General features: G+C 43.1%; 2 protein-coding genes, 1 long non-coding RNA gene and 1 other non-coding gene across 5 annotated transcripts; 1 reads left to right on the forward strand and 3 right to left on the reverse strand.

Moving 5' to 3' along the window:
- Positions 1-1,918: 1,918 nt before the first annotated feature.
- ARHGAP25 (Rho GTPase activating protein 25) lies at positions 1,919-83,326 on the forward strand. 2 transcript variants are annotated; one of them, XM_037130923.2, is made up of 11 exons: positions 1,919-2,004; positions 42,429-42,628; positions 50,370-50,457; positions 55,635-55,751; positions 66,379-66,586; positions 71,344-71,476; positions 72,523-72,596; positions 74,179-74,300; positions 75,104-75,300; positions 78,189-78,721; positions 81,278-83,326. In XM_037130923.2, exons 1-11 carry the CDS (start codon positions 1,944-1,946, stop codon positions 81,483-81,485), a joined length of 1,941 nt encoding a protein of 646 aa, XP_036986818.2. In that variant the 5' UTR covers positions 1,919-1,943; the 3' UTR covers positions 81,486-83,326. The 2 variants fall into 2 exon arrangements, with proteins under 2 accessions (XP_036986818.2, XP_036986819.2); XM_037130924.2 differs by lacking the exon at positions 55,635-55,751.
- Positions 83,327-93,260: 9,934 nt separating this feature from the next.
- LOC128627094 (uncharacterized) lies at positions 93,261-105,440 on the reverse strand. Its single transcript, XR_008391192.1, has 3 exons — positions 105,130-105,440; positions 98,308-98,413; positions 93,261-93,335 (listed from the first exon to the last, which is right to left on the reverse strand). It is a non-coding gene; the product is annotated as an uncharacterized LOC128627094 (long non-coding RNA).
- Positions 102,740-102,841, reverse strand: LOC119038432 (U6 spliceosomal RNA). Its single transcript, XR_005080424.1, has one exon. It is a non-coding gene; the product is annotated as a U6 spliceosomal RNA (small nuclear RNA).
- Positions 105,441-112,109: 6,669 nt separating the features above from the next.
- On the reverse strand, positions 112,110-120,682 carry BMP10 (bone morphogenetic protein 10). The gene is made up of 2 exons (XM_037130921.2): positions 120,214-120,682; positions 112,110-115,104 (listed from the first exon to the last, which is right to left on the reverse strand). Exons 1-2 carry the CDS (start codon positions 120,545-120,547, stop codon positions 114,164-114,166), a joined length of 1,275 nt encoding a protein of 424 aa, XP_036986816.1. The 5' UTR covers positions 120,548-120,682; the 3' UTR covers positions 112,110-114,163.
- Between the last annotated feature and the right edge of the window lie 23,497 nt (positions 120,683-144,179).

Consider the following 144,179-nt stretch of genomic DNA (forward strand, 5'->3'; position numbering starts at 1 on the left):
GGGAGCCAAGAGGAGGGAGGGCTGGAGAATTGACCAATGAGGCTTAGCGACAGGGATATCATCGATGTCCTTGATAAAAACATATTCTGTGCAGTCATGGGGGCAAAAGCCTCAACAGAGGGGATTCAGGAGAAAATAATAGCAGAGACATTTGCAAGTGTAGACAATTCTTACCAAAGCTTTGCTCAAAAATGAAGGCGAGATATGGTGCTGTCACCCCAGATGGAAGTGGCATCAAGAGAGGTTTTTTGTTTATTTGCTTGTTTGCTCTTAAATAATGGGGGGAAAATAATAAGTCTGAGTGCTGACTGGAATGACCCAGGACAGAGAAGACATTGACGACATGGGGGTGATGGCAGCTGGTGCACCCACTGTCATGAGGAGCAAGGCGAGTGTGCAGGCCGACACTCGAGGAGGCACAAGGGGCAAGCCTGCGGACGTTCTCTTCCAGTTGCCACAACTTTCTCAATAAAACCTGAAGCCAGGTCATCAACAAAGGGTGAGCACTTGGGAAGTGAAGAAGGTGTGATAGAGTTGTCCAGGAGGCTCCAAGAATGAAAGGACTAAGGATGTGTAGCTTACGTGCTGGCCAGCAGTGACTCTTTCACCTACTGTCTAATAAAGCTTCAGGCCCACCCTATGAAGTAAGCCCTATTATTTGCCTCATTTGCAGGTCAGGAAATTGAAGCACACAGTGGTGAAGAAATTTGTCCAAAAGCACACAGTAAGAAAGTGGGATAGTCAAGTTTTGAACACAGGCCGTCTGGCTCTGGGACCAAATACTTAATCACTAGCTTAGGAAGACTCAGTTAAACATGTGAAAGCCTGTCATGGAACTGAACTAGGTAGAATACGGGCTGACTTAACCTTTGTGGTGCAACCACTGTCTGTTGAGCTCTGTACCAGATGCCTGCACAGCTCCGCGCAGTCCTGGTTCTCGTCGACCCCATTTTAATGCTGAAGACAGTGAAGCCCAGAGAGATCCAGTTGCTGATTAAAAGCCGCAGAGCTAGGAAGTGGAAGAACTGAGTTTTGATCCCATGTGGTCTGATTCTCAAACCCACACCTTGTACCCAATGCCAAAGAACCATTATAACATGTGAGAGGGGCTCCCCACATAAAGCTAACTTATTAGCTAAATTTGTCAGAACCCTCCCTGCATCAGGCTGAGGTCGCATGGAACCTTCATCCCGAACAGGTGGAGAACTTACCATGTGATCCTTAGAGCAGGAAACATTTGAAGAAAGGTAACTTTGGGAGAAAGCTGATTGTTTGACCCTTTTTGGAGGCTTGATCCATTCGGTGTGGAACAGGGCTTACAGGTACATGGAAAGTGTCTCGGAATTTTCTTTTTCTGTTAATCAAAGCTATATAGCCTTATATTATAAGAGCACTTGTTGTACTTATGCAAGCATTTCCGAAAAACATTTTCTTAACAAAGAGTGCTCATAATGTATCATCTACCCTGAACAGCCACCACTTCCTCAAATGCAAGGAAGCAGACAGTTAAAAAAAAAAAAAAAAAAGCCGAGAGGCAGCCGTTGTTTATCACGACCTCTCTTCAGTGAGGCCTGAGATTCTTTCAAACGGGAGCTTTGCTTCCCATGACGCAGAGCGAAGTGTCAACTGGGATATTTCTGGTAAAACTGAAAGCAAGAGGAGCAGGGTGCATACTTCAGGAGGGACCAGCCCCTAGGGACTGTGGGTGGGGTTTGGTGGGGGTTTGGGTGCAATCCCCAAGTCACAGATGATTGGGGCTTTCATATGAGAAAAAGGAGGACACACACTGGCGAATCAGCCTCAAAGCCAAGATTGCCTGTGAAGCCATCACACACGGAAACCCCCCCCCACACAAGCCAGAGGGAAAGCTCAGAAAGGCAAGAAGGGCGCGAACTGAGGCAGACTCGTCACTTCAGCAGCTACTCACCAGAACCAGAAGCAAAATGTCCCTGAAGTTGCCAAGAAACTGGGACTTCAACCTGAAAGGAGAGGCTGGGAAAATAGGTATGGTCGACGTCTCTTTGTTGCCTTTGTGGTTCTTCTACTTGAGCACCCTCCATTTGCATGCTGGTCTGAAGGGCACATAGTTTACCTAAAAACGGATCTCGGCAAACCTGGGTTTGAGGGAAAATTTGCATTCAAGTTGATAGGTAGGCTCAAAGTTCCCAGATGCTGGGAGGGGCTTCTGTTTTGTTTGGAGGTGGTGATGGAGTGGTTCTCCCTGGAGTGTGGGATCTGAGTTACTGTGGATGGGTTAATGCTACGGTTATTACACACGAAACCGTGAGTTTTTCTCTATCATGGAAGGATCGTTTCCCTCCTGTTTGGATGCTCATTTATATTGTGAGTGGGTTTTGATAGGAGCAAAGAGAGTAGTCCTTTGCAGTGCTTGATCTGGGATTATACTCAACGTAGCCTGTTTTGTGAGCCCCTTGGGTCTCCAGGCCCTGTCTACCAACTTGGGGCTGAAGTGGGGTTGGTATTTGCAGCAAAAGTAGGCAGTGCAGACAAGACATGGATATGGAGACATTTGAAGGCACAATAAAGACAATTTTAGTTAGAGAGACAGGATGGAAGGGAATTCTTAGAGGACTGGAGAAAAAGCAATGCATTTTAGATAATTATCTTAAGGGATGCTGGCCTGTTTTCTGAATTCTCTGGCCTTTAATCCATACCTCTTCTCATTAATGATATTAGTGACACATTGAATTTAATCTCTTTTATAACTGTTATGAGTTTCTTTATATAGGTTTCTTGTACTATTAAACTGTTCACAGCAATTTAGGGTAGAGCAATGGGGCCAAAAGTGATTCCCCGTGTTTTATACTTCTGCCCATATGGTGAGGTAACTTCCTTGATATTAGACAAGGGTTAGGTGTTTCTAATGGCTTGGAAAAGGTTTGCTTAGAGCAAGGTTTAGACTTGGGCTTCTAATGGTGCTTATTGTGCTGCTAGAATAAATGATCCATTGTAAAGTCACATAATGGAATATCAGTATGTAGGTGTGAGGAAGGATTTGAAAGAAGATTGAGGGTAGTCAGAGAAACCGTTTATCTCAGTAACCAGAAAGGATTAGCAGTCCTATTGAAGCTAAAATCATGGCATGCTGAGGTTGCTTTAGAGAGCAGATAGTATGCATTTCTTTCACATAAGCAAGAGATTCTTCTTCTAGTTACTGTTGACACCAATGTATTCGGCTAATTTACATTCTATTATAGGTCATAAACATTTGTTTTCAGAAGTAAAACTTCTATTGTTCTGTTCCTTTGAAAGTGTCCTGCTTCTGTTTACACTGGGTCATTTACCTTCTCTCCATCTGTATCGGACAGGTCTTACTTGCCTGCTGTTTCAACGTAGGAAATGTAAGAACATTAATGATTACATGATTAATTGATGAAAGGATTAAAGGGTTAAAAGATTTTTTTCAGGGATATAGGAAATTACCACATTAGTGCTCAAGTCTGCAAATTCTCAGATCGGAGATTAGGTTGGGCAGATGTGATGCTTTCTACCAAGGATCCTTAAGTCCTGGTCCCACCGACAGTCTGTATCACAGTCACCTAAAACACTGGCTCAAAAGGCAGGCTCCTGGGCACAATTCCGACTTGTGAAACTGGAATCTCCGGAGGGAGTCCCAGGCCTCCGAGTTGTAAGGAGCTCTTGCCCCTCCATCCCACGGGGCGAAGATGTCTCGCTGCGGGGTCTGTGGTCCACGTTGGTGGACTTGGAGTGACCACTCATCTAGAACAGAGCACGGTGCCTGGTGTTCGTGGACCCACAATATGTATTTGGTGACTAATTACCAGTAGATGATATTATTTAACACTATTTAGTAAAAAATAATTACAGCCCTGACCTGTGTGGCTCAGTTGGTTGGATACAAGCGAAAGATCTCAGTTTGATTCCTGGTCAGGGCACGGGTTTGGGTTGTGAGTTCGGTTCTTGTTGGGGTGTTTCGGATCAATGTTTCTCTCTCACATCCATGTTCCTCTCCCTCTCTTTCCCCCTCCCTTCCCCTCTTTTAAAAAATAAATATAATCTTTAAAAATAATTACACCGTGAAATACAGAGGAGGCCTTGTCATTGTCCTTGCCATTTATAAATTTGTCATCCAGAGAGATTGGACGGTAGCCAGAATACCTTTCGTGAGCATCACATTGATGAGAATTCAGATTATAGACTGAATCCTCCAAGGCAAGAGTGTCCCCGACTCAGCCATAGGACATCCAGTCCCCTCTCCAGACCCCTGTGTCTAGATGTGAACTGGCTTCTTATGTCAAAGAAGCTCACCTCTATTAAGATGACGTGTGGAACTGGGAGTCATGTCGGGGAAGCCAATGACCTTTGGTTTTTCCGGCCTGGGCTAGTGAGGAGAAGATAAGGGTTTCTCAATCTGGGTGCTATGGATGTCTTAAGCTGTATGGTTCTTAGTGATGGGGGCTGACCTGTGCATCATAGTGTGTTAGCAGCAGCATCTGCCTTTATGCACCAGATAATACTACCCCCCTACTGCCACCAGTTGTGACAACCAAAAATGTCTCCAGACATTACCAGTCATCTGGGGAGAGACATTTTCCCTAGATGAAAACCACTGGAGCAGATGATCATGAAAAAGTTGTGGCTTTAAGGTCACTTGAGACTGGAACCCAAATATTACTTCGTGATTCACTGTCCAGGTTAATTTTCAAGAGGCTCTTAGTAAGTTAGAACTTCAGGGAGATGGGTAGTAGCGTACAGAATAAGCAGGTTCAGCACTTACTTAGGAAAATAGCAAGAAACTGACCCATTATGTGGCCCAGAAGGGGCCCCAGAAGTTTTTTTTGTGGTGGTCTGAGCTTCCAGTTTCCCCTAAATCTTGTGAGTGCCGAACCAGGACTGACGTGAAAGTGAAAGTTTCTGAGAATAGTGGAGGGACTCTCCACTGGACTTCCAACTCCGAGAGCTGGAGAGGGCCCTGTGGAATGGCCCGGCTCCTGGGAGACCACCACCATGGGGCTGGGGGCGGGGTTGGGAGGGGGAGAAACTGACCCTGGCCACTCTGCATGTGGCCTACTGATGCTGGTGAGGTTGGAAGAAAGGGAAAAGCAGAGCCAACAGACTTGACTTGAGGCGTCACCAAGTACACAGTCTTCTTCCTCTGAGCCTTTATCATCCATTTTAATCCAACAATTAAAATCGTGACAGCCTTCCACTGCTTTCCCACGTCGTTGCTCAAATCTTTGATGCTTTCACATATTTGTCTTCCCAACTCCATTGTAAGGCCCGGAGGGCAGGTTGCAGGACACAGTAATCTTTCTCATACTGTCCAGAGGTCTGACACCCAGTGCTTTGCATGTAGGCGCTCTGTTGAAAGGATATTGACCACGCAGGGAAAGCCCCCTTCTGCCCTGCGGTTTGGGAGCGTTTAGTTGGAAGATTGCTGGGTGAATTTCAGGACCACCCACACTGTATCTAGTCACAGGCATATCTTTATTTTTCTCAGTTCCCCCAGGCCAAAGTAGGGGAGAACAGGCCCTGGAGAGAATGTGACTCTGAGAAACACAATGAAAGTGATTACGGAGGGGTGGTTGTTTCAACTTTTTCTCTCTGAAGTTTCATGTTGAAAAAATTATTTAGAAACAAAAAATCATTATTCTAGTCTCTCAAATAGTAAAGTGAGTAATAACAATAGTGGAGGGTTTTTTTCCACTACTTTTTTCCATCTGATAAATCATGATTTGTCTAATACGGGGTCTAGTTCTGTCTCTTAGCATATCAGAGTAAAAGGAATGAAGACATTTGTACCTTTGTAAGAGCTTTATAACTAGACCAGTTCATACAACCATAAAGCTTTATGCAGTGTAGTTTATTATTCTTGTTTAAAAAGTCATATTTGAAAGTGTGATTTTAGGTAGATAGATGTATCGTTAGATACTCATAGAAATAGAATATATAAAGAAATTCCATAAGTCAATAAAAATAATAAAAAAACTAGCAGACAACATGAATGGACATTTTGCAGCATAGGAATAATATGGCCAGTAAACATGGAAATTTTTAAATCACAATAGTCAGGAAATGTAAATTAAAAATGCAATATACTGTTTTTTTTGCCCACAAATTGGATAAAATGAGAAAGTCTGACAATACTGGTGTTCAGAATGTGGAGAAAAAGGAACTCTCCTACAGCTGAGGATACGACCATTTTGGAAACAGTTTGGCGTTGCTTAGTGATACCAATGCACAAACCCTCTGAAGTCAGCATCTCGCTCCAGAACCCGTCCCCTGGAGAAGCTGCTGTGCGCGCAAAACAGAGCAGATGGGTGACGTTCCACAGTAGTGTTGCAGTAATAACAGAGAAGAGAAAGCTACCTACATGCCCATCAGTAATAAAATGGGAACATAAGTTCCAGTATTTTTATAACATGAAATGCTACATGAGAGCATAAGTAAGTAAAAATTAATTACTTACACATTTGAGTGAGATTGAATTGCACAAACAACATTGGAGAGAAAAGGGAAGTCACAAAAGAGCAGAACAAGATTCAGTTATATTTAGGTTGAAAGTTACATATGTGTATGGGCAAACTGCAAAGAAAAATGAGCTGACTAATGTAAAATTTCCTTTTGGAGCGGAAAGGAAAAGAAATGCACTTGGGAAGCTTCAAGGGTACCTAATCTCAGTAACAGGTACATGAGAGTTTATTTCATTATTGCATGTGAAATGAAGCAAGACCTAAACATGTAAAGAAACCCTAAAAAATCTGGAGGGATGTACACAGTGTTATCAGTACTTAACTGTGGGTGAAGGATTTATGGGCGAGATATACCTACACACATGCTTATTATAATTCTATAAGTATTTTGCAGGTTTTTTATAATGAACATGTATTAACTGTGTTTTTAAAAACACTCAAAGCTAAAACAAATTCCAAAGTGCGTGGCCAGGCATGTTGGGACAGGTCTTAGAGGCAACAGGTGCTCTCAACACGCAGCTGCAAAGCCCTTGTCTGCCTGCAGAGGCTGGAATAAGCCAGGACCCACACCTGGTCATCTGGAGACTTTCTGGGCTGCTAGACCCCAGATACTGTGTTTTATTTTGTTTTAAAGAGTGACATAGTCCCCCAGTGACCAGGCCAGCCTACTTGAGCATACTTCTTGCTTTATCTGAATACCAAAAGACTGGTTCCCCAGCTTGGCAATCCCAAGACCACACGGGCCCTGCTGAGCATGTCTGCATTTTGTGTTCAGCTTCGTGAAACTTAGAATGAGCTAATCTGGACTGGCCTGGATTCTGGACCAAATGCAGTCTATTTTTTTGTGGCTCAAGCCTTTGCACTCAGTGAGCAGCTCCTGGTCCCTGATGGCTAAAGGTCCCCAAATGTGTAAGCAAGAGTCAGGGACAAGAACATGCCTTCCTCAGACAGTGAACATGGACACAAAGGGTTCTCCTCTCAAGGTCCCTTCCTGTCTTTATTCCTTGTTCAACTAAAAATGTCTGTCACTGACTTACCTTTAGTCAAAAATTAAATTCTTTCCAAAAGGCATATGCCTCTTACTGCCTAGGCTGAAGACCTCCTGGCCACTTGAGAAATGGACTGATGTTATCCTAAACATCAGGAGAGCAAGGGCCAACTTGAGTAATGACAGGAAGTAAAAATCCTGGGTTTTGGTCCCTTACAAATACTTTGTGTTAGGTTGGGAGTTAATCTGCACTTGGATGGACAGCGGTGAGCTGAGTGGCTCTTGGTGCGTGTGTCTCTGATAATGTGTCTGCAGTGAGATGATGCATGATACTGGCCTGGTGTACGTAGTCACAAGTACCTTCCAGACATCTAGTCTCCTGTCTCTTGTTTACAGTTTATAAAGTATGAGCACAGAGTGTCCAATGGGAGAACTAGGGAGACACCACTTATCCCCTTCAGAACTAGGTCATGGACCTTTGAATAACGAATGCCCGCTGTGGGGGTGTGAGATCCTAGGACTAACTGAGAAGAGTAAGTTGGTGATGATGGTTCCTTCACACACAAGACTACTTGAAAGAAAAGAAGTGTAACTCTCATGGAGCAGCACTGTGGTTGGCTAATTGGAGACAAGAAAAGGGAGTGTGTGAAGAGCTGAAGTGAAGCCCCAGCTGTGGCTACAGCAACTAAGACAGAAGGGCACCATGAGGAGCCAGGAAAATACCCTGGGAGATCCATGGGGAGCCCAGGCCACCTGGAGTGATTCCGTGCAGGGGATGGTGCATAAATTTTGTAGACTCCCCAGATGGGAACTGACATATAGAAGTTACAAAGAGAGGAAATAATTTACATTTTTTGTCTTATGCTTTACTGACCATCATTTTTCTCTTTGTGTAAGCTTCTTCATTCCCAACACTTTGAATACTTTTTTGAAAAACAAAATCACCTTACAAAAAAAAGAGCTATACCCATAGGTCTGGGAGCTAAATGCAAAGGCATTCCTGCTCTCTGTTTCCGCAGAGCTTATGAGCTAGTAGGGGCACAGGCAAGGAAAACGCTTCCATGGCACCTAGACAAGCACTGGGCTGAGCACCGCCGTGGGAGCCACCACGGGGGGCCTTTGCGTGGGAGCTGGTCCTGCCACCGTTCTCCCATCGCTGCCACAAAGTTTTCTTTAAGACGTAGACGTGTGTTCTTCAGTGAGTCTGGGACTTGCCATTTTTCTCACACTGCTTTTCCTGTATACGGTGTCTGTTCTCTGGAGAAGAAAAAACTTTCTAATTGTGTATAGCTCCTCCTCGTGAAGGTGTTAACACTGAAAGTCCCTATGACCTGGCCCGATCCCCTGCCCACTTGTCTCTTCCCACAGCTGCTTCCCCAGGTACACCCACACTCACACGCCAGGCCTCAGTCACCTCTTATCTTTTTCAGTTCCCTCTTCTTTCTCATCAGCCTGGAGCCCTCTCTACTCAGGGCTACCATACAACCACTTAATTCTGATCCATGCTTTAGTCACAAGTATAGACATCTTGTCCTCTGGGAGTCCCTAAGTCTACAAATCACTGGAAGGAGAGTATAATAATCCTTCTTTAGGCCACTTAAATAGAGGCTCATAGCTCTAGAGACTGTGGGCTTCCTTTGAGATGAGCTTGGTGAATGCTCCTGAACTTTCATGATACCAATCAGTCAACCCTACCAACAGGTGGCTTGGTTTTGAACAAAGAAATTTGTCCTTAATCAGTAATACCCAGCACCAGTGCTCTGGGGCCTCCCTGGAGAGAATAAATTCAAATGCCTGTAAAGAGCAGCATTGACAAAAGACTGTCTGAGGGACAAGTTGCCCATTGACTTTTCTTGATAGGAGTGTGGGTGCAGGGGAGAGGGTGTGCGGCACAGAAAAGAGTGCATGGGGGTGGCATCCTTCTGCTAATTTGCAGTGAATCCCCCCGGACAAGTTGCTTAACTTAATTATTAAATAGGATTAATAATACATATGTTGAAAAGAAGAAAATATTTTATGCCCCTAACATATGTTAGGTGTTCAGCACATGAGTTTCTTTGCTTATAGATAATCTCATTTGCAACCTCAGATCAAACTACATTAGCTCAATAGCTTCACACTATGGGTTCATTGAGTTATGCTTTAATGTTATACCTTCATTGTTTATCCTTACTTCACGTAATGTTTTCACGACACTTGTTCCTGAGTGTGTTGTAAAAATGAGAACAGGGAGTAGACAATGCTGGCGACTCTCCCATGTGTGGCTCTATGTGAGAAATTTGTTAAGAATTCAGAGCTCAGAACTGCTGTCTCCTTTGAGGGGCACCCTGCTTCCTCTTTTCTGGTAAGACAGTTGTGCAACTTGCTGTGTTTCTCAGCTTGTCTTGGCTGTCAGGAAGCTCGGAGTTGAAGCGATGCTCAATCACAACATTATTTTCCTTTGTCTTCGATACAAATTTATGTCTTGATTGCAAATATGTTTTCTATTTAAATAAGAAAACCCCATTAAATCTTTTCTTTTAAAAAGATGGTGTAAGTACATGCATGACATCAGTACACACAGGTACCCTGTGAGTAGATTTCATACTTATTAGTAGCTACTGGACATTATAATTTTTAGTTCCTAAATGAAAACACAGTTCCACGAGCACACATGTTCTTTCTCTGGAGTTACATAAGATGATGGTATCTGTAGTACACTGATGCTGATCATTTCATCCCATTTATTTCATACATTCATTGATAAAACATCTACTTACTCATCTCTATATAGTAGGTCCATTCAAGGAGCATTCTCGATATCATACATATCATACTTCTCATACTGAGAGCACTCCCTCACCCACACCTCCATCTTTAAAAACAAAGTGTTTTTCAACTTCGGTAACGCCACGTATTCTCCATAAGCTGTGAGGTGCCTGTCGCCGGGACCGCTAACTGACTCACGTGACAGCTGCTTCGCTTCCTTGCTTCCTCCTTGTGCTACCTACACGGATGTGCACACACCAGATCTTCATTCCAGATGGGGCAGGCGATCCTCTGCTGCTGGGCCTCCGGCCTGTGGCTTCTAAACCACCTGTATGCCTCTTCGTTGGTTTGGGAGTTTCAAAGTGGAAGAAGTGTTAACAGTATAAACATTTTGAGACTAATGTAGAATATTTTTAAAGTATTTTAAAAGACTTTCAAACTTAACAAAAAGAAGTTTCAGATAAAGTCTGAACTAGCTACAGTAAAATAAGACAGCTATATATGGTAAGGTAGTTGGAAAGCTAGCTTTGGAGTCAGAATCCCTAAATTTGAATTCTACCATCACTAATTACTGGCTATGTGACCTTCACCTTCAGTTTCTTCGTCTGTAAAATGGGCACATAGGCTGACCCATGTGGTTATTGTGAGAATTAAAGGTGATGGTTTTTATCAAAGCCTTCACATAATACCACCTCGGTATGTGCTTCATAAATACTGGTTGCCACCTTGTCACCACTAGGGGCCTTGCGACCACGTAGATATGATACCAACTCCTATTAACCAAGTTATTGCTAAAAGCCACAGCCACAGTGCTAGGGTTTGGCTTGTCTTAGTCCCGTTCAGTTCTTTCTTTTCTTTAGAGAAACAGTCTTTACTACATCTGTGGATCCACTCTCCTGGCCCACAACCACCTGCTGGTCTGCAGTGGGCTGGCCATGTCTTCTTCCTACTGCTCTTGCCTGCAGTTTTCGAATGTGCTGTCCTTAATGCATATGAATTTTATCAACCATGTTTATGTAGTTATATCAGCTTTCTTTTTCTTTCTTATTGCTTTTCTTTCTTCCCTCCCTCCTTTTTTTTTTGATTTTTAAAAAGAACAAACTTTAATTTAAAGTTTTAGTTTGGTTAAAAATGTACTCTAGCTTTTGAGATTCAAGTTAGGCAAATATGCCATTTTCCTAAAATTCATTTCCAGCCCAAAATATAGAAGTTGTCATCTTTTTTTTTAATGTCATAGGTTTAATGACATAGGATTTCATTTTTTCTTTTTCTCTTTTTTTAATTTTATTTAGTTATTTTTCAAGTACAGTTTTTTTGTCTATTTCTCCCATCCCAGCCTCCCCCGCCCCTTGCTCCCCACCTCCCTCCCATTTCCACCCCCCTTAGTTCTCGTCCCTGTGTCCTTCCTATTTGTTCCTCCCCTCCCTCCTTCTTTCCCTCTTTTCTTTCCTCCTTCCTTCCTTTCTTCCTTGAGTTGTGACTCCCCAGTAAAAGTAAGGAGGAGCTGTGGTAAGTTTCTTGCAGAAAGCTGCTGTAGCGATGTCGCGGTCTCTGTGCTATTGTGGTGAGAACAGTTCCTCAAACTTCCCTTACTCTGGGTGGGAAAACAGTGACTCTGGGTTGTGCCCTGCCCGGAAGACCCTCCCTTCTTACCGAGTAGCTACTTCCTCCAGAGCTGCTAATGTCTCCCAATGTCACAGGTACCTCTGGCCTCTGGAGTGAAGTTGAATATTGTTTGTTTGGGCCTCACTGGGGCCAATGCTTAATGTCTGTGATTGCTTACATGTGGGTTAGAGCAGCAGCCAACTAGCATTTCTTATTTACTGTCCGAATTCTGCACGTGACCTACTGTTCATTTTCAGATCCTTATTTTTAGGTATAACTGAGAAAACAGCAGGACCTTCAAAACGGGACTCCCATCTTCCCAGGCCTCAGTTTCTATGGTTGCTACAGAGGGATTTGTGTGAGTGTGTACGCTCCCTCTCATTATCCTCCTGCGGTTTATTCTGTGCACCTCTTCATTTAGAGCCCAGACAGCCATAGCTGGTGGGAGAGAATTCTTACCATGCACACAACCCAAGTTACAATAATAACAGGTACAGGGGACAGTTGTCACCCCAGTCCATCCTCAGTTTTTGTGCTGTGTTCTGAGACCATCCTGCCTTCTCTTCGTTGGGCACCAATCACTTTCTGAGCCTTTCCAGTTCTTCGGCTCAGCTGGGGTCACGCACCAACCCAACTGGTCTCAGATTCAGGGGTTGCCGAGGTATGAGACAGTCAGTATGAAAACCAGGAAAGTCCCTGTTCCCTGTGCTTTATATCTGAAAACAAAAAGAAACACAGATATTTTGAGAAAATAATGCCATCATTGTGATAGGTGCTCTGTACATCTACTGAGTTGAATTTCTGGTGAGGCCATACAGTTTGATGTATATAAAAAATGCAGTTATGAGAAAACTTTTTAAAACCTTAATTTTTTGTTTTTTCAATATTCAAGTCAGAATTCCTTTCAACTTCTTTCTTTAGCCTACCTGAATCTGCCATGTCATTTTCCTCCATCTGTGCTTATGACATTTCTTATTCTTGCTCATACTCCCTTTGGAAGCAATGGGAGCCACACCTGTCAGTCACAGGGCAGGGTACTTGCTAGAATCACACAGAAGGCCCTGCCCTGTGGAATCTGTATCCAGCCCCTAGTTTGATATTCTACTTTGTGGACTTTTTTCAACTCTACTGTTCCTTCCTCATCACCATGGCCACCACCACCTGTCTCCTCCTGGAAGGCTTTCTGATTGGCCCAAGTAGAAGGAATCCCTCCTTCATCTGTAGGATTATACCAGTTTGCTTATTTTCCTCTTTTCCGGTTGACATATATTTATCAAACACCTACTATGTATACACTGGGCAGTGTACTAGGCTCAGGATATATGAAGATAAAAAAGAGTAAGTTCTGGACCTCAAGTAGTTCACAGTCTCATTGGAGAGACACTGAGAGGGGAGCAAAGCTCTCCCACTAAAGAGAATCAGTTCATAAATGACATCATTGCAATTGTGACATTTAAAAAGCTGGCCCAGGGTTTGTTCTATAGCTAAAGTTTCCTTGCCTGACATGAGCCACATATAGCCCCTAAATTTCTACAAAGGGCACGTCACGTTTTAACTTGTTAATTCAAGTCTGTGCTTTCCAAAACAACCGCGTTTCCCGCCCCAGATTGCTATTCTGATTAACAGCCAATAGAGGGCGCCCGCAGACAATGTACAGTAGTTACCATTACTGATCAACTTGGTCTGATTCTATTGTTTCTCTCTAGAAAACCCTGGGTTTAACCAGTTTGGAGCCAAAACAAAGTTATCCTCATAGCCCGTCCTTTTGTAGCTTGAAACCCGCAGTATTATAATAAAAGTGAGTGATGATTTAGTCATCTTTGTGTGTTTACATATAAAAAGTGAGATTACAGATAAAAAGTGTTCCATGAATGAAGCCATTCCCCCTCAGCCCCTCAACTCAACTAAGAAGCCAGACCTGAGTGTGTGTGTGTGTGTGTGTGTGTGTGTGTGTGTGGTAAAGAACACCACCCTAGAAGTCAATTAAGCCTGAATTTGATTTCTAGCTCAGACTTTAATCATCTCTTTGAATTTGGGCAAGGAGCTTTAATTCCTCCGTGCCTCAGTTTTCCCATCTGAAAAATGGGGGCAGTAGTTCTGCCCACTTTATAGCATTGTTGTAAGAAAAAAATGTGTGTACAAGTCATGTAGCATAGTGCCTGGTCACAAATTGTTGTTTTACTATTGGTCGTATTTCTCCTTTGTTGGTGTCATCTCCAATAATACTTCCTCCAACCAGCCCTGCCACTCATACGCATAAGTAAATCATGTCATCTCTATAATTGTACCATCACTGAAATCTTGTTTTCTTCCCACACTGTGACCACCACACCCTATGTGCCCAGCTCACCAGCTCCAGCAATTCTTTGATCTCACTGGTTCTGAGTTTTTCACTATTAATCATCCATTATGTATTCTTTAGCATAGATTCCTACCTCTCTCATTGTAGAACTGCAAAACAAACACCCTTAAGTCCCTGCGTTTCTCTGCCACCGTCATAACCAAATGGAAGAACCCCTCACCATTTAAACCGTTGGTGCCTGTACCTGGGCAGTTGAGCATGGCTGGGAAAATCAGATCACTGAGCTGCCTGCACTTACTTAAAATTTGTGACCAATCATATTAGACAGACATTCAACAGAGCCAGACAAGCCTACTATGCCTACCTAGTAAATTTACTTTGCTGTCCCCTCAAACTTATTGTTTTTGGCTCTCTAGGCCTTACCACCTACCCCCACCATCACTCAGTTTATACGTCATACAGAAAAATATGTTCAGCTGAACGAGAACTACCTCATTTTTCTGCCTCCAAATAATTTCGTTAACTCACATCTTCACCTCCAGTACTACCCTCAGCCCTGGGCAATGAGGGCTGCCACCCAGAGACCTGGATCTTAGAGGGTCCAGTCGTATTCCTCCTCACAGGACGAGGCATGTGGCCAGGGGAAAGCACCCATCTGGAGCCTGTGCCCGGCTTGCCTTCTGGACCACTCGGACTGTGAAATTCTGTACAGGCCAGACCTGTTTCCAGGGCCCACATGCATGTGTTCCTGGGCCCCTCCAATGATTTTTTTTTGCAGATGGTTGATTACAGGGAGACCCAGAACAGAGCTTGGCTGTCTGGGCTGATGTGTCCACGGACGTGAGTGTGAGGTCCCTCACTATGAGACATGGAGCTGGAGGTGGGGAGAGAAAGGGGTACAGGCTGCAGGATGGGGCCTCCATTTCTATTCTTGCCACAGGGTCTCCAGTGTCAGTGGTGGACCTAGTTTGGTCCACCTAAGTAAGTCAACCCAACTAAGCATTGGTGCGCACCACCCCACCAAGAAGGTTCTCACCACAGTCACTAATAATCTGTACCTTGGCGAGCCCAGGGCGGATCCTCTGTCTTCTCCTCACTCTTCTGCTCTGCAGCATTTGACACACTCAGCCATTTCTTCCCTGAAACAATTTCTAGGCTTCCCCTGGCCTTACGGGCCACTCTTTCTGAGTCCTCTTTGCAGGAGTCCTCCTCCACCAGACCTCTTAACTCTGAAGTGTCCTGGGCAGAACTGGCTACATCATTTGTGGGGCCTGGTGCAACACAAAAATATGGAGCTCCTTGTTCCAGATCACTAAGCACTTCGAGACGGGGACGGCAGAGCACTAAGCCCAGCACAGAGATCCTCTGAGTGTGGGGCCCGGGATGTCTGCACAGGCTGTGTGTCTGCGAAGGCAGCTCTAGTCCAGGGCTCGGGTCCTTTGTTCTCTTCTCTTTAACCGCCCTTGCTCACTGGGTGATCTTTTCCCTTTGCATGGTCTTAAATTTCATGTGCGCTTTTATACATTAACCTCCCTGTGGAGTGGCTGCTCTTCTAGACTGCTTAACATCTCTACGAGGATGTCTCATGGGTTTCTCTCATCCAGCATGTCCAACATAAAATTGGGAGTGATCTTTCTTCCCAGCCTCCCCCACACAGTTTACTTGACCTTAGTAAAAGGCACTAACATTTGGCAAGTTGCTCAAGCTAAAAGCCTACAGTCATCTTTCATTCCTTTTTTCTCTCCCACCCTGCATTGAATCCACCAGAAAAGAACTTATATCCATTGCTGATTAATGTGTTCAATATGATGATTTCTGTTATCTCTGATACTGTAAATGCCATTACTTCTTGCCTAGTCTACTGCAGTTATTTGCCAACTAGTCTTCCTGCCTCGACTCTTGTTCTGTACTATATATTCTCTCTACCATGGCTGGACTCGATGTTTTCTAAAAATAGAAATTAAGTTATGTCGTATCTTCTTTAAAACCTTTGTAATACACGGAATGAAATGTAAACCAGTGGCCTCTGCCTGTCTGACCCCTGCCCCTCTCTTCCAACCCATCTGCCACTCTTTGGTTCTTCTCGCTCTGCCCTTCAGCTTTGCTCACCTCTAGTTCCTTAACCACTTGGTGCTCAAGGCTACCTCAAGACCTGTCTGCTGCTCATTCTGAAATGCCCTCTCACAGTTCCTACCGTGGCCTTTCCTCCACTCCATTCAGTTTCAGTTCACATATTATCTCTTCAAAGAGGTCTTTCCTGACCATGGTATCCAACATAGCCTCCATTACTTCAATCCCTTTGTCCCATTATTTTATTTTATTTAAATTAATTTTATTTAACACTTTTGTACCTGAATTAATATTTATTTGTTCGCATGTCTATGGTTTCCAGCCCCCACTAGTCTTGAAGGCAGAGTTTTGTCTGTTTCCTTCACAGTTGTCATCATACCAAGAACAGTGTCTGGCATATGGTAGGTGATCAGAAAGGTCTGCTCACTTTCCTCCACCCCAGAGACTCGAAATAAGTTACAATAAGACAAATGCATGTTTTTTTTTTACTGCCTTTATTAGTGTTGAGCAATGGTTTGATCCAGAGAGTCAATTCTGACTTTCCTGTGGGGAAGGAAGTAGGGCTTTTGATTTCTGAAACTAATTTGGAACAGAATGTGGGTGACTGAGCATTCTGCTGTTCTGGAGAGAGGTCAGGGACTCAGTTTCAGGGCTTAGATTTCTGAATAAAGTCACAAGGAATACTTCTCATTCCTATAATCAAAGTCTGCTTGATGACAGAGACTCAGGTGTGGCCAAAGAAGTTCCACCCTCAGACTGAGGGACTTGTGGGAGCCATGCTCACTAGCCCTGTTCCCCCTGCAAATTCTTCTTCTTAACATCTTTAGCATCCAGAGAGCTCCTAACTCAGGCACAAGGCAGTGTTACTCGGGAAATACAAACACTGAAGTCCTGTATCAGTGCTGTCATGTGGTCATTTAGTATAAATGGGTAGCTGAGATAAGGTTTGAAGAGCAGCAAAAGAGAGGAGAAAAGGAAAAAAAGACAAAGGGAGTAAGACAGGCACCCAGATGGAGGGCTCTGGGAAAAGGAGGAGGGAAAAGTGGAGAATGTGAGGTGAGTGGAAAAGAGAAGCCTCCATATGGTGTGCAGTTTGGGAGGACACTATTTAAAGCCCCACAAGTTGACTCACCAGCCACCCACCAGCAGCCAAACTGAGCTTATCAACCACATGTTCAGAAAGTAATTACACTCTTAGGCAATTACTGATGACAAAATAGGCTGATTGTTACTCTGGACTATGTAACACAAATGTTATTCTTTTTTTTTCCTCTTTGGAGAGATTAAAAAGCTAAAACCAAGATTCTTCAGACTCCCTTGCAGCTAGGATTCTAGAAATAGATTACATGCTGCCAATTAAATTCACTCATATGAGATGTGGAAGGTGGAAGAAAGTGCAGGCATCTTCTTGTCACTCTTTCCTGGGTTTTGCTGCTGGCATACAAGATCAGGACATGCGAGGCTTCCAGGAAGCAGAGCTCCAGTGTCCATACTCCATCATTTTGGCCACAAGGGACAGTGGCAGCAGCCACTGTACTGAGGCCTTACCTGTCAAATTTCTCCAGTGGCAGCCTCCAAAGTGGTGACTCCTTGAGGATGTCAGGCCTGTATTTCCCTGGGAGGTGTTTCAGGCACCTAGTGCCTACTCTTTCAGCTTCTCCAAATATTTCATAAACTTATCATATAGTAAAAATAATCCTTGTAATAATAATTCTCATAAGATCATGTCTTTCTAAAGTATGTCTGACTTCCTATACTAAACTCCAATTGATATATTGGCTTATGTCACCACTGCAAAGTTTGCACATGACTCTATCATCTTCTCCACTTGGAATTGCCCATTCCATAAACTCCTTCACCAAACACATCTCCAGAGTCTGTGGTGCCATGGACTGGACACCCCAGCAGCCAGTTAGAGCCTGGGGTTGGTGCCTCAGGGACACTTCTGTAGTTCAAATATTCTACAAGAAATTCACCCACCAGGAGGAAAATCTCTACAATAATTCTAGTGAGCATTTTTGTGTTTTCTTCAAATAGACAGAGCCATCAGTCCAGTGGCCTTCCACTTCTAGCTGTTTCTCTCCGTGCAACCCCCCTATTGTCCACTCCTCTCAGCTCTATCAAGTGGCCAAGGTCCCCTTCTCAGAACTGGCTGCATGGATGTGCTGCATGTATAGCCAGTCACACAGGGCCCCAAGCTCAAAAGAGGCTAAGTTTGGTTTAATGTTTTGCTGTCATCTTCTTGAAAGTCAGTAATTTTTGAACTCACACTACCATTTTGCAGTGGGCCCTACAACTCATGTAGCTGAACTTGACATTCTTCTACCTTCTATCCCAAGGAACTGGGTCATTGTTGAGCCAGTCTCCGATCTCAGGACCTCTTCCTACCCCAAGTGGTGCACACCAGTCTATGAATCCTATCTCCTACCTGTATCTCAAATCCGCCCACTTGTTTATCTCCATTTCAGGACCAGATTACACTGCAAGCCTCCTAAACGTGGTCCAGACTTCAGTTTTCGCAGTCTTTAACTTATTCTCTGTAAGCTCCCCACTGCCTCCATGTGTAGATAGTTTCACTGATTGGAACAATCTTTCCAGGACTCAAGGGAATCCTGGGAAGGTGGCATCAGACTTTTGGGCTGAATCTTCCCCACCCTTCCTCTAAATCACTGGTTCTCCAAGTTGACAGCCTATAGGAATTGCCTAGGGAGGTTTTAAAAAGTTGCTCTGCCTCAGCTCCACTGCAGGGGTACTGATTTTAGTGGCAAGGGGTGTAGTCTAGGTATCGGATTTTGTTAAGATTCCAAGTGGAATGCAGCAGCATCGGAGACCTGCTTCTCTGAGTGCTGCCACCGCACACCTGGGCCACGCCCTGTCAAGCTGGAGAGGGACCAGGGAGGTGATTCCTGAAATGTTTGGTGTTGTGTAACTTTATTTTTATGGTTTCAGTTTTGAATTTTTTCTTCTCTAGTAATGAACTTAAAACATTATATTCCAGAGTATAGCTTTTAGTAAGGTACAATAGCGCATGAGGTAAAAATGGTGTTTTAGGATGTTACTGAAACCAAAGGTGAAAGTATTTTGCTTAGGATGTGTGCGCGCGCTGGGGGAGGGGAGGCTAATAATATTGTTGATGCTGTTTGTCAACAGACCCATGGAAAAAAATAAGTTACATTCTTTCTGAGCCAGAAAGTCCAGTTGATGCTCATTTTACCTGTTCTGAGCATGAATTATCTGTGGAGTGTTATTCAAGGCCTTGTTTTGGGAATCATATTGCAGACTCCAAAAATTGTGGACCACTTCTTTTTTCAAAAAATATTTTTCTATTGTATTTCTACCGTTACCATTTAGTTCCCTTATAGCCCATCCCCCATCGCACCGATTACCACATGGCAGGCCACTTCTGACTCTCGCCGATTTTCGTCCCTGCACAGTGTCTCATTCCATCCCCAAAGGGCCTGGGATGCTCATCTTCATTCAGAGCCCAGAGAAGGTGCAGGACTTGCTCATGCTCACTCAGTGAGTCAGGGGCACTGGTCTAATCCTCACTGGAGTCTGCCAGGGATTCTGGAAGGGAACAGGAGGGGAGTGGGAATGGGAAGGTGCAGGAGAAACCCAGGCATGGAAAACAGGGACCTGACATTTAAGGGTAAGAGAGAAGGTGGGGGATGCATGGCATGAGTAAATATGGCATTTGGAACATTCTACAGGCCAGTAAGGGCCTTACTATTCTCCAATGGGCACAGTTTTCCTCTTTCTTTTATGTCTACTCATGCTGCTTTTCCTTTCTGTTCCAAGTAACTTCAGAGTGGCTTACAATTATACCTATTATACCCAACTACCACCTCCGTGAGGCCTATATTCAATGTCCTTCTCTATGTGTCCTGGATCGGCTTCAGTAAGCCCATAATCCATTTTGAAATTGTATGAAAAATTTTATGTATTCAGAGGGGTCTGTAATCTTACAGAGGTGAAAATCACTGCTGCATGTGTGCAAGCAGAGAAAACCCCTCAGTAAAGAGTCCGGTAATAATTAACCCAGATATAAGGGCTCCCATTCTCTGTCCTGTCCCGGCTTCCAGAGGATTTTTCTGGGTCTTGTGTGTAGAGAGATGTGGAGGAAAAGATAAGGCTGAGTGCAAAAACATCACATGAATTCCCTAGCCCATAGTCTTTTTCTGGCCCAGTCTTCCTGACTGGGGCCAAAGCAATGTTGACAACTTACTGGGAAATTCCTAGAATTGCTTCTTGTTGCTGAACTGCAGGTCCTAACTAGTCACAGGAACACGTCCTGTTCCTCAGTGTGGAACCTGAAGCTGACCATGGCCACTAGGTGGCAGCACCTCCGCCAGGGCTGGGGTGGTCTGGCTGGTGCAGCCACACCACTTGGAGCTGACGCTGGCGAGCTGAGTAGGTTCAAGGCTGCCATTTCATTAGCTTCAAAATAACATGAACGCGTGTGTATAGATGATTGAGTTTTGGACTCTGCTTATTGTGTTGGTGCAGGCTTATACTGCGGTTTGTATGATCTCACTTGGTCCTCGTATCATAATGAGCAAGCAGAAAAATTATCTTCCACGTCCCGACAGCTCTAAGCGGGTAAAATTTGGGACTGCCAGAAAGAAGCAAAACTCATTAATGTTCATGAGATCAGCCATGCAAATTGTGGAACATAAGTTATGGTTTCATTTGTTCTGTAGCAGTGCAAAAAATGCAAACTGTTCTTCAAGACAGAAAGGAGAAAAAGACAGATTAAGAACTCCATGTCAAGGAGAGGCCTGAGAGACCCGAGGCTCACAGCCATTTGCCTAATGATAGATAGGCTTCTAGAAAATAGGTGGCCGTGGGACCACTTTAGAGATGGATGTAATAGGCCTCTTTGGGGCTGTTGCACCGGCTCTTGCTCTCGGAGGGTTCCCTGTCTCCATGGGTGGCCGCAGGCCTGGGCTTTGTAACTTTGCCACTTTGGACAGTGTTGACTGGAGCAGGGTGGACAGCTGGCTCAAGCTGCATCTGTCTTATTTTCTCTCCGACTGAGGTTCATAGAAAATGGGCATTTGGAATTAAGTCCTGCAAATCCTAGAGCCCTTGGACTCTGTTAAGAGTGCAACACTGGTGAAATTGGCCTTGACTTTTATTCATCTGAAGCCATGATATTTTTTCCAACTTATTTTAGATTTCTTTGAAATAATGTTATCCTTAAAATTTATACACACACGTATACACATGATTTACATATGTATGTGTATGTCTATATTTATTTCAAGGTTTATCCACCTCAGCACTATTGCCATTTAGGGCCAGAGAATGCTTTGCTGTCGGGGTCTTCCCTGTGCATTGTGGGGTGTTCAGCAGCATCCCTGACTCCACCTGGCAGATGTCAGCAGCAGGCCTCCCACTTGTGACAACCCCAAATACCTCCAGACATTGCCAGCTGTCCCTGGTGGGTAGAACCATTCCCAGTTGAGAACCACTTCTCTCTCTCTCTATGTACCTAAAACCAACTCAATTCAGAATCTGTTTCTTGTAGCCAAAATATTGTTGAGTAAGGCACTGAGAAAGTATGGAGAAATGATTTGACCTGCCCAAATATGAACATAGCAAGTTGGCAGCAGAACCAAGACTGGATACTAGGTCTCCTGAACACTAGCCTGTTGTTGACCGCTCTGCCTGGTTCTAGGAATTGTATCTCGAGCTCTTGTGGCTAAGGGTGAGGAATGACCTTTGGAATGTGAGCTGCAGGAGACAAAGCTTGTCTCTGGTAGCAAATGCTACTTCAGTTTCCTCTCCCTGCCCCCAAAGCTTGGTCGGAAGTCAGTGATGGGTGAGACTCCTCACAGTGGGGGGCAACCTAAGCCAGACTTGATCACTTGGGAGGCCTTCATGGAAGGACTCGGGGGACTGCAAAAAAGAGGGAGCAATGGACTCTTACACCCCCCCCTTTGACATAGCCCCACTCCCCATGTTCTTTGGGAGAAGTGCTTCCTGGCTCTAATCCCCTTAAGCCTGAAAACCTGATGGAGAGAGGTGCAGCTCCTTGCCTTGCTAGATCGTGTCCTGGGGAAAAATCTGCATCACAAAGACTTCCTGATAAACCTGTGAAATCTGCTCTGCTAAGAGTGTTTTCATTCATATGTTAAGGGTTCGAGCAGGAAACCCTAAAACTATGTTCCTGATAGACTCCGACTCATACTAAGCCCTCAGATTTCTTTGAAATGTTATCTACTGTTTGATCCTTGCCGCCCTGTATTCCTGTGTATTACAACCCAAGAAAAGGCCCTGGAGGAGGGGGATTGGGCCTTTTTCTCCTTGGAGAAACTGACCCCTGCTGGCCTTTTTCCCCTGAGAAACCGGCCACTGCCCACGGCCTTTTTCCTCTGGGAAAATGGCCACTTCTCCCCAAGCAGATCACATCATGTCTCAGTCATATTTACTCTCATCCATGACACACGGGGGGACTTGCGAGGAAAGTCACCCCCACACTAACCAGTGGGTTTTCTTCTACTTTTCACAAGAGAGTTCCTTTGCAGGGTTTTTAATCCCACTAACTTGGCAACGCTGTGCTATCCTTTGTGCTAAAACCTAGTGCACTGGAATTAAGAGATTGTATTTATAGAATGGAACACTCCTGCCTATATTCTCCTATTTGTTTGGGCCATCAAAATGAACAGTCTGGGCGAGGAGCATGGCTGGACTTTTCTTGCAAGAGTGTGGGCTTGTTGCTGGGGTGGCCTTGGCCTCATTTAATATCCATGAGAGGGAAAACTAAATAAGGGGGCACCAGCCATCAACTCTGGGGTCCTGCTGTCTTACCATCTGGGGAGATTTAGCTTGATGTGTTAATCTTCTCCACATTCCCATGTTTTTTTTGAGGCCACACACCTTACCCAAGTTACATTTAGAAATGTAGATGGCACTTTTTTTTTCCATTTAGAACTTTTTTTCCATTTAGAACTTTTGAAGGTCAGAACAAAGTGAGAATGTCAGATGATACTGTGTAAGAAATGTGAGCAAATGAAAATATATTTTGAAATTGACATCTAAGAAAATGTATTCATTTTTATCTGTAGTTATGGGAGTTTGGCAAATGCGTCGAGTCATGTGATCACTACCACAATCAAGGTACAGAGCGGTTTCACCACTGTAAGGAATTTCCTCCTACTGTCTCTTTTTGTCAGCCTCTCTTCACCAACCGTAACCCTGGGTAACAATTGACCTGCTCTCCATCTCCCTGGTTTTGCCTTTTCCAAAATGTCGCATAAATGGGATCATACAGTATGTAGCTTTTGGAGTCTGATTTCTTTTACTCAGCAGAAAGCATTTGGGATTCATTCATGTTACTGCTTTTACACATACTTCTGTTCTTTTTATTGCTAAGTAGTGTTCCATTGCATGGACGTAGCCACTCATCAGTTGAAAGATATTGGAGTGATTCTAGTTTTTGGAGATTATGAATAAAGTTCTATAAACAAGTGCCTACAGGTGTGAACATAATGTTTCATTTCTCATGGGTAGTGGGCCTGCTAGATCTTATGTTTCACTTTGTAAGAAACTTCTAAATTGTTTCCCAAAGCAGCTGTACTATTTTGTGTTCCCGTCCACCACGGGCGAAAGTTCCGGCAGTTCCTCATCCTCACCAGTCCTCCATGTTGTTTGTTTTTAAATTTTATTTTAGTTGTTCTAAAATGTTCGCAGCGATATCTCATTGTGGTTTTACTTATTGTTTTCCTGATGACTGATGATCTTTAGCATCTTTTCATTTGTTGAAGTATCTGTTTAAACATTTTGCCTGTCTTTACAATTAGTCTATTTTCTTCTTGTTGAGTTTTGAGAACGTTTATATATTCTGGGTACAATTCTCTTGTCACATATGTGGTTCAAAAATATTTTCTCCCAATCTGTGGCTTGGTTTTCATTCTCTTAGCACCTTTTATAGAGCAAACCCTTTTTATTTAGATGAAGTCCAATATTAGATTTTTTTTTATAGATTGCACTTTTGATGTCCAGAGTTGTTTTCCATCATCCCAACTCAGGATAGTCTGTAGATATCAAATTCATTTCATAAATGTTATAGGCTCTTTGATGCTGTCATTTGGCTTCTGCCTGCAATGGTTTGCAAGCATTTTCGTTCATTTCCCCTGCACACTGCCCATGTGAACACACCCACACACTTCAGCATCACAAACACAGATTTCCTGTGTCACTGTGAACCCTCGGCCCTCCCCTTCCAGGCCTCCTCCCAAAGGTCACAAAAGTCACATTTTCCAAAGTGTTTTTCATTATTCGGGGGAAAGTGCTGGAAGACTGGAATAGTCACTGCTGCTTTTGTAGCTGAACACTCTAGAATGTCATTCTGAATCCTCTTTTGCAAAGTTATGCAGGCAGAAAAGGCATTCTGGATGCTCATCTCCTAAAAATGCGATCATATAGCAAAAGCCATGCTACATATCAATGGAACATAATGTTCAAGTGATTAATTAGTTGTGTTTTTCTGCTTGTATTTTGAAATGCCTTCCTATATATTCACAGAAACAAGATTCCAGGGGCTGCTTTTTTAAAAGAAAGAGATGATTTCAGGGCCTCCTCCAACTTTTCTTAGGTCTGATTTGAAGTCAGCCACACCATAGTTGGCACAGTAAAAAATGCTGGGAAAGAGGAGAGAGGGAGAGGGTGGAGTTGAAGGAGGAAAAACGCGATTCATTCTGAGCACATGAAGTTAATCCTTTTTCCCATTTAAAAAAATTTCACATTGAAATACAGGGTTGGGCACATATAATGCCTCCTTTTTTACAACATCTTTTCTTACAAAACTGTAAACATGTAATTCTGTAACATAACAGTATCACACTCAAGCACACCATAGGACATTTTAGGTGAAATGTTCAAATTAAAATGATAAATTATTACACCCATATTATTCCCCTGCCAACCACACTCAAGCAGGTGTTACATCTGCTGGACCCTGTTATTACTATTCTTTTCTGCGCCCCATCACAGTTTCTTTTAATGCATATCAGTTATTTATTTGGTGAATCTCTGTATAGTGCATCTCTGAGGTTGGTGAAATTATTCCCTTAAAACAAAATCCAACCCAGACATTGCAATTACTTTTCACCCTGAAAAGGTCTGTCATGCTATAGGATGTGTCAGGTCAGAGATACTTGAAAAAAGGAGTGAATCCTGTGTGTTACGATGTCAGTCACAAAGTTACTCATTTGTGGTTCCCCTTCTTCCATTTCCTGTTTGACCATCTAGCTTCCTGCTTCTTCAGCCTCTGCACTCGAGAGTTCCATGTTAAGTTTGTCCTCAGTGACCAGTGGCTGAAAGCAAACACATGGAGACAGAAGAATGATGCTCTTCTAGTTCTTCCTTGGGCAACAAGAAGTCGGTGTGGAGGCTGTGAGAACTGTTAGGGAGTGGTCAACCACAAAGAGGCATGTGAGGGCCAGGTTTGTGTCTGATCACCAAGAAACCCAGGTCAGACCTAGACACTCGGGCTGCTCACAGATGCATGCAAACTCAATCCCAACATTTTTGTGAGAATTGTGGGTGATAAAAGGGAAACCCCCCAAACCATTTTTTCAGACAGCTGATAAAGTTTGACAGTTCAGAAGAGGTTTCAGGATGTCAGTGGCGATGTCACGGGAGAAGTTCTGCGTTCTGCAAAGCCTCTCTGAAGCGCTGTGAGATACAGCCTGACATGAACAGCAACGCTGGCAAACAACAGGATTTGGAGACAAAGTATATTCTCGATAATTTCCCACAAGTCACTAGTTCTAAGCAAGATGCTGACATCAATTTTTTCAATTTAATTTTCATAAATTTTAGAATGATTTGTTTTGTCAAACCATAGATTTTTAACAGCATTGCCAAATGTCACAGTGATGGAAATTTTTACGCATTGCACAACCCTTAATTATGAGACGAGGTAGAGATGTCAGAATTTTTTTTGCTTCGTCGCCTTTTTTCTTTGTAGTGTTTTACCTTTACATAATTTTTCTTGCACTATTAAAATACCAAACATTTGGCCTGATTCCTAAAAACTTATGATCCTTCTAATTTTTAGTAGTTGAATCTTCAGAAACATAGAGTATTCTCTTAATTCCTCCCAACTGGTTAGGGATAGATATACTTTACCACCTAAGAAAGTATTCTTCTGTTCTTGGCAATTAACTTTCTAGTAGAAATCAATATTGAACTTTATCAAATGTAAGTTCACAATCTTTTGAACACATATACCTGTAGCTTTTTAGTTCTTTCAACTATTGATAAACTAAATCACATAGTAGTTTTCTTAATATTAAAGCATCCTTGCATCCCTGGAGTGTTTTGGACACCTGGGGCACATGAGTGGCAAAATGGGGTTAAGTCCCAGATTTTGTGTAGTGTGTGGCCTGTTTACAGTGGTCTTTATAAAGTGACTAAAGAATTATTTTTTATTTTTCTCTGCCCACTCTTCAGCTCCTCACTGCTTTCATGTGGGTTTCTTTTGTGTGTGTGGCAACTATATATATATAGTTCTTGATCTTATTATTGCTTTAGTGAAGTACAATTTATATGCCACAAATTATTCTACTGTATGTGTACAATTCAATGATTTTTAGTAAATTCATAACATTAAGTAGCAACGAGTACGATGCAGTTTTAAAACACTGTTATCATCCCAGAAAGTCCCCTCCTGCTGGTTTCCAGCCGACCCCTGCTCTCGCCCTCAGACCCAGACAACCGCTGCTCTGCTTTCTGTCTCCAGAGGGCTGCGTTTCTGGGCACTTTTTACATATGGACTCCTAACATGCTGTCTTTGGCCTTCAGCTTTCACTGGGCATACTGCTCTCGAGGTTCATCGTGTTGCAGCCTGTGTCAGTGCTTTAGCCCTTTTCATTTCTGCTGGTGCCGCATGGCATGGAGATCCAGTGTCACACTCACCCGTCACTGGTTGGTGGAGTCTGGATTGTTTCTGGTCTGACCATTAGGAGTAACACTGCTGGGAACATTTGCAAAGGAGTTTTGTGGACGTGCATTTCACTTCTCATGAATAGATTCCTAGAAGAGGAATTGCTGGGGGGAATGGTAAGCTTACCTGTAACATTTTAAGAAGCATTCAGTTTAGGGAGAGTAGATTTTGCTCTGTTCAGGGAGCTTCTTCGTTTCTTTTTCTTCTTGGGGTAGCCCCAGGTTAATTGAAAAAGTACCCCCTAACCTCACTGTATAGCTACTTGACTAGGATCCAGCAAGACGGGACCACCATTCATTTTTCTGGCCAGACGCTCTGTACCTGGGCTAAGCTGACAGTTACGTGCCCCAGCCAGGCCTCTGTCCTGTGAGCACTTCCAGAAGTGGCTCTGGGGCTCTCCATCTGTCTCCCAGCTCCAGCATTGCTGCTCCTTTGTAGGAGCTGGTGCAGATTCTTTCTGGAACACCCGCCCCCTTTCTAGGGCAGCTGTTGCCTATATAGACTGAACATGGGTAGATCAGCTCTTCTCTTGGGCCAGCCCCACCATCTGACATCGGACAGAAGTCCTCCTAACAAACAGCATATAGATAGCATTTCTCATTGTATTTCATTATCACTGAAGCAATTCTTTGGTCATTTCCATGGAAACTTGGAAATGGAATTGTTACATCGTGAGGTCGAACCGCATGGACTTCCAGGTGGCTCTTCCCTCCCGTGCGCCCTCGGACCAACCCCCTCACGTTCCCGAGGGCGGTCCCACTGTCCTTTCGCTCTCCCCAAAGTACGGGGTCGGGTTCTTCGGCTTCTGTGGTGTCTTGCCTGACAGCCCCGAGCTGTGCTGGTCCTTTCCTTCCCTGAGTAAGTGCTTTCTCTTTGATTATCTTTCCCAAATGATGAAACTCTCGTTTATGCTGTCTTTCTCTGCTTGTGTACTTTGCATACATTACGGGAGCAGTAGAAACTGTTAGCAGGCAGAAAATAGAAGGAATTGGTTGGGGCTGGGAAGGACCTGAGCAAGCATCTTTTTTAAAAACCTCATTTTTAAAAAATATTTTATTTATTTATCTTTAGAGGGGAAGAGAAGGAGAGAAACATCAATGTATGGTTGCCTCTCGTGCGTCCCCTGCTGAGAACTGGCCTGCAACCCAGGCATGTGCCTTGACTGGGAATTGAACCGCAATCCTTTGGTTTGCAGAGCCCACGCTCAATCCTCTGAGCTACACCAGCCAGGGCCAAAAACCTCATTTTCTATACGTGGAAACTAAGCTCTGCCCACTCATTCTTAGTAATGACAATGATAATAATGAGCAAATCTATACCTATTTTATATTTCATAAAGGACCCCTGTATATCGTATCCTGCTTGTGCAATATCCCACCAGACACGGAAGGATGATTTGTGCAAGATGACAGACGTAGCTCTTGAAATGCAGTATTTCGAAACTTTGGGAATTCACTTTGTTATGAATTATATCAATTCTTCCTAACATTGGGACAAATCTCCCTCAGTGTTTTCTTCGTTCTTGACTCACTTTAAGTCTTAAAATGTTTAGATTGGGAGACTCAGCCTTCAGGTCACTGAAGAGAAAACTGGCATAGAGCTTTCACAAATAACTTATCTTTTTATTTTTTAAAAGATCTTGTTTATTTATTTTAGACAGAGAAATGGGTACAAACATCAATGTGTGGTTGCCTCTCATATGCCCCCCACTAGGGACCTGACCTGGCCTGCAACCCTGGCATGTGCCTTGACTGGGAATCGAACTGGCAACCCTTTGGTTCACAGGCTAGCACCCAATCCATTGAGCCACACCAGCCAGGGCTATAAATAACTTATTTTTAAAAATAAAAAAATTACAGCAAAAAAAGTCATAAAAATTAGCCATAATCCCACATCTCTGGAAAATAGCTGACTTGGTATGAATCTTGCCATTACGTTTTTCTGTGCTACACTGTGTATTTGTTTTTCTTATGCTACTATATGTGCATATAGGTATGTTTTTTAAAGCGGAATGTAGTCACCTGTATATACTATTTTGGAAGAAGCCGTTTTTAACCTTACTACATGAATTCAGTGTATTCCCATGCCATTGTAAGCCAATAAAGCATCATCTTTAAGGCTATAAAGTATTTCACTTTTTGGCCATTGCACTTAATTCAACCGATTCCATGTCATTGGACATTTAGTTTTTCACATTTGTTACCCAATAGTACTGAAGTGAATACCCTTGTAAATAAACTTAATATACATATATTATTGCCTTAACTAAATGACTAGAAGACTTTCTTCATTAAAAGGCCATGGATGTGCTTGCAGTTTTGATATATAAAGTCTGGTTTAGAGTTGGAGAGACACATTCAGAAAACGGAGGGTCTGTAATATTTGGGAGCTAAGGTATTACCTCAGAAAAAAATTAGCCACACACCTGTTGAACTTTTGATCCCTGAGTAATGGTTACGGCAGTTGTTGCCTTCTGCCTTTCACCCCGTGTTATTACTGGGACTGCTCAGGGGATCTTCTTTAACCTAACATTAAAATTCACACTCTAACCAGGAGTTTAGGAGATTACTTGATTAAAATCACCCAGTGTACGTCTTTTGCCAAATCCACTTTTCTTAATTAAATGAATGTGTCTCTAGAGGAGTATGTTCTGGGTACAGAACTGGAGCCCTGTGTGAGTTGGCAAATTTAGTTCGACACGATACACCTAAAATAGGATTATGGTTACCAAACAGAAGTGGGGTTTGGCTGCCCACGGCCGAACACAGGCATAAAACAAAGGTCTGTAGAGAAGGAAAAGTTGCACAATTTAAAAAATGTTATTAAAATGTTGCACAATTTGGGGGAGTTGGTGACTTCCTGGCTCCAGGCCAATCTCACACAGATCAAACCCAGCTCTCAGGAACCTGAAACAGTGTCCAGAAATCCTGCTCCATCCTTATCTGTAGCCTGAAGCTGCTAAGCAGACAGCTCTCTGGCTTCACTCTCCCTTCCTGGAGTCCGTGTGTGGGGGCCAGTGCTGCCTTTGCTACACCACAGCTTTCCACTCCAGGCTTGGGGATGCTGTCAGACCAAGTGGTGTCTAAGGTCCACTGGTCCATGCATCCTCTGGCACCAGATAGGGTGGGCAAGGGGAAGGAGAGGGGCTGAGTCTCTGTCCTCCTTCTGTTTAAACCTCTGGGCCCCAAATTCTGTGTGCTCAAAAAGGGTCCAGCTTCCCTGGCCAATCCGGACTTTTTTCCAGGCTACAATGGCAGGCCTGCACCTCGTTCTGCTGCCATATTAACCTTTAGGTACATGCGCGTTTTTGACCTCTGGTTTCTCCTTCAATCATGAACTGGAAGGGGCTAGGAGGGTTTTCCCTTTGTCCATCACGCTCTAGCCTTGCGCAAACTCTGTGCAAGGCTTCCTCCTCCTGCGTCTCCACCCCAGTCGGGAATCTGTCCTTAGGCACCTTACTAGCTCAGTTGAGGGGGGCACGGGCAATGCCATGTGCTTGGAGCATTTTCTGCAACCCCTCTCTCATGTCTAGGAATGCAGCCTCTCCTGAGCTGCCTCAGGGCCTCTCTCTCACTTGGACATTCCTCTGCCCAGCCATCTGGCCAAGCCTCCCTGTACCAGTACTACACAAAGTGATTGGCTGAAAGATGTTTTATAGGTCAATCAAAAAATTTAGAGTTGAAAGTTCATTTAAGATGTTTTATTTCCATTCTTTTATTTTATACATGAGGAAATGAAGGCTCACAAAGGCCAAGAGAATTCCACAGCTGACTTGTGTCTGAGGCAGAACTTGAACGTGGGTCTTTTGGTGCCTGATCAGATCCACCTTTCACTGAACCATACTGCCTGCCTCTCTACCACTGGGCTACCATTAAGTGTCGACAATCGATCCTGTTGCAGTGGTAGACTATGGACTATCGCTTCCTCTAACATTTGCCACTGCAAATATCGGTAGTTCACCCCTCCATTCTCTCCAGTGAACCTGTGGTAGGCCTCAGATGACACAGACTGCTCTCCCAGTCACAAGGAATTGTTTTTGCAAGACAAAGCTCTTTGCCTTCCTGCAGCTGCTGTTTTCAAGGTGGGACCGTCCACTCCTCCTTTTCCTACCCTGAGAAATTACACACACACACACACACACACACGCACACGCACACACACAATAAACATTACTGACTGAATAAAAGTTGACTTTACAGGAAATACTATCCATAACTGGAAACATCAGGAGTCCCTCGGTTCTTCCCCCTTCATTAACTGATAAAATGACAGTGCAGGGGCAATGGAGGGGCAGCATCTGTCCCGGGGGGAATGTGTACGTGTGTGGTATAGCATCTGCAGAGTGTCACTGCTGTGCTCGGAGGAATAGCTAACAGGTCTGGAAATGCAGGCCTGGGAAAATAAGCAAGTTGAAAGTCAGGGTGACAGCTGATGTGTGAAAAAAAGGCCTAATAGAATCTGTTTTATAAAGCCTAACAGAATCTTGAAAAAGAGCATTTTTATTCTGCACATGTTTCAAACCTCAATATGGAGAATAAATATAATGGACCCCCATATAAAGCTATAAATGAAATTCAACAGTTTTCAAGCTTTTGTCACATTTGCTTTATCCATTTATTTTCCCTTCTTTCTTTTTTTTTGCCAGGACATTTTAAAGCAAATCTCAGATACTATGTAATGTTATTCCTGATGATTAAGTATATACCTTTAAAGATATGAACATTTTATTTTTTAACCACCTTGCCTGATCACACTTAACAAAACTAATTAACAATTTAGTGGTTCATCTGTCCTCTATCCATAATCTAACTGCCTTGATATTTAATAGAATCTTTTTATCAGGTCGTAGAATAAGAGAAACTTATGACTTGCATGCCAAGCCCATCCCACTGCAAGAATTGTTCACAGTTCACACTCTTCGTAAAATTTCAAGGTTAAGGATTACTATTTCTGAAGACCAGTGAAGGCCCTAGGAGTGGCCTCTACAAGGTGGGTGATGGCTAGTAGCCTTGTCAAGGCCTAGAACTTGATCATCAGTGCCAGTCCTTGAGCATTGCCCTGGCTGGATTGCTGCTGAGAAATACTGGGGACGCAGAATTCATTTGGGCTTATAAAATACAAAATACTTTAAGTCTTCTAAAGTGCTATTTATTTATGAATGTTAATGACAAAGCAAACCCTTTGACCTAGAACAAATGACTAGCTTTGACAATGGAAAGGTCAATACTTGTAATGACCTCTTTATCCAATACATCACATCACTGTGGAGCATGTCCCACAGTCTTGCATGATGCCAAGTCCTTCCTTACATGGTTGTCTGGGAGGGCACTTAGCTTGATATACAGTTAAACAGCCACAGTGTCTACCCCAGTTGCCAAATCTCCACTTCACCTTGTGCTGAGGAATAGGCAGCCCTGGGCAATGTTGAGGAGGAAGCATTCACAATTCTGTATGCTTCTTGTTATTATGCTTGGCTTCCTGTTATGCAAAGATAGGCAGAGGGGGCCCAGTGAAGTGTTGCAACACAGAGAGATACACACCCACAAGAAGCAACTGTGCTGAAAATTCAAACACACAAGCTCCAAACCAACTGTGAACCCAGAGGGGTGGCCCTGGAAGTCAGGCTAGGTGGAGGGAATTTGCCATAGTGCAGAAGATCTTGCAAGTCTTAGAAGAAAGAGAAAGCAATTTCTCTTGCTCCCTTTCTTCTTGCCTCCACCCCCACCTCCTCTCTCTCTTCTCCCTTTCATATCACTACCAAGACCACATTTTTACCTCTTCCTGCAAAAGACTTAGCTATGTGTGCCAAGTCCCTTTCCAAAGCAGAATTTGCTCTTTTAGGCAGAAATGCTCACTTGTCAAACAATGAAGGCCATTTCCATAAGCTATAGAACATGGGGAAATTAAACCTGCTCAATTCCTGCGAATGGAAGCAAGCAGCCAGGGAACAACATTTAGATATTTCTTTACTGAGGTTATGTAAATTTTTTTCACCCATGAGAGCCTGTGTGGTTGAATTTCAGGTGCACAGAAGAAGCCCCTTTGCCGTCTTCAGTCATAGCTTGTTGCCTTTGGCAGAGGGAAAAGTTTTTCATACCCGAGTTGAAAATGAAACTTAGAATTTAAAAAAAATCCAGGAGAGTAATCACAGGATAAATTTTCTAAAGTCTCAATGCCAGGTTTTGAAAGTGGAAAGACGTTAAAAGTTCCCCATCCTCCTGATTGGTGGGTGATTTTACATGAAGGGCAGTTTGCCTTGGAGAGGGGAAAAAGGAATAAGGAAAGCAAAGCTGGAGGTTCTGAACTTAAAAACCCAATCTTCTCCTTTGTGGGCCATCTTCCCACAGTATGATAACTGGACAGACTGAGCATCTGCCTGTGTGTGGCGTGTGGAGGACGATGCATACAGGGGCTGTGTGTGTGTGCGCAGAGTGTGGGCAAGGGCGTTTGAATCCCTGTTTATAAGGTAGGCAGCGATGACCGGCCTGCTGTTTCACACGTTCCCCAGCAGCTACCTTCACGGCTGGGGTGGGGTGCAGACTGGGCCCACTTCGGGTTAGTTCTGTGTTCCTCCCTCCCACGCCTCAGCCACACTCGGCTTTGGTCAGAATCCTTAGGTCTCTTCAAATGAGCTTTGGCAGAGAGCTAGTAAGACATAGCAGGATCACCTAATATGTCCATTTTCCTGTTGGGGTATCAGCACAGCCTTTGCGATGTTGGGCTTGAAGTTCAGGGCCATTGTGTTGTCACTGCTTTTTTAAGGTCTGCTGAGCCTTGCTGAGCATATGTTAGATGGAAAAAAATAACACAAAGTTGTTTACACATAACATTAAGGCAAAATGGGTGGAAGCTCAGGCAAGTGTCTCACAGGATGGGTTAGGAGTAATGGCTTTGTTCCTTTCCCAGAGGAAGAGAGGTGCCGTCTCTCCTTTACTTGACTCTTACTGTCTATCCCTGTGAATTACTACACATTGATTCTCAATTTAGGTGCTTCTTTTGTCAGCAGAATACATGCTTTTCTGGGGACTGCATGGCCTGGGTATGGATATTGGGCTTTGAAATCAGATTTCTAGCTGTGTAACTGGGGCTGACCAACTCACTTCTTTGAACTTGTCTGTAACACGAGGATGACAATATCGTTCTTTCCATACAGCGTTAGTGTGAGCACTGAATGGAACTGGACATATAAAGTGTTAGCACTGTGGCTAACACATAGTAAATGCTCAAAAACTATGTCATTTTTGATGTGGATTATTATTAGTAATGTCATCAGTAATGACATCTGTTGGCCACTCTGCTCAAGTGGGCAGTAGGGAACATATCTAGAGACCCCACTTGTAGGTAAATTGACCAATGTTTGTTGCAAATGTAAAGTGCCTGATAGTGGTTCACATTTCATTCTAAAATGTTTATTTTATTCACTCAGCAAATATTTATTGGTGAATTTAATTGGCCAGGTATTCTCCTAGGAGGTGTGGTTAGATCGATGAAGAAAATCTATTAAAACCCCTGCCCTTGAGAACCTACTTTCTGATGGTTGAGCCTCCATTCTAAATTCTTTTCCCCCACAGTTTATTGATTTGAGAGAGAGAGAGAGAGAGGGAGACATTGATCAGTTGCCTCCCGTATGTGCCCTGTACTTGACCAGGCATTAAACCTACAACCATGATATATACCATGATAGGGAATCAAATCCCCGACCTTTGGGTGTTTGGAGATGACACTCCAACCAGCTGAGTCTTCCTGTCAGGGCCCATTGTATATTCTTCATCACTGGTACTCTTCCCCTTCTGATTTTATCAGAGATAAAGGTCTCAACAAGATGCTCATTTCTCCTTAACACTTTGTGACTCCTGACTGATTGCTAATTCCCCCTTTTTGATGCAAGGAGAATATGTCATGAGATAGGCTGCAAATGAGGCAACCATTGGACACATTTTTGTTTGTTAGGGTGTACAGTAAATATTCAAAACCCCACAAGTCTTAAGTTTACTAATTTATAGGGTTTCCTCTATTTTTTAATGCACATGGTTTAGCTATTTTTTAAGCTCTGTGCATAAGAAATGTCTAATAAAAATTTTGATTGATTAATTAAAGGAATAAGAAAGACAAGTTTCTTTGTTAAAGAGAACCCATTCTCTGAATCTTTTATTTGAGTATTATTTTCTCTCCATACAACTTGCACACGCGTGCGCACACACACATGGACAATTCACTTCCTTTCTTCATTCCTCCCAACGAACTTTCTGAGACAGACATTGGAGGGTCCTCAGGATATTAAAGTGACCATTACATTGTCATTGTCCTCAAAAACCTCTTTATAACTCCAGCACCTTATAACCTGCAGACATGCAGTAAAAGCACAATGATGTTTATTCCTGAGGCCATGGAGTGAGCCTTCAGTTTACCTTTGTAGTCAAATATGCCTTTCTGAGAGAGAAAGCAAAGATCAGAAACTCAAATACTTCTTTAAAAAGAACCTCTTGCTTTTGAATGATGCTTTATATCCTTAAATAGCATCTTGCAGAACAGGTAAGGTTGTGTAAGTGTGCACCGTCCAAGGGTCTCGGCAGAAAGTCTGAGTAGGGGTGAACCGCAGCTGGTGCCCCTCTCATCAAGCTGTCACCCTAGTGTGTGGCTGCATCCACCCACTCAAAGACAAAAGAAGCTCTTTCTCCAGCCAAAAGCGTCATCTGTTCCCCAAGAGTGTGAAATGGGGAGATCTGGCCCTAGATCTCTTCTTGGCACAGGATGATAGCCTCTCTCCTTTCATTTCCCTCCCAGGTAACAGAACCCTGTTCCATCACCAAACTCTTGAGAATAATGGATTTTCTTGATGCATTTTCTTTCTTCCATACTTAGACTTCGTGCAAGCGCTCTTTAAAGTCTTGAGGGAAATAGTAACCTTTTTTTGTCTTGTATCTAAGTTCATCTCTATAGCTTCAAGTTAAACATGCTTCCCTCAATGCCAGTGTCCTCTGTGCTCATCCTTTTCTTTGGCTTCTGTGTTCCTTTAAGATTTGAGATTTTCATGTCACTCAAAGCCCCTGGCTTTCCCTTGCACTTCTTTTTTTCTCCTTATTTCTTAATTCACGGGCTTTACCTGTTAAAACCAGAACTCTAAGGAATCTGAATCTCTCAGTCCATCTTCATATTTTATCAAGCCCAGAGCTGGTTGCCCTATCCATTCACACCCACCTTATTCTCTAACTTCTTTTCCTGCTTCCATGAACAGGTCTCCCAGATCTATGAGCTAGTTGGGGCCAGAGTTGTGTCTGGTTGATCTTATATCCCAGAACTCAACAGGGTTCCTGGTCCAGTCCAAGTGCTTAGCCATTGTGTGTCAAATGAGTGGGCAGAGAAGGCTGCTTTACCTGAGCCACTCAAACCCAAAATCTCCCAAAAGTCTTCGCCCCCCAGTTCTCCCAGTTCAGCCAGTTGCTGAGGTCTCGTGGTTTGCTTCACAGTTGTGTCTCTTATTCTTTCCTTTTCCACTGCCACAATCCTAATTCATGCTCTGGATTTGCACCTGGAATATTATACAATGTCCAGCTAGCCTTCCCCTTTTCCTTTTCTCCCTCTCTCTCCCTTTTCTCTCCTTTAATATATAATTGAGTACATACTAATACTAATAGTGCTAATAATAATAGTCTCCATTTATAATGGCTCTGTTTTAAGAAGCAGATATTGGCTGGAGCCTGTCTACTTATCATTATTGATTCTTGCCGATTAGACACCCCACAAGGCACATGTTATTATCACAATTTCACAGAGGAGGAAATAAACCCTCAGAGATAGAACATGACTCACCCAAGGCTGCGTATGTAAAAGCCTGTGCCCTATTTCACTTTGCCTGCTGGGGATACAAGAATGAGCAAGTCCAAAGCATTAAAGCAGAGCCCCTGTCTTTTCAGAGGGTAGTGGGGAGGGAAGACAGTAAGAAAAAGGACAAGGCAGGAAGATAACTGCTTTGATGGACATATGAACCCAGTTAAGAAGGAATAGATCCCAGGGAGTCATTGAGTCTGGCTGGACTGAGAAAGCTTCTCATGGCAGGTGGAGCCTGAAGTAAGTCTTGAAGGATAAACAAGAGCTTTCCAAGAGGTCAAATTAGGGGCAGATAGGCATGAATGGGAGAATATTCCAGCAAAGAAAATAGCTTATTGTAATGGATGATGTGCATGATGGGTATGGAGGAAGTATAGTGAATGCAGTAGGAAACACAAAGGACTTTGAATCCCATGGTAGGGAGGAGGTAAGCCTTCATATTTTAGGACAAATGTGTTGGAGGGTCAGCAGAGGCTTTTTGTGATTTAGAAGGACCATGTCACAAACAATGTCATCAATGGATCAGAGGTGGGTCTGTTAGGAAGGATACAGGTCAGAGAACTATTGTAGAAATCCAGGAAAAGGGTAGAAGGACCCCCAAAAAGCCAGGCCAGGGTAGTGAGAAGGCTGAATCAGAAAAAAAAAGTTTTTGATTGTGATGACTCTAGGAATGGGGAAACTTTCTGGTTTGGTTGGTTGGCTGGAAGAGGTCACTCACAGCACATCACAGAGACTGGTGCAGGTCAAGCAGGTTTGGGTGTACTGGTTGGTGCAACACATGGGAATGGAGGGGGTGTGTGGAGGGGAAGATGGTAAGTTCAAGTAGCATCATGATGACCCTGAGATTCCCATGGAGGCTACTGCAGACGATTGGATAGATGGGTCTGCAGCTCAGGACAGGGTTGCCAGGGTGACAGTATATAAATTCTACTCTCTTTTCAAACATGGTTCCTAGGCTAATGTACTTCTCATGTCGTCATATTGAGAAAATACCTTCCAGTAGTTCCTTCAGCTTTCGATGAACTATTTCCATCTCACCCACAAATTTGGAGCCATCGTTAAAATAGAATCTAAACTGAGGCACACTTGAGAACAGAAAGAAGAACTATCTCCAAAGTAGACCCTAGAAGCTTTTGTGATTGATTATTTTGAGGGGCGGTGGTATTTGAAGTCAGAGGATGGGGAGATAGGAAAAGGAAATGATAACACTTTCCAAAGCTGACCTTTCTGTCTATACTTCCTTATTTATTTTTTTTTTGTTCCAACTTGAGGCAAAAAAACAGCTAGTTTTTGCAGAAACAGCATTTCTGGGAATGTGTACTTCTTCCATTTCTCTTTCTTCCTTTCTGGTCCCTTACTCACCTGCACACTAAAATTCAGTATATGCAGTACAATTATAGAACTTGTCTGTATGTTATCACGGGCCTCCCTGTTATCTCTTAGATCAAGGTGGGACTTCTCACTCTGCCACCTGAAGCCACTTTTTTCTCGGGCCCTCCAGCTTGATTTCTCTATTTGATGAAATGCTGTCCAACGTTTATGGCCTATTTTGTCCCATGTTTAGTAATGATAACACTCAGATTCTGGCCCATAGAACTTTCTGAGATGATGAGCAATAGAGCTTTCTGAGATGATGGCTATGTTCTTTATCCGTGTTGTTCACCACTCTAGCCACAAACCACATGGGGCTACGGAGCACTTGAAATGTGGCTGCTGTGACTGATCAACTGAATTTAATTCATTTTCCTGTAGATAATCACTCATGGCAAGTGTCTGCTGTACTGGGCAGCACAATGCGAGGGGATGTTCTTTCTCTTTCTACTAGAGTAAGGGTGGGTTTCTGACTTAACGGGCCAGAGTGTTCTGTATCTGTCTTCCCACTTTGCCTCCTTGGTCTGCCTGCAGCACCCTCTTCAGCCCACAACCTGGTTCAGAAACCCTTCCTGCAGGGCTGGGAGCGTGCACTCAGTGTGCAACCTCTGGATCACAAGTGAAGCTTATCATAGTTATTATTTTCATTATGAGAAACAGTTCCATTAATAGTAACAGATTTCTTTGTTTACTTTATCCGGGAACAAGTCACACCCACAAAGAGAGACTGTTCCAAGGAGCTAATAAGGAAAGTTAGTCGAAACCAAGCCAAACTTAAGCCCCAGCAGGCTTTCTTCCTTGATCTTTCAGTCATCTCATGGTATGCCTGGCTGATGAGCAACACGGAGGACTGGGATGAAAGATGGACCTGAATAGGACAAAAAGCTCCCCTGCTTAGTCACTGCTCATTGGAACCCCAGATGTCATCTCCCCCATGTTTGGGCCTAATTTCAGCAGTGTGGAGCGTTTTGCACTGAGCCATCCACACTCTAAATCTTAACACATGACCCAGTGACCACAATCATACCACCTACACTGGGCATGGTGACAGGCACTCAAGAAATGCTGGGTAGATGTATGGTGAGCAGCACCACGTCTGGAATTTAAGAGATGGTTAGTCAAGGCCTGGACAATATGCAGGCAGACAAGGTGGCAACTAAACTCCTCTTGCCCAGATCTAACAACATGAGATCCTCATACCTACCTTTGCTAGGATATTCTGCAATGCACAGATGCTTCTAGAGGAAGGTTTTGTTCTTATGTGTGTTTGTTTTTGTCAGTGTTGTTTTTGCCACAACAAAGCATAAAAAATCTCCCAAAGCTAATGATAGAAGAATATCTCAGCAAATATTCTGTGGTGTTAGTTCTCTTCAATCTACAGTGTCTTTTTTGCTCCTGCTCCCCACAACCCACTTCTTCAATGCCATTTGAGACCTTTAGCTTCTCCTATCTTCTATAGAGATTCTAATGATTTTCTTGGGTTTCTGGGTGTAGCCCATGAAGCTCAAGTCCTTGTAATCACCAGGTGGCATCTGTCTGTTTTCCTCCTCTCCTGTGCTGGCTCCATAGGTGATGTGATCACCCAGAAGCCAAATGAGGACTTTGCATTATGCCCCTGCTACAAGGGGTCCCTCCCTCCTGAGTCTAATGTTGCTTCAGCTTCATGGTTACAGAAGTCACACTGGGCTGGGCCACACAGAGGCTATACCTAGGTGGGAAGAATCCCCCAGCATTTGCCACAACGCCTCACTCTTCCACCTCTTTTTTGTGTGTGTGAATCATTCTTTTCATCTCTCCCTACTATTGGCTCTCTCTCTAGGGCAGATATGAGTCTTTGCAAGTTGTAGTCTCAGATCTAGGGAGACATAGAGCTGTACACAATTCTTTGGATTCCCTTCTCTCCATTGTATTCCTGCCAAAACCCTCCTGTGGTTCCTTCAGATCATTTGCACAGCCTTAGAGTAAGCGATTAGCCCATTTCTGTTCTACAGATGGTTACAGATGGAAGATCTGGGAGATAGCAGTTGACTAAGGAGCAAGATTTGAGAAAAAATTTAACTGGAATTCTAGGACACACAGATGTAAAGCAAACCCTTCATAATTGTGCTGACAAATTGTCATAAAAATGTCGGATTACTTTTTACTAGCGTTGAGTATATGCACTCTTATGATGACGCCTGTCCAACAGGCGTCGGATCAAGCGTATCTTTTCCCTTGTGTACAACATAGTATGACCTCTGCAGTCCCTGGTGGGAGGTAAGGGGTGACTGCAAGCTAGCCCCTGAGAATTAAGATGTGTGACGAGAACACAAACTCCTTGTGAGGGTCAAGGGAGCCCAGGTAGGGTAAAGTCCCCATCAGATGGCAGTACAGGATTGAAAGGTAAATGTAAATAGGGTGGTAACTCTGTATATGACCAGAGCCGATGGAAGAACGATTCTATAATGCCATATAAAATTTTGGTATTTGAAAGTATGTCACGAACATAAATAAAGCTTGAGAACCACAGGCCTGAAATGAAATAAAAGAAGAGAATCCAAAGCAACGGGGAAAGTTGACAATTCAATGTATTAGGGATAGGGATGTAGGAGGAGAGGAAGCTTGATGATGGAATGGCATTTTGAAATGGAGAGAGAAGTTTAAGGAGCCCCCAAAGCTGACCTCCATCCTGGCAGTAGGAAGTAAAGTCAGCTGTTGATAAAAGCAACATTTGCTACCTTGGCCTAGCGGTTGTACTAAGTGGTTTATATATGTAAGCTTCTTTAATCTTCACAATAATTTCCTAGAGTAGGGACTATTACTGTCCTAGTTTAACCAGTAAGGAAACTGAGACACAGAGAAGTTGCACAATGGACTCGGGGTGAAAGTGCCAGGGAGGGAAAAACTGGTCTCTAACCAGGCGAGATACGCTGTGGGGAGAGTGGAGCTGGCTTAGTTCAGTTGTGAATGTTCTGGGAACTGGCAAAAGCTGAATAAAGGCATTGGAAGATGGAGACTTCCTCCAGCAGAGAAGAATGTAGACACTGGGGACTGGCAAGTGTGGAGCACCATGCAAGGTCAAGGAGACAAGGAGCTCCAGCGTGGTTTCGAGGGCACTGTTGAATGTCTGGGAAAGAAGGACGGTGAGGCTTAGAGGACGTGTTGAAATGGGAACACAGGCAGGGTGATCCATCACTGTGGAGGAAGGAAAAGGAGAGAGTTGTACTGGATGGGAAGGACCGTGGAGACAAACTGTGGACATTGGCCCTGATCCAATGACAGGCAGAGTTCTCGTGTAAAAACAAAAGCCAACGACACAATGCAGTGGATTGAGGGGTCTGGATTCAAATTCTGCATCTGTATGCTGCTGGCTGATTCATTTTCCTTTCGGACGCTTATGTGCTACAGCCACACGGGAGGGACAACCTGACTGAAAAGGGAGCAGGAGAGCAGCTACAGGGAGGTCCTTGGTCTAGCAGGAGGGGCTATAAACACTCTCAGTGGTCAGGGCACAGAATGGCCCTCAGTGACGCTGGTCAGAAAAACTCAGGAGGTGCCATCTGCCTGCATGCTGACTGTGTGGATGGCCGGTGCTTTGCGGGTCAGTCAGGGAAGGACTCTGTTTGACAGTGAGGCCCGAGCAACGCACACCAGCTCCTCCTTGATAAAAAATGCCCAGCGGCTTCCGGTGCCTGTGCAGCTGCGTGGGACTCACCCTGAACCCTCAGAGCGAGGCATTATTTTCTCCTCTCTCTTGTCAGATACTGACTCCCACGCAGGAAAAAGGAAGCACCTTTTGTCAAATGCTGCGGCCACTTCCTCTTCAGAAGTCTCCAGCCAATGTTTCGTTTTGCAGAATGAGGGGGCCAACCCCAGCTGCCGGACTGCGTACGCACTGGGCTGCTGGCTCTCACCTCCTTCTAGGTCTCAGTTCGGCTTCATCTGGACCTGTCGGCTGTGGGTCACCGGGGATTTTTTCTGATACAGATCTGGACTCTTGAGGTGGACCTGGCTGGGGCTCCACCCACCTCTCGGCCCCCTCGGGGGTTCCTCTCTCACCTCTCGACCCGCTCTTTGCACACTGCTTCACGTCCCTCAGTCAGACTGCCTGTCTATCCCTCTCCGCAGCTCGGTCAAGGAGTGTGATGACCGGTGAGCCGATGGCTGCCTTCCACCTGTCCTCCACCCCCAACCCGCTGGAAAGGCCTATCAAGATGGGCTGGCTGAAGAAGCAGAGGTCCATTGTGAAAAACTGGCAGCAGAGGTACTTCGTGCTGAAGGCACAGCAGCTCTACTACTACAAGGACGAAGAGGATACGAAGTCACAGGTACCAGCCAGGCTGTCTGTCCCCTTTCCCAGAGCTCCCGGGAAGCTCCCCAGAGCTTCCAGGCATGCGGGAGTGGGGTGTGGAGCCCAGCTAAATCACTGTAGACTCACTGGGCCCTTCTTACTAGGACTAGACACACACTTATCTGAGAGGAGGTTACTCTTTCCTTTTCAGCATTTTCTAGATACATACCCTGAGTTGCAAAGATGGCAGGGTGATGCTCCTCCAGGAAGCCCTGAGAACTTCCTAAACGCAGCTCTAAGTCAGGGCTGGCAACATGGTCTTGATGGTAATGCTGAGTACAAGGGCTCAGAGAGAGTAGATTTGGGTTTAGGAAAATTGATTTGGGGGCTTTCATTTATTTGTTTGTTCAATCAGTATTTATTGAGCATCTATTATGTGCCAAACCCTGTTCTGGGTGCTTGAAATAAACCAGTGAGTAACATAGATAAAAATCTGCCATGTCAAACTTAGAAGATGAGGGGGAAAGGCAGAGAATAAACATAATAAATAACAAAATTTATGTAGTTTGTTAGAAAATCACTAGTTCTGTGAGGAAAATCTAGAAGGGGTTAACAGTGGGTCAAGCATTTGGGAGAGGTGTTATAATTTTTAAAAGGGTGGACAAAATGATCTTATAAGGGGGTGACATTTGAGGAGGGAGACTTCTAGGGAGGAGAGACAAGTAGTAGGGCAGGTCTTGGGGAAAGAGCACTTTAGGCAGAGGGAATAGCCAGTGCAAAGGCCCTGAGTTGGAGCATGTCTGACCTGTATAGGGAAGAGCAAGGAGGTCAGGGTGTGGTCAGCACAGCTAAGGACCGAGAATCAGAAGTGCCGAGGTCAGAGAGGTGGGGGCGGTGTGGGAGGTGAAGGACTGGGACACAGACTGCAAAGGACATTGTATGTCATGGTAAGGACTGGAGTGTTTACACTGAGGGTGATGGGCAGAAAGGGGGAATTCTTTGATTTATGTTGCAAAAAAGATGGCTCTAGATACAGTGTTCAAAAATAGATTCATGGCCAGAGGGAGGAGTCACAAGGTGAGAGGTTATAATGTTTAGAATCTAAGCGGGAGTTGTGGGTTGGAGGAAAATGATCAGATTCCTGAATTACTTTGAAAGTATAGCTAACAGGATTTCCTGATATACTAAATGGGGCTAGAGCTGGCTTTGATTCTAAACTTTGGGCCTAGATCTTTTATTTTTTAATCCTCACCGAGGATGTATTTATTGACTTTAGAGAGAGAGAGAGAGAAAAACAGAGATCAGTTGTCTCTTATATACTCCCCAACCTGGGATTGAACCCATGACCTTGATATGTGCCCTGACCAGGAATTCAACCTACAGTGTTTTGGTGTAGGGGATGATGTGCCAATCAACTGAGCCACCTGGCCAGGGCTTGGGCTTAGATCTTTTGTCACAGCATCACTGGTTCTTTGTGGCCGTCATGGTACATGGGAATGAAAGGGGGTGCTATTAATAATTACCCTGAGACCCTGGGTATAAACTTTATGTCTTTGTGAAATCAGGATAACTGGTCACCCCATCTAGAGCACATGTCTCTGGAGGTAGAAGAGTGGGCATGACCAGAAAGAGCTTATTAGGGAAGACAGACTCTGCAACCTGCTGGACCCGTCCCCCCACTCAAAGCCTCAAGAAGGGTGAAGATATTGGGGGTACCTGGCAACGTATGTAAAGAAAGGAGACTGATTTTGGTAGATGACAGTTTTAAGGAGAGACTTAAGGATCCCTGAGGCATCAGCAGCAGCTGGTTAACAAGGTGCTCCACTGACGGCTGTGAGTGCCGGTCACTGCAGAGGCTGCAGAAGGGCCAGAGACCCCATCGCAGACTGGGTTCTTGCTCAGTGTCCTGTGCATTGTGACCAGACTTCCTTCCCTTTATGAACAACCCAGTTCTATTGGAGCTGGGTAATTACGGGCTCAGATGGTGGTGACTGGTACATTGATAGCTGATGCGGGAAGCCTTCCATCAGCAGAGAGTGAGGGAGATGAGGACAATGTGTGGGCCTTCCAGAATCAGAGGAAAGGACAGCTCAGTGGGATTTACTTCCATGGAATATAGAAGGTGAAATGAATGTTCTTTACAAGTTTGTGTTGTTTTTCTGGCTTGACTATCATCTGGTAATTACATTATCATCTGATAATGTAAATATTTAATTTTTTTGGATCCCTCTTTTTTTTTTTTTTGTAAAGTGAAGCAATCAATCTGGCCTGCATTTGTCACAGTATCAAATGATATAAAGCATGTGTAAAAAAATGCAGTTTTATAAAAGCATAAATTGATGTCAAAGGGTAAAATAATTTATTGAAGGTCCCAGCTTCTCTCCCTTACTTCTGGAGAAGGAAACCCAAAGTCCTCTCAGGATGACATTATCTTGAGATCATTAGATAAAGCTGCTTCTAGAATGGCAAGTGTGGTTTATTTTGTAGGAAATCTCTTAATATAAGGCATTGGGCCAAGAGATCAAGATGAATAAATCATATAAGTACAACTGCACAACCCCTAAATCGATGGGTATAAAAAGCTTTGGGTAAAATCAAGTACTCATTTAAGATAGAAACAGTTTTTTGAAAAAGTTTTTAGAAATAAAATGAATTTCTTAGAAAGAATATTTTACCTTAGGTAGATTTTTATTACAAAAGCTATATGTGTGCCTGGCAAGAAATTTGTAAGATGTGGAAAAACACAAGGTAAGAAATAAAAATTATCCCATCAGCAAAAATAATCACCCAAATTCTTACCTCTTTCACTTTCTTCTATATATACATACATTTAGACACTTGTTTATTTTTTTAAAATTTTATTTATTTATCTTTAGAGGGGAAGGGAAGGAGAGAGAGAAGGGAGAGAAATATCATGCATCCTGTGCTGGGACCTGGCCTGCAACCCAGGCATGTGCCCTGACTGGGAATCAAACCAAGATCTTGTGGTTCACAGGCCCGTGCTCAATCCACTGAGCTACACCAGCCAGGGTGAAACTTGTTTATTCTGAATGCAAAATTATAATAATGTTTTTAAATAAAAAATTAATATTCTAAATACAAAAGTATAATAATATTCTTTAATTAAAAATTAATAATATATCATGAATATTGTTCATTCTAATTAAATATTCTACAATGTAATTCTTAATGGTAGTAAAATAATCTATTGTATGGACATTTTATAATTCATTTTCTAATTCATGATAATATAGGAACATTGTTGGGCTGATGTTCCTATGTCGTCCTTACAAACAAGAATTATAAGGATATCCTTGTGGACTTTTAATATATCCATAATTATTTCATTAAGCTAAAGAAAAATCTATTCAAAATATTGTGCTTTTATTGTGTTATCATTTAATATTATTTTGGGATCCATAGACACTGCCAATATCTAAAATGAAATGAAAGTAACAGACATGAGCTAAATTCTTAAGAAAAAGTAAAGGCATAATTGTACACTATTTTTCACACCATTCATGATTCTGGATGAATTAAAGACCTAAATGTAAAAAAAGCATTAATAAAGACCCTGAAAGAAAATGTACTTATTCACATAATCTTTGGGAGGCAGGAGTATTTTAAGCATAGCAACAAAAACAGCACAAAGGAAAGCAAATTTAAATGAAAATATCTGTACCTTAAAAGCCAACATAATAACATGGAAAAGCAAATAACAAATAGGAAAATTATTTGTATAGCTATAGTAAATAAATATTATTAATATTTAAAGTATTCTTTCAAGTCTCTAAGAAACAGCTCAATAGAAAAATGAGCGAATGACACAAATGGTCAGTTTCCCCAAAACTGCAATGCCCAAAAAGCAAACAAAAAATTTCAATCTCAGTAATAATTGAAAACATGCAGGGTAAGCCAATGAGATACCTCTGTCCCTTTATCAAACTGGCAAAGATTTTAAAATCAAATTGGCAAAGATTTTCTAAACATTTCAGTGCGGTAGGAAACAGGACTTTTCATGCACCGCTGGTGGAAATGGAAATTCATACAACCTTCTTGGAGGGCAGTATTTCTTTTAAAAATGCAAACCCTTTGACCCTGCATTTCTAGTTTCAGGGATTTAAGCTAAGTTGGTGACTGACACTGATGTAGATAATTAAATTTAGCTGTATAGCTTTTCACCACTGTGTTGTTTATGTTGTTTACAGTAGTGATATGAAAACAATGCCCAGTGGAAGAGGCTAAATTATGTAATTATATCAGGAGACCTTCTCTCTCTCTCTCTCTCTCTCTCTCTCTCTCTATATATATATATATATATATATATATATACATCTATCTATCTATCTATCTATCTATCTATATGTATGTATATACACACACATACATACACACACACAGGTGCACGCACAATAAAATACAATTCAGCCATTGATACCCTAAATTAATACTTATTGAAATTGGAAGATATCCATAATATTACTGTTTTGGAAAAAAAGTAGTTTACAACAAAGGATGAAGTATATACTAATCCCATTCTTGAGAAAAAAATCATGAATCTTTATTTATCGAAAAAGGCTTGGAAAGAAATCCACAGAAGTGTTAACTGTGGTTATCTGTAGCTGCTAGAGTTACACATAATTTAAAATTTTTTGTTTAGTTTCTAATTTTTCTATGACAAAAATACAAACTCACTGTAAATTTAAAAACAGCACACACACTGATCCCAGAAAATCTCAAAAAAGAAGACACCCTAAAAGTCTCAGAGCAGTCAGATGGATGGGAAGGCCCTAAATGTACGGATGGTGTATGGGTAAGTTGGTGCAACCTTTCTAGAAAGCAATTTGACCACATTTCCAAGAGCCAAAAAAAAAAAAACCATACCCAATCATTCTGGTTTTAAGAACCTATCCAAAAGTAAAGATATATGGAGTGCTACTTATAATGAGAAATAGTGAACCTAATTTCCACAAAGGAGAATGATTATATAATGATTCCATAAGCTATGGGACATTAATGATGGACTCCTGTGTATACGCTTTTGAGAACCTCTAGGCTTGAAGGAAGACAGTCTGTGCATTTTTTTTTCTTTGAGTTCTCAGAAAGGTCTGTCTAGCTCTCACAGCTTAATGCTCTGTAACTCTATGACCTAGCTTTATATAACTCATCCCAAAAGTTTCCTTGTCAGGGAAGTTGTTTAAAACAGAACCTCAGCAATTTGCCCTCAAGTCTCTGCTACAATTGTGGTTTACATAAGCCTGGCCGAGTTATCCCATGGTCTCGTCTCCTGCTTTCTGTGAAATTACCCAGGTGGTTGTGTACAGTGGTGTGCTGGGGAATACTGTGGTAGGGGAGCTGATCTGGATGCAGCATTTGCCAATTTCTGTGGTGTAAGTATTCCCGCCATGGTGGACTCAAGCTACTAACAAGACATCACTGAACACAGAGTTGAGAAGAAATGTGCAGTAGTGGCACAGTGTTATATAGAATTTCCACCACACAGATCAGATGTGAATAAACACTGGAACAAAAATCACGGTTAAAATTAGTAAATGATTAGGAAGTGATGAATTTTTAGTATTATTGCCTTTATTTTTAATATAAAATATTTCATTGTAAGTTTATGTAATTTAACTTCCAGTAATGGCTGTGTTTAACATTTGGTTCACAGAGTTCCTGAAAATGTAACAGTTCTAAGCCAACGTAAGTGAGTTCTGGCATTACCACCAACACACCTCTTGCCCCAGCACCATTGCTGTGGGATTCGTGGCCTCCAGTGAAAACCTCTCCCTCCTTCCGTCTTTGTACAGAGTCCACCCCCATCAACTTGCTAAGTAGGCAAAAGTGGCCAAGGGCAACTTAGGTCCTTCCTTTTCTCACACAGTACTTCTTCCCTATCACTGTTCCCGCCCCACCCCCACCCTCACTAATGCTTTTTACTATTTCCTGCTCTTCCTTTCTCCTGTTCCAGGTCATGGTGCTCAGTCTGGGGAAAATGTCTTACAGTTTGTCATGTCTTGGTGTGATTTAGTTTAACTCTGATCATTACTTTTTTCAGCAAGAAAGTGGAACCTGTAAATAAAGCCTTGTAATTCTGGAATCCCACTGACCAATGTTTAAATTATAGCTTTCCTTTTAACTAGCTTTGTGATGTTGGACTGGTTAACTAACCTCTCAGAGCCTTACTTTTTCATCTCTCCAATGAGGAAAGTATCACTCGTCCCTCCCAGAGTTCTTCTGGAGATTAGATGTGATTGTGTATTCAAAGCATTTAACACAGAGCCTGTCATCTCGTAATCACTCAATACGTAGTATTTATATATTTGATATTTTATTTTTACTATTTTTGGGTGAAATGATTTGGGGTATCAAATAGTAATTTAGTGAGGCAGTTGAGAGAGGCAGGTACCTCTTTTTTCCCCCTCCCTATCAGGTGGCGCTCCCTTCTATCTAAAAATAACAGGGCTTTTTATTTCAGTGCCATAACTCATGCAAAGTAGCCCAGCAGCACAACCTCAGGGTAATTTTTTTCTGAGGTCATTGATATTTAAAGATGGTGAGGACCATGGAAGTGGAGGTTATTTTTAAGTAATAAAATTAGAAAAGTGTGAAAAACATGGAGAATTCCCCTTTACAGACTATTTTTTCTTTTTCTTCTCCTTCCCCCTTCCTCTCCTCTGCCTTTATAGCCTTCTTCACTTTTCTTCTCCTTTTCCCTTTTCTCCTTCTCCATTTCTTTTTTCTTCCACTTTCTCACTCAGTCTTAGACACTTTTATTTCTAGACACTCAAGAAACATTTAGTCTTTTTAGCTCCTGAGCTGATCTGAGAGCCCCTTAAGACTCTCACCTTCATGGCTTCTTTGTTGCCAGTCCTCTTCACCCGCACTTTGTTCTGGAATAGAGACGTGCATGTTTATTAGCTCAGAATCAGAAATGCTACCTCCAACAGCCAGTGAGACATAAATTATGAGTCACTAACTCTAGAACATGTGAACTATGTCTGTTCGTGCAGTCACTTAAGACTTTCAAAGTGTTGGCTTCTTCATGTGCAAAGTGGAAGTGGCCGGTCTTGCGGATCTGAGCTGCTGTGGGGACCTGATGAGACGGGCATGTGACAGTGCACTCACTGTAAAGGGTGAGGCGCTGAACACACACACGGTGGAAGTGACTTGTTTTTCTAATAACACATTCACGCGTAAGAGGCTTCAAACACACTTCTGAGATGATTTCCTATTCTGCCACTTACTGGTTCTATGGCATTGGGCAAATTACAGAATCTTTCTGATCCTTAGTTTTCTGACTTGTCAGTGGGCATAATGATAGCTCGCTTAGAGGATTGCTAGAAGGCTGAATAAATAGCATATTCAAGGTGCTTAGGAAGGGGGAAGACTCCATGCCTTTGAATGGCTAACTGTGGTTCAGTTCTGCAGGGGATATGAATGGTAAGCATTACCTTCTCACAGATCTGGTGTCTGGTTTAGCCAGACACAGGAAGTCGGGTCTGAGGAAAAGTGGGAAGAGACAGTTGTGGGTAATTGTGCCCCTTCAGCTCATCTCCTGTCAGCACTTTGTTCTTTTCTCTCTAGACACCCAGCTTGCTCTCAGATAGCGACCACTTAATTAGACCAAGGCCTGAACAGCAGAAGGGCCCCATTCAAAGCTAGTTTGCCATATTCTTCTCTATCCCTTCCCCATCCTATCTGTCTTTCAACTTAATGTTAGCTAATAGGTGATAAAATTGCTGCTCATCTTAAAGCCCTGATTTTTTATCTTTCAGGGTTGTATGTATTTACCAGGAAGTACGATCAAGGAGATTGCCACAAACCCAGAAGAAGCAGGGAAGTTTGTCTTTGAGATCATTCCAGGTAAGCAAGGAAAGGTGGAACAGAGCTATATTACATTCCCATCTTCTTTTGGATCCTGGAAGTCAGATATATTCAGTGAGTCTGTCAACAACTGGCCCACCAACATAATAAGGATTCACCGTGGTTCTGTATATAGTCAATGAACCTATACTAGTTCATTAACCAGCAAGTAGAATAAGTGGGTGTGCATTCGGTTCAACTCTGGATGCATTTCATGAGTGTGGACTTGGAACCAGGTGTTCCACTGGGCAGTGAGACACTGATCAGAAAAGTACATCCTCCCTGCTTACTAAAACAAGTGAAGTCTAGAAGGTGAGTGGGACATTAAAATTAATAGTTAAACTATAAATTGGACCATGTGAAATTGCCAATTTGGTAGGTAGAAAGTGGTCCACAGTCAACAGTTTCCTATGGTTCAGTGTGACCTAATAAGAAATGACAGCTCCAACTTACGGGGCACTTAGCATGTGTCAGGTGCTGTAATTCACGTGTTATCAGCACAGTGGAGGGTGCTTTTCCTGATCAAGAGTTACTTTACCTTCCTGGAATGCATAGGGGGCAAGGGAAATTTGTCTCAACTTGTCTCAAGGGGAGTTTGTTTATATTTGTGTGACTGTCACACTGAGGCTGCTTGTCCCTGTCTCTCACTCAGTTGACAGCACCAGCTCCGGCAGGAGCCCCCAAACTGCTGTTATGGCTGTGCAGCCAGGCTGCTGCTGCCCTGCTGACATGACAGGGGAAGCCACAGGGCCCCTGACACCCCTTCCCTTAACTCTTTCCTACCACTCACACAAGGCAACTGGGTGCACGTGAAACTTGATGGAGAAGGCCGCATAGTGCGGAGGTGAGACATGCCTGGTCTGGAGCCATCCTGCCCAGGTCCTGGCCCTGTCACTTACTGGCCCTGTCACTTACTGTTTGTGTAACTCTGATCGAGTTACCTAGTTTCTCCCTGCCTCTGTTTCTTAATCTGTAAAACGGAGACAATGGTGATAATAGTGAGGATTAAATAAAGAAATCTATGTGAAACACTTGGCAGAGTACCCAGTGTACCGTTAGTGCCATGAAAGTGCTTGTTATTTTGGGAAGAACTAGAGGAAATTATAATGTAGAAGCAGATCCTAAAACTGGCTATGACTATTTAATTTATTGAAATAAATTTATTTATTGAAAACAGAGAAAAATATGTGGGTTTTTTTTAAGTGCAGCTCTCCCCAGGTAGCCCTTCACAGGCACACTCTTGTTTTCTTATCTAAAGGTCTATCCATCTCTCTTCCTCCTCAGAGGAGGCACTTACTTTTTAGTCTTTCCTCTCCAGGAAAACCCACCCTTTTCCCAAGGGTGTCTTCCATTCCTAGCATCACTTCCCCAGAAAAATTCATGAGATGCAGCCATCCATGGTAACACATGTCCCAAAGCCTGGATTTTCAGTGTATGATAGCCCTACTGAAAGCTGCAGCTGCAAATTTACCATGGTCTTTGAACCGAAGTCCAGTAACCTCACAGACTGCTGTGCTAGGATAAAATGAAGATTTGTTCTGTCATTATCACTCATACTTGCGGCTGTCTCCTGGGCTACTGTGGAAATTTTAGACAAATCACATGTGCATACACACACACATAGAGTCTCATAAGGACAAACAACAATTCTAAAGCAATAATAAGGTGGGGAACAATTTGCCTAAAGGTGCCATCATTTCCAAGGCTCCTCCCAACCTAAAGTGAGACAACCCTTTAGGTTATGATGCAGGGAATTTCCAGTTCCTCTTTTTGTCATCCTCTTGTGCAAGATGATTCTCAGGGGCCATTGCTGGCATAAGAAATGACCTTCCTAATCGGGGCCCTCTGTCTGTGGTCATCAGTGTTAGTTCCATAAAGGTCACAGAGAAGACTTTTGTAGTTATGTTTTTCTTTATTTGGGACAGGCAAAAATTCAGGGCAGGATTCCCTCTTTCTATTACCTCTAGCAGAAAAATGATCTGTTCTCCTGCCCAAAGGGAGTCACCAGGGATAAGGGGGTTTATTTCTTCTGCTATGTTGCTTTTAATTCTTGTGCTGTCTTATTAGATGTCATTCATTTATTCAACAAATTTATTGAGCACCTGCTATAAGTCAGGCACTATTGTAGGAACTGGGAATCCAGCAAAGAGTAAAATAGCCTGCATGGGAGGAGACTGACAAAAAACCCAAATGATTGAGTAAATTCTATAGTTTTTATGATGGAATAGCACTATAGAAAACATTTAAGCAAAGAAAGAGAAGTACTGGTCAAGGTGGGATGGCAGTGATTGATTTGCCATTTTAAATAGAGCAGGCAGAGTAGGCATCATTGAGAAGGTGACCTTTGAGGAGAGATGGGAAGTAGCTGAAGGAGTAAGCCAAGTGCACATCTGGAGGAAGAGCACTCCAGGAAGGGGAACGGTCCATGCAAAGTCTCTGAGCCTATTTCACATGTTCAGGAAACATCATAGAGACCAGTGTGGTTACTGTGGAATAATGACGGGAAAGAAGAGTGGGAGATTGTCAGGGGTGAGCACAGAGTTTAAGGCACTTGCAGGCGATTGTAAAATGTTTAGTTTTTATTCTATAAGGATGGAAAGCCATTGGAAAGTTTTGAGCAAAGAGGTGACATGACCTGACTTATGTTTAAAAATTTTTTGAGCTGAGAATAAAAAGAGACAAGGATGGATCAGAGAGACCAGTGAAGAGGCTATTGCAATTATCCAAGTCAGAGATAGGAACAGTGAAGGAGTGAGAAATAATCATTTTAAGGATACAGTTTTAAGGTAGTGGGGACCATTTGCTGATGGATTGGATGTCGAGAAGACAAGTCAAGGCTGACTGCAAGGTTTTTACCTAAGCAATGGGAAGGATGCATTTGCTGAGATTTGTGCCCGTATCAAGTTTTTTTGGGGAAGATCAGGGTTTTATTTTGGGACATATTAAGTAATTACCTTGATATTAATGATAAGAATACTAATGTTCAGGATAATGTAGCTATCACTGTTAGAGAAGTAAGGGTAAAATGTTAAGGAATTTATAGAATAGGGCGTCCCCACTTAATTTGGAGTGAGAAGAGAAGATACTAATAAAGGGTCTCTAGAAAAGACAACATTTGAGCGAGGTTTCAAAAGTGAATGAGTTCCTTAGGCAGAGGCAGAAAATAAGGGAGGCTCCTTTCCGACAAGGAAAACAGCCCAATATGTGACATAGGTTGAACAAAATAAGTCAGAGAAAGTATGTCCCTGAGGGAAGATTTGCTATTCATGGGCTTTGTATTAATGTTAGGCAATTTCCCTAAAAGAGAACCCATCCTACCACCTCAATGTGCCCAAATATTTTTTATAGGGCAACAAAAGATTTTCAAATTCCTTTTGGTTCTGGTTTCTTGAACCCGTATTAATATCACTGTGCATCACCTTCTTTACTCTTTAGGATGACCCAGTTTTGGATTAATCTTGTCATTGGGTTATCAGATTTTCTAACCAGAAGGGTAAGTACATGGAAGCCCTGGCTACTCCAAGACATTTTGAGAGCTGGATGTTTCTCAATGGGGTTGCCATGATCTCTTAGGAAACGGGGTAAACAAAAAAGGCATGTTCTTAATAACACAGTAGATTAGAGTGTAGGCATTGAGGGGAAGGATGCCATATGAATTTTGGCCAAGGTAAAATTTGAAGCAATGTGGGCTAGTGGAAACTCTTGGTAAAAGGGAGACCAAGAGCCTTGCCCTGAGTTTGGCAGTACTTAACTGGGTACAAATGAGCAGGTGCCTTGGCATTTCTGGGCCTCATTTACATTATCCGTAGAGTGGAAATGATACTAGAGCAAAGGGCTGTTGTGATTTCTATGGAAAATTTTAGTTTTGACCTGAGAATGTTTTGCTTCCCATTCTACTTTTGGAAACACCCAGGTCTCAGGATGTTCCTGAAGAGCCAAGACTTCCATGGACTGACACTTCTGCTCAGAGGGGCTGATGACCCCATGATAAGGTCAATTCAAAATTAGGTCATCACAAAGGGTAAAAGAAGGCAAGGCTTGGTGACATTAAGATAAGTTCAAGAGACCAGAACCAATGGGAAGTTAAAAGTCTTTTTGTTTTCCTGCAAGAAAATATAGGTTTGACCACAAAGGTAGTGCTAAAACAGGCTCCCTTTGAGGGAAGTGCCTGACATTGAGAGAAGAATGGGTTGATGTCTATGAAGGTGCTTTGAAATGATAATAGTATCTTGTAATTGAAAGGGATCGCTATTATTTTTTTGTCTTTCCTAAGACCCACGTATGATGCTGTCCTTCTTCCTCTCTTCTCCTTCTCTGTCCCTATTTTTCTCTTTTGTCGCTTTTTCTCATTTTCTTGGTCTTCTCCCCTGCCACATCCACCCCCCTGTCATTTTCTCTACCCCTTCGTCAGTGTGAGAACACCAATTCAGGAAACACTACACATATCTGTTTATAATCTTGTGTTTAGAGTAAACACAAGATTTAATGGTAAAGAAAGTCCTAACAAACTTCATTTGTCCTTTAGATATGTATTGAGAATTTACCATCTGCCATGTCTTGTGCAGGCAGGAGAGCAGTAAGTAATCCTGAACAGGAAGCACTGATTTTGTGAGAAAGGCACACATATGTTTATTGTCACTCCCCCGCTGAGCTGCTGTTCTCTTCCCCACCCTCACAACTGAGTTTAAGGCTAGCTTATGAAGTACCCGTGATTGGCACAAGGAACTGAAGTCTTCAAATCTGGATGGGCCAATCTCTTCTCCTCTAATACTGAAACTGCCTCATGCATTTCCTCTTCCTTTTTCATAGCAAATGCTCCTGCCTCATAGCTGGCCCTGAGCATTCCTTTTACCTTATTTGATTCAGGAACCAATTCCAATGTGGTTGTGTAGATGATTCCTACACGTCTTCCATGGGAGCAGCACTCAGCCCAAGTCATCCTGATTGCAAACTATTATGGTCAATGGTTTGTCTATAGAATTAGAGCTTCAGCAAAAAACAATCAAGAGTACACAGATATTCAGTGCCACTGAGGATAAGTAGATAATGCTTTGGTGTTGTCTGACTGGTTTTTTTGTTGAACCAAGGAAGCGATTCAGATGCAGCTTCTTTTTGCTTTGCCCTGCACTAGCTCCTTACCACTCTGAGACCTTCATTATTGTTACTTCTTCCTCCAGCTTCATGGGACCAGAGTCGCACGGGACAGGACTCCTATGTCCTCATGGCCAATTCCCAGGCGGAGATGGAGGAGTGGGTTAAATTCCTTAGGAGAGTTGCTGGCACACCCTCTGGAGGTAAGGACTCCGGCAGGCTTTTCTGGTCAGGTGTCTGTAACATCTCAGGGATGGGGAGGAAGTAGCTCCAGACATGATCTTTCCTTGAACAATGTTCAAAGAAGACCAGAGGACAACTCTGAGGCCATACTTATTGTCGAACCTCTAGCTTTCCTCCCCAGGTGATCTCAGCTGTTGTCTGAAGGCCACCTGTGATCCCAGGATCTGGGGCAGGGAGGCAATTCTGTGCCCTGTAACCTCTCCACTGGGGGCTATAAGAAAAGTGACTTGGATGAGACAGCCAAACTCAAGAGTGTCTGCCTTAGTCTACCTGAACAGTGGCAATCTATTACAAAATAGTTTCCATTTACTATTTCCCACTTTCTAAACACAACATTTTTATGGTGTTAATCAGGCTGAGATGAATCTTTTATTTACTAAAGCTCTATTATATGCTATCCAGCCTTCATAAGCTTAGCTTCTGCCTTCCTTATTGCTCTGTATTGTGAAATTGTTGACATTGTCCATTTTCCCCAGCCCAGTGCTTCAGGCTGTCTGTATTGACAAGGGTAGTAGATATTGTCTAATTATTCACCTGCTCTGAGTCAAAGTACTGTCTGCGTGCGTAATCAGCATCTGTGTTCGTGTGGTGCTCGGCTCAGTCTTGCTGCCACAGTGAACTGCAGCACTCTGTCATAATCTACATGGGGTTTCTACCTCCTCTCACCCCAAGGCCACCACCCTGAGAAGCAAGTCAAGCATAAGTCCTGTGGGCAGGGGAAAGTCCAAGGGAGGGGAAAGAAGGGTACAGCACTATTTATTTATTCAAGGAGCAGGGTTTGGCTCTTATGTGGCATTTCAGATGTTCTTTAAGCCTCTCATTGAACCCAAAATGGTAGACCTCAGGAAGAGAAGACATTTGAAGGCAGCAGAGTTCAGTTTGAGGTTCCAGAGCAAGTCAGACATATGGTCTTCCTGTTTGTAAGTCAGGAAACTTCAGTCCTTCAGAAGTAAATGATTTGTCCAAGGGGCTCAGCTAGGGAGGAGCAGGGCCAGGGCTCCTGCCTGTGTGGTTGGCTCTCTTCTCCACATCAGGATGGCACTTGTAAAATGCCCCATGGTGTCTGCTAGGTGGGCAGGGCATGCACCCTCCACCACTGGGAAGGCTCTGAGAATATTGCTGCTGCCTTATTGCAATGCTTTGTGAAACTTTCTATGGCTTTTCACACTCAGAACCTCCCCACTACTCACAACCTTCACTCCTACCATCCTGGCTGAGGTGCCACACTGTCTTGTCTGAATTACAGTCTGTTTTCAACAGAGCAGTCAGAGTGAACCTGTTAAACCTGTCTGTCATACCAAGGTCCTTCTCCACTCAGCACTGTCCAATAACTTCTTTTCTATCTTGAGGAAAAGTCAAAACCCTTATAATGACTCATAGTGTACAATCTGCCCCCTCCATTATCTTTGACCTTGTTTTCCAGAATCTTCTTCCATGCTCATTCCTCTCCAAATTCACCAGCTTCCTTGCTTTTCTCCAAAGAAGAAAAAATGTTTCTGATTTGGGGTCCTTGTACTTGCTGTTTCCTCTGTCTAAAATTCTCTTTCCCCAGGAAGCTGCATGGTTTGGTCTCTTGCTTTCTTCAGGTCTTTGTTCAGACATCACCTCAATGATCCTGCCCTCGATCATCTCATTTAACATTGGACCCTTCCCCACGCTACTCCCAGCCTTCCCTGTCCCCTTTTCCCACTTCACTTTACTCCTTGGCATTGACCTTCTAACATTTTTACCCATTTGTTTTGTTCACAGTTGGCCTCCCCTCACTAGAATGAAAACTTCAACTTATTTTGCAGGACCTTCCCCCTCTGTTTTGGGCAGTGCTGGATCTCAGAATGTAAACAGAGAGGGTGCTCAGTAAATATTTACGAAATGAATGGGCAAAGGAATGGTCCCTCTTCCCATAGCAGCACTGTGTTCTTCTCCCCCGGGCTCTCCAATTTCTTAAGTGACGACCAGCTTATCTGCATTATTCAGTAAATGAACAGACCCCTTAAACAATTCAATAAAAGCTTTAGATACTCTCCCCAGAAAAATGTTCAGACAAAACCATTTTGAGTTCAACTGCAGGATAATTTCAGATCCCTGTTGCTCATCTATACACCTTAGGTAACGAATCTCAACTTTGAGTTTTGGAAGTCATTCTGGTGATAGTTGCGCAATGCTTCCTGTCCCAGCCTCCTTTCTGGCTCCTTTTTTCCCTTTATGGGAGAAATGGCCTACACGGTTTCCAAAACATACCCAACTTCTTCCCTAAGGCTCCTCCTGCCTCATAGCTGGCCCTGAGCATTCCTCTCACCTTATTTGATTCAGAAACCAATTCCAATGTGGTTGTGTAGATGATTCCTGCACGTCTCAGACACCAGCTCTGTGTTCTACAGTTTAACTCAGTTCTGACAGTGTACTCAGAGATAGCATCAGGCCCACAGGTTAAGGGCTCAGTCCGACGGGACTGACCTTAATCACATACATGCTTTAGATGCAAGCCCAGATTATCACCTGTGCTTCTGAACAACTGGCTATAGACTGGAGGTTTCAATGACCCCTTTCTTGGATTTGATTAATTTGTTAAAGTGGCTCACAGAATTGAGTAAACCAGTTTACTGGCTGGATGAGAGTTATTATGAAAGGATGTAACTTGGAAATAGCCAGATGAAGGAGGGGTGTAGGGCAACGTGTGGAGAAAGGGACATGGAGCCTTTATGCTCTCTCCGGGAGCTTTGCTCTGCTCTGCTTACATCTCCATGTGTTTACTGCCACAGAAGCTCTCTGAACCCTGTCCTTTGGGGTCCTTATGGAGGTCTCATAACACAGGTATAATTGGTTAAATTATTGGCCATTGGCAATTGATTCAACCTCCAGGCCCTCTCTCCTCTCCCAAGTTCTGAGTTCGGACGGTGGGACTGAAAGTTCCAAACCTCTAATCACATGGTTGGTTCTGCTGGCAACAAGCCCCTCGCCCCATCCTTAGGTACTTTCCAAAAGATAAAAGACACCTTTAGAACTCGTGTACAGGAAATTCTGAGTTTTAGGAACCCTGTGCCAGGAAAGGAGTCAAAGACCAAATACATATTTCTTACTATCGATCACACCTAAGAGAGCAGCACCTTACTCGGAAGTACTGGGTGCAGTTCCAGGGTTTCCCGATTTAAGTGGGAGAAAAGGAGAGGAGATCACATCTCCGTTTCTGTTCCCAGGCTCACAGCTGGCCATTTTCTCCAAAACGTCCCCTTCTTTTAGCAAGAAGGCTCTGCCTTCCCTGGATTCCCACATTGAAACCTGGTCTCTGTCACATCCCCAGGGAGCAGGCAGTTCATGTTGCAAACTGTTACTCAGTCGGGACCTGCTTTGCCCTCTTCCTCTGCAGCCTGGCCATCTGAAATTTGTTCCCAGGCCATTGTCGGGTGCATAAGCACTGCACTAAGTTGCGCACAGCTCTGCTCGGGCCAACTAGATTATAAGACCCCGGGGTAGGTCCCATGTGTTAAGTGTCTTTGTGTGTTTGCCAACACCAGGCATAGAATATATGAATATTGAATTGTTAAATGTCTAGGTTCCTTTACTTCCTCCCAATTTTAAGTTCTGTGGCCTTCAGTACATGATTTCACAATCTGTAGCAGAGTTTAGCTTGTGAGAGTATGCTGGTGCTGTGATTCACTGTTATTCCATGTGTCTGGTTCTTTCTCTTTAGCTAAACTGGACATTACGAGGGATGATTTTTACTTATTTTTGTTAATTCCTTCATCCCTCTTCCCTCAGGTCCGAACACCAGACAGATACAAGTGTATTCATTTGCTTAATAAATGTTTCCTGATCATGTGTCATATGCCAAGCACTGTACTAGCACCAGGGGTGCGACAGTGAGAGAGATGGGGATAAAGACAGAGGGCAGAGAGAGCAAAAGGAAAGAGGAAGTCTGTTCTCTCGAGGAGCTCACAGTATAGCAGAAGACAGAGAAGTTAACTTTTAAACATCTGAAGAAAACCATAAAATTACAACTCTAAAGAGTACCACAAAGGAAAAATACATAACAGGTGGGAGGGGATTGTGTTTATCAAGAAACTCAGGGAAGCCCTGAAGTAGTGAACAGCTTAAATCTGAAGGACCAATAGAGGCTAAGTAGGCAGAGAAATGGGAAGAGGAAGTGGCTCAGTCAGAGAAATAGCATGGGCAAAGGTCCTGTGACGGGAATAATAGGCTCTGGATTGAGAGGAAGGTGATAATAGTGGAAATAGCCTTGTTAAAGATGTTAGTCTTCGTTCTAAGGTGGCTTGGAAGAGGGGGGAGTGGTGGGGATAGAGAGAAGTAAATAGGTTTGTGAAATATTTCAGAGGTTACATTGTCAGGACATGGGAATGAATACACCATGAACGAGAATGTGGTATCCAAGACGAGTCCTCTATTCCTGGCCTGTGAGTGAATGGAGGGATGAACACTGGGTTGGCAACATCACACTGCCCAGGGCCCTTCCTGGCAATCCTCCCTGCTCCTGTCAATCTGTGCCCCCACCCCCATCTCCCACCCTAGTGATGCCAAGAGTCCATTTCAAGTCTCCTGGGTCTGTCTGGTAGGGTTGCTGCTCTATTTGCTAAACCATCTCAACGGGAGGAGGAAAATCATCTCAGTTTATCCAACAACCCACATCCAAGACCTCTCTCTGAAGGCTTGACTGAACCACCTGCAGCGTTGAAAGCATTTCCAGGGAAGGGTGGGCTGGCTTCATCAATGCTAAGTGAAATTCTGTGTTCCTGCCAGATGCTTTGATATATGGGGCAATGCTGGTAAGGGCTTGTGGGAGGGATTTTTTTAACCCACCTCCATGGTATCCCTTGAATGGCAGTTGGCAATTAGCTGCTAAGTAAAAGGAGGCACTTATTTTTATTGTGGGCCCTGACAGCTTTATGTTCACTCTTTAAAAGCCAAGAGTCATGTGTGTAAAGGTGAGTGGGGAGGGGAAGTGGTGTGGGAAGGAGGAAGGGAGGGCCCAGGGCAGGTGCCTGCAGATCCCAGAGTTTCCGTGCTGGAGTCAGAACCGGAGCAGTATTTACAAGCATGTGCTGGTCTGAAAGCGAGAGAGGGTGGTTCTTCCAGCCTGGGGAGGAAGGGCTTGAGGCTGGCCCAGCAGAGGCTGCGATTCCTCGCCCTTGCCAGGCTCATATTCCCAGGATGCCGCAGTGGGAAATGGGCTGTGGTTTTCCCTCTCTGGTACTGCTCTTCCGCTGGAATTTCAGGAGGAAAATCCGCAAGCTTCGAAAGCAAGGTATTTCTTACCTATTTTGTGATTCAATTCTTCCACTAAAAGACATTTTGCCCAGGCTCTCCTTCTTCCCTTTCCTGTCAGGGACAGGAAGGTTCCTGGAACTGAGCCCACGGGAAGCAGGTACTAGCTCTTGGTCCACGGGGCCGGCGGGATGTGGAGGAAGCACAGAGCAGGATGGAGTGGGGCAGGCTCTCCCGGTGACCTGGGATGGGAAGGGACTCTTGTCCTGGACCCAGGACTGTTTGAGTGATGATGAAGGAAGGACCAGTTTAGAAAGGAGGTGACAGCGAATCCTTCCATTTTAACTTCCCCAAACCAACCCAGTGTCCTGGGGCTTTTTATAAAAATTGCAGAGGAGTCTTGAGAAATACGGGCTGGGGGATGGCCTGTGAGCAGAGACTGGGCAGCTCTCCACCTCCCCTTGAGACTTGACTGATGTCTCAAATTTTTCCTAGATAAATTTATTACGTGTACTTTAAACAGAAGGGATTAAATCACTGAATATAGAACCATGGGGCAAAATGTGGCCTTGAGCAAATTCCTAATCTGGGTCTCAGTTTTCTCATCTGCAAAATGGAACAGTAATCCACATGTTAGGGTTCTTATGAGGAATAAATAAGAGCACATATGACAGCTTCTAGAGCAGTTTGTCATAGAAGTAGTATAACTAAATTTATTAAGAATTATTATATGACATTATAATTAGCTGATCAATTACAATTTGTATCTGTTAAGACAGCAATGCCTCTCTCAGTGTTGACTGGTCTGACATGATGAGCAGTCCTGAGTGAATGAGTGGCTGGCAGAGGGTAGAAAGAGCTGTGAGCAGTAGTTCAGTAAAAGGGTAGGTGCAACCTAGGAGGGCATGGCCCAGAACAGGGGGCCTGGGTTGGTCCCTTGGTGACCTTGGAGAGTGAGTGGTCTTTGAGTATCTCCCACCCCCATCTTCTGTCTCCCTCCTTCCCTGGAACCCTCCTAGTCCACTGGGATGTCTCAGTTCATCTGTGTCCCCTTATCTAGGCTATTTCTTATGTACCCTGCATCAGAGGGTGGCAATCAGGACCCAGAAGTCAGAGGGAGGGAGAACTGAAGATTGGGTCTCTGGAGTTCCAGGGATGTTTCATACTCCGAACTCCTCACTTATGATCTGAGATGAAGAATGGCAGAGCCTGACCTAGACAAACAAAGAAGCAAACAAACAAACAAACAAACAAACAAGGATATTCTTTTTCTCACGCGAGAAGGGACCCTGTTGGTCCCGATGTCTGTAGAGCTTGCAGCAGTTACCTCTTGCTGGAGAGAATAGCTTTGGCTGATTTGCAGTCTGGAGACATAAAGTTTGAAGTCTTTATCATATGGCTGTTATTTAATAAAGCATTGAGGTTACAAAGTATGTGCAGATGAGGAAAGGAAAGCCTGGGACACTCTGACATTCAGAGGACAGGGAGAAAAGGAGCAATCATCAGCAAAGGCTGAGAAGGAGCAGCTAATGAGATAAATGGAGAACCGAGAGAGTGGCAGACCAGAAGCCATGGGAAAATGTGTCTCGGGAAGAAGGGATGATTTGCTGTGTCACATGTTGCTGATAGAGAAATTAATATGAAGGCAGGGAATGTGACCCCAGGATTAAAAAATGTGAAGTAAGCCATTGATCTTGACAAGTGCAAGTATGAAGAAATGCTGATCAGAGTTCATTCAGGAGAGACAAGGCTGAGAACAGGAGGGATGGGAGACAGCAGGTAATAACAGCTCATTGAGGACCGGTCCATCATGTGCCAGGCTCTGTGCCAGGAGATAAAAATAGATGGTGAGCCAGACAGGCTGTCGGCCTTTGAGGAGCCCACAGTCCAGTGGAAGAGAGAGATGTTTGAATAAATCATTGTAAAACTCCATGATAGGTGATCGAATAGAGGTATATACAGGGAGCTCTGTGAGCACAGAGGAGAGTGAGTGAGTCCCTCTGAGGTGAAGACCTTTGAACTCAGCCTGCAGTAAGATCAGGTTTCTAGGTGGGGAAAAGAAGGAAGGGCATTTGTTCCAGAGTTCATAAGAGCAAAGATCACTTTTTTTCTTAAAAAAAAAAAGATTTTATTTATTTGTTTTTAGAGAGGGAGAAAGAGAGGAGAGGAACATCCATGTGTGGTGGCCTCTTACACACCCCCTACTATGGACCTGGCCTGCAATCCAGACATGTGCCCTGACTGGGAATCAAACCTGTGACCCTTTGGTTCACAGGCTGGCAATCAATCCACTGAGCCACACCACCCAGGGCAAGACCATTTTTCATTCTTTCTATCATAATCTCCAGCTACCAAAGAGGCTTGCCCACAGCAGATGCTCAGACTATATTTGCTGAATGATTTGTGAATTCCAATGAGAGGAATATGCAAAAAACAGAGTTTGCAAAAGAAACTAGTACAGTAATTTTGAAAGTAGCATCAGGGGTAGAGAAAAGAGACAGTTGAAAGTGCATTTTAGGTTGTACTAATCTATCTGGAGGGAAAAAGGGGTGTTACAGATAATTTGAACACTCATACATTAGCTACTTCGGTTAGTTGAGTGCAAGTACCTTGTGTTAATGGCTTCGTATCTTCAGGAAATGGCTTTGTATGCCTAGGAAAGTGCCTGGTGCTTGATTGCTGGATTGACTGAATACTGTTGCCTGCAAGGAAGGCTACAGGAGAAGGGGTGATTTGTGAGTGTTGGGGGCAGATGAGAGTGAGATTGAAGAGGACACTGGGGGAACTGTCATTATATATTGGACTAATAGAATAGAGGAGAGAGACGTGAGGGGAAGAGAAAGAAATCATAGAGAAAGAGATAATGGACATAGAGAGATCTCGACCAGATATGTGGACTTTAAGTTACCAGTCTGTAGGTGATATTCAGATGTATGGAATTATATGATCTTTCCCAAGAATGTCTAGAGTAGGAGGACAACTGAGCTGGAGTGCTAGGAACTGACTCAGAAGGTAGAGGAAGGAGCACATAAAGGGGACAGCAAGGAGCCCACAGGGATGTGGGAATAAAATGAGAGTGGATGGTTTTGTAGTCATGTGGGGAGAAAGTCTTGAGGAAGAAAAATCAATACCATCAGAGTCTTCAGTGAAGACCAATAGAGTGTGGAATAAAAACAGGTCAGATTTGCCCTGTGTTTTTATTGACCAGATTACCTGGAAAGATGCAGGTCGATTTAACCAGATGGGGATGTGTCAAGGGGTTGAAAAGTGAATGCTAAGGGAAGGAGACTGTGAGGATGGATGACTCTTTTGAGAAGTAGACACATTTTTTGATGAGTATACTGGTGAAGAGAAGCAAGGTGAGTATTGGTTGTTTGAGATGTGGGGTAGGAGATTAGTTTTTAATAAATTGACAAAGACTTAAACTCATGTGGGCTCTTTTAATTGAAAGAGGAAATATTTAAAATACAAAAAAAGTGAAATCCTAGAAGAGATGAAAATGGATGGAACATACAGTTCAAGGAAACATCGCCTTAGATGAAAGCACATGGTCCTTTTCTTCCTCTGGGAGAGACAGGCAGACAGACTAGAGGAAGGATGAGAGAAGCAGAAACTGGAAATGAGGGAGTTCACTCATGACATCCTCAATTTGGGGAGATAAGGGAAGGAAGAGACAAGGTCACCCACTGAGATTGGAGAAGGCATGGTAGTGAGCTCAAGGTGGGTGGTGAAGGTTTGGAACCAAGATCTTAATGAGATTAGAAATACAAATTTCCACGATCCATTCTGCTACCTTCCCTCATGACTCTCCCTGGCCTGATGAAGGCAAGGAGAGAGTAGTGGAAATTGGCAGAGTGGAGATGATGGAGAGAAAAGGAACTTGGGAAATGAGTGTACTGGTGAGAGTGACCCCCTAGGACTTTGAAGGGTAATTTGAAAAACACTCCTGTAGCAATTTGGGAAGAAGTGGATGACTATTAAGAAGAGGGGGGAGTGTGCTCAGGTAGACCAGAAGTTTAGAACGATAAGTAGCAGGAGGGCTTTGAACACATTAGAAGAGAAGAAACACAGTCATTGGCGAGAGAGGAGTCCAGCCTGGCCTGGCCTAGGGCAGTAGATGGGGGTGGAAAGGACATAGGAGATTCAAGACTCATTACAGCTCTTTACAGCTGGACTCCACATTAATCAGAGATTGGGTCTAAGGCACCAACTCGGGAAAGAAACACGGGGAAAACCAAAGGGCTTGGGGAACCCGTGTCCATGGGTTGAAGTGGTCGGTGGCACACAGTCCTAATTATAACAGAGGGAAGCTCCGGCAGGACAGAGCTGAAGCCATGCCCTGTCTTCTGAACCTCTAGGATACAAAGGGTATGGAGACCTGGAGGGGAAAAAATGAGTAGTAGCCAATGATTGTCCCAACTTATAAACTAAGCTTGTTACAGCACTGGGGTGAGGAAAGGCCAGAGCTGAGTGCTAAGAGGGCCGGGGGAGCACTGGCCCACACATGCTTTGCTGGAGGCAGTGTAATTTGGAACAATATTTTTGGAAAGCAATTTGCATACCATTGAGTGATAAAAATGTTCAAGCCATGTGACCTAGTAATTCTACATGTGGGACTTTGCCCTAAGGAAATAGTTCAAAAGAATAAATAGCCTATGTTCATTCATCCAAATGTCAAATAATTAAACAATGAATTAGAAATAATACATTGTATTATGTACATTCTAGGAACTCTGCTAGGGGAATGAATACGTTCTCTGTGTGGCAATGTCAATAATAGTAAAACATAGTAAACAACCTAAATTATTAAAAATGACAGACTGTTCTGCTTTAATGCTATATGACAAGCAGAACATTCAAAAAGACCTGGTGGCTGCTCCAGTTAAGAGACGTTCTCTTGCATTTACTGCCTGGGCTTGAATTTTGACTGTGAAATGCCCTGGCAGTTGACCTTGGCAAGTTCATCAGTGCCATAAGATTCAGTGACTTGAACACTAAGGTGGGTACCACTTTATGGGATTGCTGTTGAGATTAAATAAGAAAAGGTGTGCCAAGTGCTAAGCACAATTCCTAGCACACAAGTAACAATCCACTTTTACTCCATAAAAGTAGATTATTATTTTAAATACATAAATATGTGTGTCAATGGAAAAAGACTGACAGAGACTTCCCTAATTTCCAGTCTCAAATTTATAGCCCCAGGAAATATTGTGGGTGATTTGTTTCCCCTATTTTGTTCAGTATCATTTCCGTAAAACCTTTGGGGTCATAGACAACACAGAAAATCAAGAACTAGGCAAAGCACTTTGGCCTGTCACTTCATCCAAGGGAAGTCAGAGTGATGCGCATGTCCTGTTTTTCTCTTCCCAGCGGTGTTTGGCCAGCGCTTGGATGAGACTGTAGCCTATGAGCAGAAATTTGGCCCCCACCTGGTGCCCATCCTTGTGGAGAAGTGTGCAGAGTTCATCCTCGAGCATGGCCTGAATGAAGAGGGCATCTTCCGACTGCCTGGGCAGGACAACCTGGTGAAGCAGCTCAGAGATGCTTTTGATGCAGGGGAGAGACCCTCCTTTGACAGGTATGCGTCTACACCTTGCCGTCTCCTCTGCCTTACTTGGGTAAGAGGACCTCTTTTTTCCAGTTGAGCTGTGGGACTCACACAGACACTTTCAAGAGCCTTGGCTCGCAATAGAAAGGGCCTTTTGTGTTGCTCATTCTTCAGAATTTGAAGTCTGGAGCACAGTTAGGAGAGCATGGTGATCAGTTACCTGAGGGATAGGAGAGCCCGCTGGGTAGAGTCAGCAGACGTTTAGCATATAGGGGCAAGGAAGTGTGAAGTAGGGGAGAAAGACAGGCCCTGGCTTCAGGTCCAGCCTTTGGGGCAGATAAGGACTGTGGAGCTGAGTTGGCTGTACAACAGATTGCAAGAGGGAGAATGCACCTTGTCTAGACCCATCGGCTCCGATTGTCTTCCTCAGCTGTCCTGAAGTCGCAGAACCAGGACTTGTTAGTTTGGGAAAGCACAATATTATCCAACTCTGAATTTAGTTCTGAGCCCTTATGGAGGGAGTATATAATAACAGGTTGGCAGCTGGTGTTCTCTCGAGTCTGTTCAGGGGAGTTGACCAGCCCTGTTTGGGACTTACCATGGGTGGGGGCACTTCTCCCCCACCCTCCTCATCCATGTAGGGGCACTTCTCTCCGACCCTCCCCATCCGTCTCCCCATGTCCCCCTCACCCCACCTCCTCCAGCCCCCCAGCTGAGGTTTTCTTGCCCGCTATGCTCAGCTGGTGCACTGCTACCCTGACATAGCACACGCTCTGCCTGTTGTGTAATATTTACCTTGGTTGCCTGCGTGCACTTGTCCTGCTGACAAGAAAGAATCATTGTTCTTTCCAAATCAGCACCCCATAAACCAAGATTTAGCAAGACAGGCCTGAACACTATCCAGTTTACAAAGGTTGACATTCCTCACGGGCTTACTTAGGACTGAGGAGCAGGGCTGACCCTGGGGAAAGAGCAAATAGCTGGGATTCATGCCGTGTGAACAGTCTGGCTGCTTACCTCTTCCTCACCTCTCACTTCAGTCCCCAACATTGTCCTTTCTCCCTCCAAAGCTAAGACCCTTCTCTAAGGGTCTCTAAGACCCTTCTGTTTTCATTCTCACAGCCACTGAGTCTGGACCACCATAGGTCTGTCTTTGCTGTCCTTGGCATGTAATAGGTTAATTTAGCAAGGGTGCCCTATTTTAATAGGAAAGCAATGGGTAGAGTTGTTCCTGGAACTATAGCAGGTTAAGGACCTTTCAGTGGCACCATAAATTGCTTTTAATTATCAGGCACCTGTTCAATTAAGCTCAACACCTTTACATTCAGTTTTCTTCTTATGATTTTAATTAGTTTTGAGTTGATCAAAAGATACAGGTGGGTTGTTGCAAAAGCAATGTGAAGTCAGCCAGGAGGAGCACAGGTGATTTTAGGGGTTTGCCAAATCCCTGCCCTAGGCTTGAGTTTATGCATCTATAAAATCAGCCTGGGTGGTAGAGCCAGAGTCTTTGATTCCTCTGAAATACTTGGGACTGGAAGGAGGAAAGTTATCACACATCTCCACTGCCAGAACTGAGGAGTTCGCACATTCTGAAATAGGAAGGGGTCTTCGGGGTCCACCCTGGACTGCTGCTTGGGTCCACATGACCCTTGCGGGTGCTCATCTAGACCCTCTACCTCGATCACATGTGCAGTTTCACCATGAGTTTCCCCAAACCACCTCACTAGAACAAAGAAAAACAAGGGAGCTCTAATTTATAATTCTATAAGAGAGCAGGTGTGTCTAGCTCTCATTAAAGATATAAACATGAATTTAATTATCTCTTTGTCCAGTCTCCACCAGGCTGGATACTGCCCAGCTACAAGGCTGATGTACTTCTGATGCCTATTATTTCTGTGAGAAACGCACATAGGCCTTCTGCATTGGAGGGTCCGTGCTTCAGGGGAAGGGTAGCTAGAGCCATGGGAGGAGCCTTGGCTAATCTCTGGTGGGCCAGGGGTCCAGCTCAGGAGCCACCTGGCTCCTGACTTGCTCTTAGTCCTTGATTTAAAAAAATTATTTAAGGATGTTTTGTGGGGTTGGAGGAACAGCAAGTGCAGAAAGTATCCTGCTGGAAACTTAGACTATAATAATGACATCTGAGTCGGCCCTGCTCCATTGGGGTACAGACATTAAACCAGAAATTTATAGAAATAACTGCATGATTTTCATGTGTTAAGTGCTAAAAATGAAAAATAGATGAGAATTTAGAACAGGGGCTTTTGGTATGGTCTGATAAATTTAGGAAGGTTCCCAGGAAAATGACATTTAAGCTGAGACACAATAAACAAGCATGAGGAGTGAGCCAGGTGAAGTAGCCTTATGTTTCCCTGGTCAAGTGAATCAGGCAGCTCTCTGGGGTCCTGGTGTTCTCAGAGGATTTATACAGTTAACTGTGTTCTTTGATTATAACTTCGAAGTACCTATAATGTATTTGTGGCTAGCCCACTTCTCTTCTCATGTTGTATATTTTTGCTGACTTAGTTTCTCCCGATTAAACTGTCTAGTAGTTTTTCTCTTTTGTTTTTGTGTTTCTCTTCAAAAGATTCTGTTTTGTTGATGTATCATCTATGCTGTTTTTCTCATTTCAAATTCTTTGTTTTTTACATTCTTTCCACGGGTATGTTTTGAGTGCTGGGGGCCTGGAGGCAGGAGGCTTAGATAGAAGGCTGAGCCTGCTCCTGGCAACAAAGAAACAAACAAGCAACAAAGAAACAAACAAGCAACAAAAACAACAAACTCCTGAAAACATGGAGTGGAAGGAGGACTTAGATGTTTTCCAGTGACATTCAGAGGGTAGAACTGAGGGGTTGGGGAGACTAACTGGATGTGGGGTCAGGTAGCGGCCCCAGTCAGGGGAAGACCCTAGATTCTGAGTAAGACCTGGGTGGACGGTGGTGCAGGGACATTAGGAGGATGCCACTCCTGTGAGTTACCAACTGGTGATCTTTCTGACGCTTTCTTGGGAACTTCCTGTGTATTTCAACAAGAGAAGTTTACCCAGGAAATTTTCGGGCAGTGACTCAGCAGGGAAGTCTTTTCCAGAGTCCCCACCCCTGGTTTCCTGAGGGCAGCCATGGAGCACAGACACGGACCTCGCCAGCTGAGGAACAGGGTCCCCGGGCAGCAAAGCGGGAGACTTCAAGAAGGCAGCTCCCACCACCGGCTGTCAAAACCAAATTTTTAAAATATTTGCACGCAATGCGAAGACAGAGCTATATTGTCAAGCCCTGGTGTTCTTGTTTCCGCTTTCTCAAGTGCCTCCCTTCTCCTGTCCAACCCGCCCATCCCGTCTGTCACGCAGGAGGAATCCCCCCCAGCAGATTCTCCGTTACCGACTGCTGAGGAAGGGGGACGCTCAAATGATCTGAACCTCTTACCACATCACAGCTTTCCAGCAGCACCAAGACTGTCTCTTAAGAACACCAGTTTTTCTTGATATGAAATAAATTAATATTTCTTCACTAATGGTCTTCAAGTATGTGGTAGACTTGGGCTTATTTTCTGTATGGAAAAAATGCAATAGGTCTATAAACCAGGGGTCAGCACATGTTTTTTAAACGGCCACATCCAAAATATTTATCTTTCGTGGGCGAGACACGCCCTAGCTGTAGGTTGCTCCTACAACTACTCAACTCTGCTCTTAGCTCAGCTCAGCCAAAGACTCTACAAGATGAATGAGCACAGTTGTGTTCCTGTCGCACTTTATTTATGGATGCCGAATTAAAATTTGATATAATTTGTACATGCCGTGAAATATTCTTTTTTTTTTTTTAGTTATTTCTCCAACCATTAAAAGGTGTAAAAGCCATTCTCAGCTAGTTAGCTGTACAAATTACAGGCAGTGGCCAGATTTGGCTCTTGGGTCAAGGTGTGTCGACCCCTGCTAGCGAAGCTGTGCTGAAGAGCCGGGTCCTTTCCCGCTAATCAGGAGATCAGATAAATGTTGTCTCAGTTCCTGCAGCAGGGTCGCCTCCCCTTACCCTCCAGGCTGATACGCATGCTGCCTGCTGCATGCTGTAACTGTTCCTCACTAAAGAGATCTTGTCTGAAGAGTCTCCTATGGCTCCCAGCTCTGCATTAAGTGTCTCTTCCCACATTTCCATACAACCCCCAGTCCTGGACATCCCTTGTCTTGGTCCTAACCACACAGTATTCTAATGACTTGGTAAGATCTGAGTTTGCCCAGCCCTGTGGTTCAATGACGTGAGGGTTCCCATGTGGCCCCAGGGTTCGCTGCTGAAATCCCTGTGCCTGACGTAGTATCTTGCATCCAGTGGGTTCTTTCAATGCTTGTTGATTGAATGAATGATTGCATAAATATATGAATGAATCCCAGAACTATTTTAAGGCTCTGAGGGATCAAGTAGATCAATGGACCATGAATATAAAGCAGTTATCATATGAAAAAATGAGGTACTAAGTACAGAATGCTAAATTGTGAGGTGCTAAGTGACTTGGAGAAAGAAGAAGGCAATGAAGATCAAATGGTTGAAGATTTAATGAAAAAGTAAACCTTGAACTTTCCTTTAAGGCAGCTGGGTAGAATTGATAAAGGAAAAAGTGTTGGGGGTTATTACTCCACAAAGGAATGAGCAGATATGTTTTGGTGGATGCACCTCTACCAGACTCGACTCCTCTGCAAAGCTCCCCTTTGGATGTAGGACTCTATTCAGTGAATCATCAGTGGGGAGGTGAGGAGACTCCTGGAGTTTTGCTTTTAAAGAGCGTTGCTTATTTTCTTCCAGAGATACAGATGTGCACACAGTGGCCTCCCTGTTAAAGCTCTACCTCCGAGACCTCCCAGAGCCGGTGGTTCCCTGGAGCCAGTATGAGGGGTTCCTGCTCTGCGGGCATCTCATGAATGCTGACGAGGCAAAGGTTGGTGTCTCAGAGAGTTGGGTGTCTCACTGGGAAAGGTGGGGGTTACTGAACACTGTCCTGGTAGGCAAGCAGCGGTGGGTCAGAGGGCCTGTACCTTTTGGTGAGATACTTTGTCCAGCTGGAACTTCCTTGGCAACAAAAGGCAAATGAAGCCAATTACAGTGACAGTTTTCACAGGATCGAACAGTCCGATAAAGAATTGGACCGTAATCAAATAGCGCCAAGTCACTTTAACATCAGTAAGAGAACGGGGACGCACTGGAGAAGGGTTTCCAGCAATACGGCCTTGTTGAGACTCACTGGGGCACAAGGTCAGGCTGACCAACCTGGAAAGCAAGTGAAAGGTCAGAATGTGCAGTTCTATGATGACCATGCGTGTCAGACGTGGGCCTACAAAGAACACGTGTGCCAGAGAGAGAAGCAGGGAGCTGTTCTTTGTTTCTTTCAGCGGCAGCTGCCTGCAAGGGCTGTACCTCCCCATGATAACTCCTCAGTTTGGTGTGTGTTTTTCAATAACTTTTTAAAAATGATTTTATTTATTTATTTTTGGAGAGAGGGCAAGGGAGGGAGAAACATCGATGTGTGGTTGCCTCTCATTTGGCCCACACTGGGGACCTGGCCCACAACCCAGGCATGTGCCCTGACTGGGAATCGAACCTGTGACACTTTGGTTCGCAGCCCGCACTCAATCCACCGAGGTACGCCAGCCAGGATTTCAATAACTTTTTATTTAAAAAAAACTATAAATTCACAGATATTGCAAGGTGTCAGCTGGTTGCAAGGTTGTGTAGAGAGGCTCGTAGTTTTTGCATAGTGTTACTTTTTCATTTCCTTGTTATTACCCCTCTTCTTGGTGCTACCCTGAGGCAAGGACTATTCAACAACTCCTACTCAAAATTGTTTGCTTAATGAATGCTTGAGATGTGACACTCCAGGAACACTGCCCGAGTGCTACTTCTACACAGACACACCAACTATGTTTCAGGGTCTCACCGTTGTCAAGGGAGCAGCCTCAGTCACTGGTGTTAAAAATCTCTTTCCAGGCTCAGCAGGAGTTGATGAAGCAGCTTTCCATCCTTCCTCGGGACAACTACAGCCTCCTGAGCTACGTCTGCAGGCAAGTCCCCGGGTATCAGCTACTCAGTTTTCAATCACAGCAGAAAGAAGCCCCTTGGTAGAGAAGGAAAGAGTGTCTCTGTGAACTCAGGGATTCTGGTTCCGATCTTTGTAAGGTCAACTCTATCTATACATAGCTCCAACGTAGATTTCCGTGTCCAGGAGATAATGTAAACAATCTTCTGAAAATTGGGTCAGCTCACAAATGTACCCGCTTCTTCCTTAGGCCCTCCCAGCACTGCCCAGAGTCCTGGGACATGCAGCAGAATACAGAATCTTTATAATGTTTCTAGAACTATCTCCCATATTCCTGACTCTGAGCCATACATTAGTGTCCCAGAGACATACGCTCCAGGCCACCCTTTCGATTCCTCTTTCTGGGGACCTGCCGTGTGTCACCTCTGTGGCAGCATGCACCCTGTGGGCAGGCACAGATCCTGATGAGCTGGGAGCCTGGATCTCCTTGCCAGACGGAGCTGAAATTTACCTTGATTTATTGATTTAAATCAATAATCAAATTATTGAGTTAAAATACAATAATTTGTTGTAGTTTCCAGATTATAAAAAGTGATACATGCTTGATTTGCAAACCAGGAAAATGCAACATGCTGTAAATAAGAAATAAAAATACCCATAATCTTCTTACCCAGCAAAAATTATTATTAACATTTGGATGTTTTTCTTTCTGGGTATTTTTCTCTCTCTGATAGATTTTTTTACGTATATCGTTATAAATGCATCGGGACAATTTTTTATACCAAATTGGAATTATAGATCTATAATATGCACATATATGTATATATATAAATAGTTGTATCCTGCTTTCTTTTTTGGCTCAGTGTTTCATTGTGAGCATTCCCCTATGTCATAAAACTGGATTATAAATAACTTCACATATTCCATAAAGTTTCCTCACTTGGACACAGCAACCTTTATTTGATAATTTTTCTGTATTTGAAATTTTATTGTGCTTCAGTTTATTTAAAGATAGTTTTTAGAAAAGGTATTTAGAAATCCCCTTGTTGATCTGTTTATTTTTTTAAATTGTGAATCTGAGAACTGCATGTCTCAAATGAATAGAATTATAGCAGAAATTGATGGTTAATTATTGAGTACCTTGTGGGAATTTGAGATGCGTGGTGCTGTAATTGGAGGATTCAAGCAAGGAGGCACTGAGGGTTCCCATCTCTGAGATCTTCCTCCCTGGAGACTTGGGTGGAATGAGTGCTAAGAGCCTTGGAAATAAGCTTATAAAGGCAGGACAAGGGTAGTCAGCCATTTTAGTCCTTTTGGTCTCCTCTTAGTTCCCTGAACTGAATGCTGCTTTCTGCCAGTATGACTCCCCTCCCTGTGCCCAGATCAAGTCCACCACCTCAGCTGGACAGGGCCTTCCTGGTTTCTATTCTTCCTTGATCTTAAATCTTTTGGGGTAGAACTAAATTCTCATGGAAGGAGCAGGCTGATCTCATTCCTGAAATCAGGAGGAGTGTTGAGATCCATCTCTGAAATCTCATTGGTACCTGGAAGTGCTTTCTTCTGGCAACATCCTATTTCCTATTCTGGGATCTCCTCGTTATCCACAGGTTCCTACATGAAATCCAACTGAACTGTGCTGTTAACAAGATGAGTGTGGATAACCTGGCTACTGTGATTGGTGTGAATCTCATCAGGTCAAAGGTAGAAGACCCTGCTGTGATTATGAGAGGTATGGCTGGTCCTGTGGGAAGGCAGATACAGAGGGACTCACAGTTACAACACTAGCCCTTATGTCTGTGTACTGATCTGTAATTTGCCATGAATTTTGAGCTGATTATCTTGTCTGAATTGTAGAATAGCCCTGTGAAGTCAGGCGGGTGGGAATTGTATCCATTTTCTAGATTGCAGCAGAGGTTAACAAAGATTTATCTAACGTAGTACAGCAGGCTAGCACAAACAGTTAGCTAGTGTTTCTTAATCTTTTATTATGTTTAAATACCTCTAGCCAGGAAAAACAAACAAGTTTCATTTATAAGTCAGCTCACCAAAAAGGGTACTTGTAACGCTGTGTTGAAAAGGCTTTTGAGGTTGAGTATTAGATCAGTGAGCAACAGTCCTGCCGTAGAATACTGATGTTGACCATGGAGTTGGGGAGGCAGTATGCCTGGCATGTATTTGCTATGTGTGCAGTAAGACACCGGATGTCATATTGAAGACCACATTAGGAGAGACGGATGTTTTAATTTTCTCTACCATTAGATCACTAATTTCCTGATTAAGACTGATCCAGTGGAGTGTTGGCTGAAAAAATCCTTTTACCCCAGTTCACATCCTTCTTCATTCCCATCCATTTCACTGCAGTTTCCCACCCCAAGCAATTAAGAAGCATTCTATGAGGAGAAAAATGAGGTCTTCTGGGGCCATGTGGTTTTAGAGTCACTTTTGGAGACATCCCATGGGTAGAAACCTTTGGGGACTGCCTTTCTCCTGCCCCGTGGTCCAGCATTTCAAATCTCTTTGTTCTTCTTTCAGGAACTCCTCAAATTCAAAGAGTGATGACCATGATGATCAGAGACCATGAAGTCCTCTTCCCCAAGTCCAAGGATGCACCCCTGTCACCCCCAGCCCCCAAAAATGACCCCAAGAAACCTCCCGTTGCTCGAAGCTCTGTGGGCTGGGATGCCTCTGAAGATGTCCCAATTTCTAGGACAAACAGCTTCAGTAACATGGTGAGGTTATAGAGAGCCCTCTTCCTTCCATCCAACTCTTTCTTTAATCCAGGTCGTCCCATGTGAGAGCTGCCCTGGGTGGCAGTTTGGGGAGTTTTGGATGATGCTGTGTCAGTGAGCACAGCTGGTACAGATTCATTTGAATGTGTCCTGAAAGCTTGGTGTCTTTCAAAATCTAGTCTCTGCATCATGGAGGTGGAGTTACTGACATGTGTGCCAATCACCAGATGACTGAGCAATGGGGTTCTTCGCTGAAGCCCACCCCAGAGGGAAACACTTTGAAGCACAGTCAAGGGAAGTTCAATGGAGAAAAAGATACATCACCTTGTAAATGTCTTAGTGAGGGTTGTTGAAAAGTCTGGGTCAAAGTCCAGAGAGAGCTGGTTTCCTGCTAACCCATGAAACGTGATTTCTTTCTCAAAGCATGTGATGTGTTCCTGTAATATTTCTCATTCCCTGATAACCTTTCTCAGCAATGTCAGCCCCCTCTTTGTAATGAAGGGCTGGGGCTCATGTTCCCAATGTCAGAAAACTCTGCAGACTTTTAAATTTAGACTCTTTGAGTGCAACAATTCACAAAGGTCAAATATTTTCACATATTTATAGAAACAATTAAAAAATAAAAGAACATGTGAACTTTATATAGCAGCCTGATTCTTTATGTGTAATCAAGAAGCAAATTAAAAATTTTGGGTTGACTAGATAATGTAAGTTACCTATAGTACTTTTAATCCCACGGGTGCTTAAGAAAGGATTGAAAAAAAATAGTAGATAGTGGTGGTGATGGTGGAAATATTTCCTAAGTGGTCTCAGCACAATGCATCTTACTAACACTCAAAAATTAAATTAATATTTAGAAATGCTCATACTTCATACAGTGGAATCATCCTAGAGGTCCTTGAGACTAGGCTTTCTTATGCTCACTGGACAGATATCGGTGTAATTATGGGCAGCTATGCACAGCACTGCACTGGCAAATTTAAACAGATCACCTCTGGAGTCCTCACCATAACTCTGAAGCGTAGAATTTATCATGCACTTTTTTTGTTTGATGACCCGATTCTCAGGGAGGTTGACCAGCTGGCTCAAGATGGCAACACTAGAATGTCACAGAATGAGATTTAGATGTAGTTCTTGCCTCAGGGCCTAGGTACTTCTGACTTCTGATGAGCTTTTTGAAGCAGCTGATTAACTAGAAGGGTTAGAAGGAGAACTTTAGCCCTGATTTTCTGATTTTACATTTAGGGTTCATTTCTTCTTTGTTCTTTTTCTTTTTAATTTAACTTAAAAATATATAATATGGCCCTGGTTGGTGTGGCTCACTAGACTGAGCGCTGGCCTGAAAACTAAAGGGCCACAGGTTTGATTCCCAGTCAGGGCACAAACCTGGGTTGTGGGCTAGGTCCCCAGTGGTGGGGCATGCATGAGGCAACCACACACTGATGTTTCTCTCCCTTCCCACTTTTAAAAATAAATAAAATATTTAAAAGTATATACATATATATGTAATATGTAGACACAGTTGAGAAGATAAAAAAGAAGAAAAAGAGCTACACTGAGAAGTTCTCCCTTCTCTATCTCTACCCATTCCATTCTTCCCTGCATTTATTACTTTCTTATATATCTTTCCAGTGTCCCTTTGTGCAAATATAAGCAGATAGGAATATAAATTGTTATTTACCTCTCTTTTTTACATAAAATATAACAATCTCACATACTCTCCACATATCACACACACATGCACTCACACACACACTTTCCTCTGTATCTTGAATTTCTCCATTTAAGAGTCTATATACTAGAGAGCTTTTCATGTCACTACACAGACAGCTACCTCATATGACTTCATGTTTTTAGCTGGTGTATAGTGTTCCATTCTGCACTTGTACCATAATCTACTTAACCAGCCCCTGTAGATTCATTCCTTTGTACTACAAATAAGGCTGCAATAAATAACCTTGGCTGTGCTTCATTTTGTATGCAGGCAGATGTATTTCTGGGCTAAATTCCCAGAACTGTAATTGCTGAGTCACAAGGTAAATAGATTTGTGATGTGTAATTTTGATTAAAATTATCAAATGAATTTGTGCCATTTTGTAGTTCCACCAGCAATGCATGAAAGAACCTGTTTCCTTACAGCTTCACCAGCAGAGGTGTGTTGTCAAATTTTGGGGTCTTTTTTGAAGGGGGAGTATCCTTTTGATAGGTGAGAACTGATATTTCAGTAATTTTACTTTGAGTTTCTCCTATTATTAAAGAGTCCAATCATCTTTCTTATGTGTAAGGGCCAGCTTCGTTTTCCTCTGTGAATCACCTTATCTTGTCCTTTGCCGATTGGCTATTGGTCTTTTTCTTTTCAATTTTTATGACAATAAAAATTGAAAAATCTTTTCAATTTATATATTAGGGCAATTAGCCTGTTGTCAGTGATATGCATTGCAAGTATTTTTCCAGTTTATCATTCTTTACTTGATTTAGCATGTAGTGATTTGTGTGTTTTAATTTTGTTCATTTTAGTTTTGGGGGTCATGCCATGTAGGTTGAACTTATCGGGCTTTTCCTTTATGGCTTCTGGATTTTGAGTCACAGAAAGGCTTCCCCACTTTACAGTTGGAAAAGAATCCTGGCTTAGGACTCTTTTACCACAAACATACAATGCTTTATTTAGGTTTTCACTTCTAGAATATGAGTTCTTTCAACTACAGTGTTCTTTTAAAAAAAATGCCAGTCAGATAATCAATTTATCTGACCATTGAAAAGAATGTCTTCTAATCAGCTTCATAGGTGTGCAGCCCGGAAATACTTTCCTTTAAGTCTTTAATTCTTTTCTGGGGAACAAGACACGTGTGGGAAAAACCCATATGACATTCATGGTCATTTTTTTCTAGACCAGTGACGTGGAAGCAACCAGCCCCACTGGACAACGGCCAAGTGATGTGTGTCTGGAAGACAGTAGCAAAGCTCCCAGGGAAAAACCAGGAGACTGGAAGCTGCAATCACGAAAAAGGACCCAGACACTCCCTAATCGGAAATGTTTCTTGACAGCATCTTTTCAAAGTGCCAACAGCAGCAAGATGGAGATCTTCAAAAATGAGTTCTGGTCACCTTCTTCAGAGGTGAACGCAGGGGATGGGCATAGGAGAACGATGTCTCAAGGTGTGCCCAACCTTTCTGACTCCCAGAGGACTTCCACCTATGATAACATCCCTACTCTGCCAGGGTCCCCTGGGAATGAAGCAGGGGCACTCGCCTCTGGTGCCTCTGACTCCAAGAGAGATACTCTTTCCAACCCAAACTCTGAAACCAGGCCTGGGACAAAGAACTCTGGAGAAGAGGAACTTGAATCTTTGCAAAAGATAGTCCAGGATCTGCAAAAGGAAATAGAAACACAGAAGCAAACGTATGAAGAACAGGTTAAAAAGTAAGTCACACACGGTGGGGAGCCACTTACCTTCCATCTTTAGAAGCAGTGAGGATTATTCTCGTCTGCCAAAGAATGACATTGTAAACCTTCAGTTTAGAGAATACAGTAACCTATAGCAGTAAAAGGAATGATGAGATGACTAAATTAGTGAAAACTCTAAGCTTTAAATTCATGAACAATTATGTAGCTTCAGTAGCTTAATCAATATTTCCAAATGTTGATTCTTTAAGGATCAACATACTTTAATGAATTAAGAGGAACTTAAAGTTTTCTTTCATATTAGTGTGATTTATCTATTCTGACAGTATTTATTGAGCACCTATTGTGTGTGCTAGGTATAATCCCAACTATTGGGGAATAACACTGAACAAAACAAACAAAAGTCCCTATGTTAATGGAGCTTTCCTTCCAGTGGGAACAGACAAACAATACAAATAAGTGATGAGAATATGTGCTATGCCAGATGGTGGAAAGTGCCATGGAGAGAAATAAAGCAGGCCAGGAGGTTGGGAGATTTAAGAAAGGGGTTCCGTATTAAATAGGGCGGTCAAGAAGGCCATCCGAGAAGATGGCATTAAAGCAAAGGCCTGAAGAAGAAGAGGGAAGAAGTCAGGTCTACATGTGGGAGAAGAGCAGGCCAGGGAGAGAGAAGCAAATGTGCAGAGGCCGGGGGACGGGAGCAGGTCTGGTGTGTTCATGCACCCAGAATAGGGGCGAGCTAGAACATGAGGAAGTAACTGAGACCAGAGAGGGCAGAGAAGTGCAGGAGACCAGGGCACAAGTCAAATCATTTGTAGAACTACAAGACTTGTGTGATACCTTGGCAGTGACCAGAACAGTCCTGGAGAGACTCCCACTGTGCTCTAACATGAGTGTCACTGACAGGGTGGGGAAAGAACTGGCTTCCATGGAGGCAGCCACTCCTTCTGAATAGAAGAGTCTTCTGAGCCCACTGTGAGGGGCCTCCCACTCTTGGTGGAGGGAGAAGTAACAGTCCTACAGTGTCTGAGTTTCATGCTTCGGGCATACCTTTTCATGTAACCCCCATAGCAATTGTTTGAAATAGAAAATATCCCCATTTTACAGAAGAAAGGAGGCTCAGGAAGGACAAAAAGATTTCCAAATGACCCACACCTAATCACTGGAGGGGCTGAGATTTGAACCTTGGTTGACCAGCTCCCAGGTCCACTCAGGTCCTCCCTCTCCACTGAAATTACTGGTCAAGATCTAGCGTAGTGTTTCATTTGAGATGTTCCCCAAAACAAGAGGTATGTGGAGAATTTGGAGAAGAAAACTAGGTTTGTAATGGGAGGACCAGAGGGAATGAGACTAATGTAGTTTTATGAAGCAATAGGCAGTAGTAGACAAGGCTCTGGAGAGGGGCCATTACATGCAGACTGGGACAAGCCGTTGGAGATAGGAGTCAGGCATGGGCTCAGATGGGAGCTCCAATCTCCATATAAAGTGGTCAGGCTGTTGGGGAAGCAGAGAGGCAGCACCTCTCAGAATTAAATTTTCAATCACACAATCTTCCCACAGGCCTGAAATGTCCTCTTTTAACTTAAAAAATAGGACATGTACTCTCATTCCTAAGAGTTAGTTCAACACAGCCTGGTGGGGGGCACATGGGGCTAGACTGAGGTTTAGGCCAGCAACAGTGAAAATCCTCTGAATTCAGGAATCTAATAGCTTCTTCTCCTGGAGCTGGATTTGGAAGTGAGGATGGGACTGCCAGGACTGCTGCTCTCAAAGGGAAGTTCCTTGGACTTCTCCAAATCTTTATCCCTAGGAGGCCTTAATAAGAGAAGGCACTGGTCTATACTCACCATTGAAGCAGGATGAGAAGGCGCTCAAGTGTAATAAAGGTGTTGGGAATCTGGAATATGAGTGGGGCTTTAGCAGCCAATCAACTTTTTTTTATTGTTTTTCAATTACAGTTGTCCCAATTTTTCCTCCATTGCTCTCCCCTGCCTCGCCCATGCCCACCCCCACAACCACCCACTCCCTCAGTCAATCCCCACCCTGTTGTCCATGTCCATGGGTCCTTTATACATGTTCCTTGACTAGACCCTTCCCCTTCTTTCCCCTGTTATTCCTCTTCTCCCTCCCTTCAGTCTGTTCCTTGTTTCCATGTCTCTGGTTCTATTTTGCTTTTTTTGTTTGTTTTGGCTCATTAGGTTCCACTTACAGGTGAGATCACATGGTATTTGTTTTTCACTGCCTGGGAGGACTGGTGCAAGGTGCTTGGGGTGTAGGTGTTGAAATATACATAATTAGACATGGTCCCTTTTTTCAAAGACTATTATCTAAAGTGTAAAATGATATGAAAAGAACCATACAAGAGATGTCACAAGATGGTGTTGAATGACAAAACGGGTTCAGACATGCTCTGGAGTTCAGGTTTCCTAGGGACGGCTCTTGTCAGGTTGGGACATAAATAAGTGGTACAGGTTAGCTAGAGGTCTTATTATATGGAAAGGAAAATAGAAGAGGTTGTAAGAGCGAAGGCGGAGTCCAGAGGTAACACCCAATTCTTCCATTCCTTTCTTGTAGCCTTGAGAAGGAGAACTATGATGTCTGGGCTAAGGTGGTGAGGCTCAATGAAGAACTGGAGAAGGAGAAGAAGAAGTCTGCAGCCTTGGAAATCAGCCTCCGCAATGTGGAGCGCTCCCTGGAGGATGTTGAGAGGAGGAACAAAACCTTGGAAGAAGAGGTCAAGGAATTTGTGAAATCAATGAAGGAGCCCAAGGTGGATGCATGAGGGTCCAGGAGTATATAGAAGGCAGCCCACAGAGGCCTGACACTGCTCCCTTTCTCCTTGCTACCTGAGGTCTGGGAAGCAAAAGCACTCCCTACAGGAGAGAACATCTGGGGGAAAGATATCACATTTCCCAGCAAATAAATCAGTGGAATTTGTGGGAAGATGAGGGTGAGCAGGGACATATGTGGACATCTATGACTGCCTATGGCTGTATTCCAGAGGATTGCCTTATTCCACTGTGGTCTCAGGCTGAGTGAAATGGAACCTTCCATGACTGGATGGCTAGTCCAATGGGGACATTTGAGGCAGGCCTTATTCTAGAACCTAGGGAACAGGTTTTCCCCCAACAAGGCTGGACTGAGGCTTGGTTCTTTGTTTTCTGTGCGGAAGGATTTCACTTAGTCAGATGGCCTCAGGGCATCTCTGAGACACTGGGGCCGAAAATGATCTTCCAAGTTTGAGTGCTCACCATGGTTTTGAGGGGCTGCCCCTGCTGAAGCCAGAGCCCCGTTCTGCCACTCCCACAGTGATGCACAGTCTCCAGGGATTGGAAACTCAAAATTACCATTAGCCTAAGAGAGAATGAACAGTAAACTGTATTTATGAAAGCAAAATCAATGACAAAATTATATTCAAATAAATGAAAAAAGCAGGGCTGCTGATTCATACACCTTTGTGAGAGTTAGTAAAAGCCCCCCCCCCCAACCCTCACCTCACCTGGGGCAGATGCACCCCTCTCACCAGGCCTACGGCCCACTGAGCAGGACACTGACTGGATTCCAGTACTTTCTTGCCTTTCAGTGGCCACAGTTGTATTGTTATACCCACTCTGATGTGACTTCCTTAGAGGCTGGTTGGGGGTTTAGCCAGTTGCAATCATCATAATAATATTTTTTCTGTTTCACCAAATACAGGTGATTTCACCCTTTAATGGGACATTAGCAACTAGGTTTTTCTAGACGGCAGACTTTTCCTTCCACAGTGAGCCAGCAGGCAGAGGCCCCTGGAGAGGCCCCGGGCCTTGGTAGGTAAGATGGTGGAGTCTTTAGTGGTTTTCTAGTTAGGTGGTCTCCAATCTATTTTGACCACGTACCCCTTTAGTAGAAAATATTTGTTCACGTACCCCTAATATAGGAATATATATTTATTTATAAATTACATACACGTCCTATTAATGTATTGCTATGTCATATATATTATAAAATATACACAGAACAGAAATTGGGTAATCAGATAAAAACAAATATAAGTAGATGGTCTCAAATATGCTTTCTGCTCTAGAGACCTCTGGCCCGATTTCCCAGCAGGTATTGCCCAAACAAGTTTGGCTATGTCATTCCATTGCTTCATTAAATTTACTTGAATTCTTGAAGCCACATGGCTTAGTCAGTGGCTTGAAATCTGTGGTTACCACAGTGAGAGTTCAGCCTTCCCCAGTGTCTGCATCTACTCCATTTTTCCTTTACTCTCTTTGTTTTCTTTTTTTCTCTTCCTCTGTTTGTGTTCTTCACTCAGGTTGGTTTCCCCTTGCCTCTGGCCATGACCTATTACTTACAGAGAAAGGTACACATGGGGGTGGGGTGGGAGCATCAGTGTTTCTCAGTCCCACTACTCAGGCCCTGCTCCACCCACCCCAGCCCCTGAGGGCCGACTGATGGAGGGCGAGACAACACCTGGGGCATTCTCTCAGGGGCCTGCTTGCAGAAGATTGGGAAGCTGGGGGATCATCTGGAACATCATTAAATAAAGCAATCAAATACTTGATTTCCAGGAGGTTACTTTTTAAAAAATTACAGAGTAACAAACATGGAAACCCTTATTAAACACCTAATTTACACTGATGAATGTGTGCAGTTCTGTCAGGCATCTATTCCCTCCCATGTGATCCAGTGAGTTCCTCACACTGCTTGTTTGGGTGCTAAAACCTTGAATAAGAAGTAGCTGGCATCACAATTCCAAAGGAAACAAACATTTGTTTGAAGGCACAAACAGGAAGCCTAGTGCCTCATGTTTGGAGATCCATGTTATAGGACTTTGCTGGGTTTTGGAGTGAGAGTGTAAAGGCCACGTTTGAATCCCAACTCCCTCCTGGTCTCGAGATGCCTCTGGTCCTATCTTTGCCATCAGTACAATGAGATAGCAGAGCTGGTCTTGCAGGGTCAGAAGTTGGAGTGTCGCTGCTTTCTCATGATCAAGAGGGAACCCTGCTTGCTGATGCTGCTCCTACTTGCTCCTGGGCCACTTCCCATAAAAAGGGACCATAAGAAAGGGTTTTTCCAAGACTCCGAGACCTCACAAGTCCAAGGAAGGGCCAGGAAAGAAGACCTGGGGTCTGGCGTTACTGTCTTCAGTGCCCCAAAAGGGTACACATGAGGTGCATGAAAAGATAGCCTCACGTGGACCAAGGTGCCAGTTTCTGGAAAGCAGAACCCAGAAACTGACATATGTCATCGGTTCTATGACATCGGCCCCTGGAGCTCCTACCTTTAGTTTCAAAGCCCTTCCACAAGCGGTATCTACTTAATCTGCTTTTTCCCAGCTGCCTGCCCCCTTCACCATACCTCCTCTTCTTCCTGCAGAGCCTGAGAGCCTAAAATGGTCTGCACAATGCACTTGAAAACCCCTTGCCCCCTCCTACTAAAACTCCTCATTGCCCTCACAACCTCAAGCTTGGCACATAAGCACTTTTCTCTTGTGTTTGAGGCAGATCTGACAGTTTTCTAGTAAGTTTGTGCACCAGAGAGGATGCTTTGCATTAGGGGATTGGCTGGGATGAGTCCTGTCTTGGTCCATTCAGGTTGCTATGACAAAATACTCCAGGCTGGGTGGTATGTATTTGTCAATGTTCTGGAGCCTGGAAGTCTAAAATCAAGGCCAGGTGAGGGTTCTCTTCCAAGTTGCAGACTGCTCCTTGCATCTTCACATGGTGGAAGGAACTAGGGATCTCTGTGGGGTCTCTTTTATAAGTCACTAATACCATTCACAAGGGCTCCCCCGCTGTGATTTATGCACAGCTCAACTGCCCCACATCTTAATACCATCATCTTTGGGGGTTGGGAATTATACATTTGAATTTGGGGGGTGGGAACAAACACTCAGACATAACAATTCCCTTTCAATGGCATTTGGTCCTAGTCTGAGGCCCAGAGAGCCAGTGCGGCATCACCAGTACAGAGCCTCAGCTGAAGATGTAAGCAATAAATGGTTTTGTTGTCGTTTTGACCAATTCCTTAAGCCCTCTGCTCAGAGGCCCACCCCTCAGTAAAGCATGCAGCAGGAGACTCTGAGGCAGCCCAAGGCTACCACGTGAGAGGACAAGCAAGGAGAACCAGGGCACAGCAGCTGTTGGCTCAAGACAGGAGGATGTGCGTGCACTGTCGTCATGTAAACTTCCACATTCCACCACTTCCTCTGCAGATACCATCAGTGGTCAGGCCATGTGCTTGCTGGGGAGCCGAGAGATCACTCTGAGCCTGCCCCTGCAATTCAAATGACCTGCCTTTACAAGAATCTCACAAGAGCCTTCATCCTGCCTGAGAAGACTGGGTGGAGGGAAGTTCAAGGATGGAACTCCAGCTGCCTCTCACTCCAGAGGCCCAGGCTGGCATTCAGCCAGCCTCAGAGAGAGCTGCTGAGTGACTTCAGACAAGGAATGCACAGAGAATACCAACGCAGTGTGCAGTGTCAACATCTCTTTTCTCCGATACTTGAAAACTATCTTAGGATCACAGAATAACAGCATGGAAGACACCCTTGAGCTTATCCAATCTAACCTACTCATTTCATGGCTTGGGACACAGAGGCCCGGAGACCAAAGCTGAATGGCCAGTGCTCACACAGCGATCAGGAAGGGAATCAAGTTTGGATGATTTTTGAGGGCCCCTTGAATCCACTATTTAGTGATTCTTGGGATTCTTGGCCTTTGTCCAAGTGTTTTTTCCCCAGGTCATGCGCGGAAACTCACTGAACATCAGCTGCTGAGCACTTCGAAGATGTAGAGCTGGGCTCACCCCGTGGTCACAGCCAAGGCCCATCTTACATGATGACATTTTCACCTACTTTATATTACCAATTTACGTTACTGATCACTGGTTTTTAGTCTTGCCTGCACAATGGGATCACCTTCAGGAGCCCTTAAAAACAATTCTGATGCTCAGATCCCACCTCATATCAATTGAGTAAGAATCTTGGAGGGGGCAATTGGAGCCTAAGAATTTATTTGCTTAGAAAAACTTTCACCGTTAATTTTACTATGCAGGTAGTCTTATTAAACACGGTTTTAAAACTGCTAAGTTTGGCTCAAGTTGTGACTAACGATAATATTAAGATCTACCTGCTCCCCTCTCACATGTTCAATCAACACAGAGAAATGCCTGTCCACCCTACTTGCTGGCTTATCATGTATTCACTTGTTTAGGATAAGAGATGCCTGAGAGGTACAAAATGGATGTATGTTACATACCCATTTTGCAAATGGGGAAAACTGAGCCTGACAACCGACGTTACCTAAACGTCTCAGTATAACAGTAACTTAGTCATGAATAAATCCATGGAATTTGGGAGCCACTGGAGTGGCTCACAGAAATCAGGAAATCCCTTTGCTCACTAAGTGACCATTTATTATAAAAGAATGTGACTCAGGAAAGCCGGGGGAAGAGATGTGCAGAGCTGTACAAGAAATGGGGAATGGGGTTTGGGGCTTCTGTGCTCTCCCGCAGCTCCATGTATTCACCAGCCTGGAACTCTCTGAGTCCCAACTTTTGGGGGTTTTATGGAGCCTTCATTCCATAGGCATGATTGATTACATCACTGGCCATTGGTTATTGATTTCAATCTCCAGCCCCTCTCCCCTCTCCAGTAAACAAGGTCAAGGCTATGGACCACTGAATTGGCCCATGGGATTTCTATCTATCTTCTTTTCCTGGCATTCTTGTTTAAATTGTAATCTTTATTTTTCATCTGGTGTATAGTTTTATTCATATAATTCAAATGCATGTGTGGGATTAAAAGTCATAACTGTTTTAATAGTAGTAATTGCTAACGTTTATTGGGTGCTGAATATTGCCTGCCAGACTGGTCCAAGAGCTTTATTTGTGTTGACTGAGTTAATCCTGACAAATCCTGGAGCTTGAGAGCAGCACCCCTGTTTTATAGCAAAGCGACTTGCTCTGCATTTGCTCCTGCCTTTGACTCTGACTCTGCAAACTGTTTCACATCCAGAGAAAAACTTTCTCCTGACAGCTCCTGGGGGTGGAGATGGACTTGGGGCACACTGGGGCAATGCTAACACTTGGTGCAGTCTTCAGTGATTGGGTGAATTGCTCATCTGACAAACTGGCTTTTGGCAATCAGTCTGCTTCCACGTATTAACAGCCAAGCGTGGCCAACTGGAATCAGATTTACTGAAAACCATAGTGAATCGAGAAGGGAGGCAAGAGCATAAGTGAAGTTTGCACCTGGCAGGCAAAGAGTGACACAGAAAGTACAATGCAAGGCTGAGGCCTCTGCCTGGACCACAGATCAAAGCCGAGGCTGGGTGGGGTGGTGCAGTGGTTAGAACCACTGTAGAGTCAAGGGAACCCATGAGAAGGCAGGGAGAGCTCACCATTTGGGGCTGTGAAGGAGCGGACTGGGGGTGGTGAGAGCCCCCTGCCTCTGCACTGCCTCTGTCCAGCTGAGGGGGCGAGCGCAGATCCAAGTCCCCAGCCTGCCCTCCAAGCCTTGCACCCTGACACCTCCCCCAGGGGAAGGGGCCTTTTCTTCCACACAGAGACAAAGTGCCTGCCGTGCTGCGCCAGCCCCAGTGAGCACGGTTTTCAGTCACACCAAGGAGCCCCGCAGGCTGCGGGAGGGGGAGGCAGAAATGGCAGCAGAGCACTGTGAGAGTAGGAACGCTCAGGCAAGCCACCCTTCTAGCACGGACCTTGGGAAAAACTCAGAGACAGAGGGGATAAGAGGAGTCTTAGATCACAGGAGATTTCCCAAGAAGTCCATCTTAAAGTAGGTCTTTTTTAGTAAGTGAAGCTATTACTATTATTATTAACTATCATTATTACTTATGGCAGATGAGAAGCTCGTTTTGTTGGTAAGGAAGTTCACTATCAAAAGTTTAATGATGGAGAAGACTGGCTGGCTGCAAATTTAGAAGCACAGACTCCCCATTCTAAAACTACCTCCTTTCTCTGGTCTAAGTGGCCGGTGGCCCTGGTTAAGTTCAAACTGGGGTATTACCTTGGGGCAGGTGTAGCAAGTGTGTAATTATTTAGTCTTCTTCCAGGCACCTGATACATCTAATACCTTCATCAGGAGACTGTGCCTCATAAACCTTTTTCTACAGACAGAATGAGCTCAAATGCCTTCTCTCAGTGTCATGGGCATGTACAGAATGGTCAGGCCAGAGCCCCTTTTGCAGTGCCTGCCCCTTCCCCACTTTGTGCGTGCCCAGGTCCCCGTGGTCCTCCAGGTGCTGCTGTGTCAGCTGGATGCGTTCCTCTGCCCAGTGTGGCTGTCTTTCCTTGGGGCCCAGGGCAGCAGCCGGGACAATGCTGCCTCAGGAACCTGCTCTCAGCTGCTTGAAGGGTGTCTCCTTGGTTCACAGTGTCAGGCCATTCACTTCACGGGCACTGGAGGCGCCCCTCATAGTCACCTGTGGGCCATCACTTTCCTTATCTGTAAACTGGGGTAACAGTGAGAAGTACCCCCCCCCCACTGCACAAGGATGATTCGTGGAGCCACACAAATGGGAGCTATTAGCCTGAGGATTAGGGCGTCCTGCACTTCCAGACCCCTGCGACGAAGAATTCTCCTTAAAACAGGCTCTGTGACCCAATACCCTGTTGGCACACTGGCTTTCACAGTGAGGCCTACCGCCAGGCACCTCAGGGCTTCCCCTTCCTGCTGGGGAACAAACAGTCCAACCCCGGACAGATGCCGGAAACCAAGGGTTGTATCGAACCCCATAAGTACTATGTATTCTTCCCTATATAAGTACCTATGATATAGTTTAATTTATAAATTAGGCATAGTGTGAGATTAACAACACTTAACAAAAAGTAGAATAATTATAATAGTACAGTATAAGTCATGTCAGTGTGGTCTCTCTCTTTCTCAGAACACCTCGCTGTACTGTGCTGAGCCTTGCTGAGCCTTGCTGTGCTGATGTGAGATGATAAGATGCCTATCGCCGCATGTCATCTGTGTAATGGGATGAAGTGAGGTGAGTGACGTGGGCTTTGTGATGCAGCGTTAGGCCACCATCCACCTTCTGACGTACATCAGAGGAGGACCATCTGCTTTGGATGACCCTGGATTACAGAGCCGCAACAGCGTCCATGGTTGGATGTCAGGAGCACATGGTGTCGATGGTTGGGAAAATTTAAGACTACGGTTGACCCGGGGCAACCAAAACCATGAACTGTGAGACTGTGGATAAGGGGCAATTGCTATTCTCTCCCAGAAGAGATTCTTCCCAGTTCCCCTGAGTGCATGGCCTGGAGGCTGAGGATCCTCGCCCCCCGATGTAGCCTGAGAAAATGGGCTGTTATTGTACATAAAGTCAGTGAGGGGAGGTTTAAGTCCTTGACCCAATGTGTAAGAGGTGCTTACAGAGGGACCCGGCTCCTCCGATTTGTCCTCCGGGAACCACGTTCCCAGCAGAGTGAGCGGAGTGGAGGAAATGCCTGGAGGAGATGAGAAGCCAGACCGGAGCCTCGGGCTGGAAGCCTCATGTGCTAGGACAGAGAGAGGAAGTGACCCTAGTGTACCTGACCTTCCACACCCCTTAGAAGGCAATCCTGCTACTTAAAAAAACAACAACAACAAAAAAACATTTTCCCCCAAACATTCTTTAATAGCCACTTGACAGCCATTGTTTCAGAACAGCTCAAGGTGGTGATATTTAATACCATTTTCCATTTCCCTGAAGACTCCAGAGTGAGAATTACCTGAATTTGAGTCCCAGTCCTACTCTATTAAATAACATTATTTTGAATTCTGTATCACCACTAAAATAATCAGAACTCCCCCCTCCCCCACTCCAGCTTTATTGTGTTAGTTTTCCAGGGCCGCTGGAAACAATAGAAATTTATTTTCTCACAGTTCTGGAGGCTGGAAGTCTAAGATGAGGCGCCAGCAGGAGTAGTTTCTGAGGCCCACCTGCTTGACCACCTCCTCTCTGTGTCCTCGGGTGGTCTTTCCTCTGTGCTCCTCCAGGGCCTAATCTCCCATTCTTATAAGGACACCAGTCTGCTGGGATTGGAGCCCATCCTCGTGCCTCACTTTACCTTCACCACCATAAGGGCCCTGTCTCCAGACACAGTCCCATTCTGAGGTGCTGGCGGTTAGGGCTTCAACATAGAAATTTTGGAGGCTACGTAATTCAGCCCCTAACACTTGCTGGCCGTTGTAGTTCTGAGATCTCTAATGAAGTGGTATCCCATCTTTCAGAAATTCTTCTGCCCACCAGAAAAAAATTTAATATCTTCATAACTAGAAACCATAGGTAATTATTTCATTTTATTTAAAATTTCCTATCAAAGGAGATGAATACCATCAGGAGTCTAAAATTTTGCTGACTCATAGAGGTGTAAAAAGGGCAGTAGATGGGAGGGATAAGAAAACCTGGCTTTTATGTGTAATATGCAGCATTTTAGTTACATTTTTTAAAACTATCATTGAATATATTTTATTAGTTAGATGTGATGAAACAGCATTTAACTTGACCCAAGAACCCTGAACACCCAAACCTACACTCACCCAGCTATGATGGTGGTGGATTTGTGGGAAAATGCTGGACAGTTGCACATTCTTTATTACTATAAATATTTTGCTCCAAAGTACATTTTAATCCTTCAGTGACCTGCACTGGACCTCATGATAGTACAGGGGCCCTTTGCACATGGGCTGATGTAAACTTGAGCCCTTTATGCTGGGCACCCCCAGTCTCACCACACTGACACTGAGAAAAGGCAGACGGGGAGAGGCATCATCAAGGAAAGGAGCGGGGAGAGTATTTTTCCTAATCACCAAGTAGAGCTTTCCTAAGCCACTCATTCCAGACTCTGTAGCAACCCTACCTATCTCCCAGCTGGTAGAAGGCAGAGATAACCTGATTGCATGTGTGTATGTAAAATTCACATCTCTCGATTCTGAACAGCCCTCAGGAAGAGAAAGAAGTAATGGGTGGGGGGAGGTGGTGGTAGGAATGAGGTGACTTTACACTCCCTCCTAGTAACTGAGGCTTTGGAGGTCAACAGTGACAGGACATTGATAAAGACCTGGAGGTATCATCATTCCCTGTCAGTCTGTAGAGAACGGCCAGTGTTTGTAGAAATGTCCCCATAAAGGGGAAGCTGTTGTTTTTGAATGCTTCCTGTAGACCATAGTCCTGGCTGTTAAACCCAATGAGAATAGAGAAGAAACAAATGGAAAGATGAGAAATGGTGGTGGTCCACTCTTGCCACTAGTGGGAGCTCTAGGTTCATGCCTTTCCATCAACCCCAGGATGGGCTAGAACACAGGGTGAGGGTATTTTGGGGGCAGGATTGGGGATGGGAAGGGCTGGAGAGGGGGCCTTGGACTAGGGCAGTGATTTTCAAATGATGAGCTACAAGAATTTTTAAAACATGCAGTACCTGACTATTTAGTCAAGGGCACTGACCTCTTTCCCCTTAGATTGTCAAATAAAAAAACAACAGCCAACACAATGATAGCACTCTGGTGCAAATGCTCTGTCTTGAACCATAAACATACAGGTCATATAACAGAGTTGCATCTCATTGGTCATGTTACATAATAAGTTTGCATCTGCTTGGTTAATTCTTGTCACCAGAAATCCTTATATACAAGTATAGGTACCTGATTTTTTTAAGCTACTTTGGAGCAAAAAGGGTGGGTGATTACTATTATTATTTTTTTGTAAATCAATTAAAATTATACCTATTTTTGGTGTGCCATAGAATTTTAGTAATTAGTTGCTGTGTGCTATGAGATAAAAAGTGTTGAAAATGGTGGGACTAGGGAATGAGAGGCTGAGGTCAAAATTCTCCAGCACAATGTCATCTTCTGCAAGTCTCAGTAATCTACACAGCAAGGGGCAAGAGAGGCCTGGGGCCTTGCCCCACCTCTTCAACTCTTTACACATTGTGAGTTTCTAGAAAATGGGATCTACAAATGAGGGTGAAGGCCCAGAGTACAGAGGCCCAGGAGACTGGATAGCCAGCTTCCAGGCTATACACGTCAGCTTGCCGGGGACCTGGACAAAAGGAACCCATTCTGAAAGCCCCAGACACGCACTCTGACCCAGCTGCTAGAATTTGTAGCAAAAGCCTTATTGAAGTAGCACGGTCTTCCTTTGAGAGCTCCCCTGAGTATCGTCACTGAGAACCAGGGGGTAAGAAGATGATACTGAGTTAGGTATGGGCGTGTTTGACCCCATCCAAATACATCTCATTGCAACTAACATTGTTAGTTTTAATTCCTCAGTTTTGGATATACTGGTTTTCTTCCCTGTCCAAGGCACTGTTTTAGGAAAGATGGTGCTGAGTACAATGGATGGTTTGTGGCTGCCGAAGGAAATACCTGCTGAGACCGAATGTGGACAGAGTGCTCCCTCTGGCCTGAGAATGGGGTCCCTATGCCAACATGCTGGTTGTACTTCATTGCAGTTATCATAGTTTGTAATAGCGCAGGTTTTGGGAAGATGATTTGATTAATGTTGGTCTCACCCACTAACCTGTAAGACTCTCGGGGCACAGACTGTATTTGTCCACCAGACCCCTTATGGAGCAGAGTTCCTGGCACACAGTATCGACTACTCTGGTGGTTCCCAAACTGTGCATAAGTGCGCCACTCTGTGAGCCATAGCAAACTCACAAGGGCACCACAATATCTTACATTTCCAAGAGAAACACAGCAATTCTCAACATCTATGGGATCCAGAGCAGACAACCAGCTTCAGGGAGTTCACAGCTTCAATACTTGATCAACTGCATTCCTTTCAGTGACATCAAATCTATCGGGCTGGGCTTTAGGTTGTCAGTATCATAAGCTGTGCTGTGCAAAAATCAACGTGGAGCAGGAAACGAGAGTGGCAGTGTCCAAGCCGATCCCAGGCTTTGGGAAATCTTGCAGCGCCCAACAAAAACATATATCCCGTTAGCAATTGAATTATTAATACTTTTAGTAAAGTGTATACTCTATTGTGTATGAAATTGGAAAGGGAGGCCGCTCTGACACTAACATTCTCCTTCTATGTTGTTTAAAACTGAAATAAAAATGAGTATTGTCTTTATTTTGATGTATATGTATTTTTTCCAAATAGCTACTAAACTGTTAAGACATAAATGCTTGTTGAATTGTTTAGACTTAACTATTTAGTAAACGGTGCCACTGGGTATTCCTTTCGGCCCGAGGCTACCACAGAACACTTACCGGCAAACTAAGAGCCCTGTGCACTGAGAAGGTTTGGGAAGCTCTGGATGAATTAAAATTTGTTGATTGAGGAACTCAGAATCGCAATTCTGTGCCTAATCACATTGCCTACAAAGTAATTCAAAATGAGCAAGAAACACCCTTGGAGAAAAAGCATCGCTGAGCTTCCGTTTTCCCTCACAGAGAATACAGTTCTGTCAGCGAGTGCTTTTTGGGCAACTTACTGTTTATTGAATACTTAACCACTAGCCAGGCCCTAAAAATTTATTTATTAATATTTTAATGGTCCCTCGCTTAATCCTTTCAGCAATCTTTTGAGGGGGACTGTTCACAGAAGAAAAACAGCCCAAAAGGATAGGTGGCGACGGCAGCATCCAAAAGCAGGGGCCTTCACACTGTCACCCACTCTCTTCAGAATCACTGTAATGATAAAGAGGGTGATACATTTTGAGAAGTTGTCATCATTTGTTATAATTTCAGCTAATTATACTTTGATTACTATTGCTCAAATTTAAGCTTTAACCATTGGCCAGATATTGTGCAAAACATTTACATGGATTATTCTATTTAATTTGATAATAAAGTCTTAATAAGTACACATGATTAGGATGACTCCAATTCACTAACTAAATACATAAGCAAACAAGTAAAGGAGGTTGGGCGGGATCACATCACTGGCCCAGCGTCTCACAGTTGTTGCTGGAAGAACTGGGTTTCGTATTCAGACTGTGCTCCATGCTGACAATGCTGGCAAAATACAAGGAGCTGTTGGGGGAAACCTGGTTACTACACAGAAAAGTTACTGACAGGCAAGTAATAGTTACTGATGTCAAAAGCAAGGAGTAGAGAAGCAGGCTCGTTAAATTTTATTGTGTTTTTGTGTAGCTCTGTGTGCTGTGGTCGTGAGACAGCTGGGAGTTTCAAGAAATATGGTGGTAGAGGAAGCTTCTCTCTGAGTCAGTGGCTCTTTTTAGAGGAGTTGTGCATCCATCTGGGAGCACATGGGCCTCTCAGAGACAGGGACTGCATCTAATTAGAGACTTAATTGCTTTGGGGGAGTGACTCGTGTTGGAGTGATGGAGTGAGGGCATCCTCAGGGTCCTTCCTCATCCCACCTCTTTTACAATCACTTGTGTAGTACGCTCAATGACAGGCATGCCAAGAAAAACAATGTAAAAAAGAAAAGATTTTTTCTTCTCTATTTCATGGTGACAACCAATCATACCTTTGACTGGAGGAATTATTGAGGAAACAATATTTTCTGAATTCACTATTCCCACCTAAACAGGTGGGTTGGTGACATTCATTGATAGGGACTGGAATGCTGGGCTGGAGCTTATGTCACCAGTGTCCCAACACTGGCTATAGGGCAGGTTCCTCATGTCCAGCCCCTGCTCTGTTAAAACATAGGACGGAATGCTCGGGCATTCCTCAGTACCTCGAGGGTATGTCCAATAGTTTCAAAAGAAGGGGTTTTAAAGAGAGCATGCTTTGGCTCAGAGATGGAGAATCAGGACTTGCAGAGAAGTATGTAGTCCTTGTCACTGAGAGACACTATCCCACTGAAATAATTTTTTGCATGGTTTGTACCTAAACGTTTTGTGTGTGTGTTTCACATACAAAAAAATACTGATAATTAGCTTTTGCAAAGACAGGCAATAAGGCAGCCCTGGGTTGAATTTTAGGAATTTTTGACTACCATGTGCCAGGTGTGTTATTATTTTTTTCTACCTAATATTTTGGAGCACCCAGTGAATGCCAGTCTCTGTGAGGGAAGCAAGAAAGCAAGGTCCTGGTTCTTATACAGGGTCCTTCTAGAGGGAGAGAGAGACAGATACAAGAAAGCGGCTTAAATAAAAGAACTGCAGGTTGTGATTAATGGGACCCTAGATAGAGAGCCCGGTAATTGACTACGAATGGGAGTCATTTTGTGGTGATGTGGTTGGGCCATATTCCAGCATCCCCTCCCTTGCCAGTCTCGGCCTTTTGGTTTGTCTCACACTGGTAACCTCAGGTTTCCAAAATGGCCACTCAACTCCAGGCCACTTAAACACATGCAAAGTCAAGGAGCAGAAGACAAATGCCTTCCTCTTTTTGAGTAGTACCTTTCCTTTTGTCTGGATGAAGAATCATCCCCAGAAGACATCCCGAACTTCCCATTACTCAGAATAGCCACATGATGACCTGTTGCTATAAAGGCAGCTGGGGAAGTGCTCGTCTGGCAAAACATGTCAGGACACCTTGGTTTGCTCATAACAAAGGTGAGCCATGCCATGAGTATGAACAAAATTGGGGTTCTCTTAGCAAAGAAGCAGTAGTAAGCAAGGGATCTGTCTTCATCTGCTACTTCACGATGTTGCCCTGAGAATTAAATAAGGTAATACTCTTGGAACACTGCCTGGCACTTAATAAGAGCTTAGTAAATGTTAGCTGTTATTTTTTATTTTGCTCTTACTTACTTTTGATCCCGTCTCATCACCCCTGGATAATCAGTCTTGTGGCCTCTAGGAGAGGATGGGGAATCCACGTCCATCTCCTGGCTCTACGGGTGTCCCCCAAGAGCCCCAGAGGAGTAGTAAAGAAAGCAAAAGTCATATAAATCCAGGCTAAGAGCTTTGCCTTGTGGATGAGCTTAAAGGACAGGAGACAAAGTAACATGAGGATATAAGCCAGAAAGTGGATGGACTGATGGACAGTGGATCCATGACACATCGATAGGAGGATGAAACTTGGAGAAGCTAATAAATAAGGATGAAATGGGGGTGTGGAGGGCAAGGAATCTGAGGTCTTTTCAAGTCCAAGAACAGGTACAGTCCATGATAATGCAGAACAGAGAGCCAGAAGAGTGGACGCGTGATTGAGTATCTACAGGGGGCAGACCATGCAGCATCCCTTACAAAATGAGGACTTCCTCTAAAAAATGAGGACCCAATAAACTTTTCCTGTCTTCCTGTGACATGCATCACAGTTTTACCTTGTTTGGCATGTGTTTCTATAAAATTATTTACAAGTTTCCATTTTTCTATCAAGATTTATAAATTCCGATGTAGTTTTATTGTATTTTCACTGATGTGTTCCATGTCCCATTGCATCACCATTAGCACAAAGACTGATGGTGCTGCAACAGCTGCCCCCTCCTGGTCATGGTTAGGGATGAGTCTGTAACTGGGGCTGGGTCAAGTCCAGGGCCTTGACCTGTGTGTCTCCTACTGAGGCCACCACAACCTCTGTGATGCTGACCCGAAGGCTACAGGCAAAGCAGTCACTTAAGGAAAAAGAGGATGCATCCAATAGAGTCTCTACCCTGGGACCCTGAGTAGAGAGACAGGTACCTGACTGTGAATGGAAGTCATATGGTGGTGCTGTGTTAGGCCATTGTCCAGTTTCTCGCTATCGGTCTTCAATCTTGACCTGTCTCATTTCTAACTGCTGGACACATCCGCTGTAGCACTGAGCACCTCACACTCAATATTTTCTAACCAGACCTATTTTTTCTTTCAGATATCCTCCTCTCTTTCATCATTCTTAGTGTCACCACTCAACCAGGCATCCAAGCTCCAAAACACTGAATCATCTGGAATTCTCAACATCCTGCTTTCTGTTCTCATCATATCTAAACATAAGATCATTCTTGTTTCTGAAAATACCTCTTGAATTCACCATCTTCCCTTATGAAGCAGGTCTTTTATCTGCTTCCTTACTTGACTCCCTACCTCTCGTAGCTCTCAACTAGGAAATTGAGAAACCTTGGGAACCAGTGACCCTCGTGGGAAGAGATGGACAAGTATCTTCGGTCACTGTGAGTGGCCATGGGATCTGAAGGGTCAGTGACCTGCAGCTGTTTCAACTTCTTAAAGCAGAACAGCAGGAGACACTGTCTAGTCTCTGATAGAAGCTGCTGAAATTCCAGCAGGCATTGTTTCAGAATTGGAGCAGAGTAAGCTAGGCACCTCCAATCCTTACTATTGAGTCCCTACCATGTGTCAGGTTCTGGTCAAGGTGTTAAAGATCTCAGGCAATGAGGAAGATCAGCATAAGTCATGCTTCATGAGGGAAGCTTACAGTCTATCTGGGAAGACAAACATTAATTAAATGTGTTGAATGTTAGAAAGAAGAAGGGCAGGTCCCACTGGAGCACAACTGGAGGGTTCAGCATAGTCTAAGGGGCTTGGGATATCCTTCCCTGTGAATGTGGTAAGGAATCATGCAGGTAGGTGGCAAGGGGAGAAATTGTGTCCTGGAGAGATGACCAAATGAGACAATTTCCTTATTCGCTGATTTTTAAAATACATTAGATAATATATGGAGAGATTTTTAAATGAGGCACATGGCCACAATATAGCTGCCTCTTTGAGATACCTTCAGTATAGTTGTATCAAACATTTCCACTGACATCCCTCAGGCCATTGCAAGTTAAAATTTTTTATGAAATATATTTTATTTTTAACATCTATTTATTCATTCACCCAACAAATATATATTGACTACCTACTGTGCCAGACACTTTTCTGAGATCCGGGGAACATAGGACACGTGATATAAACAGCAGTACATGTGATATGAAAATTGTTTTAAGTATTGGCCTCAGGGTAAAACTGAAGCTCTCAGAAGGTGTCTTGAATCCTGTCACTCTTGTGTACCTTGTGCACATAGCTACACAACTTCAGGGTAGCACATGGACCTCAATTTCAATGACCCTGGAATAAGTAGAAAGTTATTCTTGCTATGAAAGAAGTTTCTGATCTAGGAAGTTCATTTTAGCCTCTCTGGCTTCAGCTTCCTTGTCAAAAATAAGAGGATTGAATGGGATGAATTTGAAGCCATTGCCAGTTGTACAAATATGTAAATTTATATACTTACAGAGTTGGAAAAGACCTTAAAATCATCTTGCCAATTCCCCATCAAGTACTTAAATTGGTCGTTGGTAGAAGCTTCAGGAAAGAGTAGCTAAGTTTCTAGGCCATTTAAGAACACAAATAAGAAAAACAGATGTAGAAGGTCCTACTTGAGAGTGTTTAATTCAGAGACACACAAACATACAGAAGCTTTACCAGAAGGTTACTTTCCCCTCATCTCGGCAACGATGATGGAATATACACACCCGCCAGAATTCTCCTCTCAGAATTCCATGAGTCACATGGAAGCCAAGTTGCAAATAGGTGTACAATTAACCCTAGCAGCAGGTAACTTTGCTTTCTTATCACACCACAACCCTCATTTCTCTGGTGATGTGAAAGTGAACATTCTCTGGAACCTAAAGAGGTTCTGCAAAGATCAGAATGCATAAATCTATTATCAGTCTCTTTCTTTTTGGAGGAGGAGGAGAAGAAAGAGGTACAAACTTTGTGTGAACTGCCAAATACAGAAGGGAAAACACTGCTCCAAGACTCACCTGCAAACCTTTTCAGATGCTTACTATGGAAAAGTTCCTCCAATAGTCATCTCTTTTTCAAAATCTGGAATTTTCTTCTCAGCATTCATGAAATTTCAGCTTGTATCTGTGGGATTATCATTGCCAATGGAAAAGTTTCAGATCAGCCTCATTTATTTTTATTTTTTAAATTATATTTTATTAATTGTGCTATTACAGTTGTCCTGATTTGTCCCCTGTTGCCCCCTCTACCCAACACCCCACACTTCCTCAGACAGTTCCCCCACCATTGTTCAGTTCTTTGGCTACCCCATTTTACTGATTGTTAACCTCTGTCTATTTTCTACCTACCATTTATGCTACTTATTCTGTGTGCCTTTGCCTCCATTCTCCCTGCTCCCCCTTCCCACTGACAACCCTCCATGTGATCCCCATTTCTGTGATTCTGTTTCTGTTCTAGTTGTTTGCTTAGGTATTTTTTTGTTTTGTTTTTTAAGTTCAGTTGTTGATAGTTGTGAGTTTGTGGTCATTTTACTGTTGAGTTTTGATCTTTTTTCTTAGATAAGTCCCTTTAACATTTCATATAATAAGGGCTTGGTGATGATGAACTCATTTAACTTGACCTTATCTGGGAAGCACTTTATCTGCCCTTTATCTGCACTTTATCATACTAAATGGTAGCTTTGCTGGATAGAGTCATCTTGGATATAGGTCTCTGCCTCTCTTGACTCCCAACAATCATTTCAAGCTCCTTCTTGCTTGCAAGGTTTCTTTTGAGAAAACAGCTGATAGTTTTATTGGAACTCCTTTGTAGGTAACTCTCCTTATCTTTTGTTGCTTTTAAGATTCTCTCCTTATCTTTAATCTTGGATAATGTAATTACGATGTGTCTTGGTGTGTGCTTTCTTGGATCTAACTTCTTTGGGACTCTGATCTTCCTGAACTTCCTGGAAGTCTATTTCCTTTGCCAGATTAGAGACGTTCTCCTTCATTATTTGTTGAAATAAGTTTTAAATTCCCTGATCTTCTTCTCCTTCTGGCACCCCTATGATTTGGATGTTGGAATGTTTAAAGTTGTCCTGAAGGTTCCTAAGCTTCTCCTCATTTTTTTGAATGCTTGTTTCTCTATTCTTTTCTGGTTGAATGTTTATCTCTTCTTTCTGCTCCAACTTGTTGATTTTGAGTCCTGGTTTCCTTCCTGTCACTGTTGGTTTCCTGTACATTTTTCTATATTTCACTTTTCATAGACTTTACTTTTTCCTCTCTTTTGTGACAATATTCAACCATTTCTGTGAGCATCCTGATTACCAGTGGTTTGAACTCTGCATCTGATAGGTTGGTTATCTCTTCATCACTTAGTTGTATTTTTTTTGGAGCGTTGATCTGTTCTTTCATTTGGGCCATTTTTCCCCCTCAGGTTGCCTATTACATAGTAAGGGGTGGAGCCTTAGGTATTTGCCAGGGCAGAGCAACCCACATTGCTGTGTTATGGAACTGTAGGTGGGGTAAAAAAGTCCAAGAGGAAATAATGCTGCTTGCTCAGCTCACTTACACTGGCTTTCAGTCACTTCCCCCTCTACCCACAAACAAATTGAGACCTTCTGGTGCGGATTCCCAGGTGGGTAGTTTTGTGTACATTCTAGGACCCTGTGGGTGTCTCCAAGGACACCCTCTCTTGTGAGGCTGGGAGTTTCTCCTGCTGCTTCAACCCCCACAGATTTTTTTAGTCACAGGTTTTGAGGCTTTATTTTCTCACACTGGAACCCTGGGTTGTGTGGTCTGTCTCACTCCCCAGTTGTTCCTCCCAGTTTATCTGCATGCAAATGTGGGACCACCCACTCTGCCAGGTGGGGCATCTGCCAGCCACTGCCTTGCCCATCCTGGTCCTCCAGCTGCTGCCTTGCCACGAGTCCTCTCCACCCAGCTGCCCATCTCTGCCCCTCCTACCAGTCTGGATGAATGTTTCTTCTTTAAGTCCTTGGTTGTCAGACTTCCATACAGTTTGATTTTTCTGTCAGCTCTGGTTGTTTTTTGTTTTTAAATTTGTTATTGTTCTTCCTTTGGTTGTGTGAGGAGGTACAGTGTATCTACCTAGGCCTTCATCTTGGCCAGAAGTTCTATGTTAAATTATCTTAATAGAAGTGGCTTCAAAATGAAAAGAAAGCCTAAAGTGCATTTTATCCACTAGGACTGGAAGAAGGTACTATTACCCTCCAAAAGGTTCCATTGAGGGTCTGGTGTGTCACAGGGTGGGGTATGGCACTACTCATATTTAGTGGAAGAACCAGGAATGTTAAGTATCTTGTAGCATGAGGGACGGTCCCTCACCACAGCTTTTTCTGCCTTGAATGACAGTGGTGCCCGCTGATAAACACTGACTTGTGTTCCAAAGTTCCATTTTATAGTTGAGAAACTGAGCTGTAGAAAAGTAAGGAAACTTTCTTAAGTTCACTGACCTAGTTAGTTGCATAGTCTGAGGCAGAATCCAAATGTATATATTTCTAGTAAAGGGCTCTTTTTGCTACACCAGAGGATCCATAGAGGCCAGAGCCATTTTTATAATAATACTAAGGCAGTATTTACTTTTGTCACTCTCATTCTGTCAGAGAGTGTGCAACGGGGTTTTCCAGGGGCTACGTGATATGTGATGATGCTGTATAATGCAAGTTTTAGAAGACCCGTGAACAGATATTTTTAAAATAATAAGTGCATGATGTTATAGAACGACTCTTGGGTAAAAGATTCTTTAAAAGTACAAGAAGATAAATGGATTTTAGTGTAAGTACAAAAGAGTTTATTGATTTTATTTAAGATTTCCTTTTGCTTTAAAAAACTGTCATTCAGTGAGTTTTAGTGTAATATTAAAGAATAATATATACAATGATCTGAACAAACTATTAAAATATGTCTCCCTTTTTCAACACGAATTCAAAGGTCACATTTTCTCCTGCTGCTTCAACCAAACCAATATGTGGCAATGGATTGAATACAGAATCAGAGAGTCCAGTTGCTCTCTGTTAAGCCAGATGATTGAAGAAATTTGCAAAATTATCAAGTAATGCCAGTCTTCTTATGACATGAATTTTGTTTCAGGAAATATATTTATTATTTACAAGAATGTTATTTATATTAATGTACAATGAGTTTAACTTTTAAATAATGTAATATACATTTTATATATTTTTTAATTTAAGTTTCTAATATAATATAGTAAATGTAAACAGATATAACCCATATTACCACAAACGTTTTGGGGTCCTTCATAATTTTTAAGGACACCAAGTTATCCCGAGAATAAAACATTTGAGAACTGCTACCTGACATCATACTTTTTGGCTAAATCTGATTGTCTTGGGTAAGACCGTGGACTTTGTTTTAAAAATTATTCTTTAGATGATTCTGATGCACAAGCTAGCTTTAGAAACATTAGCATAGAGTGCCTCTTGTTAAAGAAAGTCTCATTCTAATGCCGAACTGTAGGAACAATGCCAGGATCCAGGGTAGGCCTTAACAGGGCTATTGGGGACTTTAAGAATGCTGCTGGCTCTTCATCACCAGGGAGCAGAGGCAGATTCCCCTGAACTGGGAGGTGAGGAAGTACTGTGCCCAACTCTTGATCCATCTTGACCAAAAGAAGCAGCTGGGAATGAAACAGAGGGAATGACCCTTAAGAAGAATGATTTTCCAATTCTGAACAATAGCCACAACTATGGGCATGGAGGGAAAAGCCCTAGTTTTAGGAGGAATGTGGTTCTCCCAGTGTTCCAACTAATCTCAAGGCTGGAAAAGGCAAAGAAGTAGCTTATGGGCCAAATTTAGCTCACAGACATGCATTATTTGTACTTTCCAGAATGTAGACACTTTCTGGAATCAGACGGAAAAATTCAAAAATTTTAAATTTCAGATTTTTAGTTTAACTTGAACATCGAAAGATCTGATACACATGGGCCTAAACTCTCCTATGGCAGCAACCATCTGGAACTGCACAGCGGCCTTTGCCAGCAGTCGGGGCCTGAGACCTCTCCTGGTCCCCAGCCACCAGGCCACCTTGCTTGTTTATGTTTGTCTGGCCTCTGGCGGGGGGGGGGTCGCCACCCTCTTCTAGACTACTCGCAGAGAATGGTGGGATCCTTTGATGGTCTAAGAAGACAGACGGGGACTAGGGCCGCACCAGTGGGTGAGATGGCCATAGGGACTCAGAGTGGCATGCCAGAGTCTGCAATCCAGCATCAGGACTCCAGGTTGGTCTAACTGGCCTGTGCACAAGGGCTAGAGGCCAACAGTTTGATCCTTCTCTTATTGATTTTTAATTATTGTGCTAGTAACAGCACTAATTTTAGCTTTAAGGGCTCAAAGTAGCTTTAGGTGATTTATTAACTGCATCTTATTGGTGAATTTCAGAGCTCAGCATAACAAGTATTCTCCATGTAGTGTCTTTTTTTGTTGTTGTTAAAGAAGTACGGAATGCTCCATGAGTTTGTGTGTCATCTTGTGCAAGGGGCAGGCTAATCTTCTCCATATTGTTCCAATTTTAGTATATGTGCTACGGAAGTATCTTTTGGATATCACTTGTGTGATCATAAAAAGATCAGTTACAATAAATTTCCTAATATCCTCCACATGAAAATCTCTTGCTGTGTTGCTGAATTTTTGTATTCAGTCTTTTCTTGTGAAGCCACTTAAGAAAAACCACTTCAAGTGTCAGCTGTGGATCCCAAAACTTCTAACAAAGATAAGCAGTTGTCATAGCAAAAACAACAAACCTGTAGGTGATGGATCATGGGACTTGGTTACTGTACTTGCCTTGTGAATCCACACTGCTTTCAGCCTTTGCTTAACTCCACAAGTAGCTTTTCAACACCATGACCTGGGTTGTCTCAAATGCACTTTGCTTCTGACTTTGCAGCTCTTCAAGCCAAGGCGTTCAATCATATTAGTTAGATCCATATGTACTAAGTAGAATTTCTCAGTAGTATTTTTTTTGTTACAAATTGGCTTTTGTTAAAATACATTCATTAATGCTTAGAAAATGGAAAGTATAGTCTAGTAGGATCTGGAATTGTTTATTTTCTGACCATTAAAACAAACAAGTTATTGAGGCAAATCTGATACTATAACTTTACTGATTTTCTCACTGACCAATTAGATAACTTTAGTTAGGTTACTTAATTTTTCTCTGACTTCTTTGTCCACAGAAAAATTCTAGATAGAGCTTTAAAATCTAATAAACAAAAAGAACTAAAAGAAGCTTATAGCTCTAGCTTAAACATATTGCTTGGCCATCTTGAGTTTTTGAAACCTATCAGGATTAGACTTAATTTAAGAAAAAATATTTTTCTGTAAAGGAAATATTTTCCATGCCTACAAATATTCTTGAACGCTTGATTTTGGTGACTGTTAATTCATTTTAACTGTATCCTCACTCACTTCGACTAGCTCTTACTGCTGGAATTAGGGGAGGAGGAAGAACGCTTGCTCTTCACTTCCAGTGTGAGAGTCGCTTCAAATTGTACCCCTCAGAGAGCTTGATATGTGCTTCCTATTTTTGCAGGGAGAGGTGTCAAAAATTCAAGTCTGACCTCCACCCAGGAAATCCAAGTTTAAGAAATGAGCTGGTGACTCAGTCTGGTGGACGGAGTGAAGAAGAAATGTTACTGCTGAGCAGGGATGGGCACACTCTCTCTGGGTTAGGCAAGGAAAGGAACACTTGTGTGTTTCTCATTGACCTGGTATGGGCTTTGCATGGAAGAGAGAACTGGCTTAGAGATTCCTTGGATACTTACTATTTATGGTAGTTTTAGATGATGTCTAAAAATTCATCAACACATCCCTTCTTCAGAAGCTGGAGTCTAATTCCTATCCTGTTGATTACGGGCTGGCATTAATGACTCACTCCTACCAAATAGAATGTGGCAGAAGTGATGTGGCATGTCTTTCAAGGCCAGATAATAAATGACAATACAGCTTTTGCCTCACTATTGCTCTTGGGACACACGCTCTGGCAACCTTTTGCCACCATATAAAAAATCCAGTTACCTTACATAGCCATGTGGAGACACAACACGGAGAGAAGAGGAAGGAGACAGAGACACAGAGTGAGAGAGAATGAGGGAGACTCAAGGAGCCAGTGGTCAGGTGTCACATGTGTGAATGAGAAAGGCTTCAAGATGACGAAGCCCCAGCCACCATTTTGCAACTGTTATTGCAAACCCTGTTTGGGTACAGTGTGTCACACTGAGGGGTAATGGGAAGACCATCCAAGAAGACTGCTTAAAGGCATGAAGGGCCATTACTACAAAAGAACCTGGGGCTGGACCCTGGATCCCTGGGCATTACAGGAGTGAGCAACTGGCTCTCAGGTCACAGGAATTACAGATTGAGAGGCAATTGCAAAATTGGAGGGTTTTGAAGCACTTAAAAAAAGTGAAGCTTTAAACTTTTTCCAGGCCCATTGAAAATTTGGCTTATGATGGCCCTAGCCAGGGAAAACTTTCCTAAACAGGGCTGACAAAACATTTTCATAATTTCGAGATGGAGAAGCCATTTCTAAGCATGACGCACAAAACCAGGAAGCCACTAAGGAAAAGACTGACAGATTTGACTAAATAAAAATGTAAAACTTTTAAACATCAACATGCATTATTTTTGAAAACTTAAAAAAGTTAAGGAACAAACAAGAATACTATTGATAGAATATAACAAAGCATATTATACATAATATAAAATTTCAACAAATCGGTTCAAAGAATATAAATAATATAAACAATAAGTTACCGACAGGAAAACTCTATTGATGAAATAAAGAATTAGAAAAGAAATGCATGAAAATATAGTCAAACTCACCAATCATTGCAGATACAAATTGAAAAAATTTTAAATTAAATGTATTGTACTTAGCATCTGCATTAGTTTCCTAGGGCTTCTGTAACAAAGTGCCCCAAACTGCATGCCTTGAAGAACAGAAACGTATTGTCTCACAGTTCTGGAGGCCGGAGCCTGAGATCAAGGTGTCAGCAGGGCTGGTTTCTTCTGAAGGCTGGGAGGAAGAACCTGTTCCTGGTCTCTCCCCTGGCTTCTGGTGGTTTGCTGGCAATCTTTGGAGTTCCTTGGTTTAAATATGCATCACCCTGATTTCTACCTTCATCTTCACATGGTGTTCTCACTGCGTTCATGTCTGTCTGTGTTCAAATTTGTCCCTTTTATAATGGTGTCAGTTTTATTGGGTTAGGGCCCACCCTAATGACCTCATTGTAACCTGATTTCCTCTTTTAAGACCTTATTTCCAAATAAGGTCACATTCTGAGGTACTGGGGGTTGGGACTTCAACACATCTTTTTTAGGGGACACAAGTCAACCATATCAGACTTCACTAAGAAAAGCAATAGTATTGAATATTGGAACCTGTATAAATCCAACACTTGTACCAGCTGATGAAGTATAAATAAGTAAACATTTTGAAGTGTAACTTGCTAATATCTAAGAATGATATATGCTAAATGTGCACATCTTTCATTCCATAGTTTCACTCTTATGAATATAACAAAATGTAAAATAGGCAAAGTCAACATGAACAAGAGAAGTTTTGAGGGTAAGATGTCCAGGGAAATGGGAGGATGATGTGTTAGGTATTGCTACTGTTTTAGTACTAGCAGGTATTGTGGCCAAGTGGATTTCAACTTCACCTCTCAGAGCGGTCCTTTAACAATGAACCCTGGTACATTTGATTTATGACCCTCTGAATAGATCATTTGGGAATGGAGGGGATAAATACTTCATTTTTCTCTGACTCTTTCCACTCATGCAACCTTCTGAGCAATATTTGACCAAGGTTGCCAGATTTAGCAAATAAAAACACAGGGCACCCAATTAAATTTGAATTTTAGATAAACAATGAACTTTTTTATTTCAGTATAAGTACATCTTATGCAATATTTGAGACCTACTTATACTAAACAAATTATTTGGCAAGCAGAATATAACCAGAGACAGTGAAATTAAGAACAAACTGACTGTAACCAGAGGGGAGGTAGGAAGGGATAACAGGAGTTGGGGGGGGGGTAGGGAGAAGGGTTTTCAGGAACATGTAGGAAGGACATATTGAGAAAGCCAAAGGGGGACAAGATAAAGGGGGGCAAGTGGGGATGGCTGGGGTCGGGGGAGTGGTAAGGAGAAAACGGAGACAACTGTACTTGAACAGCAATTTAAAAATTGTTGTAGAAAAAAAACAGTATTCATTGTTTGTCTTAAATTCAAATTTAACTGGACATCCTGTATTTTACCTGGCAACCTGATTGATACCTGACCCCAAGCTGCACAAAGCAGGGGGTCTTGGCCCTTTGCAAGGGAGGATGCTATGGTGTGATTTCAGTGTACATACCTCATTTAGGCATATTCTCTCTCAACTGTGTTTTGCAATAACTTTTTTTTAAAAGAGTAAAAACAACAACAAAGAACAAAACATGTGACAGTTGCAGCAAAAGATGTAACAGGAGCTGGTCTCGTGTAAATATTATGCTCATTAAAGCAGAAGGGTCTGGAGCATAAACAAAATAACTGCCAGGGGCTGGTTTTTGTTCTGGTCGGGCTTCTTAATATAGTAACTCCGTTCCCATCCTGTTAGCACTCTTTTCTTATCAAACATTGAACTGGGGTATAAGGAAGTTTAAATTACCCATGATTGGAGATCCGTTTTCTAAACACTTGAAACAGATGGTTTGTTGCCTGAAAAGCACGCTTCTTTTCAGGGAATGCAGCGTTGAGCTTGGTTATTTCAGGAAAATGTTTTGCTGGAGCTCGTGTGTTGACCTCAGGTGTGCTACGCTGCGCAACAGTTTCCTCTGATGCCCGTTTCGTCTGTTTCTTCGGTTGAGTTTGCCTGCTCTGCAAAGGCCTTATTTTTAATGCTGCCTGCTTGCTGCTCAGACACTGTGCTAGGCAAAAGCCCAGTTACTCCTCCCACACAACTTCTCCCAGCTTTGGAAAAAGAGTGATAATCACGCAGAAGAGTTTTAAAAGCGAATGTCACTTGACAGTATACAATTGATAGAGCTGGGCACCACCAGCTGAGCAGCGGTGAGCTTAACAAAAAGATAATGTCCTTTCTGCCCATTTTTGAGGGGATCTGGGATCCAAACTAGGATCAAAGGCTGCGTTAAGTGGTCATGTCTCCGTAGTCATTTTAAAGCTATGACAGTTCCTCAATCTTTCTTTGCCTTTCATCAACATTTTTAAAGAGCATAGTCTGGTTATTTTGCAGATTGTTCTTCAAATGGGTCTATTTGATATTTCCTTATGATTGGTGAAGTCACGCCATGCATTTTAGGTAGAAAGGGCAATAAGGGGTAGAACTGGGTTTTCTGACACCACTCCCAAATTGTGCAAGAATGTTGGCCAGTGTCTTATGAGCAAAAATTTTCTGCGGAAGCTGGATTTCCCAGTGCTGCTTCACGCCTTCCACTAAAGAGCCTCACTTTGAACTGAGTGGCCTAAATTTTTGATAAGATTCTTAGAACCACATTTAAGAGTAAAAATGGACTAGGATGTCCATGTGTTTCTGAGCTTTCTTCTCAGGACAAGATGAGCACTTCGGATCTGTGCTAATGGCCTAAGGAAGGTTAAGAGAGGGTAGGAACTGGTTCTTGTAAACTGACAGTTCAGGGGAGTGAGTCGGAGATAATCACATAATCCATTTATAACCACCCAAGTTAACAAGCTCTCACCTTCTCCAAATAGGCCCCCTCTTTACAAATAGTCACTTCTGCGCAAAAGTGGGCTCTCGGCCATATGCTTGGAGTCACATGCAGCCAGTCTCATGGAATTATTTTCCTGCAACACTACAAAGATCAACTCATATCAGGAGCAATATTAGAAACCATAACATATTATTATTATTTTTTAATTTTATTTATTTATATTTAGAGAGAGGGAAAGGGAGGGAGAAAGAGGAAACATCAGTCTGCGGTTGCCTCTTGCGCGCCCCCTACTGGGGCCCTGGCCTGCAGTCCAGGCATGTGCCCTGATTGGGAGGGAATCAAACCAGCTACCCTTTGGTTCATAGGCTGGCACTCAATCCACTGAGCCACACCAGCCAAGGCCCATAACTTATTATTAAATGTATAATCTCAACTTTGAAAATATTTTTTTCTCCCCCCAAATAACTTGCAGCTGTCTCTGCTTCATTCAATCCCTGACTGTATTAGTAGACAAGACACTCCTAGAATGAAGGTGGCTGGTTCTGAGCTGTCAAACTCTGGATCCAGGCACCACACTGCGAGAGACATCCATAAATGGAATTATTTACAGAAAAGAATGAATAGTTTGCTAAAGACTTCAACATTAAGACTAAGAATGGCTTTTTTTTTTTTTTTTGTCTAGCCCTGGCCTAAGCCCCAACGTGGGTTCTCAGCTTTCTTTCCTCCTTGGCTAGAATGCTTGTCTTGTCCCTATCAGTTGTCCTGATAGTGAGGGACAAGGGCTTTGCTCCCTGCTGACGACGCCCTTGCCAGATACAGCCTGTCAGCCAGGGCTTCAGAGGATTCCCCCTAAAAGAGGTGCAGGATGATTTCTGATGGAAGAGATTGTATCCCGCTGGGACTCTAGGTCCTTCAATACCCACATTCTGCCATAAGAATGAACTTCCTTCCAGAACAAGCAGCAGGGTCTGTCTGTCCACCAGGCCTATTACGTACTCGGGGTGGGGCGGGGGTGGGCAGGTCTACGCCCATGGCAGGCTTCCACATGTTTCCATCTGGCTGAGGGAGTTCACTGCATCTGGCCCGTGGTCAGACACACACTATCACAGGAAACAGGGGTCAGTGAATCCAGAAGGGCAGGAGAGCGATTTGCAAACTGTGGGGCCTTCATAAAGATAGATTAGGTAGAGCTATGAACTGGGAATTTATGAGGGACACCGGGAGAGACTTTAGTTCTGTATAAGAGAGAACTCTCCAACAACTTTTTGCTTACCTTTGTCTTTCCTGCAGTGACTTATGTACATAAAGAGCTGAACTATTTGCTAAACTGAGGACAATTGAGGAAGAGTCTTCTGAAAACATAATAGAGAAGGCAGCACGCTCCCTTCTCTTACATCTGGTGAAAAGATGAGAAGTGTTTTTGCTGGGCTGCTGAAGGGAGTGGAGCATGCCAGATAACGTTTAAAAGTCCCTTCTAAGCCTGAGATTCTATGAGGTTCAGTAATCAAATTTCAGTGAAATTTAACCTGGATATTTTCCCAAAAGTAATTGCTCTTTAGTCTGCCTCATTCTAAACTCAGAGAAGAAATATTTCTCAGTAATTGACAAAGAGAAGACTATATCATTTGCCACTTATATCTCTGGAATTCACGGGCTTTACAGACAGAAAGCCGTGTGAAGTGGGAGAGTCATGTAACAACAGAATCTCCCTGTCTGGTGAGGCCACTCAGAAGCTAAAACCTACTTATTGTTTCTTCAGACCACCTTCTACTAACACAGCAAGAAGTTTGATTCTATCTGGACATGCTGTGAAATGGAAATGGAAAAAAAATGAGGAAGGAAAGCAAAGCAGATTTCATCCAAGGAAAAACAAGTTTCAAATAATTATCAAAATAATTTTTCCATTTTATTTAACAAGGTAACTCTGCATGTACACATTTAATTTATGGACACAGTGTAAAATATTTCTTTCCATCTCCCTTTTAGTCTAGTAATTTCTCCATGCACTTGGACATTGACGACAAACAGGGTTTGAATATAAGAAGATGAATGTGCTACAGCTGATTTGGGGGTGACCGTGCTATCAGCTGATTTCCCGTATTTGTGGAAGTTGGTTAGTTGGGCACGAGCCTCTCTGTGTCCTCGCTGTGATCAGGTCAGACACTCACAAAACAGGTGTTTGTGTGCAACAGGCACATGCTGATGACAACAAACAGTCATTCCCTGATGAAGTTAGAATTTTATGGATACATTTCCATACCCAGAAACACCCTTGTATATGGTTGTTGTACAGCCTTAGGTACTTTCCTTCCCTCTAATGTGTGAAATCAAATGTGCTTGTTGGGGGCAAAAAAATGCAGAGTCACAGTAGTGTTCCTTTTTCACCAGATGGCAAAGGGCCACATGTAACCCATGGTGATTCTTTGAAAAGATCAACAATTCTTAAATAGGGCAATGGCCTTCTGGGCTACAGACAAATTATACATTGTTTTGCTACAACACTGCTGAGCCTTATGGGGTGTTGATGAGTTCAGTAAGAAGTAATATGTAAAATTCCTTTCTACAAAAATATCTTATACTTGAAGAACATAGATTCTAAATATTACCAAGCCAATTGCTAATAGTTCTGGGAAAAGTATTTACCATTAATTTTCCAGGCCAAAAATTATACACAGGCAAAGAATTAGGCACTTTGAGGGTGACTTTTTTGAGAATCACTAAATGAACATTTTTTACATTTATAGAGTAGCTATAATTACGAAGCTATAGTAGCTACTTATAGTAGCTATAAGTAGCCCAATTATGAAGGCATTTATCCAACCAAGTCCTTGAACTGGTGGGCCAAGGAAAGCAGCAGAATAAGTCAGGGGGTGGGGGGGTGGGGAGGGTAGCACCTAGTTTGGGAATGAAAAGCGCCATTTAATACTGAGCAGCAATCATAGTCCCTCAGAGCCTGACAACATTTGTTGCAAAGGAGCCATACTCTGGGGAAGGCACTACCTGAAAAGCACAGAAGACTATTTTATCCAAGAAGAAATTACAAACATAAAAATAAAACATTTGGTATTCTACACTATAGTACAAAAATAAATATATCCATCAATAAATAGCAGGACACCTAGAAACTTTTATGTGACTGCTGTGGTTGTTGGCTGCCCAAGCAAGTCTCCCTGTTCCAATTCTCCTCAAGAGCTGTTTGGGATATCAACTTAAGTGATGATAATGTGGCCATTAACCTGTAAGAAAAGACTGGCATGAGATGTAGCCAAGGTCTATGATCAGAGAAGACATTAGTGAGCTCTACTTTCCTAAGGTTCTGATAATTTTATGGCTTCATATTAACACAGCAGCATTTGAGACACACAGACACACTGCAAGAGGCCTGATGAGAGCTGGGAGGACTCCTCTGGTTATAGGTTATGTTCTTTCATTCTCTGGTGAGAAGAAAGCAAAACATTAAAAAAGCCACTAGTACATTTGAATAACCAATATGTGGCTTTCTGCACCTTCTTTCCACAGGGAAGAAGAGCATCAGGAAAATGCATGTTGACATCTGGGCTGTGGGAAAAGAAGTAGCATCTGGGAGGTACAGCCTGACTGCAGACAGATTTCCCCCCACCTTTCACAGAAGAGTGATTAAAACTGCTCACAACAAGATTTCTCCAGGAACCTGATGAGTTGGCAGAGGGCATGAGCAGGGTGCTAATAGCAATGGGGTGCCAGAGCCAGCAAGCATGGCTCCTGGGAACAATGGTGAAGTTCAGGATTTTTTTTCAAGCTGGGTGATATCGCTGTGGTACCTTGAAATAGGCCAGGGTGGGAGATTTACAAATCAGAGCATACTCACCCCAGGACTGCTGGCTGTAAAACATTTACCAGCTGTCATACATATTTTAGACAAAATATTGCCTTACTCTTATCAAACTAGAACTATTTGTTCAACTGAGGTTTTACTGTATGTCTATCACAGTGTCCTTTAGAAAAGATAAGAAGTACCATAGAGTATACAAGTATACAGTGTGTACCGTGGATGTAAAGGATGTACCACATCCCACTGAGGGCTCTAAGTGTGGCTATCCAGAGCCAGTTACACACACACACACACACACACACACACACACACACCACACACACCATTGTATATGAAGGCCATTCCATAAATGAATGTTCCTGAATTGCATGACCATCTCAAATGTCACTCACTGTACACTCCCTGATGGTCAGAATACCACTTTTTCAGGGCAGTGAGTTCACCAGGACCTTCCCTCTGTTTGCTCTCAGAATCTATGCATCCAGATGTACAGAGCCGAGGTCCAAATTGGGCAAAATGCCTTTCAAAATAGCTTCCCTTGCCTCTGCTTTCCAGTGTGATATGAGTTTATAGCCCCAAGAGTTTTGTGAAAGGGAGGCTGATGGTTTCCAAGGGTAAAAAACCTGTCAGACTTCTCAAGGAAGCATGCAATACAGTGAGGGGGGACAATATACTAGAAATCACATTCCACATTCTAGTGTGAACCATTTGTGTCTCCTGCCTGGAGGTGTCAGAACAGTTTGAGAACTACACTTCTCTAGTTCTTCCTGCACAGAGACCATGATCCCTCATGGGAGGTGGGGACAGGCTAAGACCATAGCCAGAGTCTCAGTGTCCTTCCTGCTGGCCAACTGCTGGCCCACCCAGTGGACCGTTCCTGCCAATACTTCCCAGTCCCTTAGTCCTTCCCAGTTTCAAAATGGGAGGACTTCAGAATGGGAAGGCCATAGAATTTCTACCATGGGGCAAACCTGACTTCAAAGTTTAGGCTTAGCTTTCTAGTCATTTGCTTGTGTGTATTTATGAATTCATTACTTAGGTGGACCTATTTGGAGTTTTATTTTCTTTTTCTTATGCTTAAGAATGCTTCACAAACAAGCCATTTCATAAATGATATTATTAAAAAGCAAATTAAATTAAATGCTATGAGGAACTTAGAGCTCTAACTTCATTAATCTTGAAAGAAATGCTTTTAGGTGTCCCTCCAGGTCACAGCAGAAGCAATGAAGGCTCGTGAAGTCAAGGGACATAGGAGTGGAAGAAGGACATGAGGCTCTGGGGAAAAGAAGAGAGAGGAAGGAAAAAGGTGGACAGAACAAATGTAGAGTGCAGAGGCAAAGGAGAAATATTAAGGATGGAAGAAAAATATTAAGAAGTGAAGAGTCCAACAGGCAGAGCCCTTCTGATTTTTCTCCTCTTGTTCTTTGAAAATTTTATTTCATCCAAAAGATTTAATTCTCCAATTATAACTGCTTATAATTTCACAGGTACATCCTAGGATAACATCTAGATTCTCTTCCCCTCCTCCCCTGTATGCCCCCTCCCACCTCCTCTACTCCCTGCAGCAGTAAAGGCCAACCTTGGCTTTGCTTTCCTCTTATCTCAGACACAGATGTCACCCTGAAGCCCCACTGTTTTCCTTTATTGGCCAGGCACTACCCTCCAGAGCATGTTGATACCCCCATGGGTTTACTCCTTGCTATTGTACATTAAGGCCATTACTTCTTGAACCCATTTGGTTTCTGCATCAAATAACCCCTCCTCAAACATACAACATCCTTTGCCAGACCCTGCTGCTCTGAACAATTGCAGAAACTCAACTGATGAAAGCTCACCTATATTCTCAATAGTATTTAGAAAATGTAATAGTTCCTAGGATGGTTAAATTCCTGGTGCAAATTATCTTCACATAAATCCCACTCAGAGAAGAGGTGACTAAGAACGTACCATTGGCTTTTGATATATACACATTTGATTGAGTTGTGCATGTGTGTCAGTCTAATGTACCTCTATAGAACCAAAAGAGTTTTATAAGTTTATCTATGTACACATATACATACACAAATATCTACCTTCTGATACTATATTTCTGCTTAGGGGTTCCTGTTTTCAAATTGACATAGAAGACAAGTAGTAGAAGTTTGACACTGGCCATTAGAGGTGACATAGTCAGGAAATAGCAAGTCCAGAGAAAAACAGATGGGAAGAAATGAGAATGTGTAACATAATATGTATTGCCTACAACAGATTCACCTGACCATTTCCCTAAGTCAGTAAGCCTCTATGATCTGTACACCCTTATTAAATAATCTTATTAAATAGGGACACAAAATATACACATATACAGTTATTAAATAAGCAACAAACTCCTTTTCTATCTGCAGCCACATTCAGCGACAGCCATGCCTTCGTATTTAAACTTGTAGGTGACGACACCTTTGTCTAAATAGAGGATGGAGATGGGCTCCAACTTGGTGGGCACACAGCAAGCTTTGGAAGCCTTCTGGGAATTCTTGAGGTGGACCAAGGCTTGAATAATTGCATGTTTTGTGGGTGTGAGATGCTCTGCCAGGGGGTAGTTGCAAACGCCACGGCATTCATAGGCTTCATATCCAGGCGGGGCGATGATCCAAGAATCCCAGCCAATCTCCTTGAAGTCAATGTAGAGTGGGGTCCTCTTGCAGTAGTTTCCTTTGGCATTCCTTCTGATGCGGGCAGTGGAGTCATAGATGATGTTTGACCTCATCTGCAGCAAAGCCTCTTCCCCGGGTCCACTGGAATAACCATCAAGGCCCAGGTTGTCCAGCTCCAGAAGTTGCTCATGGGTGATCATTTCATTCAGTTCCTCTTTCTGTTCCTTCTCACTGCTTTGGTCATCAGAAAACACGACAAGCAGAGGGACATGCTTATTCTGGGCACTGGTGTCTATTTCCAGTCGTCCCCTGCCAGTGCCCTCAATTTCATCATGTCTGCTCTCAATGTGGACTTCCAGCTGGTGGGTGGATGAGCCTGACTGTTGCCAACGCCGGATGGCACTGGTGACATCAAAAGTCTCCCACTCACTGTTGGTTCCATAGATCATCTCTGACACCAAGATCAGCATGTTTCTTTCACTCTCATTGTCCTCTTTGCCCTCAAATACTTCAAAAATGGTAATTTTCCGGTCCACTCCATCATATATCATTCGATCCCTTTGCACCAATGTGTACAGTCTGAGTTCAGCCATGATGACCTCTTCATGGTGAGGGATGGACACATTGAAGAGGAGAGGGTATTTTCTGAGCCCATTAAAATTGGCTGGTTGGGAAAAGAGATCTAAAAAAAAAATGAGATTTGCAGTATGTTACAGAAAAAAACCAGACTATTCATGTCATAAAAGGTCCTGTCCATGAAGGAAGTTTTAGACAGAGAAAATAAGGGGATATAAAAGAAAATAAACACAATGTTAGCATTCTTTGACACAGAGAATACCGAGTCAGTGGTAGAATGCTAAATTGAGTTAAGCTGCCAAGACTAATGAGAAAAATGGCAGCTTAATGAATGGTGGAAAACTCACCCAGGCTTGCCTGTGTAGCTTGTCAGCCACAGAATTACAGAGCTGGGAAGACTTTGGAGATTGTGTGGGCAAGCCCCCCAATTTTTCTAACCAGTAAAGAGCTAGCAAGTGAAACATGGTGGTGGTTGGAGCTTTTGGGGGATGAGAACCTCATTATTTGTCACATTTGCATTTGTAAGGGGCAGATATCTCCACATAGTTAGCTGGGCACTGTTTTTCCTGAAGACCTCCATCTAGGCCAGGGGATGGTAAACCATACCCCACGGGCCACCAGTTTTGGGAAATAAAGTTTTATTGGAACACAGCCTCACTCCTCTGTTTCTGTATTATCTGTGATGACTTGTACTACAATGACATATACAGTCATAAGAGAGAAACAGGGCTGGCTCATAAAGCCTAGAATATATACTATGTATCTGGCCCTTTACCAAAAAAGTTTGATGACCTTTTCCTGACAAGGTTGGGAAGAGCCATAAACCAAGCAGGTCGCAGCAGTGATTTTGGGTATGCAGTTTGTAAGAAATAGGGAAAATAAACCTTGGGGATGGGTTGGTTGCTTTCGTCTTATCCCCTTAGCACCTGGCATAGGGTTTGGCAAGTCAAATCACTCAAGAATACTTATTGAAATAAAAATTTAAAGGTCCTTTAGTCTTAGAAGCACATTTCCAAATACTATCAAGTTGACTGTCTAAGAATTTTATAGGAGCCCAAAACTCCCGTACTCTTGCCCCAGGTAATACATTTCTAAAAGGAATCCCTGAGGGACTTTGTCATCAATCAAAGGCTTCCATGAGACCAAGGAGGCTAAAGACCACCAATGAAGGGTTCTATATCATCTCTGGCAGCATTTCCCCAACTATATACCCAAGTTCATGAATTTAATATTTTTATTTAACATGATCTGATTATGTTATACTTCCTACCTCTTTTAGACTTGTCCTAAATAATGGCATTTATATAATGATGGGTTTGAGGTGATACGGAGATATTTTTCTAATTCACAATAATAAAAGTGTACAATGATTTCATGTGATTTATACCTTCCTCTAAACATGGCCTAAAGCCATCATATACATGGCCAGCGGGAAGTGCTGGGCAATGGCATGCATTTAAGCTTTCTAGCATGGCTCTCAGGAGCAGCTGTAACCAGGCCCAGACCCCTTGATCCAGTCATTACTTTCATGTATCCTCTCCAGTGCAAGACACATTGCATTTGTTCCACTGATCTTTGTTAAAAGATGAAATGAATTATAAGCCCTTCTGTTTAAAGCAGACCGATATGTTCATCATGTGCCACAACAACCCTTTACTGCATACTGCACCTTCGGATAGGCTCTTCTGACCCTTGGAAAGCCCCATCCATCCCCTCATCTGTACCTATCCAGTTGTGACTTCCTCTGGTGAGACCATCCCTTCCTCTCCTCCTATCTGGACATTCACGCCTCTCTGAACCACTTAAGTGCTCACTCTCTATCTTGCCTTTGACCTTTGCTATTTACATCTTTGTATTTCAGTTATCTTTTTATGAATGGATCTTCCCAAATAGACAGTCATCATGCTGGTGGGTACCACATGTTAAACTTCTTTCTATACTTTCAGCCTGCCATGATGTCTTAGAGGCAGCTCTTTAAACATATTGATTAATTTATGATTACAGGCATCAGATCAAACTGATTCATAACATATGTCCTTATTATATCAAGCAGATTGGGAGTTGTCTCCCTCTTATAAGAGTGCAGGAGATGACTCCCCTTGGACAGGGAACATGTGAAGACCAGAAATAGGGGAGTAGACTGGTTGCTTGACCCATGAGAAAAGTACAGAATAAAGGCTCACTATAGTGAGAGGGAAGGGTTACAAAGAAGCACTAGACAACTTTTGGTGGTGATGAATATGTTCACTACCTTGATTGTAATGATGGTTTCAGTGGTTGTTTACATATGTTAAAACCTATCAAATTGCCCTGACCGGTGTGGCTCAGTTGGTTGGAGCGTTATCCCATAACCGAAAGGTTGCTGGTTCAACTTCTAGTCAGGGCACGTACCTAGGCTGTGGGTTCAGTCCCGGTCTGGGTATGCATGGTCCCCAGCCCAGGCACATTCGATGTACTGTCCGGACACACATGGGAGGCAACCAATCAATGCTTCTCTCTTGCATAGATGTTTCTCTCTCTCCCTTCCTCTCTAAAAAAGCAATGAAAAAATGTCCTCGGCTATGGATAAAAAAAATAGAAAAATCTATCAAATTATATATACTGTAAATATGTGCAGTTTATTGTATGTCAATTATATTTCAATAAAGCTGTTTCTTAAAAAGTTCATTGTGCATTTGCAAACATAGTAATAGGTGGAGAAGTTATGTTTCTGAGCAAATTTCATGTTCCAGGTGCTCTAAAAGCATGGTTTTATTTAGCTCTTATGTCCCTACAATACAGGTATTGCTACTCTGTTCATTTTACACAGAAGAAATGGAACTTCAACTCAGAGAAGTGACTTCCCCCAGATGACAAGGTTAGGTTAGAGCAGTGTCAGGAATACACGTAGTGGTTTTTCCACCTTGGAGTTGGCAATTGTTCCCTTCTGATTAGTTAGGTTTGGAGGGATTGGGTTGTCTTGTTTTGTTTTGTTGGACTTTATCTCCCAGGAAGCTGCACTGGGCAGACCCAAAGAGTCGCCAGAGAGACAATAGCAGCTGACAGGATGAGCCCAGTGCAGAATTCAGGCTCTGGGGGCTGCGCATTTCCTCCTGCAGACTGGCGGAGGTTCAGGCACCTGAACTGTCCGGGGAGAGGTGTTCCTGCCCTCGCTGAGCTCCAGCAGTGAGAAAGAAGCTGTGCAGACTTCACTGCCTGACCTGTATCATCCAAATCCTCTGCGCAAGAAGTGAGAGCTGAACAACTCTGACTTTCCCAGAGACTGTGAGCATTTTTCTGTTCGTACCCGAGCCACACACCTAGGGCTCAGGGCTCAGAAACATTAGGAAGGAAAGGCTCCCACGGAAGGAAACTGTTCACGTTCAATTCAGACTCACCTCCAGAGGAATCTGCAATTTCATCATGCCATTTCCATAATGTTATTAAATGTTGCTAAATAATATACCCAATATGTTACTAAATATTAGAAATTTTGATCTGTCAACTAAATTTTTAAGGCAAATGGTATCTCCAAGGACTGAGCAATACCTACTCAACGTGTTCTGTGGTGCCTAGAATTTTAAAAAATTAGTCAAGAATAACTCATAGTTAGCCCTGGCTGCTGCGGCTCAGTGGATTGAGTGCTGGCCTGAGAACCAAAGGGTCATAGGTGTGATTCCTGGTCAGGGCTCATGCCTGGGTTGCAGGCCGGGTCCCCAATAGTGGGTGCATGAGGGACAACCACACATTGTTGTTTCCCCCCTCTCTTTCTCCCTCTTTTCCCCTCTCCAAAAATAAATAAAATCTTAAAAAAAAAAACAAAGAATAACATATTTATTCAGCATTTCATAGCAAATAAAATGCTTCTTACTCAGAATCTCTTTTGAATTGCTCAATTACATTAAATAGCTATATTATCCCCAATTTACAGATGAGGAAACTGAGGTTCAAAAGAATTAAACTCATTGTTAACAGCAATGAAGTTTACCTGCTTTCAAAATTCAAAATTCTGAGCTATTTCTTTTCTTTGACACCACCTTTCTGGTTTTTTTTTATACCTTTCTTCTTCTTCTCTCTTTTTTAAAGATTTTATTTATTTATCTTTTAGAGGGGAAGGAGAGAGGGAGAGAAACATCAATGTATGGTTGCCTTTTGTGTGTCCCCTGTTGGGAACTGGCCTGCAGGGAACCGGCCTGCAACCCAGACATGTGCCCTGACTGGGAATTGAACTGTGATCCTATGGTTCGCAGGCCCATGCTCAATCCACTGAGCTGCACCAGCCAGGGCCACCACCTTTCTGTTTTTAAGAAGGTCTGGCCAACATTGATCTTCACTTTTTTTTACCAGGTGTAACAATGCTTTTTTGTACTCAGTTAATGACTATAAAAGCATTAGTAAATACTAACAAATATTAATATTAGTTTCTTCAGACCTACAGTTTTTAACGGTAGGTATCAGGGTGGTTTTTGTTTTTGTTTTTTGCCTACTAACATCATAACGAACAAAGGATTAACTTTCTAGTTCATTAGATTTAGTTACTGAATAAAGATCTGGGAGGAGAAAACACTTTCCCACTGATATTTAAAAATTGTGCATTACTCTCCATAAAGACGCAGGTATTAACTGCATCATTAACTGGGCCACGCACACTTCCTCAACTATAAACAGTGCTTGAAGGACATACTTGTCACGTTGAATGCAACACGACTTTAGGAAGGCTCTCTAATGTAAGTTTCTCTCCTGTTTGAACAACTTCTCACTGAGGTCACAAAAGGGAAACTTATCCAAAGTTTGAGTGAAACACAAATCACAACTTTCTGGTTTTTTTTTCTATTTTCATAATTTTCATTCCAAGTAGAAGTTGGCAAATTTTGTAATCAATCAAAAGCCAAATAGAAACCAAGGCCTCTCTGGAAAATTAACAATAAAGGTGAAGCAATAAGCCAACACTGACTTTTTGTATTACTTGCCATCAAAATTAAAAAATTTTAAAGACCCAGATATAATGTGGAAATGGTAGATACTTTATAACTTCGAATTAAAAGATATTTTTTAGTACCTTTTAAAACCCTTCGGAAAATAGGCATTAACATGCGATAGGCCGTAACGTGCATTGTTTTGTGTTATCTGTGTACACACTCCTTTTATCTTTTTTATTCCCAGGCCTTATAAATTTACTTATCACTTCTTGGAAAAAGAATCCAAGCCAAATTTCATCATTAAAATGTCAACTTACCTTCATTTTTGAAACTCCTAATGATGTTGGCAGACGGCATGGAGGTGCGGTCTGTTGCAAATTTGTTGTAGAGTTCCAGCATGTACTCTGGAGGGTCAACCTTGGCTGAATCCTGCGTGGGGATGTCAGACAGGTTCAATGTCTTGAGAAACTCATTCTTCATGCTCTGCAGCAGTGTGTCAAAGTCAACACCGTCTTGCTCTGAGAAGACATCATCGAAGAGGGGCATATCTTCCTCCAGAGGCGACTGCTCCAGGCTCATGATGGGGCTGCCAGAAGCAGAGTGAGCCACCAGGCAGAGGACGGCGCACAGCTGCAGGGCCAGAGGACCCATGGCTCTGCTGGAGCCCCCAGGCCAACCCAGGAAGGTCTAGCTCTCCTGGGCTCTAAGTGGCAGTTTTATCTTGCGGAGCTGAGCGTAAATGTCTCCTGTCACTGGAGACAAGTTTGGAAATTCTTCCTCTCTCTCCCTCCCCCTACCATTCTTCCTCTTCCCCCAAAGTCAGGTTGCAGTAATTGGATAACAAAATCCCCTATAGGGGCCTAGCCTCTCTTATCTCTCTAGTGTAAACTTGTGCACCAGATTTTGTTTCTATCTTGCAATCCTTTTTTCTTTTAATGAGCATTTTGTAAACATTTCTACATTCTGACACTGGCTGAGAGATACGACAATTTTCTCATTGCAAAGCTCTGCTTCTCTTCCTTTTGATTCACTTCCTTTTGGCAGGAATGCCTAAATTCTGCTTTTACGCAGTTCAGTTTCACACATGCATGTACTAACTACTAAGAATGAGCACAGCACACATCAATGGCAACCTGTATTAATTCGAGTAACGGGGCTTTCATCCTCACATAAACATTTTTAAGAAAGACTAAATATCCAAAATCTCCAGGTTAAGTTATAGGTATAAGTAAATTTATATAAATTTTTAGAATCTTATGTTTTTAGCAATAGGAAAATATAAACTTCACTATCAATAGCCTTTTTTTTTTTTGCACAGATTTGACCTGGCTAAAATGGCTTTTGAAAAATAGAGACAGTGCTTTATTATAAAAGCAACCAAAATTTATTAGATGCTTTCCTACAAGCTGGCATTGTGTTGAGTGCTTTCCACGTATCACCTAATGTGTTCCCTGTAACAAACTTGTCACCCCCATGTATATATGGGTCATTATGGGTCAATAGCTTGCTGGAGGTCACAAAGCTACAAAGTGGTAGAACTAGGAATTAAACCCAGGCAGTCTGACTCTAATTTAAAAATTGAAACAATCAGACTTTTGAACCAGTGTTCCCTTAGATCAGGGCGTGAGCAGTGATACTGAAAGGCTAACCAAGCCCCAGCCCAGCCCTTCCCAGAAAGTCCACAGTCAGCAGACAGACAACAATCTGCAAGTCCTTCGCCCATGCAATGAGTTACTAACGTGACCCAGATCCCTGCCAAATCTGTCTTTGTGGCTCAATCAAGCTGATCATTAAGAGGCTCCAGTAAAAACCTTGGCGAGTAACATTATTAGGCAAATGAAAAATGACAAATGCCACAGTCTGAAAAATGTTGCATGTCTGGGCTAGAAAAGATCAATCAAGTTCATCTCACTTTCCAACCCCAATTAGTGGTGGTAGCAGCATGGCCTGGTCAGGATGGTCCTGTGGACAACTTTGGGGGTGGGGTACGGGTTGCCACAGAGACAGAGGGCCTGGTGGTACCTCTCTGCCCTGCTCATGCACTTCCATTGTGATCACTCCAGCGCCCCAGCACTGTTCAGAGGTCTGTGTCTAAACACTGGGGGATACTGTTAATTTCTGTGCTAAATTTTCCTGCATTTACCCCAATATGTGAGTTATAATATCTTCACTTTTTTCCCCCCTAGGCTCCCAAGTTTAATGGTCATCTTTTGATTCTTTCTTCTCCTAAAATGTAATATTTTGCAGCAATTTTTTTGAATTGCCATAGGAAAAAAAAACCCAGAATTTGAAGAGAAAATCTCTCCTCAAAACTTTTCATTGCTTTAGAAATTGTTAATTTTGCTTCATTGCTCCATTTCAGTTGAAACTTCTGCTCTTACATTGAAAAGACAACTATATACTGAAAATAGATTTGACCCAGAACAGGTCCAGCAGTGAGTGAGTCCAGGGGCCGGGCCACATCCTGCGGATGGTGCTTTTTAACATGAGTTTTCTGACAACATGCCAGAAGGGCTCCTATATCACGTCCTGCATCGAAACAAGCCCCGTTTATCTTCACACACACAGACGTCAACGCACACTCCAGATCTCTGGATGGCAGGCATGTGCGCGTAACTGCCCAGGGCAGCGAAGTAAGTGGCGGTACTTACAACCTGGCGCGCTGGGTCAGGAGGGGAGACAGGCGCCCCCACCCCGCAGAGTTCTGGTTCTTCACAATCTCAGGAGTAAGACGAGAGCTGAGATGCCACTGGCTGCCTTGTACTGAGTGCCGGTGTAACCATGGGGTTAAATATTTGAGCCAGTTTCCAAATGGGAAATGTTTAGGCTTGAGGTTGATTGAAAGATAGACTAGGAAAATGTCTATAACTGCGTCTCAATGCCTATGACTTCCTGAACTGCAAGGTCCTGAAGCCCCTCCCCTCTGCTGGGGCGGAGGAGGAGGGAGATTGAGTCGCATGCCTAGAGGAAGGGGACAGGAGCTTCTTCCCTCTTCTAGGCCTGGGATACTTATAAGTTATAGCTGTATGATCTCATTATCCCTATGATTTTCAAAGCTGTCTCTGATGACTCTTATCTGACTCTAAAAGGTCCAAATATCTCCACGTGCCTCCCCCTACCTTGATTTTTCTGGTCACCACCTATCACTTTGCAGTGATCTCCTTTGTTTGCATCCCACTACTTTCTGGTCCCACTGCACAATGTTCCAGGGCCTCTGCTTTGTGAAACTCTGGGCCAAATTTCAAGGCTAGTTTCAATAACTGTTCAAATTTGAAGGATCCAAGACTGAGTTTCACTGGCTCTCAAAGAGATCCGTGGTCCAGACAAGGTGAGACCCCCTGAATATCAGCCTTGGGAATTGTGCTGTTTCCTGTGAGTCAGGGGCAGATCCTGGAAAATGTAATCAGTAAAGTCCTGACTGACAAGAGGTCAGTGAGGTTAGGAGATTTCTGGATATGATTCCAGGTTCTCGGGACCCCCTCCACCTTGGACCCCACTCGAGGCCTTACACTACTCTTGCTGCCTGCTCAGAAGTTGTCAGGACTTTGAGGTGCACCAGCTACTTAAACAGGCCCCAGCCAGCCAGAACAGACCCTGGCTAAAGCGCCAGAGCAGGAGCCCAGAGGCCCCAAACTCAACTGTGAAGATTTGGATTCAGAGAAGATGGGATTCTGAGAGAAGGGCTCTGTAGCTGCTAGTCACTACCCTGCATGGCACTGTTTTGATACGTTAGCCCGGCTCGGTACTGCTGTGCTATGTACTGCAGGTGGCTGTAAGGTTGGCCTGAAACTCCCGAGCCGCAGCCCTGCGAGCTACGTGCATTGACATTTACAACTTCAATATGAGGACAGAGAGTGTGTGCTGATCACCTGCTGACTGCTACCGGAATCTGCTCTCTGGCTGTCCTCTCATTCTTCACTGTTCACGGACCTAGGAATCCACCGAGGGGAAGCTTTGCCTGCAGGACAGGTAGGGAGCTCTGCTCTTCTCTGATACCATCTGCCCCAGCACCTCCTTCTAGAATTAGAATTTGCCATGGCAGTGGCATTTCTCATCAACTCTGCCCTCTAGAGCCCACATTTTCACTGGGGGAAATGTTTCCTTGCCTCTACTGACCCATAGCCCTTATGTTGCTGCTTACGTGAGGCTTATCAATCTGCCAAGGGGTTCCCACCCACCAACGTACAGAGGCCAGCTCCTCAGCTCCACTCAGCTGCTCCAATGACGTGACTCAAATGGTCCCTAAGCTCACTCCTTCGGTAACCTTCACATGATTTCTTCATTGTCTAATAAGGCCTATGTGAGTTATCATCAATAATTAGGTGAGCAATAAAAATGATGAGGTCTTTAACGGGTATTTTGTTCAACGAGATTTCGTATGTGTACCTACTCTGTGTCAGGGACTCTCCAAACACAAAACCTGAAGAAAACAGACCAGACCCCAGATCTTGTGGAGTTTACTTTCCAGTTGGAGGGAGAGAGACAACAAAACCAATATACCAATAAAATGGTGCCTATTGGTGGTGATAAGTACAGTGGAGAAAAAACTCAAACGAACCAAACTTATATTTGTAAGAGGATAGGAAGTGCTAAGGGAAGGGGTTATTATTTCACTGTCAAGGCCAGAGAAGGCCTGGCAGGTGGAGGCCAGGGAGGACCCTGGGGCTCATGCTGGAAGGGCATTGCAAGTGGAGGGAACAGCCTGTGCGAAGGCTCTGAAGTGGCAGCATGACTGGGAGGCTCACACACCAGCCAGTCAAGACAGTTGTGGAGAATCAAGAAAAGAGGGGAGTTCCAGGAAATGAGGTTCAAGATTGAGTGAAGTCTGGACCAATTAGGAGGAGATGGGCCTTTTTTTTAAGTCTTACTACACAAATACACAACTTTGCTGCTTGTTTTTTTCACTGAACATTCCATCCTAAGGGTTTTTCATGTTGCACATAATCTTCAGAACCAGTAATTATAGTAATTGCCTAATTCCATTGGATGGCTGTCCCATAACCTTGTAAGAGAATTTTTAAAGTAGTAAAGAAAAAGTAATGATTCTGTTGAAATGTAAAGACATTGGATGTTTAGACTTGAAATACAAGTGCCAACATACTGTAAAATTGAGAATGCAATACATATATTTATTTACTTAAAATGTGGGTCAGAGAAAGAAAAAAAGCAGAGTGGTCAAATAACATTTATTCTCTGTAAAATAATAGTAGTCTCAGGAATAAATGGAAATTAATAGTCTGTACCACACAGCATCTTGCCTGGATTGAGGAAACTAGTTACCAGCTGGTCCCCTGTCTCCACCCCCACTTCCTAACGGTCTATTCTCAACAAGGCCATCAGATCCTCATATGACATTAATTCATCACGCTTTACCTCTCTTGGAGGAAAGGACAAAGTCTTGCAAAAGTCCTAGGATCCCTCCATTACCACTGATGTCACTGACACTTGTTAACTCCATTCCAGCCCCATGGTCCCCTACCTATTTTTTTTAAAGATTTTATTTATTTATTTTTAGAGAGAGGGGAAGGAAGGGAGAAAAGGAGAGAAACATCAATATGTGGTTGCTCCTCACACACCCCCAACTAGGGACCTGGCCTGCAATCTCAGCTTGTGCCCTGACCGGAAATTGAACCCATGACCCTCTTTTTTGCAGGCTGGCGCTCAATCCACTGAGCCACACCAGCCAGGGCCCCTTCCTATTTCTGAAACACCTTGGGCCTTTGCTTCAGCTGTTTTCTCCACCAGAAACGACCTCCCCCTGATAATTCACGTGGTCACTCTCAGCCTCTTCAAGTGTTTGCTCAGAATTACCCTCCTCAGCGGAGCCTGCCCTGACCACTCTCTTCAAAGAGCAGTCCATCAAGCAACCCTGAACCTGCCTGCTCTGCTCTAGCACTTACTCATCACCTCCCAACAGAAGACATGATTTATTACTACAGCATTCTCCGGACTTTCTGTGTGTGTCTCTCTGTCAGTCCCCTCACTCCCTGACTAGAATATGTGTTCCCCAACGGCAAGGGTCTTAGCTTTGTTCTTTGATGTATCCTAAGTACCTGGCATGGGCACAGAGTAGTTCATAAACGGCCATTGAAGGAATAGATAGTAGCAAACAATGAAATGTTTTCATCTTCAGGTTACTTATAGTAGCATCATAAAAGCCTAAATGCCATTTAAAATAAATACCCATTATTATAGTTTGCACGCATTTCTTTTGAGACCCACTACATAGCTAGTTTGGTTTACATACCACCATACACACTATTCATCTAAATATTTGCAAAGAATTAATTTACCATTCTTCTAAAATTTTATTATGCAATGTGTTATATACACAAAATGTTTATATAAAGTATATAAAAACTTTTGAAGACAATAATAAAACAAACACAACCATGTACTTACCACCCAATTTAAAAAGTACAAAAGACCAAAACCTCTGATGGTCTTGGTCTTTTCTAAGAGCCCCTGATGTAACCCTTTCCAATTCATCTCCTTCTCTTCAATTATCTACTAGACAATTTTCTGCTAATGAATATGTTACATTTTTATGATTTGACTACATAAAAACACATCCCTAATGGTACGTACTTCAGTTTTGCCTATTACTGTGCATAAATGAAACCATGCTATACGTTTTCTTGTACTCAGCAGAATGTTTCTGATGCACCCATGTTGATGGGTGTAGCTGTAGCTCATGGATTTTCAGTTTTAAGAATAGATAAAAATATATTTGTGCATTACACCCTTGATAGACACTGGGATTGTTTCTTCTTCTCCACTCTATAGAGTGTGTTATGAGTAATCTGACAGCCGACTTGTTTTCCCAGATGAGTTCTCCAATTCTTTTCTTCCCGGCAGGGGTTCTCATTGTTTCACATCCTTGCCAACACCTGTGTTGGTTGACTTTGGGGACTCTGAGTGAGCCTGGGAGGCTCTTTCTCCTGCTGCTCTCCTCATTCCTGTGGCCTGCAGCACAGCATGAGATAGTCTTCTGGACAAAAAGATAAATAAGGGCTAAACTCGTAAAAACAATTTTGAACCTTTATCTAGGTCCTATAAGGGCCCTTGGGAGTGGTCCTGGGAGCAGGGCTCCTTTCATCCTAAGAACTGGTACCTCATGTGCTATCTCCAACCCTAGAAGATAAGGGGGAGATGAATTATTATCCTATCCCTCTTTGTTCAAAAAGGAGGGGGCAAGGAGACAGTTCACATTTAGAAAAAGCATGTAAATTAATATTATCTGTCAAATTCCAAAGTAACAAAAAAGTATTATTATTATTATTATTATTTGCTTTAGAAAAAGCCTCACCAAGAGTTTATTGGGCTAGTGAGTTCCCGAGTTAAGTTTTAAATGGAGTTTGATACAGGGAACCTCCTGTTAGAAACTCATTTGTTCACAGACTGAGGCAAGCTTCTCAGGCTGTGGGAGATGACATTATTTGTTTCCTAAATAACATTTTCATAGTTCTTTACATCTAACAAAAAATTATTGGCATGTGTTTCTTAAGTAGTAAATGCTAAAAATGACAATGCCCACTGATTTAGGATATCCTCAGAGTGGAATGGACTGTCCATCAACCTGCTCTTAGAATCGTTAGAGGTGTTTGACAGCTGTGCTAAGCAACCATGCAGAGTGCAAAGACACAGATGTAAACCCAGCCAGGGCGTTCTGCCACCACGCAGAGATAAGTCAAGCCCTTTAACACCAGAGGCTGCTAAGGGTTTATTCCACACTCTCAGCAAGATAAGCTGCCATTCACGCCTCACAAGACACTCAGATCTGGAAAGCAGCTCTGGGGAAAAACTAAGAGCCATGAATAAGTACATTTTTTTTCAGTGAATGAAATTAGTAGTTTTCAAGTTGTTTTGACTCTATTTCCATGAGGAGCCACGAGGAGCACGTATCCTAGGCTTTTTGAGAAGGATCATGTGGAAAAAGGAATAACCCCAGCCCAGTTGGTGGGGTGTCATCCTGCAAAAGTGAAAGGTCACCTGTTTGATTCCGGTCAGGGCATGTTCCTGGGTTGCAGGCCAGTCCCCATTTGGGGCATGTCGGAGAGGCAACCAATTGAAGTTTCTCTCACACATCGATGTTTCTCTTCATGTCTTTCTGCACCTCCTTTCCTTCCCCATTCTCTAAAAATAAATAAGTAAAATCTTTTAAAAAAATGAATAGCCCCAGGGTCTTACACTGAGTCCCTCACAGTGTCAGTCATCTTGCATGTGTTATCTGAGCCCCTTTATGTAAGGTGGCATTTTGCAGAAGAAATTGATGTTCAAAAGTTTAAATGAATCGTCCCAAGGTCACATGCTGGGGAAACTTGGATTCATACTTACCCTCTTGCCACTGTTCCTTCCAATTTGTCTAAGCAGCCTTTGTTAGGTTACTCACTAGTCCATAAAGTTGGACTTTGAGAAGGTTGATAGGGCATGATGGAAAACTTTGCCTGCTTGATTACACACATCTCTGCACTTGTTGTTAATGTTGTTCCCTGAAAGCTGAATGATTCCTCTAATACTCTGAAATTTCCTAAAACGGTTCCAATTTCAAGTGTTCTGTCCTGTTTCTCCAGAAGATGGGCAAAACATGAATCTCTTTTCTTTTTCTTTTTTTTTTTGATGAAAAATAATGTGGTCACCTGTCTGTAGATGTCATTATACATACACTTTAAAGGAACAACATGCATTCCCTCTTTGAGTCATTACTACTGGGACCTTCCTCAGAGCTGCAAGGTCGAGACAAGACACCCCCATGATATTACTGAACTTGGAAACTGACTAGGACAAGATGATGAACAACTAGAAGAAAAATAAACATGGTTTCATTTTTTAAAAAGGATTTATTTCAACCATATCAGTCTGTGAATGTCAGTGTCATGGTCTGAGAATGTATAACCATGCAGAATGTTACAGAAGTAACCCCTTGCTCCCCAGTTTCATGACCCACTGAGGCATATTCGATCGCTCTCAAAGTTGAAAGGGACACTGGTGGTCTTCCCGGTCAGTCTCAGACAGTCTGCAGGAAGAGAGAAGGAAGGAGAGAGAAATAACTGAGACCAGCCTTATCAGTGGGCAGCCACTTTTCTGACTACTTTCACTTGACAAGTTCAGAAGGTTGCATGCCAGAAGGGCTTCTTGGAGAAGGTCTTCCATATCAGAGTGATAGCCTCAGTGTGTTATGACAGAACTGTTGGTGAACATCATACATTTCTCTGTGAAATCAGAGCCTATATGTAACCCATCTTCATTAAATACCGTGCATAGAACAAAGAGAAGAGGAAACCTGAGCCATGGATAATCTTGGGTTTTAGGTAATGTGGAAATGGCAGATCTATTTATAGAATCAATCTTCTAGCTTCTAAACAGAAAGGGGTGGGAAATGCTGCCTTAACAGCTCAGTTACCCTGAAAGAAAATCCTTTTTTTCTTCTCTTCAGTGGAAAAAGTTCAGGTGACAGTCAAGTTTCAATCTAATCATATGATGTCATGAGACAGCAATTCTGCTTAAGCAATCTTTACAAAGCAATGTAAGTGTATAACTGAAAAATGACAAAGCAAATTTTAGATAAGCACCTTCAATTAAGCTTGTTCTAATGCAATTCACATTGTGTGAAAGTCCAGGAGACCAAAGCCATTTATGGTCCTTTTCATGCCCACCAAAATTATTATTAGTGAATTATCTATCAAGATTTTGTGTTTAGGATTCATTGGTTAATTACCTCTGCAGGTTTTGGGGAGTTGGGATTAATAACAGAACTTAAAAGGAATTTTAGTTGGAGCTAACATTAGAATTCTTTCAATAGCCAAATGGTCAAATCGACTTTGGGTAGCTGAATAATAGGAAAATGTTAAGGGTTGTTTTAAGGAGATTTCTGCAGTCCCAATTTTGCCACCCTTGCCACATAGCAATCATTGGCTTAGCTAAGATGATATACCCAAGGGAACTCTGTAATAAAGCCAAGTGACAAGATGTGTGATCAAAGAATTCCAAAATATTCACCCCCAAGCTGTTTTTCCAGGCACTGGAATGGTCATACTCTGTTGCATGGTTGACATACTTGTGAATTGTGTCAGCTTCCCCAAGATAAGGTTAGAATGTCTGTCTTCTTGAATACCATGGACAGTTTGAGAGTGGAGACTGTATTTTATTCATTTATTCCCCGAAATCAAGTATGAAACTTGATACAGTACATACTCAATGAATCAATAAACAAAGGACCACATTTATGATGAATGTTGTTACATATTTATCTGCCTTGGGTTTTATATAGTACTGTACAGAGAATTAAGCATGAAAAGGTTCAGAGGACTCTATATTTAAATTGAGGACACTAACCTTCATAAGTGTCCCAAGGTTCCTCAGAACTACTGGTGCATTCTAATTCCTAAGTGCTCTTACATCTCTTACATCCTGCCATCCACCTTCTGTCCCACATCACAGCCACCTACTCTCCTTCCTCAGAGATCTCTTTGAAAACATTGACATCCCACTGACTATTTGTCTGTAGACTAATGATTTTGGGAATACCGGCCAGGGCTTACCTCATAAGAATCCTGGTGTTCCCAGTGTGGCTGATAATTTAAGAGGCGTCTGGGCATCATTCAATTAGGGAGGCATGTCCTTCCCAACCCAACTTTTGGATGAAGGTCTTTGGGCCTCTTTTTTTTTCACTGTTTTCTCTAGGGTTGTTTTTTCTTCTCAGCTGGGTTGAAGTGTGGTCCTCAAGGAAAAAGGCAGGAAGACTGCTGCTGCCCTTGGGTTTTAAATTTTGGACCTGCTTATTGGCCAGAGAAAGACTGTTCCTCTGCCTGGTCCAGCCCAGCTCATCAGGAGACTACATTAGATTTGGGAGAAAATCCTCATAGAAATAAAATTATTCTGCCTGAAGCTGCCCCTGCTACATAAGTGTTGCCCTCTGGAACTTGTGCTGGTGATATCAGGCAGCTCTTTGAGGAATCAGGAATCTTGAGCCCCAGCCAGAGGCAACTTATCACAGTTAATAATTCATCATTCACCACCACCACTAGAACAAATGTTTGTTAAGCACCTACACTGTGTCGTGCACAGTGGCACTACGCTGGCAAAGAAAGGCGCTGCTCTGGCAACACTAACAGACATGACGATGACAATAAAAAGCTACCATTTATTCAGGCCTTACTCTGTGCCAGGTGTCAAACCCCATGATTTCTGATTGTTACCTCATCTAATCCTCTGCCAAACCCCATGACCTAGGGGCTGTCATGATCCCCATTCTACAGAAGCACAGTGAGGCCAAGAGCCAGGAAGAAGAAGATCCAAGACTGACAATTCCAGAGTCCAGTCCTTCACTTCAACACTATTCCACGTTCCCAAGAGGCGTTGATTTGTTGGAGTAAGGGGATGGCAGAGAGACCCCAGCTGGGAGAAGGAAGATAAGGCACAGAAAAGGGAACATCTTTGTCTGTAATGGACAGAGAGAAGAAAAGATGGATAGAGATACAGCCATGTGTGAGGAGGTAGGAGAGGTTGAGGAACTCCGTACCTAATAGTCTGGGAAGTAAGAGAAGAAATCATCTGATGAGTGAAATGAGAAATCATCTGATGAGTAAAATGAGTGCAAGAATGAGGTAGAAGTAATAATAATGACGATGGTAATAATAACAGCAAATAATTGAATTCCCTCTGTGTTTGACAGTGCAGTACCTTATTTACATGAGTGGTCTCTTTTAATTCTCGCAATGCCATGTGGAGGGCACTACTTTGCACTCTAGGAACCTGAGGCTCAAAGAAGTGAAATAATGTGCCCATTGCAGAGCATGCACTAAGTAGGACTAAAACTTTAATCCAGGAATTCTGACTTCAGAGCCAAGCAGCTGAGGGAAAAGTGAGAAGACTGCTGAGGAACATGTAAAAAAAATGATGTTTAACTTACTTTCATTTACAATATAAAAATTTTGAAAATCAGTGGTTTTAAGTGATTTGTGGGGGAAATTTTTAGTTTAGCACACTTGAACTTGAAAATGGGCCAGCAAAATCAACATGTGAGGGAGGTAGCTGATATACAAAAACTGAAGTGCAGTAGAGGAATTATGTGTAGTGTCTTAATAGTACCGATATGTCATATAGATATTATAGGTCCTGAAATTTTGACTTTTATCTATTATATTGCTTTTGTGAGCAATACAACTCAACCCATATATAAATTCCAGCACCTATAAATGTCACTAAAACATATCATTTTTCCCTCTGTAAAGTTCAGTAAAAAATAACAAATTTTAAGCAACCCCTAAATAATCTTAACCAGAGGACTAGAGCCATTTCCAGAATTATTAAAGTCAATAAATCAAGTCTACTTTGAATTTCAGCAATATTGAAGTGACTCTGTAAACTTCAGTAGTAAAGTTGACCGGGTCCGCAGAACCCCTGAGATGATGACGAATATTGAGGGCGACCCTGAGACAGTACACAGACCAACATCCAGGTAAAGAAAATGGGCAAATGGTCTGCAGTACCAGAAGCAGTCATGTTACAGCAGGACGAGGTCCTCGGTGGAAACGGTCAGTGAGTTCAACAGTGAGAAGAGGAGGAAGAAGCTGCAAAGGAGGCTGCCAAGGACCAGAGGGAGAGGGCCTTGGAGAAATAGGGGTATTTCCAGGGAGAAGATAAAGATTAGCTTCTTCTTTACTTCCTTTGCTACTTTGCTATTCTTGTCTTGGTACAGAGCCAACGAGAGGTTAATTTCTCCATAGAAAGAAGTTCCTCTTTTCATTGCTAATTTTCTGCGATTAAAGGTATTAGGTTCTAGTGTCACTCACTCAAGTGTTTTACTAAATTAATGAATGTCCCAAGTAATTTGGTAAAAGTCTATAACACCATATTTACCTTTTTTTTTTGCTAATATCACCAACATTTCTCAGACTTTTTCCCTCCGTTCCCTCCCATGACCCTCAATTAACTCTCCCATCACACTTGGCTGAGCCCACACACTCCCGTGTTCTGTACACATCTGTTTCCATGCTCCTCGGAAGGAAACCTGCAGGGACTTTGGCCCCAGGGGTGTCAACAAGTACCCAGCCTTCTGGGGTTCTCCTTTATAGCATCTTCAGTGTTCATTACCCTGTAGCAAAGTAGTATTCCCACTTTAGCTGTGAATTCAATCTGTAGATAAATTTTTATTCTTAGAAATTTTTTTAAAAGTTGGATAATTTATTTTCACTTTCATAGCTTGAATATATAAGTCAAAATGTATTGCCCAGAATCAGACACAGTATATCCAAGGATTTGCTGCTGTTTAGAGTGTGACTTGTGGTCAGAGAACCTTGGTACATGCTTTGATTAGGCATTTTTCTTTACTCTCCAAAGTTTTACTTTTACCATCTACAAATAAAGGATAATGGTGCTTGATGTAGTAAGGCTTCATTCTAATCATTGTCACCATATAATAAGGCTTCGTTCTAATAATTATTACCATAAATACTGACTCTATGCAGCTCCAGATGTTGAAACTATTTATACTCCCTTTTAGGCAAACTCTTCACTTGAATCTTCAACATCAGTGACATCTCTTGAGACATTTTTTGAGTCATTTAGCATGATTCTTAGATCTTATCATCTTCACTTCCATTCACTGGAAAGCTGACCCCAAACACAAACGTGAATTTGGATAGCATTAGCTACTAGTTTTTTTTATTGTTCTGAGGTGTATATTTATGACCTATCCAAGGCAACCATTTATTTTCTTGCCTTTTAAGGCTGATCTTTAAAACACTTTTTTTGTTGTTGTTGTCTTGTGACATTCAGTGGTTGCTATTGGGAAGCATACTTCCAGGAATAATTACAAAATATGAGTTAAATTTATTTGCTTCTTTTTAAAACTTTGTCAGTTCAAACAGACAGAGCTCAGTAAATATTCAGCTAAGGTTGTTAGGTGGATGTTTTCCCCAAGCAGTACATTATTAGTCAAAAGAAAGTCACTGACACAGTGATTGTAGGACAAGTGTAAGTGTCGTAACATCGTAAGTGTCAAATATAAGGTGACCTCTCCTCTGAGGGAGAACTTTGAGAGAAACCATTGCCTATACAATAGGGGGTCTCTCGGGTGCTCTGTGTTTTGACTCTGGGAGTGCATTTTTCCATTTGTCTGTTGACAGCCCAGACTCCGACCTTGCTGGGGGACAGTCTGCCTACAGGCAACCCTGGGAAGGCTGGAAAACTGCACGTAGTCAAGATGGAGATCTGTTATTGGCATGAGGGATCAACCTGCTACTGAGCACCTGTATATTTGAGACATTGCTTTACAAGGCCCTAAATGAGGGCTGTCATCAATATATGACTACGGTTCTGTCCCTGGCTGCTTTTCTGGCAGTGATAAGATTGCACAGAGTATCTGTTTGAAATGTTATACATTCATTCATCATCAGAATTTCAGTAGCTTTTTCAGAGCAGTTGACATTTAGACCTCTGAATGGCAATTATTTCAGAATGGACCATGTATGGGGAAAAGTGTGGATAATGACAGCCGTTCCTAAGAAGGCAGAAAGGAGGATCGCAGATTGGAAACTAATTTTAGTTATCCTGCACATGCTCACCCCGGTCACACTCCTCTATATCTCTCCTCTCACTGAATGGTTTGCTCATGTGGCAGGCAGTACCTGATAGCATTTAGGGCCATCTTCATGATGCTCTTCCCAGAATGCTTTGGAAGAATTTAGCATTGCCCTTTGGTACCAGTGGTTTATGAGAACTACTTGTATCATTCCATGGCCGAAAAAACATCGATAGTTGTCCAGGATTCTGAAATAGTTGGGTAAGCAGTTGCTGGCACACAGTTTCCAAATAAAACTTACAGAGCAGTGGGTTACAGTGACGGAATTTTGGGAAAGTGGATTCATCACAAGATGGAGTCAAGTGGCTCACACATTGGTGTTTTATCAGTTGTTGATTGTTGTTAGTAAGCTCAGAGGTATCCTACCAGACAGATTACTTCTGCCCAAAGACTGTATGAATCACAGATGGAGAACCTCCTGCTAGAATGTATTAGTCAGGACAGAACCCATTCATAGTCTGTATAACTCTGCTACTGATGTTTCCTATCACTACTATTTTCGTGAGTATCTTATCCTTAACCAGTTTGTATGTAGACCCTGTGTTTGAGAACAGTGTTTGAGACCCTGTTGGAAAAAGAAGAGCTTAAAGTAAAAATGAGATTTTTGTTCAACAGGTTGAGATTCTTGGTAGTGACCAGATTTCTGACTAAAGGAAAAGTGAGCGAAGCCTCTATTTCTCAGAACCTCTGGAGACAAAATCAGATGGAGACGGGACTCGGTGTGGCACTGTTACAGTGGAGGGAAGTTGTTGGTTCTGTACCCTTCAGAATATAAAAGAAGGATATGGAAAGGATTTCATACTTCAGCTTTTTTTATTAGCATTAATCATTCCCTTCTCTGCCTTCTAAATGTATTATGAAAACACTACATGCTAGACTCATGGCCAAGAACATCCCCATAGTTATTACTTTCTCTCCAATTCCTTTAATGTTTTCTTTAACACAATGTTTAAGAGCATAGTCTTTTTGTCACACAGACCTTTTTGTGTACCAGGCAATAAGACTTCTTATTGACCACATGAACTTGAGTTGATTACTGAATCTTTCTGATGCTTGTTTTCTCGTCTATAAAATGTTGATTAAGTAACTACCTTCATCATGGTGGTGTTGTGAGACTAAAATGAGCTAGTGTCTATGAAAGTCCAGTACAGGTGAATTTTAAGCATTCACTGCAGTCATTTAGTACAAATTTTTCTTTTTCTATTAAATGAATAGGAGCCATTTGAAATTGCCATTTTTGTATATCGAAAATGGTAGAATGTTAGTAACCTCATAGGGTTCAACTTAATGTATGCCGTGTTTTCTAGAGGGCTTATGTTGGTTGCCAGCAGAGTTAAGGAGACTGACCTCCTTCACAGTGCAAATAAGGAAAGAAGCATGGTGTGCAAAGACTGGAGGTGCAGGGATACAAATTGTAAGTTTATTTAAGTCAGAATTATACCTTCTTGTATAATTGAGTACTTAACTGGGGGCTCTCTACATGAGAGATGATTAATAAATATTAGCATAATGAATATATATATATATATATATATATATATATATATATATATAAACTTTAGGAAGTAGGCAACTACTTTTTAAAAAATCACCCGATTTCTCTTGATTATAAAATCCCTTTCTGATACTAAGACCAAGTTGACACAATCATTTTAAAAAACATGAATAGCAAATATCTACGGCTTTACCTGGTTGAGTTTGGGAACTAGATCTATCACAGAGAAACCACTTCACTTCGAACCAGTGATTCTTGAAAAACAAAACCGTGCAAACGTAGCATGGAAATGGGTATTAAAGGGCGAGAGTTTCAGTCATGTCTCTGCTCCTCTCCAGACAATAAGAAAGAGATCCCAGATGAAAGAAGCCAGAAGTTACAAAGCTCTCCCTCCGGGATGAGAGCACCATGAGAAGTCAAAGGAAGCTTGAGATCTCACCCCAAGTGCTAAGCAACATTACCAGCAGATCTAGACTTTCTATAGTAATAGATGCAACTTTGGTGTCTGGTTTTGGTCCAGGGGATGCACTTAAGTGATGGCTGTTCTGATGCATAATCATTGAATGTACTCTCAGGGGAGTTCCACTGAAATGCAAATTTAATACATATAAATGTAAATTTAAAACATAGATCAGGGCGTGTTTGCAAAGCTATAGAGACAACAGTTGGTTAGTAGTTGCAGGGGGATAAGATGGAGGGACTCAGGGGTAATGGCTAAGGAATAAGAGGGGATTTTTTGTGTGAGTGGTGTTAAAAAAAGTTCTAAAATTGACTGTAGTGATGATTGCACAATTCTACGAATGCACTAAAAGGCACTGAACTGCACACTTTAAAGGGGTGAGTTATATGATATGTGAATTACATAGATGCCATTCAAGTTTTCATAAAGAACAACATAAAAAAGAAGAAGAAATTTATTTTACAAACCTTTAATTCTGCTATGAAGATATATAGCCTCTATGTGTATTTTGGTGTATTAGTGTTTTGGACTTTTTTCTATAATATGAGAGCTGTAATCTACCTTTCTAAACTTAACAATGCAACTTGAATATCTTTTTTATGCCAATGTACATTTATATAATAATTATTAAATGGCTAGGTAAAGCCCCATTTGCATAAAGCTATACTTGTTTAGCAGATTTCTTATTAAATATTTAGATTGTTCCTAAAAAAAAACGATTTAAATGCTTCTTTGTACCAAAAGACAGATTAACAGGGGAACCTTTGATAAGCAGACTGAATAAACTCATAACTCAGTCAGTGGTACAGCCAGAAGGGTTGACTTTTCCTCACATTTCAATGAACGTATGTGTTGTATAAATGCGTCTCCATAATGCATAAGCAACCACTGCGTGCAGGTACTTTCTTTATACTAGGGATTCTACAAATGACACTAATTATCCGTCCTTAGTTTAGCCCTGAATTACTACTTCATAAGAAATAGTCCTAATTCTTTTCGGGTAATAATTCACAATAATAGCATATCACATACCAGACAATTGTTCATTTTCTGAGGCATTTTGTTCTATCACAACCTAAACCGTAGAATCCAAGGATGTTAGGGCCTGCAGATCATGTACTGAAGCCCTACACCATTGTATTATAGGTGTGAAAACTTCGGCCTACAGACGTTTAGTGACTTTTTCCGGGTAACTTAGTCAGTCACTAAAAGCGCTGGTACTTGAACACAGTTCTCTGTGAGTCCAGAGCACTTCCATCGTTTCACATTAGCATCCCAGAGCTAATCGGTCGCTTCTCTACCTCCCTGCAGCTGCTCGGTTCTAAAAGTCTCTGCCCAGTCAACTGGCGCAGTGAGAGTATAAATTTGATCTGAAACAAAATTATCTTTTTTTGCACTGCAAATTATAGTTAGGATTAGAAGAATGTTATCTACTAATACAATTAACACTAAGTAGTGAATAACAATAGGCCAGGGAATGTGTGTGTTTTAAAAGAAAAGTCACCAATAATACTAATGCCTTTTGCCTATTTGTAGCCATTGGGCGTTTAGACAGCACTTTCATGTTGGAGCTGCCTCAGAGAAGGATATTTATTGTACAGATGGAGAATGGGAGGTTCAGGGGTACACCTTCCTTTCTCCGGAAAGAAACAGTAGGTGGCAATGCTACGTCTGGGGTGGGGGTAGGGCAGGTGGAGGGGGACACCCAGATCTTGCTCACTTAATCCTGAGCTCTTTCCATCGACAGACAATCCTATGGCATGGGTGGGATGTCTGGAGGGGGTTAAACAGTGCAGGCTTTACCTCCTTTCTCCAGGAATTCCTGTCATTCACCTGGCTCTTTATTTTTGAAACTTTGCCTCCTCCATCGCCACTCTAAACGGAAAAATCTGGGGTCCTTAGATGACAAACTCAGAGGCTAGACCATTTCCTCATTTCCAGAGGGAGGGCGCTGCCTACAGAGTTCATGACCGAGCACAAGAGGCACTAACTTTTAAATTCATTTAAAACTGTTTTAGGAAAGGCCAGGTCGCGAGACCAAAGAGAAAGAGCTATGAAATATTAAAAGGATAGATTCTCTATTTCTTTAAAAATTGAGGCTCAGGGAAGGAAGACCTCCTAACCCTCTCTGCATTCTTCCCCAGGATTCAGTCCCCACTGGCTGGCCACTTCACGCCCTTTTCATCAGGACCTCTCTGCCCTGACACGCCCCGGACTCTGCTTCTCCTTCCAGCCTTTCAGCAGCAAGTATGGGACACGCATTCTTTTTAGAGGCGGCAGCCGCTGCTGCCTGGTCCGACCCGACAGACCGCCGCACAGCGCAGGCGCACGCCACAGTGCACTGAGTGGTGTAGCGGGTTATCACAGTTCAAATTCCTGCGGCAGTCACTTCCTCTCCTTATCGGGGAATCGGGGCTTTTTATGAGTGCTGGGTGGGGTGGACGTAAGTTCCTGCAGGGCACCAGCTGTCCTCATAAGCATGACTTCTGGGCAACGCAATCTGGAAGTGAACTCTTAGCAGGGCTAACAGAGGATGCTTCTAAAGGGGAGGACTTAGCCAGCCTGGGCGATTCGGTCATGCACTCACCCTCCCACAAGGGCTGGGCACAGTAGAAGTGATGAGTCAGGCCTGGTGCTCGCCCCCAAGGCGGGGTGGGAGACAGCAGTATAAACTGTACAGAGAGCTGTGGGGACCCTTTGCCACCTGACTGTGAGAAGACCTAGGGCGAGTATCAGAGTTTACTAACAGGACTGACACTCAGGGGCTTAAGAATCTGTCTCGAGATCCTCCGTGAATGGTTGGTGGAGTCAAAATTAGAACCCAGAGCTGCCTCCTGGCTCAGCACACTAACCCCCCCCCCCCCCCCCCCCCGCCTCCAACCCATCCCACCCCCAGGCTGAATGAAGGGCAAAGCACAAGGAGATTTTCACAGTGTCTTTATACAAATTGTTTTTTGGTCACTTCTGGGTTAGGTCATCACAGCTTGGTGAAGCTGTCTTTGAACAAAGATTATCTACGTGAACACCTTTTGGTGTAAAAATTTCAGGATATTATTTCAAGGTTTAGTCCCTTTTTAAATCTAAGCCAGTTCAAATACTCACTGGTAAGAATATTCAAATAATGCAGTGCTGTTGTGGGAGGGCTTTCCTTTCTCTGGCAAGAAAGTAAGTCACGCCCTTTTAGTTTTTTCTCTTCCCTTCGTGAACAGTTTAATAGCAATTTCTTCCTAAATCCATTAGGTGGGATCCATTAGCCATCCATGCTGGGGAGATGGGGTGTCAGTGGGAAGTGGGGCAGCTTAGAGCAGGAAGCGGGGGTCTGAGTGGGGAGAGAAGGGGGCGAGGTGTGCTGGTGGCTGCCAGCCATTGGATGATTGATTACATAAGTGAATATATGAAGAATCGTGGAAGCCAGGTTTCTCATGGTCAGAGAAGGGAGTTTTAAATATGGGAAGTGAGAAACTATAGATAAAATGAATCCTGTGGGGCCAAGTTTAAATTGTAGGTATGAGCGTGAGCTATAGTTTTTTATAGAGATATATATAGAGAGAGAGATACAAATGATAAATCACAGATATGAAAGATACATTGATAAATGATCACTATGGAGATATAAAATGTGACATAAACATCTATATCTGTGTTTCAATCCATTCCCTAGCTCCGATCACCGGGGGACGCCTGGGAGCCCAGGCACTGCCACAGCAGGGAGCCCATCTGGAGACCGGATCCTGGTTTCTGAGCACCACTCTCTGGTAAGAGCAGCCATTGCCCCTGGAGGAAATGGCTGATTCCAGGATCAGAGCAGGGAAATGACAAGGCAGCCTGGCACACCTGTTCTGATCAATAAGACACTAAGGAGGTGCTCAAGGAATGCGGGGGGGGGGCACTCACAGAAAAACAGAAGCCAGTGTGAAGCACTCCTCCCTCTGACCAAATCAGGGACTATTTGTGCATCAAATTAGTAACGACATTAATGGAGTACAGCCCACTGAATAAAATAGCAAACCAAAAATCCAAATAAAATAAATAGAATATTCAATGAAAAATTAAATATTTACCTATTCCTGAAGTGTCTTCCAACCAAATCCTTACTAATTATAAAGGGGGAAAGAGTAACTACAGTGAGAAGCTTGGCAGAAGCCACCTCAATCAAGCACTCAAAACGGGCATGATCAGGACCAGGACACAGCACAATCGCGCAAACTCGGTGTGACGCAGTGGGGGGCCACAGCATCCCTCCAGGGACACTCCTGTCAGCGATGTGTAACCCGAGTCTAACCAGGAGGAACTTCGAATAAATGTAAACTGAGGGGCATTCTACAAAATAACTGACCTGTAACCTTCAAATGTGTCAAGGTCATTAAAGTGAAGGAAATGCACAGGGCAGTGCAGCTTGATTGGCTGGAGTGTTGCACCATGACCAAAGGGTTGCGAGTTCCATTGCCCATCAAGGCACACGCCCAGGCTGTGGGTTTGGTTGTGTGTTTGGACCGTCAGGAGCCTGCCATCCTGGGTCCAGGGAGGAACAGGAGGCAGCCAAGTGATGCTTCTTGCTCCCATCAGCATTTCTCTCTTCCTCCCTCTCTAAAAACACAATTAAAAAATGTCCTCAGGTGATGATTGCAAAATAAATACATAAATAAAAATAAAGTGAATGAAAGACTGAGGAATGTTCCAAACTGCAGGGAACTAAAGAAGCATGACAATCAAATGTAACCCACAACTCCAAACTGGGTTCTTTTTCCATAAGGGACTTCAATGAGACAGTTGGTAAACATGATTGGGACTTCAATGAAACAGTTGGTAAACATGATTGGAGGCGTGAGGATTAGATGGTAACAGTGTTCATTTCCTGGTTTTATTGGTTGTACTGTGGTTACGTAGGAGAATTTTCTGGTTGGTAGGTAATATGATTAAGAATTGGAGAGCAAGGTGGATCAGGATGGCAATCAAGACTGAAATGGGTCAGAAAAATTAAGTTCTTTGCCCTCTAATCACAACTTTCATATAAGTTTGTGTGTCAAAGTAAAAATAAATGATCAATAAACGACACGGAACTGGTGCTGGTCTGTTGACAAAACCTAGGAAGCCAGCTGGCTGCCTGCTCCTTGTCACTTAGATTGGCCCATGACACACTGCTCCCCCAAATGAAGATGAGATGTTAATTTATTTCATTTATCTTGTGGTGACACTTTGAACAACAAAAGCCCATACGTGGTGAAACATTCTTCCAGCATTTACCTTCTTAACAAAGGCATGAGCAGTGAGGACATTCAGTTGACTAGTACACTATTTAATTTTTAAAACTAGACACCTCAACTGAAACTAACTGGTTTCTGTTTTAGTGCAGTGAACACACTGGAAAAGAGCTCTTGGTCTGGATAAAGTGATCAGCATGGCTGCAGGTACCGCTGTAGCTGGCCCTCTGAGGATACTTTTCTCTGTGGCAGCTGAATTGAATATCTGTGCTCTGCATGTGTACAGACTTAGGGCAGTGAAAGGGGGCGGTAGGCAGAGGCCTAGGAACAACAGGCCCTTGGTAATGCCTTCTGGCTCTAACATTCTCAGATCTCTTTTTTGGACCTGTAGGGTCTGAATCCCCCACATGCGAGATACTGAGCAGCCCTTGGACTCAAATTTTCAAGTTTTATGATACAGTGTTATAATTGTGTAATAATAAGTTTTACAATACAACAACATAGATTGGGCAATAGAATCAATTACTGAATCAAATTTCAAGCAAGTTATAAAAATTATCCATTTGCTCTCAGTTTCCTCATCCTTAAATTAATGACTAATAAGACCCACTTTACATGGCTGGTGTGAGAATTAGATGAGAATGAATTAAATGCAAGAGGTGAGTGTGGGGCTGGACCCACAGGAAATATTCAGTGACTTGGCACTGTTAGGACTATTATTTGGTTTGAAAGGAGGCACAGAAACAACAGCTGTGTGGCCTTCAACAAGTCACATAACCTCTCTAGTTCTCATAAAACACAGACTTAATGTTCTACTGGAAGCCGCTGTCCCCTCCTGATGAAGCGGGCTAAACCAAAATCTTGGGTGTCTTGGGGTCAAGGGTGCCATCGACTGGTCTAGTCCCCTCACCGCTCTTCCTGGGTTAGCTCCTCAGAGGGAGGCAAGTGTTGGAGTTGAGTGAGGCAGGTGACCCAAATGCATTTTCTAAGTGAACAAACCTGGTCAAAGAGGTGTGGACCAGAGGCGCAGTCCACGACTTCCTCAACCAGATAGTAAGTCCCTGTTTTGAATCCCTGAAGCAGTTTGCTGGGAAATGGTGTGGAAAGTTAGAAAAAGGATGACTTCCGAGTATTAACACATCACAACAGCAGTCCTCTGACCCTGCTCCTGGGCAGGCTCTTTTCTCCTGCTGTCGGAGCTCCTTTCACCTTCCTTACACTGTCTTTGTCTTGCCCGGCTGTGCCAGATAGTCTTTCTGGATGGCTCAGAGATCCCCCAGGGCTCTTTGGGGTTGTCACTGATGTTATATGATAAGCTGGGGAAATGGAGTTGAACCGCAGATGTTGTGCATTGGAGTCTTAAGGGGCAAATAAATAACACCCTTGTTTCAGTTCAGACATGACAGCTATGTGGAGATCAAGAAATCGCCTTTATCACTAATAAAAGCTTGATTGGTTTAGGTGTTTGCTCAAATGGACTTAAAATGTTACCGGCCATTTAACTCATCGGCACCACCTCCCTCACTGCCTCCTGCCTCCAGGAACTTACCCCTCGGCCACTTGCAGAAGATGCCAACTCTCTACAGACACACAGATCCTGATGGGAGACTGGCAGGAGTGAGTTCCCTGCGCCACCTCCTTCTCCCACATCAGCAATCAGATAAGGCACATATCTTCTAAGAAGGGAGGAGGGTGCAGAAAAGCTGGAAGGATTTCCACCATAGTGTTTTCCTCCCGAAGAATAGAAAGCCTGCCTCCCTTTCATGGAAACACAAAGAGCAGGGGTGCGGTGCTTCCCGCTGCAGGTCACGTTGCAAGAATGAGCCCCAAAGCCCTCAAACACAAATATGTATTTCTTGCTCACAACATGTCTGTTATATGTTGGCTACAGATTTATTTACTTCTTGTCATTTTCACTCTGGGACTCAGAGAGACAGAGCAGCTTCTATGTGAAGCATCACTGTTGCTTTTGGCAGAAGAAAAAGGAATATGGTGGATCATGACATATCCACCATATGGTGGACTGATTCCTTCAACTTCTACCCGGAAGTGACATAGCCCACTTTTGTTCACATTCATTGGTGAAAACAAGTCACATGGGCAAGTCTGCCATGAATGGGGCAGGAGAAGTGCTTCCCTCCCTCCCAAGGGGGGACAGTCATTATTTGGAACATTAATACAGTTTCCTCTATTTCTCTACACTGAGAAAAGGGGAGACAGGGCTGGCAAGCACAAGGAGATGACGTAAGTAAGTTCTGCTGTGAAAAATGGAACAGTTCTATGGTGTAAAAATTTCTCCCTGGTATCAGGGAGACAGCTGGTGGTCCACTGTGATGGTATGTCTGCCATCGTATGAACCGCTCCGTTTGGCAGTTGGTCTGTAGGGCACGGCAGTAAATAAGTAATTGTGAATGGCCTTGAACAGCTTTCCAAAACTAGGACACTAACCAGGGACAAGGATTGGCTATCAGTTACCTTGAGAATTCTGGGGAGTGAAGGAGAGGGGCAGAGAAATATCTCAGCACTGTGGTGGAGAAAAACAT

The sequence above is a fragment of the Artibeus jamaicensis genome, unplaced genomic scaffold (assembly GCF_021234435.1).
Source record: "Artibeus jamaicensis isolate MK-2021 breed Jamaican fruit bat unplaced genomic scaffold, CSHL_Jam_final contig_3174, whole genome shotgun sequence".
Taxonomy (NCBI): domain Eukaryota; kingdom Metazoa; phylum Chordata; class Mammalia; order Chiroptera; family Phyllostomidae; genus Artibeus; species Artibeus jamaicensis.

Coding starts and splice junctions, on each gene's coding strand:
- ARHGAP25 (XM_037130923.2), top strand. CDS start 1,944: ATGTCCCTGAAGTTGCCAAGAAACTGGGACTTCAACCTGAAAGGAGAG. Junction 50,458..55,634: donor TGTCTTTGAGATCATTCCAG/GTAAGCAAGGAA, acceptor TTCTTCCTCCAG/CTTCATGGGACCAGAGTCGC. Junction 72,597..74,178: donor CTCCTGAGCTACGTCTGCAG/GCAAGTCCCCGG, acceptor CGTTATCCACAG/GTTCCTACATGAAATCCAAC.
- BMP10 (XM_037130921.2), bottom strand. CDS start 120,547: ATGGGTCCTCTGGCCCTGCAGCTGTGCGCCGTCCTCTGCCTGGTGGCT. Junction 115,105..120,213: donor TAGGAGTTTCAAAAATGAAG/GTAAGTTGACAT, acceptor TTTTTTTTTTAG/ATCTCTTTTCCCAACCAGCC.